Genomic DNA, 144,179 nt, shown 5'->3' on the forward strand with positions numbered 1-144,179 from the left:
AACATGAATGGTACTGCAATTGTGATATTGATCAGAGCCAACTTGTTTTCCAACAGTATAATATATGTAGCAACTGCAGACTTGTGACTATCAATAGCTGCTGCGAAGCTTAGATGCCTGGCAAGCTAACTAACCTGCATGATAACGTTAACAGTGACGTTTCAGTGAAGTTACAGTACAGTTGCTCTAGCATAGGTAAGAGAACTGTCAAAGTTTTTGAGATCTAAAATATAATGCAATCTGCTAACATTACCAAGGTTAAGTTATTGCCCATTTTAGTAAATGCTATTCAGCTAGCTAATTTCGTTAACTATCTAGCTAACATTTACCATCTATCATTAGACAAGATTTTACATCACATGTTAATGATTTGGATTCATTTTGATGTGATTTTTATAGTTTTCTTACCATAAAGGTTTCATACATTGAATTCAGAGGCTACATATTGGATAACTGTCATTTATATTCCATTCACCCAGTTCAATGTTACAGCAATAGGTTTAGGTTTACATGATTCTCAAATTTTCCCAATTACCCATCGTGAGTTTGTTACAACCTAGCCTATGAATGAAAGTTTACAAAGTAGGTGCACACAGGTCGAGAGAACATTTTGAGGTGACAAACAGTAACACATTCAATAGCGCCTTGCACACCGTTTCCTGCATCTAGCTGATCTAGTGTGTAATCATTAGTCTAACATTTGCAAACGAGAGTTTCCATTGGACAAATTCTGGTATGTTTACGAATACACCCCTGATCACACGTAAACATGGCTGACTTTCATAACAGCCACGTTGTATTTCTTCTTGCATATATGCCCTCCCCTCCTCTCACCTTTTCCATTCGCTTGTGGACTTCAATGCACAACACATCAGCTGTATGTGACCAAGCCAAACCATATCACAACCACTATCCCCATCTGTCATGACTGTCCTGTAGGGATCCAAATAGGTCAGATCAGCTTTGCAATAAATAACTTCAGCCAGACCCCCTCTCACCCGCAGAGGGGGGAGAAGGGATCTGGTGGGGGGTTGACAGTTCACACTCTGTTGTAAATCAAGGATAAGAACATTCAGCTATCTCCTTCTCCAATTTCACACAGGAATATGCCTTTGATTCACAGACATTTTCCCGCCAAAACTCGAACATGTTCTAAAGCAAATACTGGAACAATTTTCCTAACATAGAATGTAATTTTTTCTTGTTGCATTAAAATGTTAAAGAAAATACTGTAATTTGAAAGTACAGTGGGGAGAACAAGTATGTGATACACTGCCGATTTTGCAGGTTTTCCAACTTACAAAGCATGTAGAGGTCTGTAATTTTTATCATAGGTACACTTCAACTGTGAGAGACGGAATCTAAAACAAAAATCCAGAAAATCACATTGTATGATTTTTAAGTATTTAATTTGCATTTTATTGCATGACATAAGTATTTGATACATCAGAAAAGCAGAACTTAATATTTGGTACATAAACCTTTGTTTGCAATTACAGAGATCATACGTTTCCTGTAGTTCTTGCCCAGATTTGCACACACTGCAGCAGGGATTTTGGCCCACTCCTCCATACAGACCTTCTCCAGATCCTTCAGGTTTCGGGGCTGTCACTGGGCAATACAGACTTTCAGCTCCCTCCAAAGACTTTCTATTGGGTTCAGGTCTGGAGACTGGCTAGGCCACTCCAGGACCTTGAGATGCTTCTTACGGAGCCACTCCTTAGTTGCCCTGGCTGTGTGTTTCGGGTCGTTGTCATGCTGGAAGACCCAGCCACGGCCCATCTTCAATGCTCTTACTGAGGGAAGGAGGTTGTTGGCCAAGATCTCACGATACATGGCCCCATCCATCCTCCCCTCAATACGGTGCAGTCATCCTGTCCCCTTTGCAGAAAAGCATCCCCAAAGAATGATGTTTCCACCTCCATGCTTCACGGTTGGGATGGTGTTCTTGGGGTTGTACTCATCCTTCTTCTTCCTCCAAACACGGCGAGTGGAGTTTAGACCAAAATGCTCTATTTTTGTCTCATCAGACCACATGACCTTCTCCCATTCCACCTCTGGATCATCCAGATGGTCAATGGCAAATCCATTTTAATCCATGATGGCGTAGTGTGTTACTAATTGTTTTCTTTGAGATTGTGGTCCCAGCTCTCTTCAGGTCATTGACCAGGTCCTGCCGTGTAGTTCTGGGCTGATCCCTCACCTTTCTCATGATCATTGATGCCCTATGAGGTGAGATCTTGCATGGAGCCCCAAACCGAGGGTGATTGACCGTCATCTTGAACTTCTTCCATTTTCTAATAATTGTGCCAACAGTTGTTGCCTTCTCACCAAGCTGCTTGCCTATTGTCCTGTAGCCCATCCCTGCCTTGTGCAGGTCTACAATTTTACCCTGATGTCCTTACACAGCTCTCTGGTCTTGGTCATTGTGGAGAGGTTGGAGTCTGTTTGATTGAGTGTGTTGACAGGTGTATTTTATACAGGTAATGAGTTCAAACAGGTGCAGTTAATACAGGTAATGAGTGGAGAACAGGAGGGCTTCTTAAAGAAAAACTAACAGGTCTGTGAGAGCCAGAATTCATACTGGTTGGTAGGTGATCAAATACTTATGACATGCAATAAAATGCATATTAATTACTTAAAAATCATACAATGTGATTTTCTGGATTTTTGTTTTAGATTCCATCTCTCACAGTTGAAGTGTACCTATGATAAAAAAAATTACAGACCTTTACACGCTTTGTAAGTAGGAAAACCTGCAAAATCGGCAGTGTATCAAATACTTGTTCCCCCCACTGTATATACAATATACGTACAAAGTCTCCATCTTCTATGTTGTGTATGAAATATGAAAAAATATGAAAGTGCTTTTGTTAAATGAGGGATGCGATCTTTGAAAGTATTAGAGGAAATAATTTTGTATCTAGGAAATAGTAAAGTATCTAAATAAGCGAAATTAAGTGGGACTATTGTACTACTCTCTTCAAACCATCGTATTCTACTCCTCTCATCTCCCCACTGGGATCCATTGGCAAGGCTGGCTAGCCTATATTCAAATAATCATCTTCCAGAACGAATGGAAGAACAACAATAGAAGACGGATGGGGACCCCTTTTGGACAATCAGAGTCTTACAAGCATGCAGCGAAAAGGCCCAACACACTTTCCAAGAAGGCCTAGTTCTGACAGAAAACCACAACGAACCAAGACATTTACACGTAAATACATAATTTGATTTCTTACTTCATACGGGTGGTGGTTCATGTGCAAAGTATATGATTACTGTGAGAGCAGTTTCTAAATGTACCAAAGCATTATGTCTCTGTCCCTCTCTCTCTCTCTCTCCCTTTTGCCTTTTGTAACAAGCCACCATGTTGTGTCAGCCCACTAGGGACCTGTTTCTAATGTATTAAGTGTGTATGTTTATCCTGTGTTACCATGTAGTTAGCTAGTAAATAAATAATTAAACCAATTTGTGTAGTTCTGAATCATACGTAAGACTGGGTTTTTTGTAGATGCAGGAGGTTTCGACTGTTCAGAATGATGATATGATACGAGGTTAGGATTAATAAGTTGACTGTTTATGGATGTAATAGGTTAAGACCTTAGGAGTTTAATTCGGGAGATGGTAACTCTTTAATGAACCACTCTCGTGGTGCCCCAAATCCTAATGAGTTAATTGTTACATGATTAATTAAATCGTGTAACAATTAAACATAGTTAGTTGATTAGATAAATAACAGTCATCAGATTAATGAAAGTAAAGTCACGACACTGCCTACATCATTGTCAAAATTTTAGCTAAAGTAACATCATAGTCAACATAGCTGATAGAACTACCGCACTAGTAAACCCCCTACAATCATTCAGTAAAGTTTGTCTACAGTTAGTAAGCAGTTTAGCCCTTACAACGGCGGGCCCTGGTGGCAATAAATAAGTAAAACCAAAAGCTTATCTTGACTTGGAAGAGTTCCAGTGTTGTGTTGGATAGTCATAGCCAGCTAGCTAACATAGCATCCCACTGTTTGAGCAGGGTGTTTGAGTTGGCTAAACTAGCTAGCTGCATGTCCTAGCTAAGTAAGTGAAATTGAAAGTGAAAAAAAAACTCTCTCTCTTGCTTCTCCTTCATTTTGGAATAAATTAATTTGTTAAAAACTGTTCAACTATTGTCTTTCTCTCTATTTGAGTCAACTACTCACCACGTTTTATGAACTGCAATGCTAGCTAGCTGTAGTTTCTGCTTTCAGTAATAGATTAATTCTCTGATCCTTTGATTGGGTGGACAACATGTCAGTTAATTGCTGCAAGAGCTCTGATAGGTTGGAGGACATCCTCCGGAACTTGTCATAATTACTGTGTAAGTCTATGAATGGGTGAGAACCATGAGCCTCCTAGGCTTTGCAATGAAGTTAATGTACCCAGAAGAGGACGGAAGCCAGCAGTCCTCTGGATACACCATGGTGCTACCCTACAGAGTGCTGTGAGGCTACTGTAAACCTTCATTGCAAAACAGTGTGTTTTAATAAATTATTTGGTGATATGTGAATATATTTAGTATAGTTTGATCTAAAAATTATAACTTTAAAAATATATTTTTTTTTAAATAAAATTCACTGAGGAGGATGGTCCTTCCCTTCCTCCTCTGAGGAGCATCCACTGATGTAAACAACTTACAGTACGCATATCCTTTGGTAACATTACAGTAGCATTCACTTTCAATGGGGGGAGCTTTCAGAGTTAGTGCCACCTGATTTTCTTCAGACTTTTTTTTAGCTAGGAATGCTATGTATTGCTTATTGTTCTTGTGGTAGTGTAATACATTTGTCCTGTTGGTTTCAGATGTCTTAAAAAAGACCCATAAGGAAGTGGATGTACCCTTTGGGGACATTTGCCACCACAGGGATTTGGCCAGTCAATGTGGGCAACAGGCCAGCCCCGGGGCAGAAGAGGTAGTATGACATCAAATCAAATCAAATTTTATTGGTCACATACACATATTTAGCAGATGTTTTTGCAGGTGTAGTAAAATGTTTGTGTTCTGAGCTCCAACAGTGCAGTAGTATCTGAAAATTCACAACAATACACACATCTAAAAGTAAAGGAATAGAATTAAGAAATACATAATTAGGACGACAAATGTCGGAGTGGCATTGACTACAATACAGTAGAAAACAATACAGTATATACATATGAGATGACTAAAGGAGTGTGTAAACATCATTAAAGTGACTAGTGTTCCATTATTAAAGTCACTGGTAATTCCATATCTATGTACATAGGGCAGCAGCCTCTAAGGTGCAGAGTTGAGTAACCGGGTGGTTGCCAGCTTTTGATGGCTACTTAACAGTCTGATGGCCTTGAGATAGAAGCTGTTTTTCAGTCTCTCGGTCCCAGCTTTGATGCACCTGTACTGACCTTGCCTTCTGGATGATAGCGGGGTGATGGTTGATGTCCTTGATGATCTTTTTGGCCTTCCTGTGACATCGGGGAATGTAGGTGTCCTGGCTGGTCAATGAACAGCATTCTGATGTAGGTATTCCTCTTGTCCAGATGGGATAGGGCAGTGTGCAGTGCGATGGTGATTGCATTGTCTGTGGATCTATTGGGGCGGTAAGCAAATTGGAGTGGGTCTAGGATGTCAAGTAAGGTAGAGGTGATATGATCCTTAACTAGCCTCTCAAAGCACTTCATGATGACAGAATGGGCCAGCATCCCTGTGAAATGCTTTTGACACCTAGAGTCCATGCCCCAATGAATTTAGACTGTTCTCAGGGCAAAAGGGGGTGCTACTCAATTTTAGGAAGGTGTTCCTATAATGTTTTGTACACTCTGTGAATGTGGCTCTCAGAAGAAATGGTCATTCTTCCCACTGGGCACACGCTGGTTGAATCAACGTTGTTTCCATGTGGAACCAACGTGGGATATACGTTGATTCAACCAGTGTGTGCCCAGTGGGGAAAATGACCATTTCTTCTGAGAGCCACATTCACAGAGTGTACAAAACATTAGAAACACCTTCCTAATATTGAGTTGCACCGCCTTGAAGTGACGTCTGTGCCCAGTGGGATGTGATGAATTTATAATTATATCATGTAATATGCAGTCCACAAGAAACCTCAACAGATATCTGATAATTGAAGATACTAACTCATAAAACAATGTAACGGGAGTATAGTAATAATAAGCCAAACCTCATTAGAACAACACTTCTTCTATATGTTATGATTATATTACCATAAACCTTCCATCAACTCAGGTGATCTTAAACAGGTGGTTAGAAATATTATTTATTGGCCAGAGGCGGGATTCAACCTTTTTAACATACTATTGTTCCCCAGTTTTGGTGCTTGCTATGCCAGGATAGTGGGTTTGAGTCCCAGGATCACTCATAACTAAAATGAATGCAAGCACATATTTTAAGTAAGTTGCTTTGGACAAAAGTGTCTGCATATATTATTTGTATTAAATGTTTTATTATATTACTGTGTGTAGGAAGAGATACCTGCTGGTGTCACTCTCCCATTCATAAAAAAAGGTGATTTACTTTGTACAGAAACACACCATGTCGAAAGTAGAGACTAACAAACTTAAGTTTGAAATGGGGAAGGGATATTATAAATAAAGTAGGAATTGCCGTCAACTGTCCGATCCTTTCACGTAAGATGAAGGAAATGAGACGAGGAGACAAAGACTACGAAATAAATCCTCTTCAAATGGATTGAGATGCAGACATACTGCTGTGTAACCCCACTACGTCGAGAATGTGGCTGTAATCCTTCGGGATGGTGATCATGGTGTTCCATTTAACCGGTCCGTCAAATGCCTCCACGCCAGAATGTGTCACCACCCAGCACTTTCTGCTGATACTGTTCCGTCAAACTACTTTTCCCCATATTAATGTGTATACAGTTTCTTTGTTCATAAACTGCTGACCCTGCACAACACACACTTCGTGATCTATTTGACTTTCAATATGAGGTACTGCATGTTTAATTGAATAGGCTAAACTGCGCTGGGTTGGCGTATCTCGCTGGGTTCATTTCTTGGGATGTTGTTATTGTTGTTTTGTGCGTATTTGCCTGGCGTCAGTAATGAAGTTGTGCTGCTGGGCTATGCTGCTATGAAGTTGCTAAATCATGGTGATGTAGAAATCGCGTATCTACTGTGATATGAATGGCTCACGTCAATGCGAAGCGCGCAGCGTTTAGGCGCACACAGCACAGGAGCCAGCTTCAAACCAGGTATTGTTCATCTGAATGTGTCAAAATCGTTGTTTTTGCCCCCAGTGTATCCAAAAATATCACTCGTTTTATTCCATAGGTGCGATGTCATTTAAGTGAAGTGGCAAGTTTTGTTTTTGTGCCGACATAAGGCCTACGCGGTTGCGTCATCAAAGGACAACTGCGCCGGCAGTTTGACAGCCTGATTTCCATACTGACAGTCAGTGAGCCGAATGTGTCATAGCCACATTGTTTTCTGTGTCCTTAACCGCGGAAAGAAGACTAGATGGAAACTACTATTTTGGAATAAATCCCTGTAGCCTAAAATATAATATAGCAGGGGAGGTGAGTATCTACTGATTTGAGCAGATGGGCTAGGCTATAGCAGTGTGTGTAATATTTTACCTTTGACATGTCCAATTTTTGTTGAATGCACTGCAGTCTAAAAGTCTGAAAACTGATTAAGAAGCAGATGAGCGCCACATATGACTAACTCCCGCTCATATATCTCAATCTAAACTTAAACTTGCGTTGAATTGCATTGCAATAATGGTTGAATTGAAGAAGTTTAAGTTGCCTATCAATCGTTGTTTTTGCCACCAGTGGACAGCCAGTGAAAATAAGCTCTAGCAACAGCTGCATAGTGTGTATGCAGGGCCTGATTAATGCAGGGCCTGATTAATGCAGGCGCTTACAGGGTCTGAAGCCTCGTTGTTCAAGCCCGTAGGGGGCCCTTGAAGCCGATAAAAATTGAGATAAAGTTATTCGTTTGAGAGCTAAGTCTATGTAAGCATTCTGATGAGTATAAATAACTACAATCTCAAGGGAATACGTTTATCACTAACAGGAATATAGCTGATTGATGGAGTGAGTCATGATTATGAATGAACATAAACAAGGTAAAGGTATTGATTTTGCATGTTGTCATCAGCATTATTAATACACTCTTGAGTGGTTTCAGATTATGTGCACCTTATCAGTTGTTATAGTGAATAGAGTTTAACCCTTCCCCTGCATAGGAAGTTGTCACAACTGGGTTCAGTAACTTTGTTCATCTTTCAGGCCTATGGTTTGATATATTGTGTAATCGTTTGACTTGTATGTTGACTTTTATGTTCTTTGTAGTCATATGTCTGCCAGATACCTTTATGATAGTGACACACACACAATCCTATTCTATAAGTGTTGTAGTGAGTCCCCTGTCTGTCAGAATCACCATCTTATTAGTCATAATGTTGAAGTGTGTGTGTGTGTGTGTGTGTGTGTGTGTGTGTGTGTGTGTGTGTACACTGTACTGTATTTGCACACATCCTGTTATGAAATAATTCAACATTTTTCTAAAATCCAATTGAACTGAAGTGAAACAGTTGTTTTGATGCCACTGGCAAAACAAATGTCAGAGCTGCTTCATTGGTAGTTAATGTTTTAATTTGCAGACCATGTTTGGTTGCTCAGCATGTAGCCTGAAATGATTTAGTTGACATGGATAACGGTGTCAAGCAGCATTGCTTGAAGACTGTAGTGTCATGCTATGACATAGCAAATACCATTGTAAATGCCTCTAGTCAGGTTGTTAAATGATGATGTGGATGAGCTTGCTGTCTCTGCCTGGCCGGTTCCCCTCTTTCGACTGGGATTCTCTGCCTCTAACCCTATTACAGGGGCTGAGTCACTGGCTTACTCGGGCTCTTTCATACCATCCCTAGGAGGGGTGCGTCACTTGAGTGGGTTGAGTCAATGATGTGATCTTCCTGTCTGGGTTGGTGCCACCCCCTTGGGTTATGCCGTGGCAGAGATCTTTGTGGGCTACACTCGGCCTTGTCTCAGGATGGTAAGTTGGTGGTTGAAGATATCCCTCTAGTGGTGTGGGGGCTGTGCTTTGGCAAAGTGGGTGGGGTTATATCCTTCCTGTTTGGCCCTGTCCGGGGGTGTCCTCAGATGGGGCCACAGTGTCTCCTGACCCCTCCTGTCTCAGCCTCCATTATTTATGCTGCAGTAGTTTATGTGTCGGGGAGCTAGGGTCAGTTTGTTATAACTGGAGTACTTCTCCTGTCCTGTGTGAATTTAAATATGCCCTCTCTAATTCTCTCTTCTCTCTAATTCTCTCTCTTGGAGGACCTGAGCCCTAAGACCATGCCTCAGAACTACCTGACATGATGACTCCTTGCTGTCCCCAGTCCACCTGGCCGTGCTGCTGCGCCAGTTTCAACTGTTCTGCCTGTGATTATTATTATTTGACCGTGCTGGTCATTTATGAACATTTGAACATTTTGGCCATGTTCTGTTATAATCTCCAACCGGCACAGCCAGAAGAGGACTGGCCACCCCACATAGCCTGGTTCCTCTCTAGGTTTCTTCCTAGGTTTTGGCCTTTCTAGGGAGTTTTTCCTAGCCACCGTGCTTCTACACCTGCATTGCTTGCTGTTTGGGGTTTTAGGCTGGGTTTCTGTACAGCACTTTGAGATATCAGCTGATGTACGAAGGGCTATATAAATAAATTTGATTTGATGAGCTGAGGAGAGGAAGCCATTTCAAAGTATTGAGATGCAACCCTCAGTGATAGAACAGCACGGTGTGTTCTCGTCGGTTCTGTTACATGTGGACACACCCACTGTTGATTCTGTTAATGGTTAACTTTTGGCTACTGTCACAGTGACTGAATAGTGTGTGCTGCAAAACCGCATCTTAGTTTCAACTAGTATTTGTTTACATTGTAGAGCATGTACAGTACTTGTCAAAAGTTGACACACCTACCCCTTCCAGGGTTTTTCTTTATTTTTACTATTTTCCAGGTTGAAGAATAATCGTAAAGACGTCAAAACGATGAAATATTACACAGTATGGAATCATGTAGTAACCAAAAAAGTGTTAAACAAATAAAAAATATATTTGAGATTCTTCAAAATAGCCACCGTTTGCCTTCATGACAGCTCTGCACACTCTTGGCATTTTCTCAACCAGCTTCATGAGGTAGTTACTTGGAATGAATTTCAATTAACAATTGTGCCTTGCTAAAAGTACATTTGTGGAATTTCTTTCCTTCTTAATGCATTTGAGCCAATCAGTTGTGTTGTGACAAGGTATGGGTGGTATATAGAATATAGCCCTATGTGGTAAAAGATCAAGTCCATATTATGGCAAGAACAGCTCAAATAAGCAAAGAGAAAGGACAGTCCATTACTTTAAGACCTAACGGTCAGTCAATCTGGGAAATTTCAGGAACTTTTAAATTTTCTTCAAGCACAGTCGCCACAACCACCATGCGCTATGATGAAACTGGCTCTCATGAGAACCGCCACAGGAAAGGAAGACCCAGAATAACCTCTGCTGCAGAGGATAAGTTCATTAGAGTTAACTGCGCCTTCGATTGCAGCCCAAATAAATGCTTCACAGATTTCAAGTAACAGACACAGATCATCAACTATTCAGAAGAGACTGCGTGAATCAGGCCTTCATGGTTGAATTGCTGCAAAGAAGCCATTATTAAAGGACACCGGAAAGAAGAAAATACTTACTTGCGCCAAGAAACAAAAGCAATGGATAGTGGAAATCTGTCCTTTGGTCTGATGAGTCCAATTTTGAGATTTTTGGTTCCAACCTCCTTGTCTTTGTGAGATGCGGAGTAGGTGAACGGATGATCTCCACATGTGTGGTTCCCACCGTGAAGCATGGAGGAGGAGGTGTGATGGGGTGGGAGTGCTTTGCTGGTGACACTGTCTGTGGTTTATTTTGAATTCAAGGCATACTTAATCAGCATGGCGACCACAGCATTCTGCAGCGAATCAGCCATCCCATCTGGTTTGCACTTAGTCCCACTATCATTAGTTTTTCAACGGGACAATGACCCAACACACCTCCAGGCTGTGTAAGGGATATTTGACCAAGAAGGACAGTGATGTAGTGCTGCATCAGATGACCTGGCCTCCACAATCACCCAACCTCAACCCAATTGAGATGGTTTAGGATGAGTTGGATCGCAGAGTGAAGGAAAAGCAGCCAACATGTGTTCACCATATGTGAGAACTCCTTTAAGACTGTTGGAAAAGCATTCCTCATGAAGCTGGTTGAGACAATGCCAATAGTGTGCAAAGCTGTCATCAAAGGGTGGCTACTTTTGAAGAATATAAAATCAAATTTCATTTAACACTTTTGTTACTACATGATTCCGTACGTGTTATTTCATAGTTTCATGTCTTCACTGTTATTCTACAATGTATAAAATAGTCAAAATAAAAAACCCTTGAATGAGTAGGTGTGTCCAAACTTCGGACTGGTACTGTAAGTCAGCAGTGTAACTTTGTTTCAGTAGTTCTGCAGATTTTTCACACTGTCTGCTGTGGACTGTACGCCTACTTGCTGTGTCGACAGGGTTAGTTTTGGTGTGTAAAACCCCTTAAGCCAGATCAGGAGTTCAGTACCAGGGAACACAGCTCAGGACAATGGACCTTTTTATAGGTGGGTGGGGTATGAAGGTCTTCTTCTCTCCCTCACTCCTGCTCTTTTTCTATCCCTTATCTCTCTCTCTTTGCTTTCTCTCTCACTCCCCCTCTCTCTCCTGGCTGGTGGGTTTAGGTCTTATGACTTGTGATCAGGCTAGCTGTAGGGTGACACACACACACACACACACACTACACTAGGCCTATATCATTTCTGGTATAATTGTTTGTCCTTGTCTGTTTATAAACCTTATGGAAGTGAAACTATGATCGAGGTCTCATAGTTTACCCAATAGCAAATTTATCATATTTATACTGAACGAAAATATAATCTCAACATGGAAAGTGTTGGTCCCATCTTTCATGAGCTGAAATAAAAGATCCCAGAAATGTTCCATCTGCATAAAAAGCTTATTTCTCTCAAATTTTGTGCACAAATTGGTTTACATCCCTGTTAGTGAGCATTTCTCCTTTGCCAAGATAATCCATCCACCTGACAGGTGAGGCATATCAAGATGCTGATTAAACGGCATAATTATTACACAGGTGCACCTTGTGCTCGGGACCATAAAAGGTCACTCTAAAATGTACAGTTTTGTCACAACACAATGCCACAGATGTCTCAAGTTTTGAGGGAGCATTCAATTGGCATGCTGACTGCAGGAATGTGCACTAGAGCTCTCGTTTCAGAGAATTTGTCAGTACGTCCAACCGGCCTCACAACCTCAGACCAGGTATAGCCAGGCCAGGACCTCCACATCCGGCTTCTTCACTTGCAGGATCGTCTGAGACCAGCGACCGCACAGCTGATGAAACTGTGGGCTTGCACAATCGAAGGACTTCTGCACAAACTGTCAGAAACCGTCTCTGTGAAGCTCATCTGCGTGCTCGTCTTCCTCACAAGGGTCTTGACCTTACTGCAGTTTGGTGTCGAAACCGACTTCAGTGGGAAAATGCTCACCTTCGGTGGCCACTGGCACGCTGGAGAAGTGTGCTCTTCAATAATGAATCCCGGTTTCAATTTTACCGGGCAGATGGTGTTGTGTGTGTGTGTGTGTGTGTGTGTGTGAGCGGTTTGCTGTTGTCAACGTTGTGAAGAGAGGCTCATTGTCATGCCATTCATCTGCCACCATCACCTCATGTTTCAGCATGATAATGCACAGCCCCATTTCGCAAGGATCTGTACACAATTCCTGGAAGCTGGAAATGTCCCATTTCTTCCGTGGCCTGCATACTCACCAGACATGTCACCCATTGAGGATGTTTGGGATCCTCTGTATTGACATGTATGACTGCTTGTTCCAGTTCCCGCCAATATCCAGCAACTTCGCACAGCCATTGAAGAGGGGTGGGACAACAGGCCAAAATCAACAGGCTGATGAACTCTATGTGAAGGAGATGTGTCACGCTGCATGAGGCAAATGGTGGTCACACCAGATACTGACTGTTTTTTTGATCCACGACCCCAAGCTATTTTTTTAAGGAATCTGTGACCAACAGATGCATATCTGTATACCCAGTCATGTGAAATCCATAGATTAGAGCATTATTCATTTATTTCAATTGACTGATTTTCTTAAATGTAACTCAGTAAAATCTTAGAAATTGTTGCATGCTGCATTTAAAAAAAATATATATATATTTTTACCCCTTTTTCTCCCCAATTTCGTGGTATCCAATTGTTTAGTAGCTACTATCTTGTCTCGTGTACATTAAGTTGGTAATCATTTTACGAGCAGAACAGCTTAATATCCAAAAGTTTAAAACCATTGTTTTTGAGAGAGGGGTGTCACCAATGCTGTGTTCTATTCATTAGGTATGCCAAAGCTAATTTTAAAGGATATGTTACAAGCTCAAAACCATTTAACCAAAATTACTACAATTATGACAATAACTGTGGTCATTTGCACAACAATGAAACTTTACACATAATTCCATAATCATCACAGTCCTAGGTCTGTTGACAGTGGTGTGTATGTGTGTGTGGGGGGGGGTTTAACATATTTGATATATACACACACACTCCATTGGATACACACATGCTGCCTCTCCTAACGACTATATTGTCTTAATTTGCTCCCAGACAAACAGAAGCCACCAGGCCATCCCTGTGGTCATCTATCTTGGACATAATGGATTTGGAGGACAACAAGTGAAGAATGACCAACCAATGATTCATCCCAGAACCCCAGAACTGGAAGCCCAACACCAAAGGACCAAGCTTCAATCTCATGGACTAAATCAGGAATATCTGCTCTAAAGATGGAATCACTGGACTAAACTAGAACTCCATGGACTAAATAGAAATAGTTCTTAAACAGGGAATATCAGGACCAAAAGCTGAAATATCATGGACTCATTTAGGCATTACTGGACTAAAATTGGAATCTTTGGACTGAATATGGAATTGCTGGACTGCATTAGAAGTCTTTGGATGAAATCAGTAATCTGAGCAACATGACCGGTTTCTTCTGTGATATCTGACTAACTAGTGTTGATGATGTGTGTGTTGTAGCTATGCTAGAGAGATGAAAATATTATCAACACATTGACTCTGGAGGAAGTACTGCCACCAGTGATGGATGCGGAAGTTCTAATCATCAAATCGGACAAATGGAGGGGAACATGGCTGTTCTTGGTTAATCAGTCCTTTGATTAGTCCATTCATTGGTTATTCAGGACTTTGATTTGTAATAACAGATACTGTGTTGGAAAACCCACACTCCTGAACGTTTAGTAATATCGCTAAGTATCACTCGTTGAGTGACTATGCAGTCACAATCATTCAAAGAGGATTAATCAGGTGCAGAATTTGACTTGGGGGGGATTCAGGTAAAATCAATGCTTAGTCCATTGATTGGTTAATCAGTCCCTAAGACAGACAAACGTCTTCTTCACAACAATTGAACCTGCTCTCCTTGAATTTCTTGATGATCCGATAAATGGTTGATTTAGGTGCAATCTTACTTGCAGCAATATCCTCGCCTGTGAAGCCCTTTTTGTGCAAAGCAATTATGACGGCACGCGTTTCCTTGCAGGTAACCATGGTTGACAGAGGAAGAACAATGATTCCAAGCACAACCCTCATTTTGAAGCTTCCAGTCTGTTATTCAAATTCAATCAGCATGACAGAGCGATCTCCAGCCTTGTCCTCGTCAACACTCACACCTGTGTTAACGAGAGAATCACTGACATGATGTCAGCTGGACCTTTTGTGGCAGGGCTGAAATGCAGTGGAAATGTGTTTTTTTGCAATTCAGTTAATTTGCATGGCAAAGAGGGACTTTGCAATTCATCTGATCACTCTTCATAACATTCTGGAGTATATGCAAATTGCCATCATACAAATTGAGGCAGCAGACTTTGAAAATTATTATTTGTGTCAATCTCAAAACTTATGGCCACGACTGTACATACACCCTTCATCAGTTCCAGAGTGAAAGCATTAGAAATGTGCTTATGCTTATCGTCAGGCTTGAAGTCGTAATTATTCAGGATTCTCTGACCTTTCTTGCACATGTACAGTGCCTTCAGAAAATATTCACACCCCTTGACTTTTTCCACATTTTTTCCCCCCACATTTTGTTGTTACAAAGTGGGTTTAAATTGGATTTAATTGTCATTTTTAGTAAACAATCTATTACAAAATACTCTGTCAAAGTGGAAGAATAATTCTAACATTTTTAAAAAAATATATAAACTCAGCAAAAAAAGAAATGTCCCTTTTTCAGGACCGTATCTTTCAAAGATAATTTGTAAAAATCCAAATAACTTCACAGATCTCCATTGTAAAGGGTTTAAACACTGTTTCCCATGCTTGTTCAAGGAACCATAAACAATGAATGAACATGCACCTGTGGAATGGTCGTTAAGACACTAACAGCTTACAGACGGTAGGCAATAAAGGTCACAGTTATGAAAACTTAGGACACTAAAGAGGCCTTTCTACTGACTCCAAAAGAAGGATGCCCAGGGTCCCTGCTCATCTGTGTGAACGTGCCTTAGACATGCTGCAAGGAGGAATGAGGTCTGCAGATGTGGACAGGGAAATAAATTGCAATGTCTGTACTGGGAGACACCTAAGACAGCACTACAGGGAGACGGGACGGACAGTTGATCGTCCTCGCAGTGGCAGACCACATGTAACAACACCTGCACAGGATCGGTAGATCGGTAGATCTGAACATCACACCTGCGGGACAGGTACAGGATGGCAACAACATCTGCCAGAGTTAAACCAGGAACGCACAATCCCTCCATCAGTGCTCAGACTGTCCGCAATAGACTGTGAAACTGACAATTAACCTGTAAGTCTATGTCATTGTTTTTGGTTTGAATTGTTTGTGTTCGCTATGTGGGGGAAATGATAAGACAAGCGGAACTATGTAGCTAGTAACTGTTGTAACGGGGATCATTATTGTAGTGTAACGAATGTGAAACTGCAAGCTAGTTAGCGGTGGTGCGCGCTAAATACATGAGTCCATGTCCCAGACAGACAGAACACCCTCCACTCTCCTTCTGAGTCCATGCCCCAGACAGACAGAACAACAACACCAGCAGAACAACAGTACTCCTCATTCTGATACCTGTTCAGATATGATACACTTTATGAGGCTCAGACCACTGACTTATATACACACACACACATCTCAGTTAAGCTGTACGTGTACAAGAGACACGTCATGAAAAGTCAAGGTTGGTACGTTTTATCAATGTTGTATCAGACCATGAGGGGTCCAACTGTTTGGTGACCGGTCCCCTGACGTCACCTGTTCCTTATAGATACAAACCGTGCGCTTAGTCGGACATAGAATTGCTTTGACGGACTGTGTGTGTGAGCATGTGACGCGTGTTGACTGTGTGTCTATTTGTCCCTACCCCAGGTAACCAAAGAGACAGAGTTCTTCAGTCTGTCTCACTGTCAGCTGTTGAAGCTCATCAGCCAGGACAGCCTCAAGGTGCTCTGTGAGTCAGAGGTATGGATTTGATTTATATTCTATACACATGGTTTATCCTGAGGTGTATATTTATATACTTCACTTATATGCATATTTCTATGTGAAAATCAAGATAACCGCCTGCCAAAGTGTGACCATGAGCTCCTTGATGTCAGGTGTACAAGGCTTGTACAGACTGGGTGCGATGGGACGTGGAGAGCAGAGGTCCGTATCTCCACGCCCTCAATGCTCTCCACGTCTACACTCTGCCTCCCAAGTTCATCAAGATACAGCTCCAGTCCTGCCCCATCCTCAGCAAGACAAGTCTCTATGTCGTCTATTCATCTATGACCGGCTGCTGGGATTGATTGATAGATTGATTAATACCAAATTCGATCATTCAACTATTTTCATGTTCCTTCATTCCAGGCCAACTCCTGTAGAGACTTCCTGTCGAAGATATTCCAGGAAATGGCGTTGAGGAAGCTCCTCCCCCTGCACCTCACCGTGGAACACAGCTTATCTACGTAGCCGGAGGGTAGTCTACAAACAGATGATGGGATGGGGTGTAGTAGGATACGATACAATGAGATAATTGGATGATATGATATCATACGAGAATGACAATATAATCCTGATATGGATTCCATCCCAGGTATCGGCAGCACTCTCTGTCTTCTATGGAGGCCTATGACCCTGGTAGGAACGTCTGGCTGAAGCTAGCTGACATGGGCTCTCCCTGCAGTGGCCTGGGCTCCTGTGTGCTGTTTGGCCTGCTCCACACGGTACACGAACGTACGCACACACCTTGCTTTTTACAGCCTTGTAGGTCTATCTAACCCCTCTCCATCCTTCCCTCCATCTCTCTCACTCTCTCTCTCTCTCCCTCTTTCCCTCATCCTCAGGTGGGAGGCAGGAACCTGTCCCTACAGAACAATAGTGAGTCCAGTTCCCTGTGCTGCTACAACCCATGACCAATCAGTAGAGTCAGCACGCCTCCTTCAACACCCCCAGGAACAGGGTGGGGGTGGCCGTGGTGGACGGGAGCATTTACGCCGTGGGGGGGTCCCAGGGGTCCACACATCATAACACTGAGGAGAGGTGGAAGAGAGAGAAATAGTGAGGAGAAGGGGGGTAGAGGAGAAAAGACAGAAAGAGAGAGAGATGGTAGTATAAATTCCCCAGATAATGTAGAAATTCCTGACTAATTAGTGTGACCGCCTTTGGGCCGGCTGTGTTGTTACCTACTTCACCGGAATGTCAATCTGGTTGGGAATGCTTCACAACTCGCTGCTGAGTGGCTAACCGGTAGGGAATCATCTTCACCGGAATGTCAATCTGGTTGGGAATGCTTCACAACTCGCTGCTGAGTGGCTAACCGGTAGGGAATCATCTTCACCGGAATGTCGTTACAGGACCCATGGCTCTGGTAGAATACCTCAGAGATGTGTCCTTCCTGACTTTTTGTCTATCTTCCATCCTTCCACCCTTGCCTCTCCTCTCCCACACAGCATGTTACTAGGCACTGCACAAAGCTGGTAGCTTTAGCTAATCCACTGTAAGTTACCTGGCTCCTATGCAATGAGTTAGTTATACTATCAAACTCACACTCTGATAGCTCCTACAGTCCCATGCACTCAGGTCATGATGATGAGCATTAAAGTTGCACTCTGCAGAAATCGCTCCACCATTTCCTGAATGCAGAAATTCCAATAATTTGCCTATCAATTTATGTGACAAAACAAGCAAGACAAGTAACTATAGTGTAGAGAATCATTGTACCATCTAAACCACTGTGAAATATATTTTCCATAACCAAAAATATTGTATTTTCAACTGTTGAAACTGGTGTACAAAACCCAAAGTAAAAAATGCAAAAGCTAAACTTAAGAATAGGAAGCCTAGAAATACCGCAAGATCTACTGCTTCTTAGATTTGCTTTCTTTAACCAACATTTCTATGTGAATTTGGTCGGGAACACCTAAAAAGTTACACATTGCAGCTTTAAGGCAACAATCACCATAAATTCTCTCTCTCCGCCAGGTATGACCCAGAGGCGAACTGCTGGGTGTTTGTGAACCCCGTGTCAGTAGCCTGTTTGGGGGTGGGGGTAGTAGGTTGTGGCGGTTCTCTGTATGTGGTGGTGGTGGGTGGGTGGGTGGGTTGCTGGTCAGAACCGCTGGAACACAGCAGAGAGGTTCCACACCGACTCCAACACCTTGCACCAACTGGCCCCCATGACCACTGTACGCAGCAGACTGTGTGTGTGTGTGTACACCTGTCAGTGTGTGGATAACGTTTCTCCCTCTGTGTAGGTGTGGTGTGTGTGGACACCTGTATGCAGTAGGAGGGTATGACGGTCATACCCAGCTCAGCTCCACGGAGAGGTACAGTGTAACCAGAGATGTGTGGGAGCCAGTGGCCTCCATGCAGTGCTCACGGGGTCACCATCTACCAGGGACGCATCTTCGTACTGGGTGAGTCTGGAGAAACCTGCCATCTTTCTGGAGATTTTGGCCAACTTTAGAACCAGATACCATGTTGCTTCTGCTGAGCTTTGGATTCACTCATCCTGTTTCCCTTTCTCTCATCCTCCCTCTCTCTCTCTCCATCGCTCCCTCCCTCTGGTTCTAGCTCCACAGGGTTTCTGTCGAGTGTTGAGTTACCTCACTGACACCAGCCGGTGTTGAGTTACCTCACTGACACCAGCCGGTGTTGAGTTACCTCACTGACACCAGCCGGTGTTGAGAGTTACCTCACTGACACCAGCCGGTGTTGAGTTACCTCACTGACACCAGCCGGTGTTGAGAGTTACCTCACTGACACCAGCCGGTGTTGAGAGTTACCTCACTGACACCAGCCGGTGTTGAGTTACCTCACTGACACCAGCCGGTGTTGAGTTACCTCACTGACACCAGCCGGTGTTGAGAGTTACCTCACTGACACCAGCCGGTGTTGAGTTACCAGCCGGTGTGTTGCTAGGACGACACCAGCCGGTGTGGAATGGCCGTCGCAGTAACAATGGAGCCCTGACACCAGCCGGTGTTGAGTTACCTCACTGACAACCTGCCCGAGGAGGAAGAAGAAGAGGAAGTGACGTAGAGTTAGAGCGAGGAGACATGAGTAGAAAGGACAAAGCTCGAAGATCACTTTTATCCAAAGCCACAGTTTGCATTAATCAGTAATGTCTGTTCTGCTCATTCTATGTGGAGTCAGTAGGAAGTGGACCAAGGGGAGGAAGTGATCTCACAATGACTTCAAAGTGACCTCACCATTATTAGGGTGCTACAAACAGAGTTAGGAATTAGAATACTAGAATGGACATGAACCTTCATATGATGTCATTGTAAGACACTTTGTCTGATTCACTAAATGGGCTGTCACTCCCAAACAGAAGACGACTGCATTGGTCACAATTTCTTTTTAAGTGTATCAACTTAAATGTAAGGAACACTTAACTTTACCAGACTCACATGACTTATTTCAACAGCAGCAGCACTTCCAAAGTCCAAGGCTACATCATGAGGTTAGAGTAACATCTTTCAGATACAAAGACCCAACCGACTGGAATTATATACATGTAGAAAAAACACAGTGAATTTAAGAGTCATTTTTCAAATGTAAAGAACAAACAGTTTATTTTTTAACTAGCTAATAGAAACATCACCATGTGAAGATATTTGTATGTATATATTACATGTACTTTGTTTTATTTTGTCGTTGGAGCAGAAGTTAATTCTGGAAATGCATGTTGTTTTTTTCTATGTAATAATATATATTTTGTTATTAAATTAGACAGTAGTTTCCATATTATTCTAAGTGTTGTTTGTTTTAGTTTTTTTCATTTGGACTCTTGAAAATGAGATGCACCATCTCAAGAGATTTCCTCCTGCAAAATGTCAAATACATAAATAAGTGAAGGGATAAAGGTCAGCCATTTTGGTCAGGGAGTTTGTCAACCATGGTTTGCCAGAGCTAATTTCTTAAAATTCTTTATTTGACACTATCTGCACTGTATGTGTGTTAGCCTGCCAGCTAGTTTTAGAGGTTTGATTCCATAAACGTTTTAAATTAACTGCCAATATGCTCACATTCCATTTAAACAACACAGTCAATCTCCAACCAGACACTGTCTGGAATCAGTTGATGATTGGACGTAGACAAGTTGTAAATACAACAAGTACTGATATTGCATCATATAATAGACCTCTCAGCTTTCCAAGAAAACAACAATGTAGACATTTATGGCCTGTTTACATATATTTTAGTGGCTTTTTACTGCAAATGGTATAAAACCTATAAACTGTATTTATGATTATATGACAATATTTTAGGTTGATGTAATTCTATTAAATCATTTCTGATACATCACATGCCTTCCTTAAATTGTCCTGCATACATAAAACCAGGATTATGCCTTGACTGCCATTCATTATAATTAGACTGGTTTGGTTTTCTCCCTGACCACAACGGCTGCCATTTTCACTCTGTTCTGGAACTTTGAGGGTTTATGACACAGCCCCTCTAGTAATTTAATGGAATCTATTTTACTACAGAACTTCTCAGAGACTCTTCTAATTGACTGTGCCATCATGTCCCCTCTATCGACAACTCTGACCATAAATCTAGCCGTTTTTCACACGCAGTCTTTTAATAACCATAGTCCACCTTTATTATAGTTCACTGTTCACTGTTGTCTTTGTCCACATCATAGGAGGAGGCTCCAGAGAAGCTGAAATGAAGACCGTTCTCTCTCTGACCTCACATAGTTTGTGTTACAAATGGCACCCTATCCCCTTTATAGTGCCCTACTTTTGACCAGGGCCCATATGCATTAAAACTTGTGGTTCATTTCTCTTGCTGCGCTGCAGTAGAGCCTCGTCACTGTGGGAGCATGTTGGTTAACCACCACTAGGTGGAGGAAGACTACTACCAAAGACTAGAGGGATGAGAACACAACAGTCACTCATAACAACAGGACACATTCGAGTGTGTTGTTCATTCTGTATTCTAACCATGGTCATAGGACTGTTTAGTTGACGTCACAGCATTAGTCACCACTGGTTTACGTCAGACTACTGTTTACTTATCTCTCTCTCTGTGTGGGCCTGTGCGACCCCTCCCCCTCTGTGCTAGCTGATGTTATCTCTGTGTGTGTTCAGTAGGAGTCTTTAGGGTCAGGCATATTCACATCCAAACCTCCAGGTCTCCAGTACTGCCAGGGCAGCGTTCACCTGCTGTCCCAGGTCTCACACCTGAGATCTGAATCAGTCCCCGATAAGGGGAAAGATGAGGACTAAAAGTTTGTATATTGGAAATGGAAGGAGCAGAGAGGGAGGAGATGGAAGGAGCAGAGAGGGAGGAGGTGGAAGGAGCAGAGAGGGAGGAGGTGGGAGGATGAAGTAGAAGGAAAGGGAGGAGGTGGAAGGAGCAGAGAAGGAGCAGAGAGGGAGGAGGTGGAAGGAGCAGAGAGGGAGGAGGTGGGAGGAGCAGAGGGAGGAGGTGGGAGGAGCAGAGGGAGAAGGTGGAAGGAGCAGAGGGAGGAGGTGGAAGGAGCAGAGGGAGGAGGTGGAAGGAGAGGGAGGTGGTGAAAGGAGCAGAGAGAGTTGAAAGGAGCTGAGAGTGGAGGTGGAATGAGTAGAGTGGGAGGAGGTGAATGGAGAAGAGGGGAAGGAGGTGAATGGAGAAGAGGTGGAGGAGGAAGAGGTGGAAGCAGATGAGGGGGAAGAGGTGGAAGCAGAAGAGGGGGAGGAGGTGGAAGGTGCAGAAATGGAGGTGGAAGGAGGGAGGAAAGGGAGAGGTGGAAGGAGGTGGAGGGAGGAGGTGGAAAGAGCAGAGGGAGGAGGTGGAAGGAGGAGAGGTGGGAGGAGGTGGATGGAGGAGGAGAGGGAGTGGAGGAGGTGGAAAGAGCAGAGGGAGGAGGTGGAAGGAGGAGAGGGAGGAGATGGAAGGAGGAGAGAGGGAGGAGGTGGAAGGAGCAGAGAGGGAGGAGATGGAAGGAGCAGAGGGAGGAGGTGGAATTGAGGAGAATTGAAAAGAGGGGGAGCAGGTGAATGGAGAGGGGAGGGGGTGAATGGAGAAGAGGGGAGGAGGTGAATGGAGAAGAGGGGGAGGAGGTGAATGGAGAAGAGGGGGAGGAGGTGAATGGAGAAGAGGGGGAGGAGGTGAATGGAGAAGAGGGGGATGGGGTGAATGGAGAAGAGGAGGAGGAGGGTGGAAGGAGAGCAGAGGTGGGGGAAGGAAGAAAGGGAGAGGTGAGAGGAGGTGGGAGGGGGTGGAGGGAGGAGGAGAAGAGAGGGAGGAGGTGGGAGGGGGTGGAGGGAGGAGGAGAAGAGAGGGAGGAGGTGGAAGGAACAGAAATTGAGGTGGAAGGAGGAAAGGGAGAGGTGGGAGGGGGTGGAGGGAGGAGGATAAGAGAGGGAGGAGGAAAGGGAGAGGAGGTGGGAGGAGAGAAGAGGTGGAAGGAAGAGAGAGGAAGTGGAGAGAGTGGAGGTGGAAGGAGGGGAGGGAGTGGAGGAGGTGGAAGGAGGATAGGGAGGATGTGGAATGAGCAGAGAAGGAGGAGTTGGAATGAGCAGAGAGGGAGGAGGTGGAATGAGCAGAGGGAGGAGGTGGAATGAGAAGGAGGAGATGAAAGGAGCAGAAATGGGAGGTGGAATGAGTAGAGAGGGAGGAAGTGGAAGGAGTAGAGAGGGAGGAGGTGAAAGGAGTAGAGAGGGGGGATGAGTAGAGAGGGAGGAGGTGGAATTGAGTAGAGAGGGAGGAGGTGGAATTGAGTAGAGAGGGAGGAGGTGGAATGAGTAGAGAGGGAGGAGGAGGAACGAGTAGAGAGTGAGGTGGTGGAACGAGTAGAGAGTGAGGAGGTGGAACGAGTAGAGAGTGAGGAGGTGGAACGAGTAGAGGGAGGGGGTGGAATGAAAAGGAGGAGATGAAAGGAGCAGAAATGGGAGGTGGAATGAGTAGAGAGGGAGGAAGTGGAAGGAGTAGAGAGGGAGGAGGTGAAAGGAGTAGAGAGGGGGGATGAGTAGAGAGGGAGGAGGTGGAATTGAGTAGAGAGGGAGGAGGTGGAATTGAGTAGAGAGGGAGGAGGTGGAACGAGTAGAGAGGGAGGAGGTGGAACGAGTAGAGAGTGAGGTGGTGGAACGAGTAGAGAGTGAGGAGGTGGAACGAGTAGAGAGTGAGGAGGTGGAATGAGTAGAGGGGGAGGAGGTGAAAGGAGCAAAAATGGGAGGTGAAAGGAGCAGAGAGAGGAGGTGGAATGAGTAGAGAGAGAGGAGGTGAGTGGAGAAGGGGAGAGGAGGTGAATGGAGAAGAGGGGAGGAGGTGGAAGGCACAGAGGTGGAAGGAGAGAAGGTGGAGGGAGGAGGAAGGAAGAAAGGGAGGAGGTAGAAGGAGCAGAAATGGAGGTGGAAGGAGGGGAGGTGGAGGGAGGAAAGGGAGAGGTGGGAGGAGGTGGAGGGAGGGAGTGGAGGAGAGGGAGGAGGTGGAATGTGCAGAAATGGGAGGAAGTGGAAGGAGCAGAAAGGGAGGAGGTGGAAGGAGAAGAGAGGGAGGAGGTGGAAGGAGAAGAGAGGGAGGAGGTGGAAGGAGAAGAGAGGAAGGAGGTGGAAGGAGAAGAAAGGGAGGAGGTGGAAGGAGCAGAAATGGGAGGTGAAAGGAGCAGAAAGAGGAGGTGGAATGAGTAGAGAGAGAGGAGGTGAGTGGAGAAGGGGGGAGGAGGTGAATGGAGAAGGGGAGAGGAGGTGAATGGAGAAGAGGGGAGGAGGTGGAAGGCGCAGTAATGGAGGTGGGAGGAGAGAGGAAGGAGGTGGAGGAAGAGGGAAAGGGAGAAGAGTGGGAGGAGGTGGAAGGAGTGGAGGTCGAGGGAGGAAAGGTAGAGGTGAGGAGGTGGGAGGAGGTGGAGGGAGGGAGTAGAGAGGATGGAGGAAAGGGAGAGGTGGGAGGAGAGAGGGAGGGAAGAGAGGAGGTGGAAGGAGAGAAAGGGAGGAGGAGAGGGATGAGGTGGAAGGAGGAGAGGGGCGGTGGAAGGGAGAGAGAGAGGAAGGAGGAGAGAGGGGAAGTGGAGGGAGGAGGTGGAAGGAGGAGAGAGGGAGGAGGTGGAAGGAGACGAGGGGAGGTGGTGGAAGGAGGATGGGCGGTGCAAGGAGGAGAGAGGGATGATGTGAAAGAGCAGAAATTGAGGAGAGAGGGAGATGGGAGGAGAGAGGGAGGAGGTGGAAGGAGGTGAAAGGAGCAGAATTGGAGGAAGAGAGAGGGAGGAGCTGGAAGGAGGAGAGAGGAAGGAGAGGGAGAAGGTAGAAGGGAGGTGGAAGGAGAAGAGATGGAGGAGATGGAAGGAGAAGAGAAAGGTGGAAGGAGGAGAGGGATGGGGTGGAAGAAGGAGAGAGAGGGAGGTAGATGGAGGACGTGGGAGGAGAGAGGTGGAAGGAGGAGGTGGGAGGAGAGAGAGAGAGGTGGAGGGAGGAGAGATGGAGGAGGTGGAAGGAGGAGAGAGAGGGGGGAAGGAGGAGAGAGAGGGGTGGAAGGAGGAGAGAGAGAGATGGAAAGAGCAGAGAGAGAGGTGGAAGTAGGAGAGAGGGAGGAGGTGGAAGGGGGAGAGGGATGGGGTGGAAGGAGGAGAGAGGGGGAGGTGGAAGGTGGAGAAGATGGAAGGAGTAGAGATGAATGTGGGAGGAGAGAGGGAGGAGGTGGAAGGAGGAGAGAGAGGGGGGAAGGAGGAGAGAGAGGGGTGGAAGGAGGAGAGAGAGATGGAAAGATCAGAGAGAGAGGTGGAAGTAGGAGAGAGGGAGGAGGTGGAAGGGGGAGAGGGATGGGGTGGAAGGAGGAGAGAGGGGGAGGTGGAAGGAGTAGAGATGAATGTGGAAGGAGGAGAGAGGGAGGAGGTGGGATAAGAGGAGGTTGAAGGAGGAGAGGGAGGAGGGGGAAGGAGGACAGTTAGGAAGTGAAAGAAGGAGAGGGAGGTGGGTGGAGAGAGAGAGGAGGTGAAAAGAGGAGAGGGGAGACAGAAGAAGGGGAGGGTGGAGGTGGAAGGAGGAGAGAGGGGAGGTGGAAGAAGGAGAGAGGGGAGGTGGAAGAAGGAGAAAGGGGAGGTGGAAGAAGGAGAGAGGGGAGGTGGAAGGAGGAGAGATGGGAGACAGAAGAAGGAGAGGGTGGAGGTAGAAGGAGGAGAGCCGTGAGGTAAAAGGAGGAGAGATGGAGGATGTGGAAGGAGGAGAGAGGGAGGTGGAAAGAGGAGCGAGGGAGGTGGAAGGAAGAGAGGGTGGAGGTGGAAGGAGGAGACGTAGGAAGTGAAAGGAGGAGAGGGAGGAGAGGGTGGAAGGAGGAGAGGGTGGCGGTGGAAGGAGGAGAGGGAGGAGGTGTCAGGCGGAAAGGGAGGAGGTGGAAGGAGGAGCAAGGGCAGTTTGAAGGAGGGGAGAGGGGAGGTGGAAGAAGGGGAGGTGGGAGGAGGTGGAAGGAGGAGAGAGGAAGTGGAAGGAGAGAGAGGGAGGAGGTTGGAAGGAGAGAAGATGTAAGGAGGAAAAAGGGGGAGGGAGGAGGTGGAAGGAGAGAGGGGGAGGTGGAAGGAGGGAGAGAGGGAGATGGAAGGAGGAGAGAGGGAGGAAGTGGAAGGAGGAGAGGTAGGAAGTGAAAGGAGGAGAGGTTGGAGATGGAAGGAGGAGAGGGTGGAGGTGGAAGGAGGAGAGGGAGGAGGTGGAAGGAGGAGAGCGGGGATGAGAATGGCGAAGTGGAAGGTGGAGAGCGGAAGGAGCGAGGGGAGGTGGAAGGGGAGAGAGCAGAGGAGATGGAAGGAGGAGAGGGTGGAGGTGGAAAGAGGGGAGGTTGAGGGTGGAGTTGGAGAGAGGGAGTAGGTGAAAGGAGGAGAGGGAGGTGGAAGGACAGAGGGGAGGTGGAAGGAGGAGAGAGAGGAGGTGGAAGGAGGGGAGGAGGTGAAAAGAGGAGAGGTGGGAGGTGGAAGGAGAGAGGGAGGAGGTTGGAAGGAGGAGAGAGGGGAATGAGGAGTTGGAAGGAGAGAGAGGAAGGAGGTTGGAAGGAGAGAAGGTTGAAGGACAAGAGAGGGAGGAGGTGGAAAGAGGAGAGGGAGGAGGTGGAGAGAGGGGAGGTGGAAGGAGGAGATTTGGAAGGAGGAGAGAGAAGAGGTGGAAGGAGTAGAAAGGGTGGTGGTGGATGGAGGAGAGAGGGAGGAGGTGGAAGGAGGAGAGAGAAGAGGTGGAAGGAGTAGAAAGGTTGGAGAGGGAAGGTGGAGAGGGAGGAGGTTGGAAGGAGAGGAGGAGGGAGGAGTTGGAAGGAGGAGAGAGGGAGGAGTTGGAGAGAGGGAGGAGTTGGAGAGAGGGAGGAGGTGGAAGGAGGAGAGAGAGAGGAGGAAGGAGGAGAGAGGGGGGTGGAAGGAGAGGGAGGAGGATGGAAGGAGAGAGGGAGGAGGTTGGAAGGAAAGAGGGAGGAGGTTGGAAGGAGGAGAGAGGGAAGAGGTGGAAGGAGGAGAGTAGGAGCAGAGGATCTTTCTCCTTAGACACTTGAGGATGACTCACATTGCAAACACATGGCACACACTGACACGCATCACACACACTGACTGTTCCTGATCCGACTGGCTCATAGAGACCTCTTGCTTCAGTCTATGCAGTGTGTCCTTAATAAAGAAAGCAGAGCTCGGTTTCAACCCGTCTTAAACACATAGAAACAGATCATACAGAATGTATATAGTTCTGTGTGATATATAGAAGATTAAATGGAATACGCAGTCATGTGGAAGTGACCTTGGGAAGGGATGACCTTATCAATATCTCTGCCTGCAAACATTGTGTTGCCTTCTGAAGCTCCAACGGCACACACACACCAATATCCCTCCCTGCCTACAAACATGATCTGTTACATTCTGAAGGATGCTCCATGTTTAGTGTTCCATGAAGGTGACATTGGTGGTAACGAACACACAAATACACACACAGGCACACACAGATTACATCGATGCATATTGGTGAAACGCGCACACACACGATGGAATAGTGTGCCTGATTTTCCCCCAAGCCATGTTCCCTGTGACACAAAGTAATGTACGTACATGAGTGACATAAGTACAGCGTGCGGGTGTGTGTGTGAGTATGTATGTGCTCAAAGCTCCAAAGCATCTAGTTTGTTACCTGTCCAGTTCAACCTGCTCCAGGTGTGGTGGTGGCCTGGATACAGTGACCAGGTAAGACCATACATGACTGCCTGTCCCAAATGGCATCCTATTCCCTTCATAGTGCAGTAGTTTTGACCAGGGCCCACAGGGCTCTGGTCAAAAGTAGTGCACTACAGCATGGTAGGGAATAGGGACGTTTGGGATGGTGATTACGAGAAATCTCACTCATTACAGGGCTTCATCTAGATGTGATGGTTGCTATGTATCGCCCCCACCTCCTTAGTTACTACCCAACTGCTACAATACTTTCAACTTCACACAATAGAGAAAGAAGCCTCAGTTATATGGATTATGATCAGGGAACATTTCAGATATTCTTTTCAGTTTAATTGGAATTTCGATCGATTTTTGTTATGAGAGATCATCTTAAAGTTGTGGGCATATTAATTTTGCATCCTAGCATATGAAGACATGTTTTTAAATCCTCTCAGTGTAAATGACTGACGTGTTGAGCATTATGCAGTCCATTTCAGTGCTCAAAACACAATGACTAGAGTTTAAGTATAGCCTTCATGTAGTTAATGTATTACACTGTTATTTAACTTCACATAATTCTTCATTTGATAATCGGTCAAGGAAAAGCAAAGATTAATGAGTGTGATCGACAGTGTGTGCAACTTGTGCGGTGCTGCTGATATCCCACGAGCTGACTGTATTCAGTTTGACTGTGTTTCTCCAGAGCTCCGAGGAAAGCATCAGTTGACAGTTTCAAGCTCCCCCAAGCTGAATTGATTCTACTATGGGGCCGCTCGAAACGCAGCACCGTATGGCGGGGGTATGCGATGTTACTTCCTTCTTTAACCAACCCCTTTAAACAAACAAAACTCGTCGAAATAAAAATTAAGCCTATTCGTCTTCTTTGTTGTTTATTTTAGACTTTATATTAGTCCAAATTAAAGTTGAGCAGCCAATGGTTAAGAATTCAATGTTTTGTCAAATATGCTCCCCCCTGTTCTTGGAAATAGTATATTCCACAATTTATTCCAGGCAAAGACTGACAGTTTTTTGGGTCACAGAACGGCTGTTGAAGTCACCAGTTTGCCCTCCCCCCGCCATAATAAGGAATTAGTACATTTTAGATAACGAAAAGGTTAGTGGGCTGAGGGAGAAAGCATGTTGACATGTCTGCCCATTTCTACCGAATGAAAAGTATTTTTCCATCTTTATTAAAAGGCTTGAATGTTTTTCTCTAGTCTACCACATCCACCTTTCCTTTTTAAAATTAAAATAATAATATTTATATTTCACCTTTATTTAACCAGGTAGGCCAGTTGAGAACAAGTTCTCATTTGCAACTGCAACCTAGTCAAAATAAAGCAAAGCAGTGCGACAAAACAACAACACAGTTACACATAAAATAAGCAAACGTACAGTCAATAACACAATAGAAAAATATGTATACATTATGTGCAAATGAAGGAGGTAAGGCAATAAATAGGCCATAGTGGAGAAGTAATTCCAATTTAGCAATTAACACTGGAGTGATAGAAGTGCATATGAAGATGTGCAAGTAGAAATACTGGTGTGCAAAAAAGCAGAAAAACAAATATGGGATAAGGTAGGTAGTTGGTTGGATGGGCTGTGTACAGCTGTAGCGATCGGATCGGTAAGCTGCTCTGACAGCTGATGCTTAAAGTTAGCTAGGGAGATATAAGTGATATAACTTCAGTGATTTTTGGAACTGGAAGGAGAGGCGGCCAAAGAAGGTGCTGGCTTTGGGGATGACCAGTGAAATATACCTGCTGGAGTGCGTGCTACGGGTGGGTGTTGCTATGGTGACCAGTGAGCTGAGATAAGGAGGAGCGTTACCAAGCAAAGACTTATAGATGACCTGGAGTCAGTGGGTTTTGCGATGAATATGCAGAGCGGGCCAGCCGACGAGAGCATACATGTCGCAGTGGTGGGTAGTATATGGCACTGTGATAGACTGCATCCAATTTGCTGAGTAGAGTGTTGGAGGCTATTTTGTAAATGACTTTGCCGAAGTCAAGTACCGGTAGGATAGTCAGTTTTACAAGGGTATGTTTGGCAGCATGAGTTGTTTGGCAGCAAAGGAGGCTTTGTTGCAAAATAGGTAGCCAATTCTAGATGTAATTTTGGATTGGAGATGCTTAATATGAGTCTTGAAGGAGAGTTTACAGTCTAGCCAGACACCTAGGTACAGTGGGGCAAAAAAAGTATTTAGTCAGCCACCAATTGTGCAAGTTCTCCCACTTAAAAAGATGAGAGAGGCCTGTAATTTTCATCATAGGTACACTTCAACTATGACAGACTAAATGAGAAATAAAAATCTTGAAAATTAAATTGTAGGATTTTTAATAAATTTATTTGCAAATTATGGTGGAAAATAAGTATTTGGTCACCTACAAACAAGCAAGATTTCTGGCTCTCACACTCTAGACCCAAACTGTTACAGACCTATAGCCAAGAGGGGGATGACTACGGCCGCTTTCCAATCTTTAGGAATCTCAGATGATATGAAAGAGAGGTTGAACAGACTAGTAATAGGGGTTCCAACAATGGCGGCAGATAATTTTAAGAAGAGAGGGTCCAGATTGTCTAGCCCAGCTGATTTGTAGGGATCCAGATTATGCAGTGCAGCTCTATCAGAACATCAGCTGTCTGGATTTGGGCGAAGGAGAAGCGGGGGGGATTGGGGCAGTTGCTGTGGGGGGGGTGCAGAGCTGTTGGCTGGGGTTTGGGTAGCCAGATGGAAAGCATGGCCAGCCGTAGAGAAATGCTTATTGAAATTCTCGATTATCGTGGATTTATCGGTGGTGAAAGTGTTTCCTAGCTTCAGTGCAGTGGACAGCTGGGAGGAGGTGCTCTTATTCTCCATGGACTTTACAGTGTCCCAAAACTTATGGGAATTGGTGTTGCAGGATGCAAATTTCTGTTTGAAAAAGCTAGCATTTGCTTTCCTAACTGACTGTGTACTGTATATTGGTTCCTGACTTCCCTGAAAAGTTGCATATCGCTGAGCTATTCGATGCTAGTGCAGTACGCCACAGGATGTTTTTGTGCTGGTCAAGGGCAGTCAAGTCTGGAATGAAGTAAGGGCTCCATCTTTTCTTAGTTGAATTTTTTTGAAAGGGGCATGCTTATAAAGATGGTGAGGAAAGCACTTTTAAAGAACAACCAGTCATCCTCTACTGATGGGATGAGGTCAATATCCTTCCAGAATACCCGGGCCAGGTCGATTAGAAAGGCCTGCTCGCAGAAGTGTTTTAGGGAGCGTTTGACAGTGATGAGAGGTGGTCGTTTGAACGCGGACATTTAACGCAGTGATCGCTTAGATCCTGGTTGAAAACAGCAGAGGTGTATTTAGAGGGCAAGTTGGTCAGGATGATATCTATGAGGGTGCCCATGTTTACGGATTTGGGGTTGTACCTGGTAGGTTCCTTGATAATTTGTGTGAAATTGAAGGCATCTAGCTTAGATTGTAGGACGGCCGGGGTGTTAAGCATATCCCAGTTTAATTCACCTAACATTACAAACTCTGACGATAGATGGGGGTCAATCAATTCACATATGGTGTCCAGGGCACAGCTGGGAGCTGAGTGGGGTCTATAACAAGTGGCAACAGTGAGGGACTTATTTCTGGAGAGATGGATTTTTAAAAGTAGAAGCTCAAACTGCTTGGGCATAGACCTGGATAGTATGACAGAACTCTGCAGGCTATATCTACAGTAGATTGCCTCTCCGGCACCTTTAGCAGTTCTATGTTGACAGAGAATGTTGTAATTTGGGATGGAAATTTCAGAATTTTTGGTGGCCTTCCTAAACCAGGATTCAGACACGGCTAGGACATCAGGGTTGGCGGAGTGTGCTAAAGCAGTGAATAAAGCAAACTTAGGGAGGAGGCTTCTGATGTTAACATGCATGAACACAAGGCTTTTACAGTTAGGGGTTGCATTTCTGTAGGCGCCAGTTAAGCTAGGTGCGGTCTCCGCATGTGTTGGGGGTGGGACAAAGGAGCTATCTGAGGCATGTTGAGCAGGACTAGGGGCTCCGCAGTAAAATTAAACAATAAGAGCTGCATTTAACAACAGTATACAAGGCATATTGACATTAGAGAGAGGCATAAAGCAATCACAGGTGTTGATTGGAGAGCTAAGACAACAACGGGTAAACAGCTAAGATGACAACAACGGGTAAATGGCGATGAATGGGCAGAGATGGTCAGTTAGCTACACACAGGGCCTGAGTTTGAGGCTGGGGCCGACAGATAAACAAAATGAAGTGCCGTGTTAATGAACAGTCCAGCAGGCATCAGCTGTGTAGCCGAGTGATCATAGGGTCCAATAAGCAGCAATAGATGAAACAGGGAGCCGTTCGGTAGTCGATTACTACGCTAGGCGAGCGAGAGACACTGTGTTCAGAAAGCTTGCGGGCGTGGCTAGCAGATGGGTCTTCACCGACATCCAAGTCGCAGAGGCTGGTTGAGAGCACATCGGCCGAATTACGTCAGCAGACTAGTAGACCAGTCGTGATGGATTGGCGGGGCTCCGTGTTGACAAAGGGTCCAGGCCAATTGGCAAGAGAGGTATTGTAGTTGGTGTACTTCGTTTGCTAGCCGAGAGATGGGCCTAGATCGAGGCTAACTGGTGCTTTCTTCTGGATAAGGGCATTAGCCACAATAGCTACTCGGTAGCAGCTAGCTAGCTGCGAAGATCCGGTGTAATGATCCAGAGCTTGCGGCAGGAATCCGGTGATGTGGTGGGAAAAAAACTGTGTCACGCTGTGCAGACTGGCAGGTATTATCCGGGCTATCGTGTCTGAGATAAAGGTAAAGACCGCTATGAGTGGCCAACAATGACCAAATAGCCAGTAGCTAATTAGCTGGGTAGCTTCGGATGGAGGTTCCAGTTATAAGGTTTAAAAAAATAGCAGATCCGTACCACATTGGATGAGGCGGGTTGCAGGAAGGTATATTTAATCCGAAAATGGGAAAAAAGAGATTGCAATGTATAGAAAAAAAGAGAAAAAACCCCAGAATATTTACACGGGACAAAAAGAAACATGTCTTACTGCTGCACCATTTTGGATCAGTTTTGCTGTGAAAATGTAGGCCTGCCTATGCTGTAACACATTTATCATAAAATATATTATAATAGAGTAATTCCATGCCAGTGCACATCTTAGTGATGGGCACTATGATTGTTATGTGGTTTTATTTTCTCCAGAATAATAAAAGAAAAGACAAACAGAAGAGATTGAATAATAACATGTTGGACAATTATTCTCAATAATGGAAAACTCTTTCTCCCCATATCCAGTACTGTACATATGGCTGGTAAGTGAACAGTGGTAGCAGTTAAGGGAGAAGGACTAGCGTATACTTGACTCTACAGGCTCTAATGTAGCCATTCATCAAATCAAATTCTATTAGTCACATGCGCCGAAATACAACAGGTGTAGACCTTACAGTGAAATACTTACTTACGAGCCCCTAACGGACAGTGCAGTTTAAAAAAATACGGATAAGTATGTGAGATAAAAGTAACAAGTTATTAAAGAGGAGCAGTAAAAAAATAACAATATATACAGGGGGCCGGTATAGAGTTAATGTGCAGGGGCACCGGTTCGTTGGGGTAGTATGTACATGTACGTAGAGTTAAAGTGACTATGCATAGATGACAACAGAGAGTGCCACTGGTGTGGAGAGGGGAGGGGGCAATGTGAATAGTCTGGGTAGCCATTTGAATAGACGTTCAGGAGTCTTATGGCTTGGGGGTAGAAGCTGTTTAGAAGCCTCTTGGACCTAGAATTGGCCCTCCGGTACCACTTGCCATGTGGCAGCAGAGAGAACAGTCTATGACTACGGTGGCTGGAGTCTTTGACAAGTTTTAGGGCCTTCCTCTGACACTGTCTGGTATAGAGGTCCCGGATAGCAGGAAGCTTGGCCCCAGTGATGTACTGTGCCATTCACACTACCCTCTGTAGTGCCTTGCGGTCGGAGGCCAAGAAGTTGCAATACCAGGCAGTGATGCAACCAGTCAAGATAAGTTTGATGGCGCAGATGTTGAACCTTTTGAGGATCTAAGGACCCATGCCAAATATTTTCAGTCTCCTGAAGGGGAATAGGTTTTGTCGTGCACCCGCTTCACGACTGTCATGGTGTGCTTGGACCATGTTAGTTTGTTGGCAATGTGGACACCAAGGAACTTGAAGCTCTCAACCCGCTCCACTGCAGCCCCTGTCGATGAGAATGGGGGTGTGCTGTGTCCTCTTTTTCCTGTAGTACACAATCATCTCCTTTGTCTTGATCACATTGAGGGAGAGGTTGTTGTCCTGGCACCACACGGCCAGGTCTATGACCTTATCTCTATAAGCTGTCTCGTTGTTGCCGGTGATCAGGCCTACCACTGTTGTGTCATTGGCAAATTTAATGATGGTGTTGGAGTCGTGCCTGGCCGTGCAGTCATGAGTGAACAGGGAGTACAGGAGGAGGCTTTGCAAGCACCCCTGAGGGGCCCCTGTGTTGAGGATCAATGTGGTGGATGTGTTGTTACATACCCTTACCACCTGGGAGCGGCCTGTCAGGAAGTCCACTATCCAGCTGCAGAGGGAGGTGTTTAGTCGCAGGGTCCTTAGCTTATTGATGGGCTTTGAGGGCACTATGGTGTTGAACGCTGAGCTGTAGTCAATGAATAGCATTCTCACATACAGTGGGGCAAAAAAGTATTTAGTCAGCCACCAATTGTGCAAGTTCTCCCACTTAAAAAGGAGAGAGGCCTGTAATTTTCATCATAGGTACACTTCAACTATGACAGACAAAATGAGAAAAAAAAATCCAGAAAATCACATTGGAGGATTTTTAATGAATTTATTTGCAAATTATGGTGGAAAATAAGTATTTGGTCACCTACGAACAAGCAAGATTTCTGGCTCTCACAGACTTGTAACTTCTTCTTTAAGAGGGTCCTCTGTCCTCCACTCGTTACCTGTATTAATGGCACCTGTTTGAACTTGTTATCAGTATAAAAGACACCTGTCCACAACCTCAAACAGTCACACTCCAAACTCCACTATGGCCAAGACCAAAGAGCTGTCAAAGGACACCAGAAACAAAATTGTAGACCTGCACCAGGCTGGGAAGACTGAATCTGTAATAGGTAAGGAGCTTGGTTCGAAGAAATCAACTGTGGGAGCAATTATTAGGAAATGGAAGACATACAAGACCACTGATAATCTCCCTCGATCTGGATCTCCATGCAAGATCTCACCCCGTGGGGTCAAAATGATAACAAGAACAATGAGCAAAAATCCCAGAACCACACGGGGGGACCTAGTGAATGACCTGCAGAAAGCTGGGACCAAAGTAACAAAGCCTACCATCAGTAACAAACTATGCCGCCAGGGACTCAAATCCTGCAGTGCCAGACGTGTCCCCCTGCTTAAGCCAGTACATGTCCAGGCCCGTCTGAAGTTTGCTGGAGAGCATTTGGATGATCCAGAAGAAGATTGGGAGAATGTCATATGGTCAGATGAAACCAAAATATAACTTTTTGGTAAAAACTCAACTTGTCGTGTTTGGAGGACAAAGAATGCTGAGTTGCATCCAAAGAACACCATACCTACTGCGAAGCATGGGGGTGGAAACATCATGCTTTGGGGCTGTTTTTCTGCAAAGGGACCAGGACGACTGATCCATGTAAAGGAAAGAATGAATGGGGCCACGTATCGTGAGATTTTGAGTGAAAACCTCCTTCTATCAGCAAGGGCATTGAAGATGAAACATGGTTGGGTCTTTCAGCATGACAATGATCCCAAACACACCGCCCGGGCAACGAAGGAGTGGCTTCGTAAGAAGCATTTCAAGGTCCTGGAGTGGCCTAGCCAGTCTCCAGATCTCAACCCCATAGAAAATCTTTGGAGGGAGTTTAAAGTCCGTGTTGCCCAGCAACAGCCCCAAAACATCCCTGCTCTAGAGGAGATCTGCATGGAGGAATGGGCCAAAATACCAGCAACAGTGTGTGAAAACCTTGTGAAGACTTACAGAAAACGTTTGACCTCTGTCATTGCCAACAAAGGGTATATAACAAGTATTGAGATAAACTTTTGTTATTGACCAAATACTTATTTTCCACCATAATTTGCAAATAAATTCATTAAAAATCGTACAATGTGATTTTCTGGATTTTTTTCCCTCATTTTGTCTGTCATAGTTGAAATGTACATATGATGAAAATTACAGGCCTCTCTCATCTTTTTAAGTGGGAGAACCTGCACAATTGGTGGCTGACTAAATACTTTTTTGCCCCACTTTAGGTGTTCTTTTTGTCTAGGTGGGAAAGGGCAGTGTGGAGTGCAATTCATACAAAAATCATAATGCTTTAACACAGGTCAAGATCTGGAAGATAACATACATACTCACTGTGTGTGTGTTTATTAAAACAATACAGTGAATCCCCAAGACCAATCAAGCATTAGTGTAGTTAAGATCTGATTATCTCCTATTGGGCATCTGTGGTGGTTGATTATTATGTTTTTCATGTTGCTACAGTGCTAACCTTAAAAGCTCCAACATATTTTTAGCTTAAAACGTGCCAACAAGGCTCATTTTGACCCCAAATTTGTAATGATTGCAAAGAGACACCGTCTGTAAAGCAGTAACACAAATATAAATAGTTTAAACACACACAAGTAAATGGTTTATATTTCCCCAAAATAAGTATATAGTATTGCAGTTGAAGCACCCTCTAGTCGCTTCTTGGGTGGAATGTTATTCATATTTTTCATAATTAATAAACATGACTAAATTTGTCACGAAAATCTGGTGTTTCTATGTCAAACGGTTTTGCTCTATTTCATTCTTATGTGATGTATATAAAGTCTAATATTGGGATGCAAACTCAAAATGTAATACATTTCAAATCTATATCCGACATGGTACAAGTGTCTTCTTATTTTTAAGCCCACAACCATTTGTGTGAGGTGTATACTTTTGTTTCAAATAAGATTTGTATGAGACTACCAATAAACACTCTGTGACCTTAATTTAGCCTACTGCAGTAAAAGGTTTTAAAACCTCTTGGCGCACCGATCCCTTTAGCGGGATCATTTTCATCAACATCCGGTGAATTGCAGAGTGCCAAATTCAAATTAAATGCCTAAAACTATTTCATTTTCATGAAATCACACATGCAATATATCAAAACACAGCTTAGCTTGTTGTTAATCCACCTGTCATGTCTTATTATGTCTGTTCCTGTCCTTTCTCTTCACTCTGTCTCTCTCTGCTGGTCTTTTTAGGTTACCTTCTCTGTCTCTCCTTCTTCAGCTGTTCTACATCTCCCCTAACTAGCTCATTCACTCTTTCCCACCTGTTCTCTCTTTCCCCTCTGATTAGGTCTCTATTTCTCTCTCTGTTCCTGCTACTTTCAGTGTCTGATTCTTGTTTGTGTTTTTCATGCCAGAAGCAAGCTGTCGTCTCGTTTGCTTCCACCTTGTCCTATCCTGTCGGAGTCTGCCTGGCAGGTGCATCCTGCACTATACTAACGTTCTTTTTGTTCCATTGACAACGTTGGAAGAGGATTTATGCCATTCCTGTTTTTCATTAAAGAACTCTGTTTTCTGTTAAAACCGCTTTTGGGTCTTCACTCAAGTACATAACACCACCTGGCGTGTCAGGTTATGCGATTATGTGAGGACAGCTCTCAGCAGACAAAACATTACAAACAGCTAGAAGCAAAGTAGATTGGTCATGAAAGTCAGAAAATAAATAAAATGAATCGCTTACCTTTGATGATCTTTGTATGCTTGCACTCACGAGACTCCCAGTTACGCAATAAATGTTCGTTTTGTTCAATAAAGATTATCTTTATATCCAAAAACCTCCATTTGGTTGGCGCGTTTTGTTTAGTAATCCACAGGCTCGTGCAGGTCACGACGGGCAGATGAAAATTCCAAATAGTATCCGTAAAGTTCATAGAAAAATGTCAACATTTTTTATAATCAATTCTCAGGTTGTTTTTACAATAAATAATATTTCACCCGGACGGTAACCTTTTCAATAGAAGAGAGAAAGAAAAGGTCTCGCTCCAGTGGCGCGCACTGACGCGATGTGATCATGCTCGCTCATTTTTCAGAATAAAAGCCTGAAACTATGTCTAAAGACTGTTCACACCTTGTGGAAGCCATAGGGAAAGGAATGTGGTTGATATCCCTTTAAATGGAGGATAGGCTTGCAATGACAAAGAGAGGTTTCAGAAAAACAGCACTTCCTGGATGGATTTTCCTTAGGTTTTCGCCTGCAATATCAGTTCTGTTATACTCACAGACTATATTTTGACAGTTTTGGAAACTTTAGTGTTTTCCTAATCTGCCAATGCATATTCTAGCTTCTGGGCCTGAGAAATAGGCAGTTTACTTTGGGCACGTTTTTCATCCAAACATCAAAATACTGCCCTCTAGCCTCAATAGGTTTTAAATAAAGAAATGCACACGTTTATAGTCAAATTTGATATTTCAAAACATACGTTTGAATGTTTTTCCTGTTTTTAACAGATATTTTGATACCTTTCATCCAGCCACTTATGAACATTTGTCTGTTATTCAAAGTGTTATGTTTCTGTGATACTCAGAGGCTGAGAAATTGCCGATTGAGCTAATCTGACATACTGACACGATTTAAATGGCCAACGATATGGTCACTTGTGCCATCAGACTTTGAGCTCTAACTTTGGAATGCTATGGGCTGTCAACTCAGTTCTACTTACATCTGAAACATGACACTCTGGACTTGGTATGGATACATTGACTAAAAGAATGTGCATTAACATTTGATTTTTGTTTTAAATAAAACAAATTGTTGTTCATGTTGTTTTCATGTCTCCGACACCTAATAATCGTTATAACCTTTAATCTACATCAGATTTTTTACAAACAATTGATAAATCCTTAAAGCAAAATATAAAGATGAATGTTTTATTCACATCATCTGAATAGTAGTTAATAGAACCTGATAGAATAGAGCAGGTATGTACAAGTGCTTTGTGATGTCTGCAGTAGATACTGCTGAACAGCTAGAATGGACCCATTATGGCTAACACTGGATTAACGTCATCCTTCACCGTGAGTGTGTGTATGTACCCCCGTTAGCTAATGGGGATCATATGTGGAGTCAGCACAGAAACACTAAACAATTTACTTTCCCCACCACCACACACACAAACATCCTCGGCCTTAAACCCCTCGTCAGTGAGTTAAACACTACTCCTTGGGGAGGTAGAGTACAGCCCTGCCACCGTGTGTGTTAGAGATAGGTGGATGTGGTGGTGAATGGAGGGGAGGTGAGGAGAGAAAGAGAGCAGGAGGTATGGAGTGCGCAGATGGAGAGGGACAGCGGTAAAGAACTAGAAAGACAGAGAGAGAAAAGAAAGAGAGGTTTAGAGGCCCACAGAGGGGTAGAGGGGCCCTGTAGTTCTGGCCGAGGGGCAAGACTGTCAACAACGCATGTATCAAAACCCCCAGACAACACACTCCATATATACACACACAGCCCGTTTTTGGTGTTTGTGTAAGTACATAACACTGCATGGGACACCAAGAGCAGAGGTAAGACAAACATAATGCCAAGCATAACCTTCTCTACTGGATGGAGTGGGGGAGGAAGAAGAATAAAAAAGGGGGAGGAAGAAGGGGAGGGAGAAGGAGAGAGATGGGCGAGGGAGAAGGATAAAAAGGGGGAGGGAGAAGGAGAGAGATGGGCGAGGGAGAAGGATAAAAAGGGGGAGGGAGAAGGAGAGAGTGAGGGAGGAAGAAGGATAAAAAAGGGGGAGGGGAGGAAGAAGGGGAGAGGGGGAGGGAGAAGGAGGAGAGATGGGCAAGGGAGAGAGGATGGGCAAGGGAGAAGGATAAAAAGGGGGAGGAAGACAGGGAGAGGGGGAAGGAGAGAGGGGGAGGGAGAATGGAATAGATGGGAGAAGGAGAGAGAGGGGGAGGGAGAATGGAATAGATGGGAGAGGGAGAAGGAGAGAGAGGGGGAGGGGAGAGAGGGAAAGCAGTAAATAGAGAGAACATTTAGAGAGAGATTAGGAGGGGGGATAGAATGGAGCATTATTTATTCAGTCAACAAACATACCTGGGAAAGTAGTTATATGGTCACTTTACCTAAAACCATTTAAACATTTCGGAATAAAGCAATAAAGACATTACCAGATAACCATTGTAGTAAGAGTTTGATTGAATTCAACATTTAAGTAAAATAGTGTTAAAAGCTGAGAACTGTGTACTGTCTGTGTAGGAGCAGATCACACCACAGTCTGTGTTCCTTTAATGAAAAATCTGTGTTCCGGGTGTGTGTGTGTTTATGTGTATGTATGTGTGAGTGCGTGCCACTGTTAAAACCCTTCTTTAAGAGGACATGCAATCTGGATCCTATTTAACATCCATGGGTTTTTATTTCAGGGCTCTTAGGTCAGATGTACTTGACTCTGCTCCAACTGTTTAAAAGTTTTCCATTATTGACACACAGTATCAAAATTTTACTTAAATTGAAGAGGTGATATTTGACATTCTGATCCTAAAGCCTGTACGTACATGCATGTATGTGTGTGTGTTTGTGTGCCTACGGGTATGATATGACTGTACAGAGTTGTGTTCTGTCAGAAATAGGGCAGGTTAGGTCATAGACAGTTTCATAAGCCCAGTCTGACCTCTTTATACAGACACACACACAATCTCTCTCTCCCTCTCTTTCTTTCTCTCCTTTAATCTCTCAGAATATTAGTCAACTCGCTCAAATTCCCACATCTCTCTCTCTTTCTCTCCCTCTGGATCCCCTTTGTTTTCCACTGGCTGATTACAACCACGTGGATACGTAACAAAAATATAAACGCAACATGTAAAGTGTTGATGCCATATTTCATGAGCTGAAATAAAAGATCCCAGAAATGTTCCATATACACAAAAAGCTGATTTATCTCAAGTTGTGCACACATTTGTTTACATCCCTGTTAGTGAGAATTTCTCCTTTGCCAAGATAATCCATCCACCTGACTGGTGTGGCATATCAAGAAGCTGATTAAACAGCACAATCATTACAAAGGTGCACCTTGTGCTGGGGACAATAAAAGGCCACTCTAAAATGTGCAGTTTTGTCACACAACACAATGCCACAGATGTCTCAAGTTTTGAGAGAGTCTACAATTGGCATGCAGATTGCAGGAATGTCCACCAGAGCTGTTGCCAGAGAATTCAACGTTAATTTGTTTTAGAGAATTTGGCAGTACGTCAAACTGGCCTCATAACCGCAGACCACGTGTAACTACACCAGCCCAGGTCCTCCACATCCGGCTTCATCACCTGCAGGATCGTCTGAGGGGAGAAGGAGCTGAGGAGTATTTCTGTCTGTAATAAAGCCCTTTTTGTGGGGAAAAACTCATTCTGATTGGCTGGGCCTGGTTTCCCATTAGGTGGGCCTGGTACCCAAGTGGGTGGGCCTATGCCTCCAAGGTCCACCCATGGCTGCACCCCTGCCCAGTCATGTGAAATCCATAGATTAGGGTCTAATTTATTTATTTCAATTGACTGATTTCCTTATATGAACTGTAACTCAGAAAAATCTTTGAAATGGTTGCATGTTGCGATTTTAAATGTTTGTTCAGTATAAAACAGCAACCTGCCATTTTAGTTTCTGGAAATATGGTCCACCTATATGTTGTGGTGCTAAAACCCATGTACTTACATGGTAATTAGCAGGTAATCATTAGCGAGTAATGAGCATGAGCAGGCAGGGTGTAAATACAGTCCAGGTACACATTGTTGAAAAACACCTACAACTGATATATACCTGTTTGCAGCTTGCACAAGGAGTGGGGAGGATGGAGAAGATGGGTGGAATGGGAGACAAGGGGAGAGGAAAGAAGAGGAGAGAAAAAGAGAGGCAGCGTCATACCGAGGCAGTGGTTGTCTGTGGTTTTCCCCTCAGAGAGTGAAAATAGGGGCGTAGAGAAACCAGGCAGTATGATCTTTAGAGAGATTACATTTCTATAGAGATAGAACGTATTCAGAGAAAACAGAGATTAGAGAGATACAGGAGCAGGTAGACATTTCCCTTAACTCTAAGGCTGTGTTTACACAGGCAGGCCAATTCTGATCTTCTGCCCAATTATTTACAAAAGAGCTCTTCTGATTGCTCAAAAGACCAATTAGTGGAAAAATAATCTGAATTGGGTTGCATGTGTAAACGCAGCCTAGCTGGTCCCAGGTCAAACACTTGTTCAGTCCTGTTAATGGTTATGATTAGAATGTGAGGTCTGGAACCTGATCCTAGATCTGAGGTTAAAGTGCTAACTTCTATTCTGAGAGATTGTAGAACTATCAGGTATCAGGAAGTGTGAGAAGCAAAATAGTTAACCACATTGATTAAATGTGCTACTACTGAAACCACCACACTCCAATACCACAACCTACTAGCTAGGCTGTGGTATTGACACATGGAGAGCCATGTTCCAGTAACCTCCTGCTTTCTTACTACAGCATTGAAACGGGGCCCATGTCTTTCAGCCATCTATAGGAATCCAGTGAGTACTGATCCAGACATCCAACAAACAGCCTAATTGTTGAGTCAAACGGCCTCATTCAATTAGCAATGAAACATGTGAATGTAATATTCTGAGAGGTCCTCTTCTGGAGTGATTGAAAATACAGGTCTGGCTCGAATGAACACAACCTGTTTGGAGTGTGTGTGTGAGATGTGTGTGTGTGCGCGTGTGTACATTAGGGTGAATACCTCTGAATTCCAGGAGTGTAGTTGATTTATAATTACCCTAACGAATCATCCTACCCTATCAGAAATATACACACACACAGGAACACACGCTCACAGTGTGTGTGTTCTGAGAGGTATGTGGGCTCAGACCAATCGATACTGATGCTATGATGAGACAGTGATAGAGTTTGTGGTCTAGAGCTGAGTAGATACAAACACACTCTCCCTCACTCTCTTCCCTATTGGAGCAACACAAGCACGCTGACAGCTCTGCCTAGCTAGACAGTGTTTGTGTGTCCGAGCTCTGCACTCTCTCTTCTCTTTCCCCCTTTTTTTAGACAATGTGTTTGCTTATGTGTGTCCTGTAGAAAACAGTGGAGGTGGCTAACCCCAAGAATGACACATGCATGCAGTCAGTGTGTCCTTCCCACAGATGAGCAACATTTAAGCAGATCACTTCGCTCCTGCACACACACTCACCCAGCCACTGCACCCACACTCACACACATTCTTAAAGGGACAGGACACACACACACATCCCTCAACTTCATATTTGGTATACAAAACACATTTGATTCATTATTCCCTCACACGACACATGGGCTGTGTTTAGACAAGCAGCCAAATTCTGATCTGTTTTTCTCCACTGAATTGGTCCTTTCACCAAACAGATCCGCTCTGAAAAAGATCTGATGGGATTCGTAAAAAGACCAATTAGTGGCAAAATGATCAGAATTTATCTTACTGTGTAGACACAGCCATAGAACTATATCTAAACAGGACACACAGAGCTGTTATATTCCATTCCTGGCCGGAAAACATACCTTACAGAGCACACAGATCCATGTGGGCACAGTAAGGTACTGTTAAAAGAGGTATGTTAGTGCTGTGCTATATCAAAACCCTGCACACACCCATGTGGGTCTCCAGGCACAGGAATGAAGAACACTGACCAGTCTATCATAATTTAGTTTGGCAAATAAACCAAAAGGGATCTATCCCTTTAAGAAGCCCCCACTATTCTATAACAGGGGGAGCGTGGGTAAAACCCTGGAACAGCGACACAAAAAAAAACGATCACCAACAGACGGTTTCAAGCTCCCCGCGACGGCAGCAGCCCCTGTTCGGATCGGCAATGTTGAGGATGGATGTAGCCTGCTAGAAAAAAAGACACCGGGGCACAGTGAGAGAGAGAACACTACTGCTGTGTAGCTATGGAGATCGTAAGTGGTCGCTTTCTTTGACAGGTGTCGGAACCGGACTGAATAAAAAGTATCGAAACCAGCTTCAAGGATGTACGCCAAGGGGAAAGGTGCTGTTGTGCCCTCAGATAACCAAGCAAGAGAAAAGTAAGTGGGAATAGTGCAATGTCACAAACACTAGCTAGAGACACTAATGCTAGGATATCTACTGTTATCTCCAACGCTCACATACACCACCTCGCTTGTTGTCATAGAAAGGGTGCAGAATAGGATACGAAATGCTCTCTTCGTAGTTTTGGTTCTTTGTTTTTCAGGTTGTTTTCTTGCATCGGTGAAGTCTTGTAGCCCTCCCTAACAAGCAATCAGTTATTATGGGTTGATTGCTAGCCTAGCTAACGTTAGCTTACTACTAAGGTATCCATTCCTACTAGTTTCATTCTCACCCGGTACAGCATAATAACTTAATGTATGACATTGGAGATATTAAGCAACATTGGCAAATTCGTTTGTTTTAAAACTGTCTGTGCAATACGTTGCATTTTAGAATTGAGTGGAAAAGAGCATCCCTACCTCTCTGGGTATTGGGAACAATGCATTCGTGAAGATGCTTGTGTGTTTCAGGAAGCCTGGGATTAGTTTATGGTGAAATAACGTAGCTGACTGATAGCTTTTACAAAGTTGAAACCAATGTAACCGGTTTTGTTTCAATGTAACAAAGGAGTGCCCAACGTTCCAAAAAGGAGCTATTCGAACTCACTCTACATTGTATGAATGTGTACCTTCATACGCGAGTTACTGCTAGGTAGGCTAGGAGCTAGCTAGCGGCAAGTATGATAACTTTGTGTCCAAACAGTTTGTTTAGCCCTTATTAAAGAGTAAAATGCGTGTCCTTTTATAAAACTAGGTTTTCTGTCATTTTAAAATTGGCCACTATGCTGAGCATTTAGCAGAATAGTTGAGTTAAACTATAGGCAGTGTGCTAGCTCAGTTAGCGGTAGCTTACCTATCCCTTTGTCTGCTAGCTACGGGAGCCGTTTTGTCCGTGAAGGATGCTGTTCCACTGAACTGGCTGCTAGTACGACAGAAACGTTATCTTATCCACTAGTGCTACTGTGTTGCATTTATGTTTAGTTCCTGAACATGCTTGTCTCAAAATGTGTTATTTGGTTTCTAAAGAGATTTCTTTTATTTTTTTGTGATGACCTGCAGAACCAGATACTCAAAATTATGCACCGTGAACAACACAACTACTAGGCTATTCATACTGATTTATTTGAACTTTACTGACAAGCTGTTGGTGGCTCTTTTTTCCCTGTTTCTTTCCAAATGTCAACAAAGCCAATACCTCATTATTTGTCCATGCTTTTCCTCACACTTCAGTCCATATTTCAATAAACACGGTTCTAAGCCTTGTCCCTTAGATGTGCAAATAAATTGTCAAAACATTTGTCTGCTCCTTATGTCTATGTCGCTGCTGTGCTTGATAATAGTATGTTAATCTCTACAATCTAGCCTAACTGATTTTATGAATCAACCTCAGCACTTGAGCTCTGGGCAGACCATAGCTTTGCTCAGAAGGCAAACTTTTGTTGATTTTCCTCCCCTCTGTCTCTATTATTCTACCTCCCCTCCCTCTCCTCCCCTGTCTCCTCTCCTTTCTTCCCCTCGTCTCCAATGCTCAGTTCTCCCTTCCTCTCTTCCAAGTCCTCATCTCCCTCTTCTGTGTTGAATTATTGAGTGTCTGACTGAAGCGGTTGCTCTGTGCTGTGAGTTGGAGTGGTGTGTGCGGTCGCTCTGAGCTAGAATAATGTGTGTGTTTTTCGGTCTGTGAGAAGGGGGGGAGAGTGTGTGTGTGTGTGTCGGTGGGCTGGCTTATCCGTGTTTAAAGAGGGGTTTTGTCTGCAGCCGCAGGCAGGATGTCAGGTATACTGGTGGCGAACATCAGGGGGGAAGTTTGTGTGAGAGCGAAAGGGACTGAGGGAGGAGTTAGCTGTCCCTTTGCTGACTGAGTAATTGTGCGTGTGTGCAGAGACACTACCTTCCCATCAAAACATCTCCCAGTGTTGCAGCTCAAGAAACTCTTCCTCTCAATGCGTGAGCTTAAATAATGCAGCAGACCAGGTGCACATAGCCCCCCCACCCCGCGCACACACACACAGGCCTCTCATCACACATACACATTTCATCAGTGCCCTTGTGGGGGAGATCAGTAGTTTCTGTTAACCGTAGCCTTCTGTAAACGGTCAGGAGAAGACATGGTGTGTATGTGAGAGAGTAGACCTACACTAACCAAAGTCAGTGGTGTGGTGTAGTGGAGGGTAAAAGCAGTTTACCCCCACCATGCATCCCACTTCTGGCTTGCCTCTGAAGCTAAGCAGAGGCACTCTTTCCTCTGGTCTAAAGAAAAATTCCAATGCCCCAGGGCAGTGATTGGGGACGTTACCCTGTGTAGAGTGCCGTCTTTCGGGTGGGATGTTAAGTGTCCTGACTGTGGCCACTAAAAGATCCCATGGCACGTAGCATGAGAGAAGGGGTGTTAACCCTGGTGTTCTGGCTACATTTCCCCACCTTTTGGGGGAAAAATCATTGAAAGTATAGGCAGTGTGACTTTATTCACCGTGACCGCTGATCAGTTTGCCCGCCTGTTATTTATTATTTTTACCCCTACAGCACTGACAAAGCTTTGTGCTTGTGTGTGTGCAGAGAGACGCACACTAAACCAGCAGTCTCAAAGAGCTAAGTGACTTTCAAATCATTGAGTGCCCTGTGCAGTGGTCACATTGGTCAGGTGTGTGAGAGGGAGGCCTAGCTGACCCAAGACAGACAGTAAACTCTACTACACCACCAGGCAGCCTCAGACAGTTTTGTGTGTGTGTGTGTGTGTGTGTGTGAGAGAGAGAACCACTACCTCTGACATCCTGGCTCATAAATCACAGGCTCACCTGTCTGAAGAGCTGCAACCTCACAATTGCCTCCTGCTCTTAAGAGGATTCATACTCTTCTCTGGCAGTGTGTTTGTCCTGTCTCACCAGTTGTTTTATCTGTGATCACAGGGTGGGAACACCCCTCAGCTATTTATGGTCCTGTGAGACAGCCCTTACGACTCACACATCAGACCTGGGTTCAAATACATGTGTATTTTGTTATTTAAGTACTTATTTTCTGTGTATTTTCAAATAATATGGGCCGACTCAACTACTTCTATTTTATTCACAAGCTGTTGAGGCTCAACTGATGGCAGGCACAACACAAACCTCAGATGATGAAAGGTCTAAGCTACAACATATGCGAATTAAAAATAAAATAAGTTTTTATGAAATTATAAAATAGTTTGACAACCCTGTTTTTGTATGTACTATTTAAAAAAAAATCTAACTCAACTGTTTATCTTTTCCAATGATGAAGACATGGCTGTCTCGTGGTATGTAAAATGGGTCAACATTGAGCACCATAATCTCCTGGATGTTTCGTATTCAGGTGTAAGAAGTCACTTTCTGACCATTTAGGTCATGGTCCAATATGTATATGAATTTATTTAAAAAAATATATATACAAATTTTTAAATTAAAGGGGATCTGGTCAAAAAGTGATTCCATTTAAACGTATTTACCTTATTTTCCAATACATGCCAATACCTTCCAAATGTATTTCCCCACAGCATTCAAATATTCAACTACTTGTCTTTTCAAATAAAAAAAATATCTGAATATTTACTTGAAATGTGAAGGTAATTCAGATATTTGCAATAGTATTTTAACCCAGGTCTGACATACACAGGGCCAGCTATAGCCTATCGGGGGCCCTAAGTGAGATTTTATTGGGGTGGAGGGTCCACCTCGCGGGCAAAACATTCGCATGGACACTTACCCATGTGGTGTAGAAAGTGCTGCAGTTTTAAATACATTTTTCTGCAGTTCTACATATTTTGCGAAGAAACATTTTAGCAATTTTATGAAAAATTTCATGCCATTCTACAAATTTTGCCATGTGGTATAAAACATTTTCTTAGTTACTTTCCTGCAATTCTACCCATTTTGTCATGGGGTGAAATGTTTTAAAGAGGCACTATGCAGAAATTTCTCTTAAAATTCAAATAGTTTGCCTAATTTCCGTCTGACAAAACAAGCAAGTATAGTGTAGAGAATCATTGTACCATCTAAACAGCTGTGAAATTGTTTCCATAAACAAAAGTATTTCACTTTCAGCTGTTTGAAGCTGGTGTACAAAATCAAAAAGTAAAAATGGGAAGCATAGAAATAGCGTGCATAGAATCTGCACACACAGATCTGTAACTCACTTTTCTATGACTTTTGTCAGGTCACCCAAAAAGTAACATATTGTAGCTTTTGAAGCAAATTTACAGCAGTTCTACACTTTGACTTATGCCATGTTAACCCTTTCCCGCCTGAGCAGAATGTTCCACTGGATCATGACCTCGGCGTGCATTAATGAGTAAATTAATACATGATACCTATTTTGAAAGCTCAGGAACTGCCCTTTCAAATGACAATCAGTCAAGAAAGAACACCTATGAAAATGTATGTTATATGGAAATCTATACCCCCCCCCAATAACTGCAATTTACAACCCTTTCTAATGAAGATTGAAAAAAACTTAGCGCATATTGAGTCTCTTGTTTCGTAAGAATTGAAAATCAGAATAGAAATACATTTTTTACTGTGCTTAAATTGTTTTAGTGACCAATGATATTTAACTTTATTTTATATGTAAATGTTCATTGATCGGACACTTATCTGCATAGTATATTCAACACATCTGCACCAAAAAATGACATGATAAGGAGAGTCATAAACAAGTAATGTAAAATTAATAATTCAAGAACTTTATTGAAAGAATAACATTAGGGAGGACATTGTCTCATTCAAACCTGTAAAAAAATATATCTCCATCATAGCCAGAACATTAAATACAACCACCTTTAGAGATATTGTCATCAAAATGTATTTGTAATGACTTAATGGCTTTTACACCTTCAATTTCTTCTGTACATTCATTACACTCATTACACTAGGCCTATCACGTGAGGAATCAGAACGGGAACCATTTAAAAGCCCCACATTATTTTAGTCTTTACATGTCCAAGGCCATGAGAGTTCTGACTCAAACATGTAGGCAGGCTGGTAGGCAGGATATATGGGGAAAGGAAAGGACAACATACAAGGGTGAGGAACATACAGGAGAAAGTCATGGAGGAGCCAAGGTGGGGGCCTCTGGTGGGCAGAGGAGTCAGCTATCTCAGAGTAGCTGTGGTGGACCTGGAGGCTGGTAGGACTAGGAAGCAAGGCCAGTGGGGGGGGGGGGGCCAGAAGGGAAGAGGCAAGGTTGGAAGCGGTCTGGGGAGGGGCGTTGGGAGGCCAGGGAGCAACACTGGGAAGTGTCTTAGACCTGTGGGGGCAGGGGGACATGCATCAAGAATACTGTATTTCCTTAACCTCCCTAAACCAGCCTGATCTGGCCAGCTCACATATTTCACTGCAAGTGAAGTGAAACCAGTGTGAGCACAGTGGTCAATCTGTTTTAATTGACATTTGAGTCATTTAGCAGACACTCTTATCCAGACCGACTTACAGGAGCTGTTAGGGTTAATTGCCTTGCTCAAGGGCATATCAACAGATTATTTTTTCATGTAGTCAGCTCAGGGATTCGAACCAGCAACCTTTTGGTTACTGGCCCAACGCTCTTAACCGCTAGTCTACCTGCCATTTTTTTTTTTTACTAGCCCATATCAGCGACAAACTTAGCTATGTTATTGACAGTACACAGAAAATCTAGCTCACTTGTTTTGCCAGCTAGAAAGAAATGGCCCCAAAAAATTCAGAGACGGAGGGAGTAGCAACTTTCTTTCCTCATCTGATCCACCTGCTGGGTTTCACTTTGAAGCTGTCAAAATATCACTCGATCCACTCTCCTTCCAGTCATCTACCAGGGCACTGAGGCAAATGGAGGATTTGCGCCGTGACCTTTCATTGAAGTCAAAAAAGGTTCCCGCCCATAAATCCCTAATCCAATTCTATCTATTTGTAGTTCATGTTGTCATGTGTAAATGGCAGTTTACAGAAATACATTTAGTGATTGGACGGCAGTGTTATTAAGGCTTTAAACCATTGTTTAACTGTTATTACAAAATTAGAATGCTCCGGATGGAAAGGGTTTCAATGATATCTGAGTGACAAAAACTAACAAAATCAATTGGGGACCCTAGGCACATACCTGGTCGGTATTTTGCCATGATTACTACAAGTTTAGATTGGTAAATAAATCAAAAAAATTGTTAGCTGAAATTGCTGATGCACAACCAAATTTCGAACTTGCACCTTGTGTATTCTACTACTATCGCAACAGTAAGTTGAGACCCTGACTGAGTTCCCAAAAACAACCTAGCGTCCTGGGCCTGGAGCTGGCCCTGCTCACACGGTCAGCCTTGTTGTTCTAGTAGGTTTGTGTAATCCTCATCCAGATCTTTGCTAATGCTAACTCCTATGGATTTTTCTATAATTTTGCTAATGCAATGTCCTGTTCTGTGTTGCAGGTTAGCGCTGTACGTATATGAGTACCTGCTGCATGTAGGAGCACAGAAGTCTGCACAGACCTTCTTGTCAGAGGTACGACGCACACACTTTTCTGTCCTACTTTGCTCCTTCCCAGTAAGGGACTGGAGTGAGACAGTGGGAGAAAGGTATACTGACTGAGATGGAGACTGAGGTAGAGATGTGGACAGGTAGCGGTAGCCTAGAGGGAGACTGAGGTAGAGATGTGGACAGGTAGCGGTAGCCTAGAGGGAGACAGTGGGAGAAAGGTATACTGACTGAGAGGGAGACTGAGGTAGAGATGTGGACAGGTAGCGGTAGCCTAGAGGGAGACTGAGGTAGAGATGTGGACAGGTAGCGGTAGCCTAGAGGGAGACTGAGGTAGAGATGTGGACAGACAGGTAGCGGTAGCCTAGAGGGAGACAGTGGGAGAAAGGTATACTGACTGAGAGGGAGACTGAGGTAGAGATGTGGACAGGTAGCGGTAGCCTAGAGGGAGACAGTGGGAGAAAGGTATACTGACTGAGAGGGAGACTGAGGTAGAGATGTGGACAGGTAGCGGTAGCCTAGAGGGAGACTGAGGTAGAGATGTGGACAGGTAGCGGTAGCCTAGAGGGAGACAGTGGGAGAAAGGTATACTGACTGAGAGGGAGACTGAGGTAGAGATGTGGACAGGTAGCGGTAGCCTAGAGGGAGACAGTGGGAGAAAGGTATACTGACTGAGAGGGAGACTGAGGTAGAGATGTGGACAGGTAGCGGTAGCCTAGAGGGAGGCAGTGGGAGAAAGGTATACTGACTGAGAGGGAGACTGAGGTAGAGATGTGGACAGGTAGCGGTAGCCTAGAGGGAGACTGAGGTAGAGATGTGGACAGGTAGCGGTAGCCTAGAGGGAGACTGAGGTAGAGATGTGGACAGGTAGCGGTAGCCTAGAGGGAGACAGTGGGAGAAAGGTATACTGACTGAGAGGGAGACTGAGGTAGAGATGTGGACAGGTAGCGGTAGCCTAGAGGGAGACTGAGGTAGAGATGTGGACAGGTAGCGGTAGCCTAGAGGGAGACAGTGGGAGAAAGGTATACTGACTGAGAGGGAGACTGAGGTAGAGATGTGGACAGGTAGCGGTAGCCTAGAGGGAGACAGTGGGAGAAAGGTATACTGACTGAGAGGGAGACTGAGGTAGAGATGTGGACAGGTAGCGGTAGCCTAGAGGGAGACTGAGGTAGAGATGTGGACAGGTAGCGGTAGCCTAGAGGGAGACTGAGGTAGAGATGTGGACAGGTAGCGGTAGCCTAGAGGGAGGCAGTGGGAGAAAGGTATACTGACTGAGAGGGAGACTGAGGTAGAGATGTGGACAGGTAGCGGTAGCCTAGAGGGAGACAGTGGGAGAAAGGTATACTGACTGAGAGGGAGACTGAGGTAGAGATGTGGACAGGTAGCGGTAGCCTAGAGGGAGACAGTGGGAGAAAGGTATACTGACTGAGAGGGAGACTGAGGTAGAGATGTGGACAGGTAGCGGTAGCCTAGAGGGAGACTGAGGTAGAGATGTGGACAGGTAGCGGTAGCCTAGAGGGAGGCAGTGGGAGAAAGGTATACTGACTGAGGTAGAGATGTGGACAGGTAGCGGTAGCCTAGAGGGAGACCACGAGAGGGAAGGACGGTGCTGACGAAGAGTTAGAACGAGGTTTAACTATCTCAGAGGGCATTGACTGAGAGGTAGGGAAAGGAGGCGAGCGAGAGAGAGAGCGTGGTCGAGAAAGAGGGACAGCATCGACTTGCTGAGACAGGCTGATTATGTGTTCTTAACCTCTAGGCCAGGGGTGTCAAACTCATTCCACGGAGGGCCGAGTGTCTAAGGGTTTTTGGTTTTTCCTTTCAATTAAGACCTAGACAACCAGGTGAGGGGAGTTCTTCACTAATCAGTGACCTTAATTCATTATTCGAGTACAAAGGAGGCGTGAGAACCCGCAGACTCTCAGCCCTCAGTAGAATGAGTTTCACATGTACTCTAGACACACACCCACCCTGACAGTCTCCTCCCCTGCTGAGTTTAGAACTAGACAGCATGTTGCTTTCTCTCTTTCAGATACGATGGGAAAAGAATATTACGTTAGGGGAGCCTCCTGGATTCCTGCACTCGTGGTGGTGGTGAGTATCTCAGCCCCTTGCATCTTCTTGTGTTCACACGTTTCTCTATTCCATTAGAATATCATTTACATTCAGATGCATGCAGTTGAAGTCAGAAGTTTACATACACTTCGGTTGGAGTCATTAAAACTCCTTTTTCAACCACTCCACAAATGTCTTGTTTATAACAAACTATAGTTTTGGCAAGTCAGTTAGGACATCTACTTTGTGCACGAAACAAGTAATTTTTCCAACAATTGTTTACAGACAAGATTATTTCACTTATAATTCACTGTATCACAATTCCAGTGGGTCAGAAGTTTACATACACTATGTTGACTGTGCCTTTAAACAGCTTGGAAAGTCCAGAAAATGATGTAATGGCGTTAGAAACTTCTGATAAGCTAATTGACATTATTTGAGTCAATTGGAGGTGTACCTGTGGATGTATTTCAAGGCCTATCTTCAAACTCAGTGCCTCTGCTTGCCATCATGGGAAAATCAAGAGGAATCAGCCAAGACCTCAGAAAAACAATTGTAGACCTCCACAAGTCTGGTTCATCTTTGGGAGCAATTTCCAAACACCTGAGGTACCACGTTCATCTGTACAAACAATAGTACGCAAGTATAAACACCATGGGACCACGCAGCCGTCATAGTGCTTAGGAAAGAGACACGTTCTGTCTCCTAGAGATGAACGTACTTTTGTGCGAAAAGTGCAAATCAATCCCAGAACAACAGCAAAGGTGAAGATGCTGGAGGAAATTGGTACAAAAGTAAATATCCACAGTAAAATGAGTCCTACATTGACACAACCTGAAAGGCCGCTCAGCAGGGAAGAAGCCACTGCTCCAAAACCGCCACAAAAAAGCCAGACTACGGTTTGCAACTGCACATGGGGACAAAGATCGCACTTTTTGGAGAAATGTCGTCTGGTCCGATGAAACAAAAATAGAACTGTTTGGCCATATGACCATAGATCTGTTTGAAGGAAAAAGGGGAGGCTTACAAGCCAAAGAACACCATCCCAACCGTGAAGCACGGGGGTGGCAGCATCATGTTGTGGGGGTGTTTGTTGCAGGAGTTACTGGTGCACTACACAAAATAAATGGCGTCATGAGGAAGGAAAATTATGTGGATATATTGAAGCAACATCTCAAGACATCAGTCAGGAAGTTGAAGCTTGGTGTTAAATGGGTCTTCCAAATGGACAATGACCCCAAGCATATTTCCAAAGTTGTGACAAAATGGCTTGGAGTGGCCATCACAAAGCCTTGACCTCAATCCTATAGAACATTTGTGGGCAGAACTGAAAAAGTGTGTGCGAGCAAGGAGGCCTACAAACCTGACTCTTTTACACCAGCCCTGTCAGGAGGAATGGGCCAACATTCACTCAACTTATTGTGGGGCGCTTGTGGAAGGCTACCTGAAACGTTTGACCCAAGTTAAACAATTTAAGGCAATGCTACCAAATACTAATTGAGTATATGTAAACCTCTGACCCACTGGGAATGTGATGAAAGAAATAAAAGCTGAAATAAATTATTCTCTCTCCTATTATTCTGACATTTCACATTCTTAAAATAAAGTGGTGTTCCTAACTGACCTTTTTTACTAGGATTAAATGTCAGGAATTGTGAAAAATGTAGTTTAAATGTATTTGGCTAGGGTGCATGTAAACTTCCGAATTCAACTGTACGTGTGAGTGAGTGCACATGTCAGTGTGATAGATGGCAAGTGAGAGTAGGATGGTGAATAACTGATGTACTGTATATAGATGTCGGTGGAACGCAGATGTAGGCTAATTTAGCTGGGGGGGCAATGAATCTTTCCCCCACGGTCCTTCATGCATTTCCATGGCAATTCAATTGCTTTGGTGGCGTTCGATTGAACACTTTACCGCCTCTATTGGCTCATCAGGTGCTCCCTGACATGAACCCTCTTCCTCTGTTTCCCGTTGCAGTGTATTCTGGGATTTGTATTGCGCTGCGCCGGACAGACGGGAGAACTGCGAACACTCCAGTGAGGCCAAGGCCTTCCATGATTACGTGAGTGACAGGCCCAAGTGTGTGTTTGTGTGTGTCTTCGTCCCGCCTCTTCCCTTGGCGTGTGTGTTTGTGTGTGTCGCTATCGTCAGTGTGTGGAGATAATGGAATAGAGGTCTTAATCCAGTCCTGGCATTCTGTCTGTGTCTATATCCATGTCTGGCATTCTGTCTGTGTCTATATCCATGTCTGGCATTCTGTCTGTGTCCATATCCATGTCTGGCATTCTGTCTGTGTCCATGTCTGTGTCCATGTCTGGCATTCTGGCAGGGGGCTCAGATATGCTGTTTTCTAAGTTCATAGATTTTTTTTCCTCTTCCACTCTTTGGAGGGGAGGGGGGCTGGATAGATCAATTCCACTCAGTATCGGTGAGCCACATCATCACCCAATCAAATCATCAGTTTTTTGATTTGTGGATTAATTATTCATGGTGGTGGATTCCTATAGGCTGAGCCAGACATTAACCTTCCCCTGTGGTGCTTCCTGTCACTGTGTGTGTGTGTGTTGACATGTGTTTCTGGTTTTGTGGGTGATAGTCAACCATGTAGCTGTATTGATGTACAGTTTTGTCATTGATATTTAGGATTTCATCAAGCATGATGCCAGTAGCCTGGTTAGTGGTATTTCTATACGAACCTTGCCCTCTGGTATGATAGGTGGAGTTCTCACCATATTGCCTAGGGTGACTAGGTCCTGGTTAGAGGTTGTTACGGAAAACTCGTCACTCTCTCTCTCTCCCCTACCTCTCTCTCTCTCTGAGAGGGGGATGCTAGAGGGACAGGGAGCAAAGGACTCGTCTCCATAGCAACAGCTTCGACTAACTACTGCAAGAGATGAGAGAGGGAGAAGGAGTGAGCAAAGGAAGTGAGAGCAACGGGGAAGAACTGAGGAAGGGGAGGTTAGGGCCGTGGGAGGGATGGAGGGGAGGTTAGGAGGGAGGGGAGGTTAGGGCCGTGGGGGGGGGGGGGGTTAGGGCCGTGGGGGGGGGGGAGGAGGTTAGGGCCGTGGGAGGGGGGAGGAGGTTAGGGCCGTGGGAGGGGGTTAGGGCCGTGGGAGGGGGAGGGGGGAGGAGGTTAGGGCCGTGGGAGGGAGGGGGGGGGGGAGGAGGTTAGGGCCGTGGGGGGAGGTTAGGGCAGAGGGAGGGGAGGCTAGCCCCGTGGGAGGGAGGGAGTGAGGGGAGGTTCGGGCCGTGGGAGGGAGGGAGGGGGAGGTTCGGGCCGTGGGAGGGAGGGGTGAGATGAGGGCCAAGGGAGGGAGGGGGGAGATGAGGGCCGGGGGAGGGAGGGGGAGGTTCGGGCCGTGGGAGGGAGGGAGGGGAGGTTAGGGCCGAGGGAGGGGAGGTTAGGGCCGAGGGAGGGGAGGTTGGGAGGGAGGAGGGGGGGAGGTTAGGGCCGAGGGGGGAGGTTAGGGCCGAGGGAGGGGGAGGCTAGCCCCGTGGGAGGGAGGGAGTGAGGGGAGGTTCGGGCCGTGGGAGGGGGTTGGGGCTGAGGGAGGGGAGGTTAGGGCAGAGGGAGGGGAGGCTAGCCCCGTGGGAGGGAGGGAGTGAGGGGAGGTTCGGGCCGTGGGAGGGAGGGAGGGGGGGAGGTTCGGGCCGTGGGAGGGAGGGGTGAGATGAGGGCCAAGGGAGGGAGGGGGAGGGAGGGGAGGTTCGGGCCGTGGGAGGGAGGGAGGGAGGGAGGGAGGGGAGGTTAGGGCCGAGGGAGGGGAAGTTAGGGCCGAGGGAGGGGAGGCTAGCCCCGTGGGAGGGAGGGAGGGAGTGAGGGGAGGTTCGGGCCGTGGGAGGGAGGGAGGGGGAGGTTCGGGCCGTGGGAGGGAGGGGGAGATGAGGGCCAAGGGAGGGAGGGGGAGATGAGGGCCAAGGGAGGGAGGGGGAGGGAGGGGAGGGGGCCGTGGGAGGGAGGGGGGGAGATTAGGGCCGAGGGAGGGGAGGTTAGGGCCGAGGGAGGGGAGGCTAGCCCCGTGGGAGGGAGGGAGTGAGGGGAGGTTCGGGCCGAGGGAGGGGGAGGTTCGGGCCGTGGGAGGGAGGGGGAGGTTCGGGCCGTGGGAGGGAGGGGGGAGGTTCGGGCCGTGGGAGGGAGGGGGAGGTTCGGGCCGTGGGAGGGAGGGGGAGATGAGGGCCAAGGGAGGGAGGGGGAGATGAGGGCCAAGGGAGGGAGGGGGAGATGAGGGCCAAGGGAGGGAGGGGGGGAGATGAGGGCCAAGGGAGGGAGGGGGGGAGATGAGGGCCGAGGGAGGGAGGGGAGGTGAGGGCTGTGGGAGGGGAGAGGGTGAGGAGTACAGATGTTAGGGGAGGTAGAGGGGTTTAAGGGAAATGAGCCGGATGGAAGAGAAGGAGCGAGATTGAGGGAGACCCAATGCATCTATTAGTGTGTGTGATTGTGTGCTTCATCTTTTAACGCGTGTGTGTGTGTGTGTGTGTGTGTGTGTTGCAGAGTGCGGCAGCAGCCCCCAGTCCTGTGATGGGGAATATGCCTCCTAATGATGGTATGCCAGGAGGACCCATGCCGCCTGGATTCTTCCAGGTAATACACCTCTTCATCCCTCTCCTGCTACCTCCCTCGTCCCCCCACTTTACGCATAGTTAAACTCCCTCTTGTCATCCCTCTCTCCAGTCCTCCAAGCATCTACACCATCCATTACTTTATTCCATCTCTTCCTACATCTCCTCACACTTTTTCACCTCCCTCTCTTTCTCTCCACCTCCAGTGATCCCACACTCCTCTTCTCTCGCTCTATATATATATCACACACACACGGCCAGACAGTGTGATGGACAGCACTGGCATTTGGCAGCAGCGACGATAAGGTGGAACAGAGAGAGGGGGAGAGAGAGGGGCCTCAATGTGTTTGTTTCTGTGGCTACCACTTCATTGTTTGTCTAGAGAGCGAGAGAGAGTGGAAGAGAACTAGAGGGAGCTGGAATGAAATAATGGAAGGGAGGAAGTAGGTGAGAGTGGGAGATGGCAAGAGTAGTGAGAGAGCGAGAAAAGAGAGGAGAGGCACGGAAGTGCTATTTATAACACAAGTGAGGGAGGAGGGTGTGTGTGCCTGTGTTGTCCTTTTTGTACAAGTGGCCTTATCATTAGCAAGAGCTGTTTGCTGCAAATATGCCTGTGTTGCTATTATCGTGTGTGTGTTTTGGTGTTTTGTTCGCCAATAATTATTTTTTTAAATAGAAGATGCACACAACTCACAAAACAAACCTGAAGTCATACATGCAGTCTCTGCAGTTCGTCAGTCTAGTTGCATGTCCTGATGTTGAACAGTGTGGGATGGACGGCGACCAACCATGCTGTAGGCTCCTTTGATCCACTCGTTCTGAGCTGTGCGTTTTAGCTGTGTCAACATTGCCCTCTAGTGGTGAAGACACCCTCACCGTGGATTAGGAAAAACGGCCTCCTCTCCCCCTCAGTGTTCTGATTGGCTTCTGCCTAGCTTCTCTGCCACATCCCATCCCTTGCTCTTGAAGGTGTAATTGTGTTAGCTCCTCCCCCTCTCTGATGTCACTCTTCCCATCTCTCAGGGTCCGCCAGGCTCCCAGCAGTCTCCTCACGCACAGCCCCCCCACGGCATGGGACCACATGGACAGGTAACACACACACACACAGAGAGAGAGAGAGATTAATAATTGACTCTCTCCTCTGGAGCTGTTCTGGGGGGAGGGAGCTTTAGCCTCCACACAGACACACTCCACCAACACCTCGTCAATAAAACAAGAGGAGCCACTGTGGACCTACACACTGAGCATGTGCACAGGACAGACAAAACCCACACACTGATCTACATGTAAGGCTAAGGGAGGAGAGCAAATCCTCTGTAAAATACCTTGTTGTTTTAGTTTTCTGTGTTCTCACCCCCCCTTCCTCCTCATCCTCCATTCACACTCTGTCCATCATCTGTCTGCTCTGCTCCTTTTCAGTCAGAATGACAAACTCTCTCTCTCGGTCTCTCTCAGCCTTTCATGTCGCCACGGTTTCCAGGTGGACCCCGCCCCTCACTCCGAATGCCAAATCAGGTATGGACCACACACTCACCTATACAGCTGAACCTTTACTTTCAGGTAGGTGCTGGTGGTCCATACTCACGATCGCCCTTTCTCTCGTCCATCTGTTTCCCTCAGCCTCCCGGAGGAATCCCTGGTTCTCAGCCTCTCCTGCCAAACAGCATGGACCCCACCAGACCACAAGGTGTGTGTGTGTGTGTGTGTGTGTGTACACATTATTCATGCTTGTGTTTTTATGGAAGCTTGCAGTTTTTCCAAGTGTCGTTCCTCTCTGAGAATGCCGGTGCCCCCAGGACCTTACAGATCTAGGGGTCATCTGGGTGGAAGATGGGATAGTGTGGGTTTCGGTGTGTGTTTTGGCTTGAGATTACAGGTTCAAATTAAGAGATTACCATTTAACCTAACAGGGGTCCCAGTTAATGAGATTAGAGGAGAGTTTAGTCTGTTGCCTGCCATAAACCCTGCCTTCCAGGTTCAGACTGGCCATATGTGGATTAGCTGTGGAGGTGACCGTTTCATTGGATAAAAGCGTTTGCTAAGTGAATCGAATTATCCATTAGACCATCACATAGTATCTTTATGTTAACTACCAGTGTGTGTTGGTGTTAAGACTGTGTTCTTGTCATCTTTTCTCCTATAGGACATCCTAATATGGGCGGGCCAATGAGAATGAACGCTCCACGAGGAATGGGGCCCATGGGTCCACAGGTAAGTGCGTGCGCACGCATACACACACACACACTCTATAGTTTTGACACTGTGTATCTCTTCTCTCTATGTAGAACTACGGGGGTATGAGACCCCCTCCTAACTCCATGGGTGGTCCTATGCCTGGGATGAACATGTAAGTGTTCCCTCCATAGGGAGAAATACAGTCTATCCCATAGCACCAGCTTCATGGTTGAATATCGAAGGCCCCGACATCATGAATGTTGAACTGTTGTTTTCTTGGTTTATGGCAGTGTTTCCTATACTTACACTTTCTCTCTGTCTCTCAGGGGACCTGGTGGTAGAGGGCCGTGGCCTGGTCCCAATGCTAACTCAGTAAGTTGTTTCCTCCTCGCTCAGTTTAATCTATGACATTCATTAAAAGGATTGTTATTATTTTAACATGTTGCCTGAAAAGGTACTATACTGACCTCATGTTGCCTGAAAAGGTACTCTACTGACCTCATGTTGCCTGAAAAGGTACTCTACTGACCTCATGTTGCCTGAAAAGGTACTCTACTGACCTCATGTTGCCTGAAAAGGTACTCTACTGACCTCATGTTGCCTGAAAAGGTACTCTACTGACCTCATGTTGCCTGAAAAGGTACTCTACTGACCTCATGTTGCTGGAGGAAAGAACTACTGGTTAGTTGAGTCTCTCCTGGCGGTAACTATGAACCCCTTAACCTCTAGTTTCCCTTTTCTCATCACAGATACAATACTCCTCCTCATCTCCCGGCCACTATGTGGTGAGTAGCCAACCGTTAGTGGTTTCAATAACTTGTCAGTTATAAAAGGGTTCCTTAACTGTGGAAATGGGAAATTGTGTGACCTTTTTGAACTGTTTCCCAGGGTCCTCCAGGAGGAGGGGGGCCGCCCGGAACTCCCATCATGCCCAGCCCAGGTGGTGCGTCCCTTAAATAAGCCCCCCCCCCCCAGCACCAGTACTATATTTAGACACTGTGTTGCCTCTCTCTGTGGACTAATGTTATGCTATTGTGTTCGTCTCCCCCAGACTCCAACAACTCCAGTGAAAACATATACACTATGATGAACCCTATAGGACCAGGAGGAAACAGACCCAACGTGAGTCACATTACACACCGTATTCCACCGCGTGATGTCACGCAGCGTGACACCACGATACAGTATGACACAGTATGACTTTATCCCCCTGCTGATTAGATGGGGCAATAAAACCAGTCTGAAGTTCCAGTTTCACTGAGACATCTTTATGGTGTGTGTGTGTGTGTCTTCCAGTTCCCTATGGGCCCAGGGCCTGATGGACCGATGGGAGCTATGGGTGCCATGGAACCTCACCACATGAATGGCTCACTCGGTGGGTGACAGGGTTATGAACACCTGTTATAATGCAGTCGTAAGGGTGACATAATGTTCAGTACATGGATTTAACTGTTTTGAATCTCATCTCTCTCAGGCTCTGGGGACATGGACGGGTTGCCAAAGGTGAATATAAATCCCCTTTTCTACAACATTTGACTTGAATCTCTCAAACCGACAGGGTTTACAGTCAAAGGGACATGTCTTGGTGCTGCTGGGCAAATAACTTGTGGTGCGACATTTGTAGAGTTCTCTTACTCTCTATCTATCTATCCAGAACTCTCCTAACAACATGGGGGGTATGAGCAACCCTCCCGGGACGCCGCGGGACGATGGAGAGATGGGTGGAAACTTCCTCAACCCATTCCAAAGTGAAAGTGTGAGTACTGCTGGCCGATGACCCCTGACCCTTGTACCTTGACCCCACAAGAACCAGGGTGGGTGACCTGGTATGTAATGTTGTAGTGTTTACATTTTTCACTCATGTCTACCCCCCCCCCCCTCCCCCTTCCCTTTTTCTCTTCACAGTATTCACCCAACATGACGATGAGTGTGTAATTTTAATTTCTTTATTTTTGTATTTTCTTTTGGTTATTTTGTTTTTGTACCTTTCCACCTGGATTTTTTCCAACCCCTCACCTTGGATCGGACTCATTCTGCCTTTCCCACCTCACCTCACCCCCACTGGAACTCTCGCCGCTACCCAGGCTTCTAGGACAGCCCTGGGGCATGCTGGTCCTCTCGTGAAGGCGGAGCTTCCCGACGCTGTCTGTGGCATAGACAGGAAACAGAGACACAGGAAGTCCCTACTCTCTAACCCCGCCCCCTGCCTCTCTGACTTCTTATCAGGCTCTGGACAATGAGAGAGGGGATGATGGAGAGACTGGATAACATGGACACCCTTCAGGACACAGCATGGTAGGGTTCTGTCAGTAGCTGTCTGGAAGCTCGACAAACATTACATTTGCATTCGCTTTTATTTTGATGTTTTTATTTGTTTCTAATGGATACAGTGGCGGAACAGGATCTCGAATGATCCCCTTTTCCCTATGTAGTGCACTACTTTAGAGGAATAGGGTGTCATTTGAGACCTAGACATGGAAGTGTTGTCCACCCCCCCACCCCCGTTCACTCTGTGTATACATTTAAACAACACAAGTGTTGTGATGTTTTCCATTACTCTGTATGTAATGTATTATTGCTATTCTTTTATAATATTTTATTGTTCTGATTAATAATATTGTTATGATGATTCTGGTTATTTTAAAATGTAGGATTTAATTTCTGGAGTTTGTTGTTGAAAACACCACACACACACACACACACACACACACAGTGATGACCTCTTCGTTAGTAACTTCACAGGATGGTGAACCTTCGCTAGTCTCCTTAAGGAAAATCCCACAGGATATACACAATCTACTGCCCCCTCTTTGCCCAGTCAGAGGGCAGCATCTTGGTCCATCATGGTACTTTAAATTGTAATTCCCATAGTAATGTCCCTCTCCATCCCCCTGAGAAGGTGTTTTTCTCTGTAGTAGACTAAGTGACCCTGAACATGCAGATGATGCACAGTTGTATTTATTTGTTTAATTTTTCATTGAGACAGACTTATTGTCAACCTGTTCTGTCTGCACACTCCGGAATCACTCTGCACCAATCAGCATCCATCTGCTAGAGGAAGACATCTTGGAAGTGTCTGGTTTTTGTTTTGATTGTATGTTTTACCCAGAGGGCAGTTCTGACCTTCTGTGAAATTATTCTGATTGGATGCTTGAAGGACTCTTGTAACAGAGCTGAGCCAATCAGTAGGCGGTTTGGCAGTTGCCATGGTAACTGCCTGTCAAGATCCCCAAAAGGACAACATTTGTCCTTACACACACAACCAACCAGTCGGCCTACCTACGCCACCCCCCTTCCCAACCACCGCTCTCTCCTTTTGTGACGTCTCCATCTCTTTTGGTTTGTTGTAAATACTGTAAAGGGAATTTTGATATCATGACATGTTTTGATATTTCTGTCACAACCAATGACTGATGAGAAACGAGTTTATTCAGACCAACTGGGTATGAAAAGAGACGGTGTGTGTTTTTACAGTACCTCACTGTTTATCTCTGACACAACTAGGGCCAGGAGCAACCCTCTATATTGGATCATTACTTAGGGAGCTACAACTAACGTTGGAGTCCTGAGTATTTCCTGGTCAGGTCAAGCTGTTAGGGAAATCTCCTGTCCCTAGTAACGATAGATGAAAAGAAAATAAGGTTTTCTATTAAGGATTTGTTTTCTGTATTTGAATTGAGAAAGGATGTAAAAACGCAGGTTCTTAATGATATTCTTAATGATATTCTTAATGATATTCTTCTGGTGTATTTTGAGATACTGCTGTAAAGGTTCACCTCTGAACCATATTCACTAAGGGCAAATCTGAAATGCACCCAATTCCCTATATATAGTGCCCTACTGAAGCCAAAAATACTGCACTACATAGGGAATAGGGTGCCATTTAGGATGTGCCCTAGTTGGCACCAGTGCAAAGTGTTTCTGTTTGTTGTTGGAAGAGGATAATTCTAGGAGAACAAACCGTGAAACTGTTTCTGTTTCTAAAATGTGAGATATATTTACTTACCATAACTAGGGCTATGACTTTTTATGTGCCCTTGTCAGTGGAGGCTGCTGAGGGGAGGATGGCTCATAATGTCTGGAATGTAGCGTGGAACCACGTTTGGTCTGTCTGATAACATCTCGCTGATTCTGCTCCAGCCATTACCACAAGCCTGCCGTCCCCAATTAAGGTGTCCCACCGACCTCCTGTGGTCCTTGTCTTTTCATGTGCTCAGGAAAAACTCATGGCCCTACTCATGACCTTCATTTGACCTTTCTGCTCTGCCCATACCGATCGAGGACTCATCTTTATATCTGTGACAGCATGGGCAGTGCCACTGCGGCTACAACCCATAAGAATCCCCATCCAGTTGCCTACTTTAATATGGTGGAAGCCCTCAATGGCGCTGCCCATGCTAACACAGCATTTTGGCCACTATAGGCCTCTATCATTCTCTATGGCTCTACCTTTTTCAAGTTGTGTTCCCTGACCATGTGACCTGTTCAGGCAAACCTCCTGGGCCTAGTTCTTCCCTTCTGATCATGAGGTGTCAAACTCTGCACCGGTGCAAACGCCTCTCCTGTATGTAAAATCAACGTTGTCACATTGTTGGTCATTTCTGTGTTTCTATGGTGATGTATAATACTGTTTCATTCTGGGAGGGTTGAAAGGAGGAGGGGACGGAGGGTAAGTAAACATGTTTCTGTTCCTTGGGGTGTATCCAACTCGATAGTCTAAAGGAGAGTCTTCTCTCCTTTCACCTGCACTGATGTGAAAGAAGAGATGACGTGAGGAGAGGAAACCACGTTGGACTGAGATGCAGACCATGTTTTTCTCTGGTGACAAAGCAGTATTGATGATGAGGCAGTCTGTTTCCCGGTGCCAGTATTTCAGAACATTTAGTCCATTACAATGATCCTGTGTTTTTAAATTCTGTTAACCCCTTTTGGATTGGGTGCCTCGTTGATTTGAAGATCCAACTGAAAGAGAAATCTGACCTATCTCTTGCAGTGCTGTGTATATAAATGATCCCATTTGGTTGGAATATTACTGTATTCAGGTTCTTTTCAAAAGCAGGGGGACCATAATCTAAGGGGACAACACGGTATCATGCCAATCTGGATGAAACATTGTGAGGAACTGCCTCCTGGGTTTGCTTTGTATTTCCTGATAGGCTAGTTTCCGCTCCTAAATGTCTAGTGTAGTAATAAAAACGTTTCCTATTTGTACGTTTTATGTTGTAATAACGTTTCTTTAGAGACTGATTAAAAAGTTGATTATTGAGAAAAGGTGGGAAGTCTTGCATCAATAAATGTCTTTTGTTTTAGGTTTTTCATCGAGTCATCAGTTTTTTTTCCTGTGTCCCTCTCGTTGTAGATACATCAAAATAAATCTACTTTACTGCTTTTGCCAAGACATTTAGTTCTTTCAACATATTTTATTAGAGGCTTCTGCTTCCATGACCTCAATTAGTTTGCTCTCTCTCGCACTGCTGACAATGAAGGCAAAGGAAGTGTGTGTGTGCGTTTCCAGGCCTATCCAAAGGCAGAACAGCCAGTAAAGTCATTACCAGAGTGCTTCAAAACATTCCTCCATATCCACACGTCTTTTTTCACAAGTCTGTGCTCTGACAAGATGGCGCCGACAGACAGGGCAGCTCTGCTTCTCGCTCCTAAGCAACTTTGCAGTATTTTGTGTGACAAGAATTTTGCTACACCCGCAATAACATCTGCTAAATATGTTTATGTGACCAATAAAATTTGATTTCGAGTGCCGTTTCTGCACACACACCCCTCTGGGCTGTTTGAACTCAGGCGGTGGTCTGCCAGATGAAGGCCGTTCAAAGCTAACTTCTATCAGTCCTTCCTAGAGCCTTTTGTAGTGTGGAGACTCGGCAACAGGTGACATTTGGATCTGAAAACCATTGACAACTTTGAACACCCATGCCTGCACTTCACCTGAGACAGGACCCACGCTCCTCGTACAGGAGAGAGGTAGAACGGAGCGAAGAGGATGTGTATCAGTGTCCAGTCGGCTGAAGTTGTCTTGCCAATATGTGATGTGTGGATCTCCACTTGGTCTGGAGTGAAAACTTAACAATCAACCCAGGACCTCAGACAACCCAGGTACGTTTAGATGCTAACTCACTATTTGACTTTCGCCTGTCTGACTGCCTCTCTCTATTTCTTACTATCTCTCGCTACCTTTTCCTCTCCTCCAGACCATGTCGGTCCCCCAGGACCTCCTGCCAGACGGCAGTCCCCTGATTGGAGCAGCGAGGCTGGGTAAGCTTCGCCTCGTTAGGCTGCTCCTGGAGGGGGTTGCCCAGGTCGACGAGGGAAACCCAGGAGGAGAGACTCCTTTCCTGGCAACCTGTAAAGCCCCGAGAGGGGAACCCACTGGACCTGGAACCCTGAAACTGCTCAGATACCTACGAGACAACCAGGTCTGTGTCTGCTTTTAAAGGAGAGCTCTGTAGGTTTAATTTTCCCTTGTGGGATTCTATCCTACTCTATTCTAAACAGGTGGGTCCTAAAGCCCACTGTGTGTGTGTGTGCCTACCTACATCCTAACCCCATCCTATCTTTCCCCACCCAGGCAGACCCTAATGCCCAGGACCGGTCAGGCCGTATAGCTCTGATGTGTTCCTGTATGGAGAGGGCTGGAGCTCAGCTAGCCTCTACTCTCCTCTCAGCTGGAGCTGACCCCAGTATGGAGGACTACTCTGGAGCTCAGCTAGCCTCTACTCTCCTCTCAGCTGGAGCTGACCCCAGTATGGAGGACTACTCTGGAGCTCAGCTAGCCTCTACTCTCCTCTCAGCTGGAGCTGACCCCAGTATGGAGGACTACTCTGGAGCTCAGCTAGCCTCTACTCTCCTCTCAGCTGGAGCTGACCCCAGTATGGAGGACTACTCTGGAGCTCAGCTAGCCTCTACTCTCCTCTCAGCTGGACCAGAAGTCCCCACAAGAATAATAAACAAACAAAAAATTGACCAAATGGAGACATTTTGTTGGTCCCCACAAGGTCAAATGCTTGGGTTATGTTAGGTTAAGGTTCAAATTAGGTTTTGGGTTAGATTTTTGGGTTAAGGTTAGGGAAAATAGTATTTTGAATGGGGGTGAATTGTGTCCCCCCAAAAGGTTACTTATACAAGACCGTGTGTGTGGTGAAATGATTATAACTGACCATTACATACCCCAGGTGCTACTGGACGCATGCCGCGCCAAAGGCCGTTTCATCATCATTACTACGGAGATGGGTGTGAGTGGAGGACCGGCGACGAGGCGCTACCTGAACGTTCTGCCGTCTCCCGATGCATCACCTGTCACCCTCTGACATAATCATCAAGACGGGTTCACCCAACTCACTTGAGGGAGAGAATGTGTTCAATTTCAGAGGATCAGGTTAGAGGGAGGGAGGGAGGGAAGGGGTTAAACATCTCAGGAACCTGTCTCATCCTTTCTTATCTCATCCCAGGTAAGAGGGGGAGTGGCAGCAGCAGCAGATTCTCCCCATGTGAGCTGAGTCCAGTGGGCCAGTCCTGTATCCCCCCTCCCAGACAGCGACAGTGGTCTGAACCATGGCTAGCTATTCACAATCTGTCTTGATTTAACAAGGTCTACCAAGAGGAAAGGAAGGTAGAGGAAGGAGGAAAGGGAGAAAAAGGTTCTCTTCATCACGACTTTAAGAAGGAAAGGAGGGAGAAGGCCGAGGAAGAGGTGGGAGATGATAAGGAGAGTCGATCTGTCCATCTCTACCATAAGGAGATCTCTTCCGGGGCCTCTTGTTCTCTCCTCTTTCCCACAGAGGAGCACCTTTCCCAGGCAGCCCAGAGCAGACTGTCCCCTGAGAGGAGGCTAGCCCCTGGAGGTTCCACCTTGGATTTATACAGAGAACACCCCAGTACTCAAACTGCTTTACATTATAGAGGGGGGATCTAATCTCATCGGATGCGACCCAATGACCCGGAAGTGCTCTGTGGACAGACTTCCTCCCTGCTCTTCCTCTTGCTGGCAGGGGGCTCATAGGAACACCCTCCCATCCTTGACTCCAGTTCCACCCCTTCTTCATCTGCCTCCCCTATCATGTTATGAGTCTCACCCTCAGGTCCCGCCCCTTGTCTACCTGTTGTAGGTATGGGGTGACGGACGCAGCTTGCCCTCCCCCTCTTTCTCCCACTCCCCCCTCTCTCTTCCCTTTAAAGCAATATTTAGACCAGGCTTTCTGCCTCCTCTACCTCCTCTTCCATTCCTGCTCTCCTTCTCTCCATCTCCTCCTCATCCTCTTCTGTTCCCCCTTTCCCTCCCTCCAGTGAGAGGTCACCTCGACGTCACTCTATCCAGCTGGAGCCACTGAGAGGAGAAGAGGAGGAATAGAGGAAGAACAGAGGAGACGAGGGAGAGGAGGAAAGGAGGATTGGGAGTGAGACACTGTGTTAGCTGTTGTGGTGTGATAAGTGTAGTTACTTGTAATAACCTCTAGAGCATGCTGGACACTTATTTAGTGCTTGCTGACCTGAATGTGTGGATTAACATCAACAGTCTAAAGCAGTAATCTCCAATCCAAAGAATTAGTTGAAATCATTTGTTTATTAGATATTTCCTATTTATACTTTATGGATAATAAAACCCTCCTTTATTCAGTTGTGTTGTAGCTTTTCCCCCACTCCCACACTGAAAGTTGTCACTGAACTTTAGTCTGTCTTATTTTATGTCTGTCTTATTTTATGATAGTTAAATGTGACTATCATATTCCCCTCTAGCAAATGATAGAGGGGAATATGATAGAGGGAATATGATAGACTAATGTGATAGAGGGTAATATGATATATAAGGAATATAATAGAGGATCATTTAATATTTAAGGAATATGAGAGAGGAATTTGTTAGAGGGGAATATAATTCCCAGAATATAATAAATTGGGATATGATAGAGGGAATATGATCAGTGACGATTTTAGATTTAGATTTTTTTTCACCATCTTTCACCGTTATAGTGCAATTAATGTATTTACATTTACATTTAAGTCATTTAGCAGACGCTCTTATCCATTGTTTAGTGTTGTATTGTGTAGTAGTTTTGTTGGCATGCATCCAACATTTTTTATTTTCTTTAACCGACCAAGATATACAAACTAAAATCGTCACTTATCATATTCCCTCTATCATATTCCCCTCTATCATATTCTGGGAATAATATTCCCCTCTATCATTTCCTTATATATCATATTCTCCTCTATCATATTCCTTATATATCATATTCCGCTCTATCATATTTCTTCCGTCATATTCCCCTCAATGCGAGCTGTGGCAAGAAGGTTTGCTGTGTCTGTCAGCGTAGTGGCCAGAGCATGGAGGCGCTACCAGGAGACAGGCCAGTACATCAGGAGACGTGGAGGAGGCCGTAGGAGAGCAACAACCCAGCAGCAGGACCGCTACCTCCGCCTTTGTGCAAGGAGGAGCAGGAGGAGCACTGCCAGAGCCCTGCAAAATGACCTCCAGCAGGCCACAAATCTGCATGTGTCTGCTCAAACGGTCAGAAACGGACTCCATGAGGGTGGTATGAGGGCCTGATGTCCACAGGTAGGGGTTGTGCTTACAGCCCAACACCATGCAGGACATTTGGCATTTGCCAGAGAATACCAAGATTGGCAAATTCACCACTGGCTTCACACAGAGGAAAGCAGGTTCACACTGAGCACATGTGACAGACGTGACAGAGTCTGGAGACGCCGTGGAGAACGTTCTGCTGCCTGCAACATCCTCCAGCATGACCGGTTTGGCGGTGGGTCAGTCATGGTGTAAGAAATACATCTGCAAAGGCTGTTCACACGCCTACTGTCACATTTGCGCACATTGGGCCTTTAGCCAGGACGGGACAGGGTGACCCGGAGGACGCGGGGACTAGACACAATACGAGGACGACGGGAGGGATAACAAATCTAAATATATTACATATTTGAGATTCTTCAAAGTTGCCACCTGTTGCCTTGGTGTCAGCTTTGTACACTTTTGGCGATCTCTCAACCAGCTTCACCTGGAATGCTTTTCCAACAGTCTCGAAGGAGTTCCCACATATGCTGAGCACTTGTTGGCTGCTTTTCCTTGACTCTGCGGTCAAACTCATCCCAAACCATCTCAATTGGGTTGAGGTCGGGTGATTGTGGAGGCCAGGTCATCTGATGCAGCACTCATCACTCTCCTTCTTGTTCAAATAGCCCTTACACAGCCTGGAGGTGTGTTGGGTCATTGTCCTGTTGAAAACAAATGAGAGTTCCACTAAGTGCAAACCAGATGGGATGGCGGATCGCTGCAGAATGCTGTGGTAGCCATGCCGGTTAAGTGTGCTTGAATTCTAAATAAATCCCACAGTGTCACCAGCAAAGCACCTCCATACCATCACACCTCCTCCATGCTTCACGCTGGGAACTACATATTTTTATTTTTTTATTTCATCTTTATTTAACCAGGTAGGCTAGTTGAGAACAAGTTCTCATTTGCAACTGCGACCTGGCCAAGATAAAGCATAGCAGTGTGAACAGACAACACAGTTACACATGGAGTAAACAATTAACAAGTCAATAACACAGTAGAAAAAAAGGGGAGTCTATATACATTGTGTGCAAAAGGCATGAGGAGGTAGGCGAATAATTACAATTTTGCAGATTAACACTGGAGTGATAAATGATCAGATGGTCATGTACAGGTAGAGATATTGGTGTGCAAAAGAGCAGAAAAGTAAATAAATAAAAACAGTATGGGTATGAGGTAGGTGAAAATGGGTGGGCTATTTACCAATAGACTATGTACAGCTGCAGCGATCGGTTAGCTGCTCAGATAGCAGATGTTTGAAGTTGGTGAGGGAGATAAAAGTCTCCAACTTCAGGGATTTTTGCAATTCGTTCCAGTCACAGGCAGCAGAGTACTGGAACGAGAGGCGGCCAAATGAGGTGTTGGCTTTAGGGATGATCAGTGAGATACACCTGCTGGAGCGCGTGCTACGGATGGGTGTTGCCATCGTGACCAGTGAACTGAGATACGGCGGAGCTTTACCTAGCATGGCCTTGTAGATGACCTGGAGCCAGTGGGTCTGGCGACGAATATGTAGCGAGGGCCAGCCGACTAGAGCATACAAGTCACAGTGGTGGGTGGTATAAGGTGTTTTAGTGACAAAACGGATGGCACTGTGATAAACTGCATCCAGTTTGCTGAGTAGAGTGTTGGAAGCAATTTTGTAGATGACATCGCCGAAGTCGAGGATCGGTAGGATAGTCAGTTTTACTAGGGTAAGTTTGGCTGCGTAAATGAAGGAGAATTGTTGCGGAATAGAAAGCCGACTCTTGATTTGATTTTCGATTGGAGATGTTTGATATGAGTCTGGAAGGAGAGTTTACAGTCTAGCCAGACACCTAGGTACTTATAGATGTCCACATATTCAAGGTCGGAACCATCCAGGGTGGTGATGCTAGTCGGGCATGCGGGTGCAGGCAGCGATCGGTTGAAAAGCATGCATTTGGTTTTACTAGCGTTTAAGAGCAGTTGGAGGCCACGGAAGGAGTGTTGTATGGCATTGAAGCTCGTTTGGAGGTTAGATAGCACAGTGTCCAAGGACGGGCCGGAAGTATATAGAATGGTGTCGTCTGCGTAGAGGTGGATCAGGGAATCGCCCGCAGCAAGAGCAACATCATTGATATATATATACAGAGAAAAGAGTCGGCCCGAGAATTGAACCCTGTGGCACCCCCATAGAGACTGCCAGAGGACCGGACAGCATGCCCTCCGATTTGACACACTGAACTCTGTCTGCAAAGTAATTGGTGAACCAGGCAAGGCAGTCATCCGAAAAACCGAGGCTACTGAGTCTGCCGATAAGAATATGGTGATTGACAGATGCGGAGATCATCCATTCACCTACTCTGCATCTCACAAAGACACAGCGGTTGGAACCAAAATCTCAAATTTGGACTGATCAGACAAATGGACAGATTTCTACTGTCTATTGCTTGTGTCTCTAGGCCCAAGCAAGTCTCTTCTTATTATTGGTGTCCTTTAGTAGTGGTTTCTTTGCAGAAATTTGACCATGAAGGACTGATTCATGCAGTCTCCTCTGAACAGTTGATGTTGAGATGTGTCTGTTACTTGAACTCTGTGAAGCATTTCTTTGGAATGCAATTTATGAGGCTGGTAACTCTAATGAACTTATCCTCTGCAGCAGAGGTAACTCTGGGTCTTCCTTTCCTGTGGCGGTCCTCATGAGAGCCAGTTTCATCATAGCGCTTGATGGTTCTTCAAATCAAAGTTTATTTGTCACGTGCGCTGAATACAACAGGTGTTGAGCTTGTGAAATGCTTACTTACAGGCTCGAACCAATAGTGCAAGAAAGGTATTAGGTGAACAATAGGTAAGTAAAGAAATAAAACAACAGTAAAAAGACAGTGAAAAATAACAGTAGCGAGGCTATAAAAGTAGCGAGGCTACATACCTGTTAGTCAGGCTGATTGAGGTAGTATGTACATGTAGATATGATTAAAGTGACTGTGCATATATGATGAACAGAGAGTAGCAGTAGCGTAAAATAGGGGTTGACTGGTGGAGGGTGGCGGGACATAATGCAGATAACCCGTTTAGCCAATATGCGGGAGCACTGGTTGGTCGGGCCAATTGAGGAAGTATGTACATGAATGTATATTTAAAGTGACTATGCATATATGATAAACACAGTAGCAGCAGCGTACAAGAGGGGTTGGGAGCTAACTTTCAAAGTTCTTGACATTTTCCTGATTGTCTGATCTTTATGTCTTAAAGTAATGATGGATTGTCATTTCTCTTTGCTGTTTTGAACTGTTCTTGCCATAATATGGGCTTTTAAAAAAAGTGTACCTATGATGAAAATTACAGGCCTCTCTCATCTTTTTAAGTGGGAGAACTTGCACAATTGGTGGCTGACTAAATACTTTTTTGCCTCACTGTATGTGTTATTTCATAGTATTGATGTCTTCATTATTATTCTACAATGTAGAAAAAAAAGAGAAAAAAACCTTGAATGAGGAGGTGTGTCCAAACGTTTGACTGGTAAACATTGACATTAGTGGTAGGCTGAGATCAAACAAATAACCTAAGTAAACCTGGATGCTAGTTGTGATATCTAAAACATATTGACTTTGAATTAGTCAAAACACCTGTATTATGAATGGTCAACCATTTGATATGAGGTAGAGCATTTTATTTGAATAAAACATGTGGTTACATGGATTCAATGCAAATATCAATTATGACTGTGCTGCGTAGGCTAAAAAAGTGAATTGTTCCAGCATTTGACTACACATGAGAGCTTCTATGGGTAGTCATGGCAATGAGGCCTTCATTGTGACATCACAAGATTCTGATTCTGGGAGGTTAGCTGTTGTACAGACAAACAGAACAGTGTAAAGGTACTGATTCAACTAACTGCTGGCAGATTATTAATGTCCTATTTCAATAGAGAGAGAGAACACGCTGCTTACTGGAGAGGTAGGTTGTAATATAACTTACTATTCTGCCCTTGAGTTGCGTTCCCATGCAAAACTAGACAGATGGCTAACAACTAAGTCTTAAATAAAACTCCCAAAGCGTGACTTTTCTTGAATTAATATATTGAAAACGTTTATGTTGTGAAACTGCAAAATACAGAAAAGAATATACTTTAGTATTCAATTCACACCGACATACTGTAGCTGTACATTAAACTACAAAGCACGCGCTAAGGTACCATGCATCTGGCATGATGCCAAACCATATAGCTAATTGTTAACCATATGGTAATTGGCTCCTTTCATTACTCTAATGTACAACCATCTATGTAGAATAACAAAGCATATTACACTAGAAACAGTAACAAAACTACAGTATTGTATATTTTACAATTCGTTTGCATGACGCATGAGCAAAGTAATACAGCTAACGACATACATTAAAGGCATTGCAATTTGTGAGTAAATGCAACCAACATTGATATGTAAGCAACTCTATCAATAACAAGATTATCATCATTGGCTAAATGCTTGAATCGAACTTACAAACAAATATTTTTCCAAGGCTGAAGCGTGACAAGAAATAACTACATTGAAAGACCTGCACCGTAGCGTTGTTTGTCGCTGCTTCTATGCGTGCAGAACAAATTCTGTACTTCCTGTTTGCGTCGTCCTTCTAAGTACCAGAAAGCGCCACTAGGGGGCAAATAACACCATTGAACACAATGAAAATCCAATTTAACCATTGTAATACAATAATCTGTTACCTTCTAACAGGATTGCAGCACATTTACTGTACAAACAGAACAGTGTAAAGGTACTGATTCAACTAACTACTGACAGATTATTAATGTCCTATTTCATTAGAGAGAGAGAACACGCTGCTTACTGGAGAGGTAGGTTGTAATATAACTTACTGTATAACTATGTTTGTGTAGAATAACTACTTTTCAAATGACTTGTGTACTTACATGACCTTTTATTTAGGCCTAACATGCAATCATGGTGACAAGTGAACTGTTGACGACCTCTTTGCATGAAATTGCACACAGGGGCACTCAAAGAGAAGACTGGAGTGTTTACCTCCTTGTTTTATACAATATATGAAACTGTACAATAAGTTAGGTCCTGCATGGATACAGAGTCATTTTCTACCCCAAACCTTTTTTGAATGATATGATATAAGTGATTAGTGTGTTTTGTGAAAACCAGGCCCAATATGGAGTGGGGGGGTGGATAGGGCTCAGTAGTAACGTACATAGGGAGACTGAAGTTTTATTTTTAAAGTCTGTGTTGTGCCTTGTCATCTCCAATGGCAACGCCTTGCATCACAATGATGATGTCATAAGGATATTGTGTACATAATGATAGGAAAGGCAAAATTGTGATTAATTTGAACTTGGTCGAGTTTCCAGTAGCCAACGTTTGACTAGTAATTCAGATAGGCCTATTGCGTAATCATCTCTGGATCAGGATTGTCACTTGCTTCATTGTAAGTAAATGGGAAGAAAATGTGTGCACATTGTAAAGAGATGCATTATTCTTTGGTGAGCAACACGCCACTTACGACAATGTTATGTATTTTTCAGAGTTATTGTTAGCTAGTAGGAAGACATGGAGGATTCAACGCTGACACAGAGGAGGGCTGAGTGTCAGTTGAAGGAAAGTGAGATCCAGACAGACTACATGATGGAGCTGGGAGCCAGGTTGGGTCTGGTGAGACAGATCCAGAGGGAACAGGAGAAGGAGATGAAGAGGATTTGGTTTGAGACGAGGAAAATGCCAAGCCTGATTGAGGAGGTAACAAGACCAACTTTGACAAAGTTGACTAGAGTTCTATTGAACAATATTGATTAAAGCAAATACATGTCAATATACGGGCAAAATGTGCGATATGCCATGAATTGTAAGCTAACAATATTTTGTCTGACATCTTTTCTTGTGTTGTATCGTGTCTGTCTCTCTGTTTGAGTATTGTTATGGACATAGTCCTCAGTTCTTATGGTTGTCTTAAAAAAATTAAAATTACTAGACCAAGCGATCTCTCGTAGACTTTCATATCAGGATTATATGGTTGTCCCACCTAGTTACCTTAAGTTGAATGCACTAACTGTAAGTCGTTCTGGATAAAAGCATCTGCAAGATGTCTAAAATGTCAAATGTTATACTGGGTGTGGGGCATCTATTTTTACAATTAGTTGACCCATTGGCTAGATTGGATTGGTACAGACTGGTGCAGAGCATCTGAGAGGACACCAGATATATACAGTGCCTTTGGAAAGAATTCGGACACCTAGACTTTTTCTACCTTTTTTTACGTAATAGCCTTATTTGAAAATTGATTGAATATATGAAAATTCTCAGCAATCTACAAACAATACCCCATATTGACAAAGCTAATACAGGTTTTTAGAAATGTTGAAATATCTTTTTTACGTAAGTATTCAGACCCTTTGCTATGAGACTGGAAATTAGCTCATGTTCATCCTGTTTCCACTGATCATCCTTGAGATGTTTCTGCAACATGACTGGAATCCAACAGTTGTATTTTCAACTGATTGGACATGATTTGGAAAGGCACACACCTGTCTATATAAGGTCCCACAGTTTACAGTTCATGTCAGAGCAAACAACAAACCATGAGGTTGAAGGAATTCTCCGTAGAGCTCCGAAACAGGATTGTGTCGAGGCACAGATCTGGGGAAGGGTACAAAACCTCTCCTCAACATTGAAGGTCCCCAAGAACGCACTGTTCTCCATCATTCTTAAATGGAAGATGTTTGGAACCACCAAGACTCTTCCTAGAGATGTGATGTATAAGTAAATAGTGTTGACTCATAAAGTATGTATGTCGTGAATGTGATCACTTTCAACATGTCTGTTTCTTTTCTCCCACAGAATGTGAGAGATGTGACCAACCGTCCACTCACTGAGTTCATGGCTCCCTGTATTGACTCCCTCCCACCTCTGGCTTTCACCAATCGGAGGCCTATACCAACAATGTTGCATCCCCCCTCTCCATTGGCCATACGCACTCAGGATGCACAGCGGTTCATTGTATTTTCATACTTTGTCCCTGCTGAGTGCCCAGTTGCAACAGAGGCCACAGCAGATGTATCTACTCGTAAAAGAGAGGACTTATTGACAGATACACATCTTTCCTCAATGCTGCATCGATACCTGCCACACTTCTATAACGATGACTCCATTCCACCACAGCAGACAGTAGAGGGAACCACTGAGGTCTCAGTTGCTCCAGTGGCAATATCTAATATAAAGGAAGAAGACAGATTCTATCCTTTCTCCCTCCCACCACTGGCTCAGCGGTTCGTTGGCAATTCATTCATTGTCCCGGAAACCTCCCAGCCTGCTGTTTCAGCCACAGAGTGCCGAATTGCCAAAGAGGCCACTGCAGACACAGCCAGTGTCAAGAGAGAGAACCGGTGGGCAGCCAGAAGTCTTCCTTCAGTGCTGCCTCCAAGTCTGCCACCAGTCTTTGTCATTGACTACAAACTGCCAGAGGAGACAGTTGAGGACAACACAGAGGGCTCAGTTGACACCGAGGCAAGTGCAGTTGCACCCACTGTCAAGAGAGAGGAACTGACAGGTGATAAAAGCCCTGTCCGAGCAATTCCTCCTATCCTGGGATGCATCCATGACAAGGACCACAAGGAGCCAGAGCAGAAAGTGAAGGGCCCTAGTGAAGAGGTGGATCTCTGCCCTCACACTCACCAGCTGGACCCAGATGTTAACTTAACTCTGGCAACCCGCAATGATGAACCCAGGACCTGGACCCTGGAAGAGGCAAAGGTAGGTGTCCTATTTTAAACTACTACTTTACAGGTATGGGGGTCAGTTCCATTTCAATTCAAAGCATTGAAGAGAATTGGAATTTTAGAGTTCTTCTTGAATTGACAGGAATTGACCCCAACCTTGCTGCTCTTTGCTCATAGTATGAAACATCCCCTCACTAGAGTTAACATTTGTATTACTTTTAGTATGGACCCAGGAAGAACATCTATGGGTATTGTAAAATATAATGGGAATACAAAAAAAACAAGGGACCTTAATTACTGTCCTCCAAATTGTGTGCCCCATGAGGTCATCATTGTATGTCGATCACTCAAATGTGTATTGAATGTGACCCATTGGAACAATATTACATCTAGAGTCAATGTCTTCCTGTCAGGATTATTGGATAGGCATTGATATTGAGAGTGAAGAGAGGAGCGTCAAGGAGGAGGTGAGACAGAGGGAGGGATTGAAGCGTGAGGCGGACTGTGCCCATTCCAAGAGCTCCAATGGGATGGCTTCATCAGAGAGAGCAGATACCATCCTTGGAAGAGTGGGCTTTCTGGTCATGAACCACATGCAGAAAATCCCATTTTTGAAGATGAAGGAAAAAGAGAAAAATAAGAAACTGCATAAGAAGTTGAAAGATGATGATAAAGAGAGAAAGGAGAAGAAAAACAAGGAGGAGGAGAACAAAAAGAGGGAGAAGAAAGAGATGAATGAGAGAGAGAAAGAGCAGAAGAAAGTCATGAAGGCTGAGAAAAAGAGGGAGAAGTTAGAACAGAAAAAGAGAGAGAAGGAAAGAAAAGAGAAGGAAAAGGCAGAGAAAAAGAGGTTAGAGGGGCTGATGAAGATACATAATGACATGATGAAAGACAGGATTAAGAAAGAGAAGAAGTGTTCTGAGGAGCTGAAAAAGAGAGAGAAAGCTCAAGCTGAGTTCTTGGAGATGGAGAGAAAGATTCAAGAAAAGGAGGAGAAGAAGAGAGAAAAGAGGAGGAAAGAGGAGAGGAAGAGACTAGAGAATTAGAAAAAGAGGGAGCCAGCTGGAGATGGAACTGAGAGGGTGATAGAAGAGCAGGGAAAGGATGAAAGCTTGAAGATGGATGAGTAGACTGGGTATTAGAGAGAGAGAGCAGGGCGGGATAATGTATTTTTACATGCAATGAAAAATGCAATAAAAAAATCTCAAAAAGGTTACTCTCTGTTTGCTTTTTGTCAAGGCATACTGTATAACACAGTATAAGCACACAATGTTTACATTTCACAAATCTGGGGAGTGTTGCACTGTTAAAATGTTGAATTCCAAATCTACCCGATGGAGCGGAGCTGTGCTGAGATGAGGAGGACGGAAAGGGAGGGGGAGTGGATGGAGGGTAGAGCGGAGTTTGTTCGAGAGGAAATTGAGAGATTGAGAGAAGAATATGACAGAGAGGAATATGATAGATTGGAATATGATAGAGAGGAATAAGATAGAGAGGAATATGATAGAGGGGAATATGATGAAGGAAAGATGATAGAGTGGAATACGATAGAGACGAATACGATAGAAAGGAATATGATAGAGAGGAATATGATATTTTATTAATTTTATTTAATTGAACATTTATTTAACTCGGCAAGTCAGTTAAGAACGAATTTTGATTTCCAATGACGGCCTACCAAAAGGTAAAAGGCCTTCTGCGGGGATGGGGGCTTGGATTAAAAATATAAATATAGGACAAAACACACATCACAACAAGAGTGACAACACAACACTACATAATGATAGACCCAACACGACAACATACCACGGCAGCAACACATGACAACACAACATGGATGCAACACAACATGTTAGCAGAACAAAACAGGGCACAAACATTGTAAGGCACAGAAAACAGCAAAAAACACAAGAAGGTAGGGACAACAATACATCACTCAACGCAGCCATAGAGGGGAATATGACTAAGGGAGTATGAAATAGAGGAATATGATAGAGGGAATATGAAATAGAGGATTATGACAGAGGACTACAATAGAGAGGTATATGACAGAGGAATATGATCTGGTGGAATGTATTTAGAGGGGAATATGATATAGAGTCATACGATAGAGGGAATATGATAAAGGGGAATATGATAGAGGGGAAAACAATGGAGGGGAATATTATAGAGGGGAATATAATTGAATGGAATATGATAGAGGGGAATATTACCGAGCGGAATATGATAGAGAGGAATATGATATATAATTGTAACGGTTTTCTTGACTTGAAGGAGAGGCGGACCAAAACGCAGCGTGGTTTCTATTCATGGTTCTTTAATAAAGACTATACACACGAACAGACGGTGCCTCTGGGCTGAGGGGCTCTGGTGCCTCTGGGCTGAGGGGCTCTGGCGCCTCTGGGCTGAGGGGCTCTGGCGCCTCTGGGCTGACTGGCGGCACTGGCGGCCCCTGGCTGACTGGCGGCACCTGGCTGACTGGCGGCTCCTGGCTGACTGGCGGCACTGGCGGCTCCTGGCTGACTGGCGGCACTGGCGGCTCCTGGCTGACTGGCGGCACTGGCGGCTCCTTGCAGACTGGCGGCACTGGCGGCTCCTTGCAGACTGGCGGCACTGGCGGCTCCTTGCAGACTGGCGGCACTGGCGGCTCCTTGCAGACTGGCGGCACTGGCGGCTCCTTGCAGACTGGCGGTACTGGCGGCTCCTTGCAGACTGGCGGCACTGGCGGCTCCTTGCAGACTGGCGGCACTGGCGGCTCCTAGCAGACTGGCGGCACTGGCGGCTCCTTGCAGACTGGCGGCACTGGCGGCTCCTTACAGACTGGCGGCTCCTTGCAGACTGGCGGCACTGGCGGCGCTGGGTAGACGAGTAGCTCAGATGACGCTGGGTAGACGGGTGGCTCAGGCGGCGCTGGGCAGACGGGTAGCTCAGATGGCGCTGGGTAGACGGGTGGCTCAGGCGGCGCTGGGCAGACGGGTAGCTCAGATGGCGCTGGGTAGACGGGTGGCTCAGGCGGCGCTGGGCAGACGGGTAGCTCAGATGGCGCTGGGTAGACGGGTGGCTCAGGCGGCGCTGGGCAGACGGGTAGCTCAGATGGTGCTGGGCAGACGGGTAGCTGAGATGGCGCTGGGCAGACGGGAAGCTCCGGCAACGCTGGTGGTACCGGATAGACCGGACCGTGCAGGCGTACTGGAGCTCTTGAACACCGAGCCTGCCCAACCTTTCCCGGTTGAATGCTCCCGGTCGCCCTGCCAGTGCGGCGAGGTGGAATAGCCCGCACTGGGCTATGCAGGCGGACTGGGGACACCGTGCGCAAGGCTGGTGCCATGTAAGCCGGCCCAAGGAGACGCACTGGGGACCAGATGCGCAGAGCCGGCTTCATGGCACTTGGCTCGAAGCTCACTCTAGCCCGGCCGATACGCGGAGCTGGTATGTACCTCACTGGGCTATGCACCCGCACTGGGGACACCGTGGGCTCCACCGCATAACAGGGTGCCTGCCCGGTCTCTCTCGCCCCCCGGTAAGCACAGGAAGTTGGCGCAGGTCTCCTACCTGGCTTCGCCACACTTTCTGTGTGCCCCCTCCAAGACATTTTTGGGACTGACTCTCGGGCTTCCATCCACACCGCAGTGCTGCCTCCTCATACCAGCGCCTCTCTGCCTTCTCCGCCTCCAGCTCTTCTTTGGGGCGGCGATATTCTCCAGGCTGTGCCCAGGGTCCTTTTCCGTCCAATTTGTCCTCCCATATCCATTCCTTCTTCGCGCTGCTCCTGCTGCCGCTTCTCCTGCTGCACCTTGGGGCGGCGACACTCCCCTGGTTTTGCCCAGGGTCCTCTCCCATCGAGGATTTCTTCCCAAGTCCAGAAGTCTTTATTTCGCTGCTCCTCCTGCTGCCCGTTACCACGCCGCTTGGTCCTGTTGTGGTGGGTGATTCTGGCAGCGGTTTTCTTGACTTGAAGGAGAGGCGGACCAAAACGCAGCGTGGTTTCTATTCATGGTTCTTTAATAAAGACTCTACACATGAACAGACTAACAAAACAAGAAACGTGAACCTAAAACAGCCCTATCTGGTGCAAACACAGAGACAGGAACAATCACCCACAAAACCCAACACCAAACAGGCTACCTAAATATGGTTCCCAATCAGAGACAATGACTAACACCTGCCTCTGATTGAGAACCATATCAGGCCAGACATAGAAATCGGCAAACAAGACATCCAACATTGAATGCCCACTCAGATCACACCCTGACCAAACAAAACATAGAAACATATAAAGCAAACTATGGTCAGGGTGTGAGAATAATAAACATGATAGATGGTAATATGATATATGATATATAATAAATATGATATATAATAAATCTGATACAGGGGAATATGATATATAATAAATATGATAGAGGGTAATATGATATATAATAAATATGATAGAGGGTAATATGATATTTTAGGAATATGATAGAGATTGAAATGATAGGTAGCAGGAGTGACACATATTCCCTCTATCTTCCCCCCTGTCTGTCGAGTGCGCCAAGCTCCACAGCATTGATCGCTTCTGTCATCATCATTACGCACACCTGCCTTCCCCCATCTTGCGGGTCAGCGATTATTGTTCTCACCTGGACTCAATCACCTCTGTCATTACCTTCCACACTTCTGTATCTGTTGGGTTCCCCTCTGTGTTCCCTATTTCTGCATTGAAAGTCATCTGTCCTTGTTTACCAGTGTGCTGAAGCTGTTCCTGTCTTGTTCTATGTCTGTTCACAATTAAATATTTGACTCCACGTACCTGCTTCTCTTCGCCGGCGTCGGTCCTTAAATTATGATAGAGATGAACATGATAGAGAGGGATACTATAGAGTATATGGGTTTTGTCCAACATGTCTCTGGACCCACTCACTGTCACAGTCATACTCTGGACCTAGTTTTGTCCCATGGAATAAATGTTGTGGATCTTAATGTTTTTCCTCATAATCCTGGACTATCGGACCACCATTTTATTACGTTTGCAATTGCAACAAATAATCTGCTCAGACCCCAACCAAGGAACATCAAAAGTCGTGCTATAAATTCACAGACAACACAAAGATTCCTTGATGTCCTTCCAGATTCCCTCTGTCTACCCAAGGACGCCAGAGGACAAAAATCAGTTAACCACCTAACTGAGGAACTCAATTTAACCTTGCGCAATACCCTAGATGCAGTTGCACCCCTAAAAACTAAAAACATTTCTCATAAGAAACTAGCTCCCTGGTACACAGAAAATACCCGAGCTCTGAAGCAAGCTTCCGGAAAATTGGAACGGAAATGGCGCCACACCAAACTGGAAGTCTTCCGACTAGCTTGGAAAGACAGTACCGTGCAGTACCGAAGAGCCCTTACTGCTGCTCGATCATCCTATTTTTCTAACTTAATTGAGGAAAATAAGAACAATCCGACATTCCTTTTTGATACTGTCGCAAAGCTAACTAAAAAGCAGCATTCCCCAAGAGAGGATGGCTTTCACTTCAGCAGTGATACATTCCTGGACTTCTTTGAGGAAAAGATCATGATTATTAGAAATCAAATTACGGACTCTTTAAATCTGCGTATTCCTTCAAAGCTCAGTTGTCCTGAGTCTGCACAACTCTGACAGGACCTGGGATCAAGAGAGATGCTCAAGTGTTTTAGTACTATATCTCTTGACACAATGATGAAAATAATCATGGCCTCTAAAACCTTCAAGCTGCATACTGGACCCTATTCCAACTAAACTAATGAAAGAGCTGCTTCCTATGTTGAACGTAATAACGGCTCTCTATCCACCGGATGTGTACCAAACTCACTAAAAGTGGCAGTAATAAAGCCTCTCTTGAAAAAGCCAAACCTTGACCCAGAAAATATAAAAAACTATATTGAATCTTCCATTCCTCTCAAAAACTTTAGAAAAGGCTGTTGCGAAGCAACTCACTGACATCCTGAAGACAAACAATGTATACGAAATGCTTCAGTCTGGTTTTAGACCCCATCATAGCACTGAGACTGCACTTGTGAAGGTGGTAAATGACCTTTTAATGGCATCAGACCGAGGCTCTGCATCTGTCTTCGTGCTCCTAGACCTTTGTGCTGCTTTTGATACCATCGATCACCAAATTCTTTTGGAGAGATTGGAAACCCAAATTGGTCTACACTGACAAGTTCTGGCCTAGTTTAGATCTTATCTGTCGGAAAGATATCAGTTTGTCTCTGTGAATGGTTTGTCCTCTGACAAATCAACTGTAAATTTCGGTGTTCCTCAAGGTTCCGTTTTAGGACCACTATTGTTTTCAGATCTTTGTGGGCTATACTCGGCCTTTTCTCAGGATGGTAAGCTGGAAGATATCCCTCTAGTGGTGTGGGCGCTGTTCTTTGGCAAAGTGGGTGGGGTTATGTCCTTCCTGTTTGGCCCTGTCCGGGGGTGTCCTCGGATGGGGCCACAGTGTCTCCTGACCCCTCCTGTCTCAGCCTCCAGTATTTATACTGCAGTAGTTTATGTGTCGGAGGCTAGGGTCAGTTTGTTATATCTGGAGTACTTCTACTGTCCTATTCGGTGTCATGTGTGAATTTAAGTGTGCTCTCCCTATTTCTCTCTTTCTCTCTTTCTTTCGCTTCTCTGAGGACCAGAGCCCAAGGACCATGCCTCAGGACTACCTGACATGATGACTCCTTGCTGTTCCAGTCCACCTGGCCGTGCTGCTGCTCCAGTTTCAACTGTTCTGCCTAATTATTATTGGACCATGCTGGTCATTTATGAACATTTGAACATCTTGGCCATGTTCTGTTATAATCTCCACCTGGCACAGCCAGAAGAGTACTGGCCACCCCACATAGCCTGGTTCTTCTCTAGGTTTCTTCCTAGGTTTTGGCCTTTCGAGGGAGTTTTTCCTAGCCACCAATGGAAATCAAATTTATCAACCCATGGAGGTCTGGATTTGGAGTCACACTCAAAATTAAAGTGGAAAACCACACTACAGGCTGATCCAACTTTGATGTAATGTCCTTAAAACAAGTCAAAATGAGTCTCAGTAGTGTGTGTGGCCTCCACGTGCCTGTATGACCTCCCTACAACACCTGGGCATGCTCCTGATGAGGTGGCGGATGGTCTCCTGAGGGATCTCCTCCCAGACCTGGACTAAAGCATCCGCCAACTCCTGGACAGTCTGTGGTGCAACGTGGCGTTGGTGGATGGAGCGAGACATGATGTCCCAGATGTGCTCAATAGGATTCAGGTCTGTGGAACGGGCGGGCCAGTCCATAGCATCAATGCCTTCCTCTAGCAGGAACTGCTGACACACTCCAGCCACATGAGGTCTAGCATTGTCTTGCATTAGGAGGAACCCAGGGCCAACCGCACCAGCATATGGTCTCACAAGGGGTCTGAGGATCTCATCTCGGTACCTAATGGCAGTCAGGCTACCTCTGGCGAGCACATGGAGGGCTGTGCGGCCCCCCAAAGACATGCCACCCCACACCATGACTGACCCACCCTCGTTATGCAGGGCTCTGGCAGTGCTCCTCCTGCTCCTCCTTGCACAAAGGTGGAGGTAGCGGTCCTGCTGCTGGGTTGTTGCCCTCCTACGGCCTCCTCCACGTCTCCTGATGTACTGGCCTGTCTCCTGGTAGCGCCTCCATGCTATGGACACAACGCTGACAGTCACAGCAAATATTGAGGGGAATATGACAGAAGAAATATGACAGAGCGAAATATGATAGAGGGTAATATGATATATAAGGAAAATGATAGAGAGGAATATGATGGAAGGGAATATGATAGAGGGAATATGATAGAGCGGAATATGATAGAGGGTAATATGATATATAAGGAAAATGATAGAGGGGAATATGATAGAAGGAATATGATAGAGAGGAATATGATGGAAGGGAATATGATAGAGGAAATATGATAGAGGGAATATAATTCCCAGAATATGATCGAGAGGAAAATGATAGAGGGATTATGATAGAGGGAATATGATAGAGTGAATATGATCGAAGGGAATATGATAAAGGGAATATGATAAGTGATGATTTTAGTTTGTATATCTTGGAGGGGCAAATAAAATAAAAAAATGTTTGATGCATGCCAACAAAACCACTACACAATACAACTGTTATGTACTTGAGTGAAGACCCAAAAGCGGTTTTAACAGAAAACAGAGTTCTTTAATGAAAAAACAGGAATGGCATAAATCCTCTTCCAACGTTGTCAATGGAACAAAAAGAACGTTAGTATAATGCAGGATGCACCTGCCAGGCAGACTCCGACAGGATAGGACAAGGTGGAAGCAAACGAGACGACAGCTTGCTTCTGGCATGAAAAACACAAACGAGAATCAGACACTGAAAGTAGCAGGAACAGAGAGAGAAATAGAGACCTAATCAGAGGGGGAAGAGAGAACAGGTGAGAAAGAGTGAATGAGCTAGTTAGGGGAGATGTAGAACAGCTGAAGAATGAGAGACAGAGAAGGTAACCTAAAAAGACCAGCAGAGAGAGACAGAGTGAAGAGAAAGGACAGGAACAGACATAACAAGACATGACAGTACCCCCCCCCCACTCACCGAGCGCCTCCTGGCGCACTCGAGGAGGAAACCTGGCGGCAACGGAGGAAATCATCGATCAGCGAACGGTCCAGCACGTCCCGAGAGGGAACCCAACTCCTCTCCTCAGGACCGTACCCCTCCCAATCCACTAGGTACTGATGACCACGGCCCCGAGGGCGCATGTCCAAAATCTTACGAACCCTGTAGATGGGTGCGCCCTCGACAAGGATGGGGGGGGGGGAGGGACGAGCGGGGGCGCGAAGAACGGGCTTAACACAGGAGACATGGAAGACCGGGTGAACGCGACGAAGATAGCGGGAGAAGAAGTCGCACTGCGACAGGATTAATGACCTGAGAAATACGGAACGGACCAATGAACCGCGGGGCCAACTTGCGAGAAGCTGTCTTAAGGGGAAGGTTCTGAGTGGAGAGCCATACTCTCTGACCGCAACAATATCTAGGACTCTTGGTCCTACGCTTATTAGCGGCCCTCACAGTCTGCGCCCTATTACGGCAAAGTGCCGACCTGACCCCCTTCCAGGTGCGCTCGCAACGCTGGACAAAAGCCTGAGCGGAGGGGACGCAGGACTCGGCGAGCTGAGATGAGAACAGCGGAGGCTGGTACCCGAGGCTACTCTGAAAAGGAGATAGACCGGTAGCAGACGAGGGAAGCGAGTTGTGGGCGTACTCTGCCCAGGGGAGCTGTTCTGACCAAGACGCAGGGTTACGAAAAGAAAGACTGCGTAAAATGCGACCAACAGTCTGATTGGCCCGTTCGGCTTGACCGTTAGACTGGGGATGAAAGCCGGACGAGAGACTGACGGAAGCCCCAATCAAACGGCAAAACTCCCTCCAAAATTGAGACGTGAACTGCGGACCTCTGTCGGAAACGACGTCAGACGGAAGGCCATGAATTCGGAAAACATTCTCGATAATGATCTGAGCCGTCTCCTTAGCAGAAGGGAGCTTAGCGAGAGGAATGAAATGAGCCGCCTTAGAGAATCTATCGACAACCGTAAGAATAACTGTCTTCCCCGCTGATGAAGGCAGTCCGGTGATAAAATCTAAAGCGATGTGAGACCACGGTCGAGAGGGAATGGGAAGCGGTCTGAGACGGCCGGCAGGAGGAGAGTTCCCAGATTTAGTCTGCGCGCAGACCGAACAAGCGGCGACAAATCGACGCGCGTCACGTTCCCGAGTGGGCCACCAGAAACGCTGGCGAATGGAAGCGAGCGTACCCCGAACGCCGGGGTGGCCGGCTAACTTGGCAGAGTGGGCCCACTGAAGAACGGCCAGACGAGTAGGAACGGGAACGAACAGAAGGTTCCTAGGACAAGCTCGCGGCGACGGAGTGTGAGCGAGTGCTTGCTTTACCTGCCTCTCAATTCCCCAGACAGTCAACCCGACAACACGCCCCTCAGGGAGAATCCCCTCGGGGTCGGTGGAGACCTCAGAAGAACTGAAGAGACGAGATAAAGCATCAGGCTTGGTGTTTTTTGAGCCCGGACGATAAGAAATAACAAACTCGAAACGAGCGAAAAACAGAGCCCAACGAGCCTGACGCGCATTAAGTCATTTGGCTGAACGGATGTACTCAAGGTTCCTATGGTCAGTCCAAACGACAAAGGAACGGTCGCCCCCTCCAACCACTGTCGCCATTCGCCTAGGGCTAAGCGGATGGCGAGCAGTTCGCGATTACCAACATCATAGTTACGTTCTGACGGCGATAAGCGATGAGAGAAAAACGCGCAAGGATGGACCTTGCCGTCAGAGAGAGAGCGCTGAGAAAGAATGGCTCCCACGCCCACCTCTGACGCGTCAACCTCAACAACAAACTGACTAGAGATGTCAGGTGTAACAAGAATAGGTGCGGATGTAAAACGATTCTTAAGAAGATCAAAAGCTCCCTGGGCGGAAACGGACCACTTAAAGCACGTCTTAACAGAAGTAAGGGCTGTGAGGGGAGCTGCCACCTGACCGAAATTACGGATGAAACGATGATAGAAATTAGCGAAGCCCAGAAAGCGCTGCAGCTCGACGCGTGACTTAGGAACGGGCCAATCAATGACAGCCTGGACCTTAGCGGGATCCATCTTAATGCCCTCAGCAGAAATAACGGAACCGAGAAAAGGGACAGAGGCGGCATGAAAAGTGCACTTCTCAGCCTTCACATAAAGACAGTTCTCCAAAAGGCGCTGGAGGACGCGTCGCACGTGCTGAACATGAATCGAGAGAGACGGTGAAAAAATCAGGATATCGTCCATGTAAACGAAAACAAAAATGTTCAGCATGTCTCTCAGGACGTCGTTAACTAGTGCCTGAAAGACAGCTGGAGCGTTAACGAGGCCGAAAGGAAGAACCCGGTATTCAAAGTGCCCTAACGGAGTGTTAAACGCCGTCTTCCACTCGTCCCCCTCCCTGATGCGCACGAGATGGTAGGCGTTACGAAGGTCCAATTTGGTGAAAAACCTGGCTCCCTGCAGGATCTCGAAGGCTGAAGACATAAGAGGAAGCGGATAACGATTCTTAACTGTTATGTCATTCAGCCCTCGATAATCCACGCATGGGCGCAGGGACCCGTCCTTCTTCTGAACAAAAAAAACCCCCGCTCCGGCGGGAGAGGAGGAGGAGACTATGGTACCGGCGTCGAGCAAAACCGACAAATAATCCTCGAGAGCCTTACGTTCGGGAGCCGACAGAGAGTATAATCTACCCCGGGGGAGTAGTTCCCGGAAGGAGATCAATACTACAGTCATACGACCGGTGTGGAGGGAGAGAAGTGGCCTTGGAACGACTGAACACCGTGCGCAGATCGTGATACTCCTCCGGCACCCCTGTCAAATCGCCAGGCTCCTCCTGTGAAGAAGAGACAGAGGAAACAGGAGGGATAGCAGACATTAAACAGGTCACATGACAAGAAACATTCCAGGATAGGATAGTATTACTAGACCAATTAATAGAAGGGTTATGGCGCACTAGCCAGGGATGACCCAAAACAACAGGTGTAAAAGGTGAACGAAAAATTAAAAAAGAAATGGTTTCGCTATGATTACCAGAGACAGTGAGGGTTAAAGGCAGCGTCTCACGCTGAATCTTGGGGAGAGAACTACCATCTAAAGCGAACAAGGCCGTGGGCTCCCTAACTGTCTGAGAGGAATGTCATGTTCCCGAGCCCAGGTCTCGTCCATAAAACAGCCCTCCGCCCCAGAGTCTATCAAGGCACTGCAGGAAGCAGATGAACCGGGCCAGCGGAGATGGACCGGAAAGGTAGTGCGTGATCCAGAAGGAGAGGCCTGAGTAGTTGCGCTCACCAGTAGCCCTCCCCTTACTGATGAGCTCTGGCTTTTACTGGACATGAGGTGACAAAATGACCAGCGGAGCCGCAGTAGAGACAGAGGCGATTGGTGATTCTCCGTTCCTTCTCCTTGGCCGAGATGCGGATACCCCCAGCTGCATAGGCTCAGCATCCGAGCCGGCGGAGGAGGGTGGCAGTGATGCGGCAGGTGGCAGTGATGTGGACAGGGGAGCAACGGAGAACGCGAGCTCCTTTCCACGAGCTCGGCGACGAAGATCAAACCGTCGCTCTATGCGAATAGCGAGAGCTATTATGGAGTCCAGACTGGAAGGAACCTCCCGGGAGAGGATCTCATCCTTAACCTCGACGAGGAGACCCTCAAGAAAACGAGCGAGCAAAGCCGGCTCGTTCCAGTCACTAGAGGCAGCGAGAGTGCGAAACTCAATAGAATAATCCGTTATGGATCGATTCCCCTGACATAGGGAAGACAGGGCCCTGGAAGCCTCCTCCCCAAAAACAGAACGGTCAAAAACCCGTATCATCTCCTCCTTAAAGTCCTGGTACTGGTTAATACACTCAGCCCTCGCCTCCCAGATTGCCGTGCCCCACTCACGCGCCCGTCCGGTAAGGAGAGAAATGACGTAGGCGATGCGGGCTGCGCTCCTGGAGTAAGTGTTGGGCTGGAGAGAGAACACCACATCACACTGAGTGAGGAATGAGCGGCACTCAGTGGGCTCCCCAGAGTAACAGGGCGGGTTGTTGATCCTGGGCTCCGGAGACTCGGAAACCCTGGAAGTGGGCGGTGGATCGAGGTGGAGTTGGTGAACCCGTCTTGTGAGGTCGGAGACTTGGACGGCCAGGGTCTCAACGGCATGTCGAGCAGCAGACAATTCCTCCTCGTGTCTGCCTAGCATCGCTCCCTGGATCTCGACGGCGGAGTGAAAAGGGTCCGGAGCCGCTGGGTCCATTCTTGGTCTGATTCTTCTGTTATGTACTTGAGTGAAGACCCAAAAGCGGTTTTAACAGAAAACAGAGTTCTTTAATGAAAAAACAGGAATGGCATAAATCCTCTTCCAACGTTGTCAATGGAACAAAAGAACGTTAGTATAATGCAGGATGCACCTGCCAGGCAGACTCCGACAGGATAGGACAAGGTGGAAGCAAACGAGACGACAGCTTGCTTCTGGCATGAAAAACACAAACGAGAATCAGACACTGAAAGTAGCAGGAACAGAGAGAGAAATAGAGACCTAATCAGAGGGGGAAGAGAGAACAGGTGAGAAAGAGTGAATGAGCTAGTTAGGGAGGATGTAGAACAGCTGAAGAATGAGAGACAGAGAAGGTAACCTAAAAAGACCAGCAGAGAGAGACAGAGTGAAGAGAAAGGACAGGAACAGACATAACAAGACATGACAACAACACAAAACAATACATTAATTGCACTATAACGGTGAAAGATGATGCCCACATACTGTTAGAGCCTACATAAAGCTGTCCCAACAGCAGAGTCCCAACATCAGTACCACTGCTGCACCTGGCTATCAGCAAAGCCTTGTCTGGTAGTGGAATAGTTCATTCATTTGGTGAGGCACATGGTCTGCTAACAGCTTACTTTCTTAGCTACAATATATATATATATCTCTCTGCCATATTACGTCATTTATGTAGCAGCATACAATACATTTTTTGGACTCACCTTGTTGTGCTGTGCTCACTTGAACAGGAAGGTGGCGCGGCTGTCCATCGTGGGAAATTTTTGTCATCAAACTTTGCTATCAAAGTCTGGCATCCTCTGGATTCATGGTGCTTTCAAGAGAACTGGGAGCACAACAACAACAAAAAGCTTGAATCATGATGACGTCAGTGACGTCAGTGATCTTCAGGTCGTAGCTCTAGAATGAGGCCTGAGTTCCGAATGTACAATTCTGAGCTGGATGAAAGTTCAAAACGTATTTTCCCAGTCGTAGCTCATTTTTCCCGAGTTTCCAGATGTCTTGAACTTACTAATGTCAGATTTTGCAGTTCCGAGTTAGCAGTTGTTTTGAGCGCGGCACAAATAATGCTTCATTGACAGCATGGCCAATGTTGAATGTTTATGATTTTAAACTAGGAAAAGCTTGGGACTACACAGCCACTCCAGTGAAGAGCAGGCTAATGATTGCATTGCAATGTTTGCTGTTAGCCACTGATTCCTTCCAAACCACTCATTGTTGAGTTTGCGATATCCAACTTAATGTTTATGTCCAATGGCCAATGAGCACCGATACGTTTTATCTATAATTAACAAATCAAAATATATTATATATTTGAGATTCTTCAAAGTTGCCACCCGTTGCCTTGATGTCAGCTTTGTACACTTTTGGCGATCTCTCAACCAGCTTCACCTGGAATGCTTTTCCAACAGTCTTGATGGAGTTCCTACATATGCTGAGCACTTGTTGGCTGCTTTTCCTTCACTCTGCGGTCAAACTCATCCCAAACCATCTCAATTGGGTTGAGGTCGGGTGATTGTGGAGACCAGGTCATCTGATGCAGCACTCATCACTCTCATTCTTGTTCAAATAGCCCTTACACAGCCTGGAGGTGTGTTGGGTCATTGTCCTGTTGAAAACAAATGAGAGATCCACTAAGTGCAAACCAGATGGGATGGCGGATCGCTGCAGAATGCTGTGACTAAATACTTTTTTGCCCCACTGTATGTGTTATTTCATAGTTTTGATGTCTTCACTATTATTCTACAATGTAGAAAAAAAGAGAAAAAAACCTTGAATGAGGAGGTGTGTCCAAACGTTTGACTGGTAAACATTGACATTAGTGGTAGGCTGAGATCAAAACAAATAACCTAAGTAAACCTGGATGCTAGTTGTGATATCTAAAACATATTGACTTTGAATTAGTCAAAACACCTGTATTATGAATGGTCAACCATTTGATATGAGGTAGAGCATTTTATTTTAATAAAAAAATGTGGTTACATGGATTCAATGCAAATATCAGTTATGACTGTGCTGCATAGGCTAAAAAAGTGAATTGTTCCAGCATTTTACTACACATGAGAGCTTCTGTGGGTAGTCATGGCAATGAGGCCTTCATTGTGACATCACAAGATTCTGATTCTGGGAGGTTAGCTGTTGTACAGACAAACAGAACAGTGTAAAGGCACTGATTCAACTAACTACTGACAGATTATTAATGTCCTATTTCATTAGAGAGAGAGAACACGCTGCTTACTGGAGAGGTAGGTTGTAAAATAACTTACTGTATAACTATGTTTCTGTAAAATAACTACTTTTCAAATGACTTGTGTACTTACATGACCGTTTATTTAGGCCTAACATGCAATCATGGTGACAAGTGAAACTGTTGACGAGAGACATTTTGTTTGAATCCAATTTTTGTGAGAAAATGGTTCATCCTGACACCTGAGATGACATGTTAGTTGTTGTAGTGAGTCAGGCTAATGGCAAATGCATTATATTGATGAAAGAAAAACCTCTATCTGTGTTAATAACAACTGATATTGTCATCAATTATCTGAATAAATATGTACCAAAGGGAAGGTTATGTAAAAAAACACGTCGACCTTCCTAATTTTTAGTTGCTAAATTGCTAATGAAAATCAGTTTTTCTTAAATGAATGGTCATCCATTTCAAATGGTTGAATTGATAGACCTCTTTGCATGAAGGTGCACACAGGGGCACTCAAAGAGAAGACTGGAGTGTTTACCTCCTTGTTTTATACAATATATGAAACTGTACAATAAGTTAGGTCCTGCATGGATACAGAGTCATTTTCTACCCCAAACCTTTTTTGAATGATATGATATAAGTGATTAGTGTGTTTTGTGAAAACCAGGCCCAATATGGAGTGGGGGGGTGGATAGGGCTCAGTAGTAACGTACATATGGAGACTGAAGTTTTCTTTTTAAGGTCTGTGTTGTGCCTTGTCATCTCCAATGGCAACGCCTTGCATCACAATGATGATGTCATAAGGATATTGTGCACATAATGATAGGAAAGGCAAAAATGTGATTCATTTGAACTTGGTCGAGTTTCCAGTAGCCAACTTTTGACTAGTAATTCAGATAGGCCTATTGCGTAATCATCTCTGGATCAGGATTGTCACTTGCTTCATAGTAAGTAAATGGGAAGAAAATGTGTGCAATTGTAAAGAGATGCATTATTCTTTGGTGAGTAACACGCCACTTACTACAACGTTATGTATTTTTCAGAGTTATTGTTAGCTAGGAGGAAGACATGGAGGGTTCAACGCTGACACAGAGGAGGGCTGAGTGTCAGTTGAAGGAAAGTGAGATCCAGACAGACTACATGATGGAGCTGGGAGCCAGGTTGGCTCTCGTGAGACAGATCCAGAGGGAGCAGGAGAAGGAGATGAAGAGGATTTGGTTTGAGACGAGGAAAATGCCAAGCCTGATTGAGGAGGTAACAAGACCAACTTTGACAAAGTTGACTAGAGTTCTATTGAACAATATTGATTAAAGCAAATACATGTCAATATACGGGGCAAAATGTGCGATATGCCATGAATTGTAAGCTAACAATATTTTGTCTGACATCTTTTCTTGTGTTGTATCGTGTCTGTCTCTCTGTTTGAGTATTGTTATGGACATAGTCCTCAGTTCTTATGGTTGTCTTAAAAAAATTAAAATTACTAGACCAAGAGATCTCTCGTAGACTTTCATATCAGGATTATATGGTTGTCCCACCTAGTTACCTTAAGTTGAATGCACTAACTGTAAGTCGTTCTGGATAAAAGCATCTGCAAGATGTCTAAAATGTCAAATGTTATACTGGGTGTGGGGCATGTATTTTTACAATTAGTTAACCCATTGGCTAGAAGACCCAGGGTTGGTACAGACTGGTGCAGAGCATCTGAGAGGACACTAGATATATACAGTGCCTTTGGAAAGAATTCGGACACCTTGACTTTTTCTACCTTTTTTTACATAATAGCCTTATTTTAAAATTGATTGAATATATGCAAATTCTCAGCAATCTACAAACAATACCCCATATTGACAAAGCAAATACAGGTTTTTAGAAATGTTGAAATACCTTTTTTACGTAAGTATTCAGACCCTTTGCTATGAGACTGGAAATTAGCTCATGTTCATCCTGTTTCCACTGATCATCCTTGAGATGTTTCTGCAACATGACTGGAATCCACCAGTTGTATTTTCAACTGATTGGACATGATTTGGAAAGGCACACACCTGTCCATATAAGGTCCCACAGTTGACAGTTCATGTCAGAGCAAACAACAAACCTGAGGTTGAAGGAATTCTCCGTAGAGCTCCGAAACAGGATTGTGTCGAGCCACAGATCTGGGGAAGGGTTCAAAACCTCTCCTCAACATTGAAGGTCCCCAAGAACGCACTGTTCTCCATCATTCTTAAATGGAAGATGTTTGGAACCACCAAGACTCTTCCTAGAGCTGGCCGCCCAGCCAAACTGAGCAATCGGGGGAGAAGGGACTTGGTCAGGGAGGTGACCAAGAACCAGATGGTGACAGAGCTCTAGAGTTCCTCTGTGTAGATGGGAGACCCTTCCAGAAGGACAACTATCTCTGCAGCACTCCATCAATCAGGCCTTTAAGGTAGAGTGGCCAGATGGAAGCCTCTCCTCAGTAGAAGGCACTTGACATCCCGCTTGGAGTTTGCCAAAAGGCACCTGAAGTCTCTCAGACCATGAGAAACAAGATGCTCTGGTCTGATGAAATCAAGATTGAACTCTTTTGCCCCAATGCCAAGGGTCACATCTGGAGCAAATCTGCCACCTCCCCTTCGGTGAAGCATGGTGGTGGCAGCATCATGCTGTGGGGATGTTTTTCAATGGCAGGGAATGGGAGACTAGTCAGGATCTAGGCAAAGATGAACAGAGCAAAGTACAGAGAGATCCTTGATGACAACCTGCTTAAGAACAATCAGGACCTCAGAGTGTGGTGAAGAGTCACCTTCCAACAGAACAATGACCCTAAGTACATAGCCAAGACAATGCAGAAGTTTCTTCGGGACAAGTCTCTGAATCTCCTTTATTGGCCATCCTGAGACTGGACTTGTACCGGATCGAACATCTCCTGTAGAGACCGGAAAATAGCTGTGCAGAAAATCTCCCCATCCAACCTAACTTGGATTCTCCTAACAAAATGTGGAAAAAGTGAAGGGGTCTGAATACTTTCCGAAGGCACTGTATATGTGATGTATAAGTAAATAGCGTTGACTCATAAAGTATGTATGTCGTGAATGTGATCACTTTCAACATGTCTGTTTCTTTTCTCCCACAGAATGTGAGAGATGTGACCAACCGTCCACTCACTGAGTTCATGGCTCCCTGTATTGACTCCCTCCCACCGCTGGCTTTCACCAATCGGAGGCCTATACTAACCATGTTACATCCCCCCTCTCCATTGGCCATACGCACTCAGGATGCACAGCGGTTCATTGTATTTTCATACTTTGTCCCTGCTGAGTGCCCAGTTGCTACAGAGGCCACAGCAGATGTATCTACTCATAAAAGAGAGGACTTGTTGACAGATACAAATCTTTCCTCATTGCTGCATCGATACCTGCCACACTTCTATAACGATGAGTCCATTCCACCACAGCAGACAGTAGAGGGAACCACTGAGGTCTCAGTTGCTCCAGTGGCAATATCTAATATAAAGGAAGAGGACAGATTCTATCCTTTCTCCCTCCCACCACTGGCTCAGCGGTTCGTTGGCAATTCATTCATTGTCCCGGAAACCTCCCAGCCTGCTGTTTCAGCCACAGAGTGCCGAATTGCCAAAGAGGCCACTGCAGACACAGCCAGTGTCAAGAGAGAGAACCGATGGGCAGCCAGAAGTCTTCCTTCAGTGCTGCCTCCAAGTCTGCCACCAGTCTTTGACATTGACTACAAACTGCCAGAGGAGGCAGTAGAGGGAACCAACAAGTGTCCAGTCGCCAGTGAATCTGACGCTTCCGTGTCCGCTGTCCTCCAAGAGGAGTTTTCAGCTGATAAGAGTCTTCCTGCACCCGCAGCACTGCCTCTAAGGCTGCCCTGCACCCACAGCATTGACCACAAACAGCTATGGGAGAAAGTTGAGGACAACACAGAGTTCTCAGTAGACAAAGAAGCAACTGTTGCCATTTACACTTGGGAAGATAAAAGTCCTTCAGTTCTGCCATGCATCCACAACAACAACGACCACCAACTGCCAGAGGAGACAGTTGAGGACAACACAGAGGGCTCAATTGACACCGAGGCAAGTGCAGTTGCACCCACTGTCAAGAGAGAGGAACTGACAGGTGATAAAAGCCCTGTCCGAGCAATTCCTCCAATCCTGGGATGCATCCATGACAAGGACCACAAGGAGCCAGAGCAGAAAGTGAAGGGCCCTAGTGAAGAGGTGGATCTCTGCCCTCACACTCACCAGCTGGACCCAGATGTTAACTTAACTCTGGCAACCCGCAATGATGAACCCAGGACCTGGACCCTGGAAGAGGCAAAGGTAGGTGTCCTATTTTACACTACAACTTTACAGGTATGGGGGTCAGTTCCATTTCAATTCAAAGCATTGAAGAGAATTGGAATTTTAGAGTTCTTCTTGAATTGACTGGAATTGACCCCAACCTTGCTGCTCTTTGCTCATAGTATGAAACATCACCCCTCACTAGAGTTAACATTTGTCTTATTTTTAGTTTGGACCCAGGAAGAACATCTATGAGTATTGTAAAATATAATGGGAATACAAAAAAAACAAGGGACCTTAATTACTGTCCTCCAAATTGTGTGCCCCATTAGGTCATCATTGTATGTCGATAACTCAAATGTGTATTGAATGTGACACATTGGAGCAATATTACATCTAGAGTCAATGTCTTCCTGTCAGGATTATTGGATAGGCATTGATATTGAGAGTGAAGAGAGGAGCGTCAAGGAGGAGGTGAGACAGAGGGAGGGATTGAAGCGTGAGGCGGACTGTGCCCATTCCAAGAGCTCCAATGGGATGGCTTCATCAGAGAGAGCAGAGACCATCCTTGGAAGAGTGGGCTTTCTGGTCATGAACCACATGCAGAAAATCCCATTTTTGAAGATGAAGGAAAAAGAGAAAAATAAGAAACTGCATAAGAAGTTGAAAGATGATGAGAAAGGAGAAGAAAAACAAGGAGGAGGAGAACAAAAAGAGGGAGAAGAAAGAGATGAATGAGAGAGAGAAAGAGCAGAAGAAAGTCATGAAGGCTGAGAAAAAGAGGGAGAAGTTAGAACAGAAAAAGAGAGAGAAGGAAAGAAAAGAGAAGGAAAAGGCAGAGAAAAAGAGGTTAGAGGGGCTGATGAAGATACATAATGACATGATGAAAGACAGGATTAAGAAAGAGAAGAAGTGTTCTGAGGAGCTGAAAAAAAGAGAGAAAGCTCAAGCTGAGTTCTTGGAGATGGAGAGAAAGATTCAAGAAAAGGAGGAGAAGAAGAGAGAAAAGAGGAGGAAAGAGGAGAGGAAGAGACTCGAGAAGAAGAAAAAGAGGGAGCCAGCTGGAGATGGAACTGAGAGGGTGATAGAAGAGCAGGGAAAGGATGAAAGCTTGAAGATGGATGAGTAGACTGGGTATTAGAGAGAGAGAGCAGGGCGGGATACTGTATTTTTGCATGCAATGAAAAATGCAATAAAAAAAATCTATAAAAAAGGTTTACTCTCTGTTTGATTTTTGTCAAGGCATACTGTATAACACAGTTTAAACACACAATGTTTACATTTCACAAATCTGGGAAGGGAAGATGATAGATGAAAGATGATAGAGAGGAATACGATAGAGAGGAAAATGATAGAGAGGAATATGATAGAGAGGAATATGCTAGAGAGGAATATGATATTTTATTAATTTTATTTAATTGAACACTTATTTAACTCGGCAAGTCAGTTAAGAACGAATTTTGATTTACAATGACGGCCTACCAAAAGGTAAAAGGCCTTCTGCGGGGATGGGGGCTTGGATTAAAAATACAGTGCCTTGCGAAAGTATTCGGCCCCCTTGAACTTTGCGACCTTTTGCCCCATTTCAGGCTTCAAACATAAATATATAAAACTGTATTTTTTTGTGAAGAATCAACAACAAGTGGGACACAATCATGAAGTGGAACGACATTTATTGGATATTTCAAACTTTTTTAACAAATCAAAAACTGAAAAATTTTGCATGCAAAATTATTCAGCCCACTTAAGTTAACACTTTGTAGCGTCACCTTTTGCTGCGATTACAGCTGTAAGTCGCTTGGGGTATGCCTCTATCAGTTTTGCACATCGAGAGACTGACATTTTTCCCATTCCTCCTTGCAAAACAGCTCGAGCTCAGTGAGGTTGGATGGAGAGCATTTGTGAACAGCAGTTTTCAGTTCTTTCCACAGATTCTCGATTGGATTCAGGTCTGGACTTTGACTTGACCATTTTAACACCTGGATATGTTTATTTTTGAACCATTCCATTGTAGATTTTGCTTTATGTTTTGGATCATTGTCTTGTTGGAAGACAAATCTCTGTCCCAGTCTCGGGTCTTTTGCAGACTCCACCAGGTTTTCTTCCAGAATGGTCCTGTATTTGGCTCCATCCATCTTCCCATCAATTTTAACCATCTTCACTGTCCCTGCTGAAGAAAAGCAGGCCCAAACCACGATGCTGCCACCACCATGTTTGACAGTGGGGATGGTAGGTTCAGGGTGATGAGCTGTGTTGCTTTTACAAACACAAACATAACGTTTTGCATTGTTGCCAAAAAGTTCAATTTTGGTTTCATCTGACCGGAGCACCTTCTTCCACATGTTTGGTGTGTCTCCCAGGTGGCTTGTGGCAAACTTTAAACAACACTTTGTATGGATATCTTTAAGAAATGGCTTTCTTCTTGCCACTCTTCCATAATGGCCAGATTTGTGCAATATACGACTGATTGTTGTCCTATGGACAGAGTCTCCCACCTCAGCTGTAGATCTCTGCAGTTCATCCAGAGTGATCATGGGCCTCTTGGCTGAATCTCTGATCAGTCTTCTCCTTGTATGAGCTGAAAGTTTAGAGGGACGGCCAGGTCTTGGTAGATTTGCAGTGGTCTGATACTCCTTCCATTTCAATTTTATCGCTTGCACAGTGCTCCTTGGGATGTTTAAAGCTTGGGAAATCTTTTTGTATCCAAATCCGGCATTAAACTTCTTCACAACAGTATCTCGGACCTGCCTGGTGTGTTCCTTGTTCTTCATGATGCTCTCTGCGCTTTTAACAGACCTCTGAGACTATCACAGTGCAGGTGCATTTATACGGAGACTTGATTACACACAGGTGGATTGTATTTATCATCATTAGTCATTTGGGTCAACATTGGATCATTCAGAGATCCTCACTGAACTTCTGGAGAGAGTTTGCTGCACTGAAAGTAAAGGGGCTGAATAATTTTGCACGCCCAATTTTTCAGTTTTTGATTTGTTAAAAAAGTTTGAAATATCCAATAAATGTCATTCCACTTCATGATTGTGTCCCACTTGTACAAAATACAGTTTTATATCTTTATGTTTGAAGCCTGAAATGTGGCAAAAGGTCGCAAAGTTCAAGGGGGCCGAATACTTTCGCAAGGCACTGTATATATAGGACAAAACACACATCACAACAAGAGTGACAACACAACACTACATAATGATAGACCCAACATGACAACATACCATGGCAGCAACACATGACAACACTACATGGTTGCAACAGAACCTGACAACAACATGGAGGCAACACAACATGTTAGCCGAAACAAAACAGGGCACAAACATTGTAAGGCACAGAAAACAGCAAAAAACACAAGAAGGTAGGGACAACAATATATCACTCAACGCAGACATAGAGGGAATATGACTAAGGGAGTATGAAATAGAGGGAATATGAAATAGAAGTTTATGACAGAGGAATACAATGGAGAGGTATATGACAGAGGAATATGATATAGAGGAATGTATTAAGAGGGGAATATTACAGAGGGGAATATGATATAGAGTCATACGATAGAGGGAATATTATAGAGTGGAATATGACAGAGGGAGTATGAAATAGAGGATTATGATATAGAGGATTACAATAGAGATGAATATGACAGAGGTATATGATATAGAGTCATACGATAGAGGGAATATGATAGAGTGGAATATGACAGAGGGAATATGATAGAGGGAATATGATGGAGAGGAATATGAAAGAGAGGATTATCATAGAGGGGAATATGATAGAGGGGAATATGACTGAGAGTATTATGATAGAGGGGAATATGATATTTAATAAATATGATAGAGGGGAATATGATATATAATACATCTGATAGAGGGGAATATGATATTTAATACATCTGATAGAGGGGAATATTCTAGAGCGGAATATGATAGAGGGGAATATGATATATAATAAGTATGATAGAGGGGAATATGATATATAATAAATATGATAGAGGGGAATATGATGGAGGGGAATATGATATATAATAAATATGATAGAGGGGAATATGATATATAATACATCTGATAGAGGGGAATATGATATTTAATACATCTGATAGAGGGGAATATTATAGAGTGTAATATGATAGAAGGGAATATGATATATAATAAATATGATAGAGGGGAATATGGTATATAATAAATATGATAGAGTTGAATATGATATTTATAAATATGATAGAGGGGAATATTATAGAGCGGAATATGATAGAGGGGAATATGATATATAATAAATATGAGAGAGGGGAATATGATATTTAATAAATATGATAGAGTGGAATATGATATATAATAAATATGATAGAGCGGAATATGATAGAGGGGAATATGATATATAATAAGTATGATAGAGGGGAATATGATATATAATAAATATGATAGAGGGGAATATTATAGAGCGGAATATGATAGAGGGGAATATGATATATAATAAGTATGATAATTTTCTTTAATTGAACATTTTGATTTCCAATGACGGCCTACCAAAAGGTAAAAGGCCTTCTGCGGGGATGGGGGCTTGGATTAAACATATAAATATAGGACAAAACACACATCACAACAAGAGTGACAACACAACACTACATAATGATAGACCCAACACGACAACATACCATGGCAGCAACACATGACAACACTACATGGTTGCAACAGAACCTGACAACAACATGGAGGCAACACAACATGTTAGCAGAACAAAACAGGGCACAGACATTGTAAGGCACAGAAAACAGCAAAAAACACAAGAAGGTAGGGACAACAATATATCACTCAACGCAGACATAGAGGGAATATGACTAAAGGAGTATGAAATAGAGGGAATATGAAATAGAAGTTTATGACAGAGGAATACAATGGAGAGGTATGTGACAGAGGAGTATGATATAGAGGAATGTATTAAGAGGGGAATATTACAGAGGGGAATATGATATAGAGTCATACGATAGAGGGAATATTATAGAGTGGAATATGACAGAGGGAGTATGAAATAGAGGATTATGATATAGAGGATTACAATAGAGATGAATATGACAGAGGTATATGATATAGAGACATACGATAGAGGGAATATGATAGAGTGGAATATGACAGAGGGAATATGATAGAGGGGAATATGATATATAATAAATATGATAGAGGGGAATATGATAGAGGGGAATATGATATATAATAAATATGATAGAGGGGAATATGATATATAGTACATCTGATAGAGGGGAATATTATAGAGCGTAATATGATAGAGGGGAATATGATATATAATACATATGATAGAGGGGAATATGATAGAGGGGAATATGATATATAATAAATATGATAGAGGGGAATATGATATATAATAAATATGATAGAGTGGAATATGATATATAATACATCTGATAGAGGGGAATAGTATAGAGGGGAATATGATATATAATAAATATGATAGAGGGGAATATGATAGAGGGGAATATGATAAATAATAAATATGATAGAGGGGAATATGATATATAATAAATATGATAGAAGGGAATATGATATATAATAAATATGATAGAGGGGAATATGGTATATAATAAATATGATAGAGTTGAATATGATATTTATAAATATGATAGAGGGGAATATTATAGAGCGGAATATGATAGAGGGGAATATGATATATAATAAATATGAGAGAGGGGAATATGATATATAATACATCTGATAGAGGGGAATAAGATATATAATACATATGATAGAGGGGACTATGACTGAGAGGATTATGATAGAGGGGAATATGATATTTAATAAATATGATAGAGGGGAATATGATATATAATAAATATGATAGAGGGGAATATGATATATAATAAATATGTAGAGGGGAATATGATCTATAATAAATATGATAGAGGGGAATATGATTCAGGGGAATATGATATATAATAAATATGATAGAGGGGAATATGATATTTAATACATCTGATAGAGGGGAATATTATAGAGCGGAATATGATAGAGGGGAATATGATATATAATAAGTATGATAGAGGGGAATATGATATATAATACATATGATAGAGGGGAATATGATATATAATAAATATGATAGAGGGGAATATGATATATAATAAATATGATAGAGGGGAATATGATATATAATAAATATGATAGAGGGGAATATGATATATAATAAGTATGATAGAGGGGAATATGATATATAATAAATATGATAGAGTTGAATATGATATTTATAAATATGATAGAGGGGAATATTATAGAGCGGAATATGATAGAAGGGAATATGATATATAATAAATATGATAGAGGGGAATATGGTATATAATAAATATGATAGAGTTGAATATGATATTTATAAATATGATAGAGGGGAATATTATAGTGCGGAATATGATAGAGGGGAATATGATATATAATAAATATGAGAGAGGGGAATATGATATATAATACATCTGATAGAGGGGAATAAGATATATAATACATTTGATAGAGGGGAATATGACTGAGAGGATTATGATAGAGGGGAATATGATATTTAATAAATATGATAGAGGGGAATATGATAGAGGGGAATATGATATATAATAAATATGATAGAGGGGAATATGATATATAATAAATATGATAGAAGGGAATATGATATATAATAAATATGATAGAGGGGAATATGGTATATAATAAATATGATAGAGTTGAATATGATATTTATAAATATGATAGAGGGGAATATTATAGAGCGGAATATGAGAGAGGGGAATATGATATATAATACATCTGATAGAGGGGAATAAGATATATAATACATATGATAGAGGGGACTATGACTGAGAGGATTATGATAGAGGGGAATATGATATTTAATAAATATGATAGAGGGGAATATGATATATAATAAATATGATAGAGAGGAATATGATATATAATAAATATGATAGAGGGGAATATGATATTTAATACATCTGATAGAGGGGAATATTATAGAGCGGAATATGATAGAGGGGAATATGATATATAATAAGTATGATAGAGGGGAATATGATATATAATACATATGATAGAGGGGAATATGATAGAGGGGAATATGATTAATAATAAATATGATAGAGGGGAATATGATATATAATAAATATGATAGAGCGGAATATGATAGAGGGGAATATGATATATAATAAGTATGATGGAGGGGAATATGATATATAATAAATATGATAGAGGGGAATATGATAGAGGGGAATATGATATATAGTACATCTGATAGAGGGGAATATTATAGAGCGTAATATGATAGAAGGGAATATGATATATAATAAATATGATAGAGGGGAATATGGTATATAATAAATATGATAGAGTTGAATATGATATTTATAAATATGATAGAGGAGAATATTATAGAGCGGAATATGATAGAGGGGAATATGATATATAATAAATATGAGAGAGGGGAATATGATATATAATACATCTGATAGAGGGGAATAAGATATATAATACATATGATAGAGGGGAATATGACTGAGAGGATTATGATAGAGGGGAATATGATATTTAATAAATATGATAGAGGGGAATATGATATATAATAAATATGATAGAGGGGAATATGATATATAATAAATATGATAGAGGGGAATATGATATATAATAAATATGATAGAGCGGAATATGATAGAGGGGAATATGATATATAATAAATATGATAGAGGGGAATATTATAGAGCGGAATATGATAGAGGGGAATATGATATAGAATATGTATGATAATTTTCTTTAATTGAACATTTTGATTTCCAATGACGGCCTACCAAAAGGTAAAAGGCCTTCTGCGGGGATGGGGGCTTGGATTAAACATATAAATATAGGACAAAACACACATCACAACAAGAGTGACAACACAACACTACATAATGATAGACCCAACACGACAACATACCATGGCAGCAACACATGACAACACTACATGGTTGCAACAGAACCTGACAACAACATGGAGGCAACACAACATGTTAGCAGAACAAAACAGGGCACAAACATTGTAAGGCACAGAAAACAGCAAAAAACACAAGAAGGTAGGGACAACAATATATCACTCAACGCAGACATAGAGGGAATATGACTAAAGGAGTATGAAATAGAGGGAATATGAAATAGAAGTTTATGACAGAGGAATACAATGGAGAGGTATGTGACAGAGGAGTATGATATAGAGGAATGTATTAAGAGGGGAATATTACAGAGGGGAATATGATATAGAGTCATACGATAGAGGGAATATTATAGAGTGGAATATGACAGAGGGAGTATGAAATAGAGGATTATGATATAGAGGATTACAATAGAGATTAATATGACAGAGGTATATGATATAGAGTCATACGATAGAGGGAATATGATAGAGTGGAATATGACAGAGGGAATATGATAGAGGGGAATATGATATATAATAAATATGATAGAGGGGAATATGATAGAGGGGAATAAGATATATAATAAATATGATAGAGGGGAATATGATATATAGTACATCTGATAGAGGGGAATATTATAGAGCGTAATATGATAGAGGGGAATATGATATATAATACATATGATAGAGGGGAATATGATAGAGGGGAATATGATATATAATAAATATGATAGAGGGGAATATGATATATAATAAATATGATAGAGGGGAATATGATATATAATAAATATGATAGAGTGGAATATGATATATAATACATCTGATAGAGGGGAATAGTATAGAGGGGAATATGATATATAATAAATATGATAGAGGGGAATATGATAGAGGGGAATATGATAAAAAATAAATATGATAGAGGGGAATATGATATATAATAAATATGATAGAGGGGAATATGGTATATAATAAATATGATAGAGTTGAATATGATATTTATAAATATGATAGAGGGGAATATTATAGAGCGGAATATGATAGAGGGGAATATGATATATAATAAAAATGGGAGAGGGGAATATGATATATAATACATCTGATAGAGGGGAATAAGATATATAATACATATGATAGAGGGGACTATGACTGAGAGGATTATGATAGAGGGGAATATGAGATTTAATAAATATGATAGAGGGGAATATGATATATAATAAATATGATAGAGGGGAATATGATTCAGGGGAATATGATATATAATAAATATGATAGAGGGGAATATGATATTTAATACATCTGATAGAGGGGAATATTATAGAGCGGAATATGATAGAGGGGAATATGGTATATAATAAGTATGATAGAGGGGAATATGATATATAATACATATGATAGAGGGGAATATGATATATAATAAATATGATAGAGGGGAATATGATATATAATAAATATGATAGAGGGGAATATGATATATAATAAATATGATAGAGGGGAATATGATATATAATAAATATGATAGAGGGGAATATGGTATATAATAAATATGATAGAGTTGAATATGATATTTATAAATATGATAGAGGGGAGTATTATAGAGCGGAATATGATAGAGGGGAATATGATATATAATAAATATGAGAGAGGGGAATATGATATATAATACATCTGATAGAGGGGAAAAAGATATATAATACATTTGATAGAGGGGAATATGACTGAGAGGATTATGATAGAGGGGAATATGATATTTAATAAATATGATAGAGGGGAATATGATATATAATAAATATGATAGAGGGGAATATGATATATAATAAATATGATAGAGGGGAATATGATAGAGGGGAATATGATATATAATAAATATGATAGAGGGGAATATGATAGAGGGGAATATGATAAATAATAAATATGATAGAGGGGAATATGATATATAATAAATATGATAGAAGGGAATATGATATATAATAAATATGATAGAGGGGAATATGGTATATAATAAATATGATAGAGTTGAATATGATATTTATAAATATGATAGAGGGGAATATGATATATAATAAATATGATAGAGGGGAATATGATATATAATAAATATGATGGAGGGGAATATGATATATAATAAATATGATAGAGGGGAATATGATATTTAATACATCTGATAGAGGGGAATATTATAGAGCGGAATATGATAGAGGGGAATATGATATATAATAAGTATGATAGAGGGGAATATGATATATAATACATATGATAGAGGGGAATATGATAGAGGGGAATATGATATATAATAAATATGATAGAGGGGAATATGATATATAATAAATATGATAGAGGGGAATATGATATATAATAAATATGATAGAGGGGAATATGATATATAATAAGTATGATAGAGGGGAATATGGTATATAATAAATATGATAGAGTTGAATATGATATTTATAAATATGATAGAGGGGAATATTATAGAGCGGAATATGATAGAGGGGAATATGATATATAATAAATATGAGAGAGGGGAATATGATATATAATACATCTGATAGAGGGGAATAAGATATATAATACATTTGATAGAGGGGAATATGACTGAGAGGATTATGATAGAGGGGAATATGATATTTAATAAATATGATAGAGGGGAATATGATATATAATAAATATGATAGAGGGGAATATGATATATAATAAATATGATGGAGGGGAATATGATATATAATAAGTATGATAGAGGGGAATATGATATATAATAAATATGATAGAGTTGAATATGATATTTATAAATATGATAGAGGGGAATATTATAGAGCGGAATATGATAGAAGGGAATATGATATATAATAAATATGATAGAGGGGAATATGGTATATAATAAATATGATAGAGTTGAATATGATAAATAATAAATATGATAGAGGGGAATATGATATATAATAAATATGATAGAAGGGAATATGATATATAATAAATATGATAGAGGGGAATATGGTATATAATAAATATGATAGAGTTGAATATGATATTTATAAATATGATAGAGGGGAATATGATAGAGGGGAATATGATATATAATAAATATGATAGAGGGGAATATGATATATAATAAATATGATGGAGGGGAATATGATATATAATAAATATGATAGAGGGGAATATGATATTTAATACATCTGATAGAGGGGAATATTATAGAGCGGAATATGATAGAGGGGAATATGATATATAATAAGTATGATAGAGGGGAATATGATATATAATACATATGATAGGGGAATATGATAGAGGGGAATATGATATATAATAAATATGATAGAGGGGAATATGATATATAATAAATATGATAGAGGGGAATATGATATATAATAAATATGATAGAGGGGAATATGATATATAATAAGTATGATAGAGGGGAATATGGTATATAATAAATATGATAGAGTTGAATATGATATTTATAAATATGATAGAGGGGAATATTATAGAGCGGAATATGATAGAGGGGAATATGATATATAATAAATATGAGAGAGGGGAATATGATATATAATACATCTGATAGAGGGGAATAAGATATATAATACATTTGATAGAGGGGAATATGACTGAGAGGATTATGATAGAGGGGAATATGATATTTAATAAATATGATAGAGGGGAATATGATATATAATAAATATGATAGAGGGGAATATGATATATAATAAATATGATAGAGGGGAATATGATATATAATAAGTATGATAGAGGGGAATATGATATATAATAAATATGATAGAGTTGAATATGATATTTATAAATATGATAGAGGGGAATATTATAGAGCGGAATATGATAGAAGGGAATATGATATATAATAAATATGATAGAGGGGAATATGGTATATAATAAATATGATAGAGTTGAATTTGATATTTATAAATATGATAGAGGGGAATATTATAGAGCGGAATATGATAGAGGGGAATATGATATATAATAAATATGAGAGAGGGGAATATGATATATAATACATCTGATAGAGGGGAATAAGATATATAATACATTTGATAGAGGGGAATATGACTGAGAGGATTATGATAGAGGGGAATATGATATTTAATAAATATGATAGAGGGGAATATGATATATAATAAATATGATAGAGGGGAATATGATAGAGGGGAATATGATATATAATAAATATGATAGAGGGGAATATGATTTTTAATACATCTGATAGAGGGGAATATTATAGAGCGGAATATGATAGAGGGGAATATGATATATAATAAGTATGATAGAGGGGAATATGATATATAATAAATATGATAGAGGGGAATATGATATATAATAAATATGATAGAGTGGAATATGATATATAATACATCTGATAGAGGGGAATAGTATAGAGGGGAATATGATATATAATAAATATGATAGAGGGGAATATGATAGAGGGGAATATGATAAATAATAAATATGATAGAGGGGAATATGATATATAATAAATATGATAGAAGGGAATATGATATATAATAAATATGATAGAGGGGAATATGGTATATAATAAATATGATAGAGTTGAATATGATTTTTATAAATATGATAGAGGGGAATATTATAGAGCGGAATATGATAGAGGGGAATATGATATATAATAAAAATGGGAGAGGGGAATATGATATATAATACATCTGATAGAGGGGAATAAGATATATAATACATCTGATAGAGGGGAATAAGATATATAATACATATGATAGAGGGGACTATGACTGAGAGGATTATGATAGAGGGGAATATGATATTTAATAAATATGATAGAGGGGAATATGAGATTTAATAAATATGATAGAGGGGAATATGATATATAATAAATATGATAGAGGGGAATATGATTCAGGGGAATATGATATATAATAAATATGATAGAGGGGAATATGATATTTAATACATCTGATAGAGGGGAATATTATAGAGCGGAATATGATAGAGGGGAATATGGTATATAATAAGTATGATAGAGGGGAATATGATATATAATACATATGATAGAGGGGAATATGATATATAATAAATATGATAGAGGGGAATATGATATATAATAAGTATGATAGAGGGGAATATGGTATATAATAAATATGATAGAGTTGAATATGATATTTATAAATATGATAGAGGGAATATTATAGAGCGGAATATGATAGAGGGGAATATGATATATAATAAATATGAGAGAGGGGAATATGATATATAATTCATCTGATAGAGGGGAATAAGATATATAATACATTTGATAGAGGGGAATATGACTGAGAGGATTATGATAGAGGGGAATATTATATTTAATAAATATGATAGAGGGGAATATGATATATAATAAATATGATAGAGGGGAATATGATATATAATAAATATGATAGAGGGGAATATGATAGAGGGGAATATGATATATAATAAATATGATAGAGGGGAATATGATAGAGGGGAATATGATAAATAATAAATATGATAGAGGGGAATATGATATATAATAAATATGATAGAAGGGAATATGATATATAATAAATATGATAGAGGGGAATATGGTATATAATAAATATGATAGAGTTGAATATGATATTTATAAATATGATAGAGGGGAATATTATAGAGCGGAATATGAGAGAGGGGAATATGATATATAATACATCTGATAGAGGGGAATAAGATATATAATACATATGATAGAGGGGACTATGACTGAGAGGATTATGATAGAGGGGAATATGATATTTAATAAATATGATAGAGGGGAATATGATATATAATAAATATGATAGAGGGGAATATGATATATAATAAATATGATAGAGGGGAATATGATTCAGGGGAATATGATATATAATAAATATGATAGAGGGGAATATGATATTTAATACATCTGATAGAGGGGAATATTATAGAGCGGAATATGATAGAGGGGAATATGATATATAATAAGTATGATAGAGGGGAATATGATATATAATACATATGATAGAGGGGAATATGATATATAATAAATATGATAGAGGGGAATATGATATATAATAAATATGATAGAGGGGAATATGATATATAATAAATATGATAGAGGGGAATATGATATATAATAAGTATGATAGAGGGGAATATGATATATAATAAATATGATAGAGTTGAATATGATATTTATAAATATGATAGAGGGGAATATTATAGAGCGGAATATGATAGAAGGGAATATGATATATAATAAATATGATAGAGGGGAATATGGTATATAATAAATATGATAGAGTTGAATTTGATATTTATAAATATGATAGAGGGGAATATTATAGAGCGGAATATGATAGAGGGGAATATGATATATAATAAATATGAGAGAGGGGAATATGATATATAATACATCTGATAGAGGGGAATAAGATATATAATACATTTGATAGAGGGGAATATGACTGAGAGGATTATGATAGAGGGGAATATGATATTTAATAAATATGATAGAGGGGAATATGATATATAATAAATATGATAGAGGGGAATATGATAGAGGGGAATATGATATATAATAAATATGATAGAGGGGAATATGATTTTTAATACATCTGATAGAGGGGAATATTATAGAGCGGAATATGATAGAGGGGAATATGATATATAATAAGTATGATAGAGGGGAATATGATATATAATAAATATGATAGAGGGGAATATGATATATAATAAATATGATAGAGTGGAATATGATATATAATACATCTGATAGAGGGGAATAGTATAGAGGGGAATATGATATATAATAAATATGATAGAGGGGAATATGATAGAGGGGAATATGATAAATAATAAATATGATAGAGGGGAATATGATATATAATAAATATGATAGAAGGGAATATGATATATAATAAATATGATAGAGGGGAATATGGTATATAATAAATATGATAGAGTTGAATATGATTTTTATAAATATGATAGAGGGGAATATTATAGAGCGGAATATGATAGAGGGGAATATGATATATAATAAAAATGGGAGAGGGGAATATGATATATAATACATCTGATAGAGGGGAATAAGATATATAATACATCTGATAGAGGGGAATAAGATATATAATACATATGATAGAGGGGACTATGACTGAGAGGATTATGATAGAGGGGAATATGATATTTAATAAATATGATAGAGGGGAATATGAGATTTAATAAATATGATAGAGGGGAATATGATATATAATAAATATGATAGAGGGGAATATGATTCAGGGGAATATGATATATAATAAATATGATAGAGGGGAATATGATATTTAATACATCTGATAGAGGGGAATATTATAGAGCGGAATATGATAGAGGGGAATATGGTATATAATAAGTATGATAGAGGGGAATATGATATATAATACATATGATAGAGGGGAATATGATATATAATAAATATGATAGAGGGGAATATGATATATAATAAGTATGATAGAGGGGAATATGGTATATAATAAATATGATAGAGTTGAATATGATATTTATAAATATGATAGAGGGGAATATTATAGAGCGGAATATGATAGAGGGGAATATGATATATAATAAATATGAGAGAGGGGAATATGATATATAATTCATCTGATAGAGGGGAATAAGATATATAATACATTTGATAGAGGGAATATGACTGAGAGGATTATGATAGAGGGGAATATTATATTTAATAAATATGATAGAGGGGAATATGATATATAATAAATATGATAGAGGGGAATATGATATATAATAAATATGATAGAGGGGAATATGATAGAGGGGAATATGATATATAATAAATATGATAGAGGGGAATATGATAGAGGGGAATATGATAAATAATAAATATGATAGAGGGGAATATGATATATAATAAATATGATAGAAGGGAATATGATATATAATAAATATGATAGAGGGGAATATGGTATATAATAAATATGATAGAGTTGAATATGATATTTATAAATATGATAGAGGGGAATATTATAGAGCGGAATATGAGAGAGGGGAATATGATATATAATACATCTGATAGAGGGGAATAAGATATATAATACATATGATAGAGGGGACTATGACTGAGAGGATTATGATAGAGGGGAATATGATATTTAATAAATATGATAGAGGGGAATATGATATATAATAAATATGATAGAGGGGAATATGATATATAATAAATATGATAGAGGGGAATATGATTCAGGGGAATATGATATATAATAAATATGATAGAGGGGAATATGATATTTAATACATCTGATAGAGGGGAATATTATAGAGCGGAATATGATAGAGGGAATATGATATATAATAAGTATGATAGAGGGGAATATGATATATAATACATATGATAGAGGGGAATATGATATATAATAAATATGATAGAGGGGAATATGATATATAATAAATATGATAGAGGGGAATATGATATATAATAAATATGATAGAGGGGAATATGATATATAATAAGTATGATAGAGGGGAATATGATATATAATAAATATGATAGAGTTGAATATGATATTTATAAATATGATAGAGGGGAATATTATAGAGCGGAATATGATAGAAGGGAATATGATATATAATAAATATGATAGAGGGGAATATGGTATATAATAAATATGATAGAGTTGAATTTGATATTTATAAATATGATAGAGGGGAATATTATAGAGCGGAATATGATAGAGGGGAATATGATATATAATACATATGAGAGAGGGGAATATGATATATAATACATCTGATAGAGGGGAATAAGATATATAATACATTTGATAGAGGGGAATATGACTGAGAGGATTATGATAGAGGGGAATATGATATTTAATAAATATGATAGAGGGGAATATGATATATAATAAATATGATAGAGGGGAATATGATATATAATAAATATGATAGAGGGGAATATGATATATAATAAATATGATAGAGGGGAATATGATATATAATAAATATGATAGAGCGGAATATGATAGAGGGGAATATGATATATAATAAGTATGATAGAGGGGAATATGATATATAATGAATATGATAGAGGGGAATATGATAGAGGGGAATATGATATATAATAAATATGATAGAGGGGAATATGATTCAGGGGAATATGATATATAATAAATATGATAGAGGGGAATATGATATTTAATACATCTGATAGAGGGGAATATTATAGAGCGGAATATGATAGAGGGGAATATGATATATAATAAGTATGATAGAGGGGAATATGATATATAATACATATGATAGAGGGGAATATGATATATAATAAATATGATAGAGGGGAATATGATATATAATAAATATGATAGAGGGGAATATGATATATAATAAATATGATAGAGGGGAATATGATATATAATAACTATGATAGAGGGGAATATGATATATAATAAATATGATAGAGTTGAATATGATATTTATAAATATGATAGAGGGGAATATTATAGAGCGGAATATGATAGAAGGGAATATGATATATAATAAATATGATAGAGGGGAATATGGTATATAATAAATATGATAGAGTTGAATTTGATATTTATAAATATGATAGAGGGGAATATTATAGAGCGGAATATGATAGAGGGGAATATGATATATAATACATATGAGAGAGGGGAATATGATATATAATACATCTGATAGAGGGGAATAAGATATATAATACATTTGATAGAGGGGAATATGACTGAGAGGATTATGATAGAGGGGAATATGATATTTAATAAATATGATAGAGGGGAATATGATATATAATAAATATGATAGAGGGGAATATGATATATAATAAATATGATAGAGGGGAATATGATATATAATAAATATGATAGAGGGGAATATGATTTTTAATACATCTGATAGAGGGGAATATTATAGAGCGGAATATGATAGAGAGGAATATGATATATAATAAGTATGATAGAGGGGTATATGATATATAATACATATGATAGAGGGGAATATGATAGAGGGGAATATGATATATAATAAATATGATAGAGGGGAATATGATATATAATAAATATGATAGAGGGGAATATGATATATAATAAATATGATAGAGGGGAATATGATATATAATAAATATGATAGAGCGGAATATGATAGAGGGGAATATGATATATAATAAGTATGATAGAGGGGAATATGATATATAATGAATATGATAGAGGGGAATATGATAGAGGGGAATATGATATATAATAAATATGATAGAGGGGAATATGATATATAGTACATCTGATAGAGGGGAATATTATAGAGCGTAATATGATAGAAGGGAATATGATATATAATAAATATGATAGAGGGGAATATGATATATAATAAATATGATAGAGGGGAATATGATATATAATAAATATGATAGAGCGGAATATGATAGAGGGGAATATGATATATAATACATCTGATAGAGGGGAATATGATATATAATAAATATAATAGAGGGGAATATGATAGAGGGTAATATGATATATAATAAATATGATAGAGGGGAGTATTATAGAGCAGAATATGATAGAGGGGAATATGATATATAATAAATATGATAGAGGGGAATATGATATATAATACATCTGATAGAGGGGAATATTATAGAGCGGAATATGATAGAAGGGAATATGATATATAATAAATATGATAGAGGGGAATATGGTATATAATAAATATGATAGAGTTGAATTTGATATTTATAAATATGATAGAGGGGAATATTATAGAGCGGAATATGATAGAGGGGAATATGATATATAATAAATATGAGAGAGGGGAATATGATATATAATACATCTGATAGAGGGGAATAAGATATATAATACATTTGATAGAGGGGAATATGACTGAGAGGATTATGATAGAGGGGAATATGATATTTAATAAATATGATAGAGGGGAATATGATATATAATAAATATGATAGAGGGGAATATGATAGAGGGGAATATGATATATAATAAATATGATAGAGGGGAATATGATTTTTAATACATCTGATAGAGGGGAATATTATAGAGCGGAATATGATAGAGGGGAATATGATATATAATAAGTATGATAGAGGGGAATATGATATATAATAAATATGATAGAGGGGAATATGATATATAATAAATATGATAGAGTGGAATATGATATATAATACATCTGATAGAGGGGAATAGTATAGAGGGGAATATGATATATAATAAATATGATAGAGGGGAATATGATAGAGGGGAATATGATAAATAATAAATATGATAGAGGGGAATATGATATATAATAAATATGATAGAAGGGAATATGATATATAATAAATATGATAGAGGGGAATATGGTATATAATAAATATGATAGAGTTGAATATGATTTTTATAAATATGATAGAGGGGAATATTATAGAGCGGAATATGATAGAGGGGAATATGATATATAATAAAAATGGGAGAGGGGAATATGATATATAATACATCTGATAGAGGGGAATAAGATATATAATACATCTGATAGAGGGGAATAAGATATATAATACATATGATAGAGGGGACTATGACTGAGAGGATTATGATAGAGGGGAATATGATATTTAATAAATATGATAGAGGGGAATATGAGATTTAATAAATATGATAGAGGGGAATATGATATATAATAAATATGATAGAGGGGAATATGATTCAGGGGAATATGATATATAATAAATATGATAGAGGGGAATATGATATTTAATACATCTGATAGAGGGGAATATTATAGAGCGGAATATGATAGAGGGGAATATGGTATATAATAAGTATGATAGAGGGGAATATGATATATAATACATATGATAGAGGGGAATATGATATATAATAAATATGATAGAGGGGAATATGATATATAATAAGTATGATAGAGGGGAATATGGTATATAATAAATATGATAGAGTTGAATATGATATTTATAAATATGATAGAGGGGAATATTATAGAGCGGAATATGATAGAGGGGAATATGATATATAATAAATATGAGAGAGGGGAATATGATATATAATTCATCTGATAGAGGGGAATAAGATATATAATACATTTGATAGAGGGGAATATGACTGAGAGGATTATGATAGAGGGGAATATTATATTTAATAAATATGATAGAGGGGAATATGATATATAATAAATATGATAGAGGGGAATATGATATATAATAAATATGATAGAGGGGAATATGATAGAGGGGAATATGATATATAATAAATATGATAGAGGGGAATATGATAGAGGGGAATATGATAAATAATAAATATGATAGAGGGGAATATGATATATAATAAATATGATAGAAGGGAATATGATATATAATAAATATGATAGAGGGGAATATGGTATATAATAAATATGATAGAGTTGAATATGATATTTATAAATATGATAGAGGGGAATATTATAGAGCGGAATATGAGAGAGGGGAATATGATATATAATACATCTGATAGAGGGGAATAAGATATATAATACATATGATAGAGGGGACTATGACTGAGAGGATTATGATAGAGGGGAATATGATATTTAATAAATATGATAGAGGGGAATATGATATATAATAAATATGATAGAGGGGAATATGATATATAATAAATATGATAGAGGGGAATATGATTCAGGGGAATATGATATATAATAAATATGATAGAGGGGAATATGATATTTAATACATCTGATAGAGGGGAATATTATAGAGCGGAATATGATAGAGGGGAATATGATATATAATAAGTATGATAGAGGGGAATATGATATATAATACATATGATAGAGGGGAATATGATATATAATAAATATGATAGAGGGGAATATGATATATAATAAATATGATAGAGGGGAATATGATATATAATAAATATGATAGAGGGGAATATGATATATAATAAGTATGATAGAGGGGAATATGATATATAATAAATATGATAGAGTTGAATATGATATTTATAAATATGATAGAGGGGAATATTATAGAGCGGAATATGATAGAAGGGAATATGATATATAATAAATATGATAGAGGGGAATATGGTATATAATAAATATGATAGAGTTGAATTTGATATTTATAAATATGATAGAGGGGAATATTATAGAGCGGAATATGATAGAGGGGAATATGATATATAATACATATGAGAGAGGGGAATATGATATATAATACATCTGATAGAGGGGAATAAGATATATAATACATTTGATAGAGGGGAATATGACTGAGAGGATTATGATAGAGGGGAATATGATATTTAATAAATATGATAGAGGGGAATATGATATATAATAAATATGATAGAGGGGAATATGATATATAATAAATATGATAGAGGGGAATATGATATATAATAAATATGATAGAGGGGAATATGATATATAATAAATATGATAGAGCGGAATATGATAGAGGGGAATATGATATATAATAAGTATGATAGAGGGGAATATGATATATAATGAATATGATAGAGGGGAATATGATAGAGGGGAATATGATATATAATAAATATGATAGAGGGAATATGATTCAGGGAATATGATATATAATAAATATGATAGAGGGGAATATGATATTTAATACATCTGATAGAGGGGAATATTATAGAGCGGAATATGATAGAGGGGAATATGATATATAATAAGTATGATAGAGGGGAATATGATATATAATACATATGATAGAGGGGAATATGATATATAATAAATATGATAGAGGGGAATATGATATATAATAAATATGATAGAGGGGAATATGATATATAATAAATATGATAGAGGGGAATATGATATATAATAACTATGATAGAGGGGAATATGATATATAATAAATATGATAGAGTTGAATATGATATTTATAAATATGATAGAGGGGAATATTATAGAGCGGAATATGATAGAAGGGAATATGATATATAATAAATATGATAGAGGGGAATATGGTATATAATAAATATGATAGAGTTGAATTTGATATTTATAAATATGATAGAGGGGAATATTATAGAGCGGAATATGATAGAGGGGAATATGATATATAATACATATGAGAGAGGGGAATATGATATATAATACATCTGATAGAGGGGAATAAGATATATAATACATTTGATAGAGGGGAATATGACTGAGAGGATTATGATAGAGGGGAATATGATATTTAATAAATATGATAGAGGGGAATATGATATATAATAAATATGATAGAGGGGAATATGATATATAATAAATATGATAGAGGGGAATATGATATATAATAAATATGATAGAGGGGAATATGATTTTTAATACATCTGATAGAGGGGAATATTATAGAGCGGAATATGATAGAGAGGAATATGATATATAATAAGTATGATAGAGGGGTATATGATATATAATACATATGATAGAGGGGAATATGATAGAGGGGAATATGATATATAATAAATATGATAGAGGGGAATATGATATATAATAAATATGATAGAGGGGAATATGATATATAATAAATATGATAGAGGGGAATATGATATATAATAAATATGATAGAGCGGAATATGATAGAGGGGAATATGATATATAATAAGTATGATAGAGGGGAATATGATATATAATGAATATGATAGAGGGGAATATGATAGAGGGGAATATGATATATAATAAATATGATAGAGGGGAATATGATATATAGTACATCTGATAGAGGGGAATATTATAGAGCGTAATATGATAGAAGGGAATATGATATATAATAAATATGATAGAGGGGAATATGATATATAATAAATATGATAGAGGGGAATATGATATATAATAAATATGATAGAGCGGAATATGATAGAGGGGAATATGATATATAATACATCTGATAGAGGGGAATATGATATATAATAAATATAATAGAGGGGAATATGATAGAGGGTAATATGATATATAATAAATATGATAGAGGGGAGTATTATAGAGCAGAATATGATAGAGGGGAATATGATATATAATAAATATGATAGAGGGGAATATGATATATAATACATCTGATAGAGGGGAATATGATATATAATACATATGACAGAGGGGAATATGATAGAGGGTAATATGATATATAATAAATATGATATATAATAAATATGATAGAGGGCAATATGATATATAATAAATATGATAGAGGGGAATATGATATATAATAAATATGATAGAACGGAATATGATATATAATAAATATGATAGAGGGCAATATGATATATAATAAATATGATAGAGGGGAATATGATAGAATGGAATATGATATATAATAAATATGATAGAGGGGAATATGATATATAATAAATATGATAGAAGGGAATATGATATATAATAAATATGATAGAGGGGAATATGATATATAATAAATATGATAGAGGGGAATATGATATATTTATAAATATGATAGAGGGGAACATGATATATAATAAATATGATAGAGGTGTAACGGTTCTCGTCTGTAGAAGGAGAAGCGGACCAAAATACAGCGTGGTGGTTTTTCATGTTCTTTAATTGAATGAGCTAGACATGAAAATAAATAAACAATACAAAACAACAAACGCAACGTGAAAACCTATACAGCCTATCTGGTGACAAAAAACACAGAGACAGAAACAATCACCCACAAACACACAGTGAAACCCAGGCTACCTAAATATGGTTCCCAATCAGAGACAATGACTAACACCTGCCTCTGATTGAGAACTGTATCAGGCCAGACATAGAAATAGACAAACAAGACATCCAACATAGAATTCCCACTCAGATCAAACTCTGACCAACCAAAACATAGAAACATACAAAGTAAACTATGGTCAGTGTGTGACAAGAGGGGAATATAATATATTTATAAATATGATAGAGGGGAATATGATATATAATAAATATGATAGAGGGAATATGATATATTTATAAATATGATAGAGGGGAATATGATATATTTATAAATATGATAGAGGTGAATATGATATATAATAAATATGATAGAGGGGAATATGATATATAATAAACATGATATAGGGGAATATGATATATTTATGAATATGATAGAGGGGCTGTGATATATAATAAATATGATAGAGGGGAATATGATATATAATAAATATGATAGAGGGTAATATGATATATTTATAAATATGATAGAGGGGAATATGATATATAATAAATATGATAGAGGGGAATATGATATATAATAAATATGATAGAGGGGAATATGATTCAGGGGAATATGATATATAATAAATATGATAGAGGGGAATATGATATTTAATACATCTGATAGAGGGGAATATTATAGAGCGGAATATGATAGAGGGGAATATGATATATAATAAGTATGATAGAGGGGAATATGATATATAATACATATGATAGAGGGGAATATGATATATAATAAATATGATAGAGGGGAATATGATATATAATAAATATGATAGAGGGGAATATGATATATAATAAATATGATAGAGGGGAATATGATATATAATAAGTATGATAGAGGGGAATATGATATATAATAAATATGATAGAGTTGAATATGATATTTATAAATATGATAGAGGGGAATATTATAGAGCGGAATATGATAGAAGGGAATATGATATATAATAAGTATGATAGAGGGGAATATGATATATAATACATATGATAGAGGGGAATATGATATATAATAAATATGATAGAGGGGAATATGATATATAATAAATATGATAGAGGGGAATATGATATATAATAAATATGATAGAGGGGAATATGATATATAATAAGTATGATAGAGGGGAATATGATATATAATAAATATGATAGAGTTGAATATGATATTTATAAATATGATAGAGGGGAATATTATAGAGCGGAATATGATAGAAGGGAATATGATATATAATAAATATGATAGAGGGGAATATGGTATATAATAAATATGATAGAGTTGAATATGATATTTATAAATATGATAGAGGGGAATATTATAGAGCGGAATATGATAGAGGGGAATATCATATATAATAAATATGAGAGAGGGGAATATGATATATAATACATCTGATAGAGGGGAATAAGATATATAATACATTTGATAGAGGGGAATATGACTGAGAGGATTATGATAGAGGGGAATATGATATTTAATAAATATGATAGAGGGGAATATGATATATAATAAATATGATAGAGGGGAATATGATAGAGGGGAATATGATATATAATAAATATGATAGAGGGGAATATGATATTTAATACATCTGATAGAGGGGAATATTATAGAGCGGAATATGATAGAGGGGAATATGATATATAATAAGTATGATAGAGGGGAATATGATATATAATACATATGATAGAGGGGAATATGATAGAGGGGAATATGATATATAATAAATATGATAGAGGGGAATATGATATATAATAAATATGATAGAGGGGAATATGATATATAATAAATATGATAGAGCGGAATATGATAGAGGGGAATTCCGCGTCGTTCCACAGGTAGTATCACATTTTCATTTCACTTCATTACAGTACAACGGTTTGATTTGTTTGATCGTAGCTAGCCAGCTACATAGCCGTCTTTGTATCTAAGACAATTGTGTAGTCTAGAGCGATTTTCTAGGTTAGCTGGCCAGCTATTGTCGTTCTTCTAACGTAGCTAGCCAGCTAGCCCCGAATAGCAGCACTGTAGTAACTATTACAGTACAACGGTTTGTTTTGTTTGATCGTAGCTAGCTAGCTACATAGCCGTCTTTGTATCTAAGACAATTGTGTAGCCTAGAGCGATTTTCTAGGTTAGCCAGCCAGCTATTGTCGTTCTTTTAAAGTAACGGAACGCAATCAACCTTGCTAGCTAGCCAGCTAGCCCCCGAATAGCAGCACTGTAGAAACTATTACACTCGACGGAACGACTTGATTAGTGTAGTGTCAACATCGCAGCCACTACCAGCTAGCCTACTCCAGCAGTACTGTTTCATTCAATCATTTTAGTCAATAAGATTCTTGCTACGTAAGCTTAACTTTCTGAACATTCGAGACGTGTAGTCCACTTGTCATTCCAATCTCCTTTGCATTAGCGTAGCCTCTTCTGTACCCTGTTAACTATGTGTCTATCTATCCCTGTTCTCTCCTCTCTGCACAGACCATACAAACGCTCCACACCGCGTGGCCGCGGCCACCCTAATCTGGTGGTCCCAGCGCGCACGACCCACGTGGAGTTCCTGGTCTCCGGTAGCCTCTGGAACTGCCGATCTGCGGCCAACAAGGCAGAGTTCATCTCAGCCTATGCCTCCCTCCAGTCCCTCGACTTCCTGGCACTGACGGAAACATGGATCACCACAGATAACACTGCTACTCCTACTGCTCTCTCTTCGTCCGCCCACGTGTTCTCGCACACCCCGAGAGCTTCTGGTCAGCGGGGTGGTGGCACCGGGATCCTCATCTCTCCCAAGTGGTCATTCTCTCTCTCCCCTTACCCATCTATCTATCGCCTCCTTTGAATTCCATGCTGTCACAGTTACCAGCCCTTTCAAGCTTAACATTCTTATCATTTATCGCCCTCCAGGTTCCCTCGGAGAGTTCATCAATGAGCTTGATGCCTTGATAAGCTCCTTTCCTGAGGACGGCTCACCTCTCACAGTCCTGGGCGACTTTAACCTCCCCACGTCTACCTTTGACTCATTCCTCTCTGCCTCCTTCTTTCCACTCCTCTCCTCTTTTGACCTCACCCTCTCACCTTCCCCCCTACTCACAAGGCAGGCAATACGCTCGACCTCATCTTTACTAGATGCTGTTCTTCCACTAACCTCACTGCAACTCCCCTCCAAGTCTCCGACCACTACCTTGTATCCTTTTCCCTCTCGCTCTCATCCAACACTTCCCACACTGCCCCTACTCGGATGGTATCGCGCCGTCCCAACCTTCGCTCTCTCTCCCCGCTACTCTTTCCTCTTCCATCCTTTCATCTCTTCCCTCTGCTCATACCTTCTCCAACCTTTCTCCTGACTCTGCCTCCTCAACCCTCCTCTCTTCCCTTTCTGCATCCTTTGACTCTCTATGTCCCCTATCCTCCAGGCCGGCTCGGTCCTCCCCTCCCGCTCCGTGGCTCGATGACTCATTGCGAGCTCACAGAACAGAGCTCCGGGCAGCCGAGCGGAAATGGAGGAAAACTCGCCTCCCTGCGGACCTGGCATCCTTTCACTCCCTCCTCTCTACATTTTCCTCCTCTGTCTCTGCTGCTAAAGCCACTTTCTACCACTCTAAATTCCAAGCATCTGCCTCTAACCCTAGGAAGCTCTTTGCCACCTTCTCCTCCCTCCTGAATCCTCCTCCCCCTCCCCCCTCCTCCCTCTCTGCAGATGACTTCGTCAACCATTTTGAAAAGAAGGTCGACGACATCCGATCCTCGTTTGCTAAGTCAAACGACACCGCTGGTTCTGCTCACACTGCCCTACCCTGTGCTCTGACCTCTTTCTCCCCTCTCTCTCCAGATGAAATCTCGCTTCTTGTGACGGCCGGCCGCCCAACAACCTGCCCGCTCGACCCTATCCCCTCCTCTCTCCTCCAGACCATTTCCGGGGACCTTCTCCCTTACCTCACCTCGCTCATCAACTCATCCCTGACCGCTGGCTACGTCCCTTCCGTCTTCAAGAGAGCGAGAGTTGCACCCCTTCTGAAGAAACCTACACTCGATCCCTCCGATGTCAACAACTACAGACCAGTATCCCTTCTTTCTTTTCTCTCCAAAACTCTTGAACGTGCCGTCCTTGGCCAGCTCTCCCGCTATCTCTCTCAGAATGACCTTCTTGATCCAAATCAGTCAGGTTTCAAGACTAGTCATTCAACTGAGACTGCTCTTCTCTGCATCACGGAGGCGCTCCGCACTGCTAAAGCTAACTCTCTCTCCTCTGCTCTCATCCTTCTAGACCTATCGGCTGCCTTCGATACTGTGAACCATCAGATCCTCCTCTCCACCCTCTCCGAGTTGGGCATCTCCGGCGCGGCCCACGCTTGGATTGCGTCCTACCTGACAGGTCGCTCCTACCAGGTGGCGTGGCGAGAATCTGTCTCCTCGCCACGCGCTCTCACCACTGGTGTCCCCCAGGGCTCTGTTCTAGGCCCTCTCCTATTCTCGCTATACACCAAGTCACTTGGCTCTGTCATAACCTCACATGGTCTCTCCTATCATTGCTATGCAGACGACACACAATTAATCTTCTCCTTTCCCCCTTCTGATGACCAGGTGGCGAATCGCATCTCTGCATGTCTGGCAGACATATCAGTGTGGATGACGGATCACCACCTCAAGCTGAACCTCGGCAAGACGGAGCTGCTCTTCCTCCCGGGGAAGGACTGCCCGTTCCATGATCTCGCCATCACGGTTGACAACTCCATTGTGTCCTCCTCCCAGAGCGCTAAGAACCTTGGCGTGATCCTGGACAACACCCTGTCGTTCTCAACCAACATCATGGCGGTGGCCCGTTCCTGTAGGTTCATGCTCTACAACATCCGCAGAGTACGACCCTGCCTCACACAGGAAGCGGCGCAGGTCCTAATCCAGGCACTTGTCATCTCCCGTCTGGATTACTGCAACTCGCTGCTGGCTGGGCTCCCTGCCTGTGCCATTAAACCCCTACAACTCATCCAGAACGCCGCAGCCCGTCTGGTGTTCAACCTTCCCAAGTTCTCTCACGTCACCCCGCTCCTCCGCTCTCTCCACTGGCTTCCAGTTGAAGCTCGCATCCGCTACAAGACCATGGTGCTTGCCTACGGAGCTGTGAGGGGAACGGCACCGCAGTACCTCCAGGCTCTGATCAGGCCCTACACCCAAGCAAGGGCACTGCGTTCATCCACCTCTGGCCTGCTCGCCTCCCTACCATTGAGGAAGTACAGTTCCCGCTCAGCCCAGTCAAAACTGTTCGCTGCTCTGGCCCCCAATGGTGGAACAAACTCCCTCACGACGCCAGGACAGCGGAGTCAATCACCACCTTCCGGAGACACCTGAAACCCCACCTCTTCAAGGAATACCTAGGATAGGATAAGTAATCCTTCTCACCCCCCCCCTTAATGATTTAGATGCATTATTGTAAAGTGGCTGTTCCACTGGATGTCAGAAGGTGAATTCACCGATTTGTAAGTCGCTCTGGATAAGAGCGTCTGCTAAATGACTTAAATGTAAATGTAAATGTTAAATGGAATATGATATATAATAAGTATGATAGAGGGGAATATGATATATAATAAATATGATAGAGGGGAATATGATAGAGGGGAATATGATATATAATCAATATGATAGAGGGGAATATGATATATAGTACATCTGATAGAGGGGAATATTATAGAGCGTAATATGATAGAAGGGAATATGATATATAATAAATATGATAGAGGGGAATATGATATATAATAAATATGATAGGGGGGAATATGATATATAATAAATATGATAGAGCGGAATATGATAGAGGGGAATATGATATATAATACATCTGATAGAGGGGAATATGATATATAATAAATATAATAGAGGGGAATATGATAGAGGGTAATATGATATATAATAAATATGATAGAGGGGAATATTATAGAGCAGAATATGATAGAGGGGAATATGATATATAATAAATATGATAGAGGGGAATATGATATATAATACATCTGATAGAGGGGAATATGATATATAATACATATGACAGAGGGGAATATGATAGAGGGTAATATGATATATAATAAATATGATATATAATAAATATGATAGAGGGCAATATGATATATAATAAATATGATAGAGGGGAATATGATATATAATAAATATGATAGAATGGAATATGATATATAATAAATATGATAGAGGGCAATATGATATATAATAAATATGATAGAGGGGAATATGATAGAATGGAATATGATATATAATAAATATGATAGAGGGGAATATGATATTTAATAAATATGATAGAGGGGAATATGATATATAATAAATATGATAGAAGGGAATATGATATATAATAAATATGATAGAGGGGAATATGATATATAATAAATATGATAGAGGGGAATATGATATATTTATAAATATGATAGAGGGGAACATGATATATAATAAATATGATAGAGGGGAATATGATATATTTATAAATATGATAGAGGGGAACATGATATATAATAAATATGATAGAGGTGTAACGGTTCTCGTCTGTAGAAGGAGAAGCGGACCAAAATACAGCGTGGTGGTTTTTCATGTTCTTTAATTGAATGAGCTAGACATGAAAATAAATAAACAATACAAAACAACAAACGCAACGTGAAAACCTATACAGCCTATCTGGTGACAAAAAACACAGAGACAGAAACAATCACCCACAAACACACAGTGAAACCCAGGCTACCTAAATATGGTTCCCAATCAGAGACAATGACTAACACCTGCCTCTGATTGAGAACTGTATCAGGCCAGACATAGAAATAGACAAACAAGACATCCAACATAGAATTCCCACTCAGATCAAACCCTGACCAACCAAAACATAGAAACATACAAAGTAAACTATGGTCAGTGTGTGACAAGAGGGGAATATAATATATTTATAAATATGATAGAGGGGAATATGATATATAATAAATATGATAGAGGGAATATGATATATTTATAAATATGATAGAGGTGAATATGATATATAATAAATATGATAGAGGGGAATATGATATATAATAAACATGATATAGGGGAATATGATATATTTATGAATATGATAGAGGGGATGTGATATATAATAAATATGATAGAGGGGAATATGATATATAATAAATATGATAGAGGGTAATATGATATATTTATAAATATGATAGAGGGGAATATGATATATAATAAATCTGATAGAGGGTAATATGATATTTAAGGAATATGATAGACAGGAATATGATAGAGATTGAAATGATAGAGGGAATATGTGTCACTCCTGCTACCTATCTTCCCCCCTGTCTGTCGAGGGCGCCAAGCTCCCCAGCATTGATCGCTTCTGTCATCATCATTACGCACACCTGCCTTCCCCCATCTTGCAAGTCAGGGATTATTGTTCTCACCTGGACTCAATCACCTCTATCATTACCTTCCCCTTATCTGTTGGGTTCCACTCTCTGTTTCCTGCTTCTGTATTGATTGTCATATGTCCTTGTTTACCAGTGCACTGACACTGTTCCTGTCTTGTTCTATGTCTGTTCACAATTAAATGTTTGACTCCCCGTACCTGCTTTTCATCTCCGGTGTCGGTCCTTAAAACATGGTAGAGGGGAATATGATATTTTTTTATTACCTTTATTTAACCAGGCAAGTCAGTTAAGAACAAATTCTTATTTTCAATGACGGCCTGGGAACAGTGGGTTAACTGCCTGTTCAGGGGTAGAACGGCAGATTTGTACCTTGTCAGCTCGGGGGTTTGAACTCGCAACCTTCTGGTTACTAGTCCAACACTCTAACCACAAGGCTACCCTGCCACCCCATAGTTGGAAATGATAGAGGGGAATATGATATAGTTGAAAATGATAGAGGGGAATATGATTAACGGAATATGATATAGAGGAATATGATAGAGAGGGAAATGACAGAGGAATTTTATAGAGGGGAATATGATAGAGGGGAATATGATAGAGATGAACATGATAGAGGGGAATATGATTAACGGAATATGATATAGGGGAATATGATAGAGGGGAATATGATAGCAAGGAAAATGATAGAGATGAACATGATAGAGGGGAATATGATACAGATGATTATGATAGAGGTGAATATGACAGAGGTGAATATGATATAGAGGTGAATATGACAGAGGTGAATATGATAGAGGGGAATATGAAAGAGTTGAATATGATTGAGGGGAATATGACAGAGATAATATGATATATAATAAATATGATAGAGGGTAATATGATATATTTATAAATATGATAGAGGGGAATATGATATATAATAAATATGATAGAGGGTAATATGAAATATAATAAATATGATAGAGGGTAATATGATATTTAAGGAATATGATAGACAGGAATATGATAGAGAGGGAAATGATAGAGGGAATATGATAGAGGGGAATATGATAGAGGGGAATATGAACGAGAGGAATATGATAGAGAGGTGTAACGCTCTATGAGTGAATGTGTGTGGAGTCAGGCGCAGAGAGAAAAGGATGCGGGAAAAACACGCTTTAATGTCCAAAATCAAAAGAACAAAATAGTATTTACCCAACACAGGCGTAACTATTAAAACAAATAGTCCCCTTAGGTAAAATACCAGGACAGCGAAAAAACAAAATTTCTAACACCTCTCACACATACAGTAGAACAAGCCCGCACAAACAGAAGTGGGCTAAACAAACTTAAATAACCCCAAAACCAATTAGACAAAAACAAACGAACACAGAACAAAGGATCGGTGGCAGCTAGTAGACCGGCGACGACGACCGCTGAGCGCCACCTGAACCAGAATGGGAGCCAACGTCGGTAATATTCGTGACAAGAGGAATATGAATGAGAGGAATATGATAGAGGGGAATATGATGGAGGGGAACATGATATAGAGAAATATTAAAAAAATCCGCGCCCTGTGTTGTGGGCATTGCTTTTGGTCCTGAATTAAAGTGCCCTTCTTCCTGTGGAACTCTCCGCTCTCTGAACCCGATTCTTCCTTACACACCTAGACCCTCGTGACAGAGAGGAATATGATAGAGGGGATTATGATGTATCGTAAAAATTATAGCGGGTAGTATGATAGAAGGAATTTGATAGAGCGGAAAATCAAAGAGAGGAATATGATAGAGGGGAAAATTATAGAGTTTAATATGATATTTAATGAATATGATAGAGGCATTATGATAGAGGGAAAATGTTGGAGAGGAATATGATAGAAGGAATATGATAGAGGGAATATGATAGAGGGAATAGGATAGAGGGGAATATAATTCCCAGAATATGATAGAGGGGAATATAATTCCCAGAATATGATAGAGGGGAATATAATTCCCAGAATATGATAGAGGGGAATATAATTCCCAGAATATGATAGAGGGGAATAAAATACAGTGAATGTAAGTGATGATTTTAGTTTGTATATCTTGGTGGGGCAAAGAAAAGAAAAAATGTTGGATGCATGCCAACAAAATCACGACACAATACAACACTAAACAATACATTAATTGCACTATAACGGTGAAAGATGGTGCCCACATACTGTTAAAGCCTACATAAAGCTGTCCCAACAGCAGAGTCCCAACATCAGTACCACTGCTGCACCTGGCTATCAGCAAAGCCTTGTCTGGTAGTGGAATAGTTCATTCATTCGGTGAGGCACATGGTCTGCTAACAGCTTACTTTCTTAGCTACAGTATATATATATATATCTCTGCCATATTACGTCGTTTATGTAGCAGCAAGAAATACATTTTTGGACTCACCTTGTTGTGCTGTGCTCACTTGAACAAGACGGTGGCGCGGTGACTCTTCAGGTCGTAGCTCTAGAATGAGGCCTGAGTTCCGAATGTACAATTCTGAGCTGGATGAAAGTTCAAAACGTATTTTCCCAGTCGTAGCTCATTTTTCCCGAGTTCCCAGATGTCTTGAACTTACTAAAGTCAGATTTTGCAGTTCCGAGTTAGCAGTTGTTTTGAACGCGGCACAAATAATGCTTCATTGACAGCATGGCCAATGTTGAATGTTTATGATTTTAAACTAGGAAAAGAGACCCTTAATCTTAGATTTGGGACTACACAGCCACTCCAGTGTATAGCAGCCTAATGATTGCACTGTAATGCTTGCAGTTAGCCACTGATTCCATCCAAACCACTCATTGTTGAGTTTGTGAAATCCAACTTAATGTTCATGTCCAATGGCCAATGAGCACCGATACGTTTTATCTATAATTAACAAATCAAAATATATTACATATTTGAGATTCTTCAAAGTTGCCACCCGTTGCCTTGATGTCAGCTTTGTACACTTTTGGCGATCTCTCAACCAGCTTCACCTGTAATGCTTTTCCAACGGTCTTGAAGGAGTTCCCATATATGCTGAGCACTTGTTGGTCAAACTCATCCCAAACCATCTCAATTGGGTTGAGGTCGGGTGATTGTGGAGGCCAGGTCATCTGATGCAGCACTCATCCCTCTCATTTCTGTTAAAATAGCCCTTACACAGCCTGGAGGTGTGTTGGGTTATTGTCCTGTTGAAAACAAATGAGAGTTCCACTAAGTGCAAACCAGATGGGATGGCGGATCGCTGCAGAATGCTGTGGTAGCCATGCCGGTTAAGTGTGCTTGAATTGTAAATAAATCCCAGACAGTGTCACCAGCAATGCACCTCCATACCATCACACCTCCTCCATGCTTCACGCTGGGAACTAAATATGCAGAGATCATCAATTCACCTACTCTGTATCTCACAAAGACACAGCGGTTGGAACCAAAATCTCAAATTTGGACTGATCAGACAAATGGACAGATTGCCACTGGTCTAATGTCTATTTCTTGTGTTTCTAGGCCCAATCAAGTCTCTTATTATTATTGGTGTCGTTTAGTAGTGGTTTCTTTGCAGAAATTCGACCATGAAGGACTGATTCATGCAGTCTCCTCTGAACAGATAATGTTGAGATGTGTCTGTTACTTGAACTCTGTGAAGCATTTCTTTGGAATGCAATTTATGAGGCTGGTAACTCTAATGAACGTATCCTCTGCAGCAGAGGTAACTCTGGGTCTTCCTTTCCTGTGGCCGTCCTCATGAGAGCCAGTTTCATCATAGCGCTTGATGGTTCTTCAAATGAAAGTTTATTTGTCACGTGCGCTGAATACAACAGGTGTTGAGCTTGTGAAATGCTTACTTACAGGCTCGAACCAATAGTGCAAGAAAGGTATTAGGTGAACAATAGGTAAGTAAAGAAATAAAACAACAGTAAAAAGACAGTGAAAAATAACAGTAGCGAGGCTATAAAAGTAGCGAGGCTACATACCTGTTAGTCAGGCTGATTGAGGTAGTATGTACATGTAGATATGATTAAAGTGACTGTGCATATATGATGAACAGAGAGTAGCAGTAGCGTAAAATAGGGGTTGACTGGTGGAGGGTGGCGGGACATAATGCAGATAACCCGTTTAGCCAATATGCGGGAGCACTGGTTGGTCGGGCCAATTGAGGAACTATGTAGATGAATGTATATTTAAAGTGACTATGCATATATGATAAACACAGAGTAGCAGCAGCGTACAAGAGGGGTTGGGAGGGTACTTTCAAAGTTCTTGACATTTTCCTGATTGTCTGATCTTTATGTCTTAAAGTAATGATGGATTGTCATTTCTCTTTGCTGTTTTGAACTGTTCTTGCCATAATATGGACTTTAAAAAAAAGTGTACCTATGATGAAAATTACAGGCCTCTCTCATCTTTTTAAGTGGGAGAACTTGCACAATTGGTGGCTGACTAAATTCCTTTTTGCCTCACTGTATGTGTTATTTCATAGTATTGATGTCTTCACTATTATTCTACAATGTAGAAAAAAAAGAGAAAAAAAACTTGAATGAGGAGGTGTGTCCAAACGTTTGACTGGTAAACATTGACATTAGTGGTAGGCTGAGATCAAACAAATAACCTAAGTAAACCTGGATGCTAGTTGTGATATCTAAAACATATTGACTTTGAATTAGTCAAAACACCTGTATTATGAATGGTCAACCATTTGATATGAGGTAGAGCATTTTATTTGAATAAAACATGTGGTTACATGGATTCAATGCAAATATCAATTATGACTGTGCTGCATAGGCTAAAAAAGTGAATTGTTCCAGCATTTGACTACACATGAGAGCTTCTGTGGGTAGTCATGGCAATGAGGCCTTCATTGTGACATCACAAGATTCTGATTCTGGGAGGTTAGCTGTTGTACAGACAAACAGAACAGTGTAAAGGTACTGATTCAACTAACTACTGACAGATTATTAATGTCCTATTTCATTAGAGAGAGAGAACACGCTGCTTACTGGAGAGGTAGGTTGTAATATAACTTACTGTATAACTATGTTTCTGTAGAATAACTACTTTTCAAATGACTTGTGTACTTACATGACCTTTTATTTAGGCCTAACATGCAATCATGGTGACAAGTGAAACTGTTGACGAGAGACAGTTTGTTTGAATCCAATTTTTGTGAGAAAATGGTTCATCCTGACACCTGAGATGACATGTTAGTTGTTGTAGTGAGTCAGACTAATGGCAAATGCATTATATTGATGAAAGAAAACCCTCTCTCTGTGTTAATAACAACTGATATTGTAATCAATTATCTGAATAAATATGTACCAAAGGGAAGGTTATGTAAAAAAACAAGTCGACCTACCTAATTTATAGTTGCTAAATTGCTAATGAAAATCAGTTTTTCTTAAATGAATGGTCATCCATTTCAAATGGTTGAATTGATAGACCTCTTTGCATGAAGGTGCACACAGAGGCACTCAAAGAGAAGACTGGAGTGTTTACCTCCTTGTTTTATACAATATATGAAACTGTACAATAAGTTAGGTCCTGCATGGATACAGAGTCATTTTCTACCCCAAACCTTTTTTGAATGATATGATATAAGTGATTAGTGTGTTTTGTGTAAACCAGGCCCAATATGGAGTGGGGGGTGGATAGGGCTCAGTAGTAACGTACAGAGGGAGACTGAAGTTTTCTTTTTAAAGTCTGTGTTGTGCCTTGTCATCTCCAATGGCAACGCCTTGCATCACAATGATGATGTCATAAGGATATTGTGTACATAATGATAGGAAAGGCAAAAATGTGATTAATTTGAACTTGGTCGAGTTTCCAGTTGCCAACTTTTGACTAGTAATTCAGATAGGCCTATTGCGTAATCATCTCTGGATCAGGATTGTCACTTGCTTCATTGTCAGTAAATGGGAAGAAAATGTGTGCACATTGTAAAGAGATGCATTATACTTTGGTGAGCAACACGCCACTTACTACAACGTTATGTATTTTTCAGAGTTATTGTTAGCTAGGAGGAAGACATGGAGGGTTCAACGCTGACACAGAGGAGGGCTGAGTGTCAGTTGAAGGAAAGGGAGATCCAGACAGACTACATGATGGAGCTGGGAGCCAGGTTGGCTCTGGTGAGACAGATCCAGAGGGAGCAGGAGAAGGAGATGAAGAGGATTTGGTTTGAGACGAGGAAAATGCCAAGCCTGATTGAGGAGGTAACAAGACCAACTTTGACAAAGTTGACTAGAGTTCTATTGAACAATATTGATTAAAGCAAATACATGTCAATATAATGTGCAAAATGTGCGATATGCCATGAATTGTAAGCTAACATTATTTTGTCTGACATCTTTTCTTGTGTTGTATCGGGTCTGTCTCTCTGTTTGAGTATTGTTATGGACATAGTCCTCAGTTCTTATGGTTGTCTTAAAAAAATAAAAATAACTAGACCAAGCGATCTCTCGTAGACCTTCATATCAGGATTATATGGTTGTCCCACCTAGTTACCTGAAGTTGAATGCACTAACTGTAAGTCGTTCTGGATAAAAGCATCTGCAAGATGTCTAAAATGTCCAATGTTATACTGGGTGTGGGGCATGTATTTTTATAATTAGTTGACCCATTGTCTAGAAGACCCAGGGTTGGTACAGACTGGTGCAGAGCATCTGAGAGGACACTAGATATATACAGTGCCTTTGGAAAGAATTCGGACACCCTGACTTTTTCTACCTTTTTTTACGTAAAAGCCTTATTTTAAAATTGATTGAATATATGCAAATTCTCAGCAATCTACAAACAATACCCCATATTGACAAAGCAAATACAGGGTTTTAGAAATGTTGAAATACCTTTTTTACGTAAGTATTCAGACCCTTTGCTATGAGACTGGAAATTAGCTCCTGTTCATCCTGTTTCCACTGATCATCCTTGAGATGTTTCTGCAACATGACTGGAATCCACCAGTTGTATTTTCAACTGATTGGACATGATTTGGAAAGGCACACACCTGTCTATATAAGGTCCCACAGTTGACAGTTCATGTCAGAGCAAACAACAAACCTGAGGTTGAAGGAATTCTCCGTAGAGCTCCGAAACAGGATTGTGTCGATGCACAGATCTGGGGAAGGGTTCAAAACCTCTCCTCAACATTGAAGGTCCCCAAGAACGCACTGTTCTCCATCATTCTTAAATGGAAGATGTTTGGAACCACCAAGACTCTTCCTAGAGCTGGCCGCCCAGCCAAACTGAGCAATCGGGGGAGAAGGGCCTTGGTCAGGGAGGTGACCAAGAACCAGATGGTGACTCTGACAGAGCTCTAGAGTTCCTCTATGGAGATGGGAGAACCTTCCAGAAGGACAACCATCTCTGCATCACTCCATCAATCCGGCCGTTAAGGTAGAGTGGCCAAATGGAAGCTACTCCTCAGTAGAAGGCACATGACAGCCTGCTTGGAGTTTGCCAAAAGGCACCTGAAGGCTCTCAGACCATGAGAAACAAGATGCTCTGGTCTGATGTAATCAAGATTGACCTCTTTTGTCCCAATGCCAAGGGTCACATCTGGAGTAAATCTGCCACCACCCCTTCGGTGAAGCATGGTGGTGGCAGCATCATGCTGTGGGGATGTTTTTCAATTGCAGGGAATGGGAAACTAGTCAGGATCTAGGCAAAGATGAACAGAGCAAAGTACAGAGAAATCCTTGATGACAACCTGCTCCAGAACAATCAGGACATCAGAGTGTGGTGAAGAGTCACCTTCCAACAGAACAATGACCCTATGTACATAGCCAAGAAAACGCAGAAGTTTCTTCGGGACAAGTCTCAGAATGTCCTTTATTGGCCCATCCAGAGACTGGACTTGTACCGGATCGAACATCTCTGGAGAGACCGGAAAATAGCTGTGCAGAAAATCTCCCCATCCAACCTAACTTGGATTCTCCTAACAAAATGTGGAAAAAGTGAAGGGGTCTGAATACTTTCCGAAGGCACTGTATATGTGATGTATAAGTAAATAGCGTTGACTCATAAAGTATGTATGTCGTGAATGTGATCACTTTCAACATGTCTGTTTCTTTTCTCCCACAGAATGTGAGAGATGTGACCAACCGTCCACTCACTGAGTTCATGGCTCCCTGTATTGACTCCCTCCCACCGCTGGCTTTCACCAATCGGAGGCCTATACCAACCATGTTGCATCCCCCCTCTCCATTGGCCATACGCACTCAGGATGCACAGCGGTTCATTGTATTTTCATACTTTGTCCCTGCTGAGTGCCCAGTTGCAACAGAGGCCACAGCAGATGTATCTACTCGTAAAAGAGAGGACTTATTGACAGATACACATCTTTCCTCAATGCTGCATCGATACCTGCCACACTTCTATAATGATGAGTCCATTCCACCACAGCAGACAGTAGAGGGAACCACTGAGGTCTCAGTTGCTCCTGTGGCAATATCTAATATAAAGGAAGAGGACAGATTCTATCCTTTCTCCCTCCCACCACTGGCTCAGCGGTTCGTTGGCAATTCATTCATTGTCTCGGAAACCTCCCAGCCTGCTGTTTCAGCCACAGAGTGCCAAATTGCCAAAGAGGCCACTGCAGACACAGCCAGTGTCAAGAGAGAGAACCGATGGGCAGCCAGAAGTCTTCCTTCAGTGCTGCCTCCAAGTCTGCCACCAGTCTTTGTCATTGACTACAAACTGCCAGAGGAGACAGTTGAGGACAACACAGAGGGCTCAGTTGACACCGAGGCAAGTGCAGTTGCACCCACTGTCAAGAGAGAGGAACTGACAGGTGATAAAAGCCCTGTCCGAGCAATTCCTCCTATCCTGGGATGCATCCATGACAAGGACCACAAGGAGCCAGAGCAGAAAGTGAAGGGCCCTAGTGAAGAGGTGGATCTCTGCCCTCACGCTCACCAGCTGGACCCAGATGTTAACTTAACTCTGGCAACCCGCAATGATGAACCCAGGACCTGGACCCTGGAAGAGGCAAAGGTAGGTGTCCTATTTTACACTACTACTTTACAGGTATGGGGGTCAGTTCCATTTCAATTCAAAGCATTGAAGAGAATTGGAATTTTAGAGTTCTTCTTGAATTGACTGGAATTGACCCCAACCTTGCTGCTCTTTGCTCATAGTATGAAACATCACCCCTCACTAGAGTTAACATTTGTATTACTTTTAGTATGGACCCAGGAAGAACATCTATGGGTATTGTAAAATATAATGGGAATACAAAAAAAACAAGGGACCTTAATTACTGTCCTCCAAATTGTGTGCCCCATGAGGTCATCATTGTATGTCGATCACTCAAATGTGTATTGAATGTGACACATTGGAACAATATTACATCTAGAGTCAATGTCTTCCTGTCAGGATTATTGGATAGGCATTGATATTGAGAGTGAAGAGAGGAGCGTCAAGGAGGAGGTGAGACAGAGGGAGGGATTGAAGCGTGAGGCGGACTGTGCCCATTCCAAGAGCTCCAATGGGATGGCTTCATCAGAGAGAGCAGAGACCATCCTTGGAAGACTGGGCTTTCTGGTCATGAACCACATGCAGAAAATCCCATTTTTGAAGATGAAGGAAAAAGAGAAAAATAAGAAACTGCATAAGAAGTTGAAAGATGACGAGAAAGAGAGAAAGGAGAAGAAAAACAAGGAGGAGGAGAACAAGAAGAGGGAGAAGAAAGAGATGAATGAGAGAGAGAAAGAGCAGAAGAAAGTCATGAAGGCTGAGAAAAAGAGGGAGAAGTTAGAACAGAAAAAGAGAGAGAAGGAAAGAAAAGAGAAGGAAAAGGCAGAGAAAAAGAGGTTAGAGGGGCTGATGAAGATACATAATGACATGATGAAAGACAGGATTAAGAAAGAGAAGAAGTGTTCTGAGGAGCTGAAAAAGAGAGAGAAAGCTCAAGCTGAGTTCTTGGAGATGGAGAGAAAGATTCAAGAAAAGGAGGAGAAGAAGAGAGAAAAGAGGAGGAAAGAGGAGAGGAAGAGACTGGAGAAGAAGAAAAAGAGGGAGCCAGCTGGAGGTGGAACTGAGAGGGTGATAGAAGAGCAGGGAAAGGATGAAAGCTTGAAGATGGATGAGTAGACTGGGTATTAGAGAGAGAGAGCAGGGCGGGATACTGTATTTTTGCATGCAATGAAAAATGCAATAAAAAAAATCTATAAAAAAGGTTTACTCTGTGTTTGATTTTTGTCAAGGCATACTATATAACACAGTTTAAACACACAATGTTTACATTTCACAAATCTGGGGAGTGTTGCACTGTTACAATGTTGAATTCCAAATCTACCCGATGGAGCGGAGCTGTGCTGAGATGAGGAGGACGGAAAGGAAGGGGGAGTGGATGGAGGGTAGAGCGGAGTTTGTTAGAGAGGAAATTGATAGAGATGAATATGACAGAGAGGAATATGATAGAGGGGAATATGATAGAGAGGAATATGATAGAGGGGAATATGATAGAGGGGAATACGATAGACAGGAATATGATAGAGAGGAATATGATAGAGAGGAATATGATAGAGAGGAATTTTATAGATTGGTAAGGATTATGATGGAGAGGAATATGAAAGAGGGGAATATGATAGAGTGGAATACGATAGAGAGGAATATGATAGATAGGAATATGATAGAGAGGAATATGATAGAGAGGTATATGATAGAGAGGAATATGATAGAGTGGAATACGATAGAGAGGAATATGATAGATAGGAATATGATAGAGAGGAAAATGATAGAGAGGTATATGATAGAGAGGAATATGATAGAGAGGAATGTGATAGAGAGGAATATGATAGAGAGGTATATGATGAAGGGAAATATGATAGAGGGGAATATGATAGAGGGGAATACTATAGAGAGGAATATGATACAGGGGAATACGATAGAGAGGAATATGATAGAGGGGAATATGATAGAGGGGAATATGATAGAGGGGAATATGATAGAGAGGAATATGATACAGGGGAATACGATAGAGAGGAATATGATACATGGGATTACGATAGAGAGGAATATGATAGAGGGGAATACGATAGAGAGGAATTTTATAGATTGGTAAGGAAAATGATGGAGAGGAAAATGAAAGAGGGGAATATGATAGAGTGGAATACGATAGAGAGGAATATGATAGAGAGGATTATGATAGAGAGGAATATGATAGAGAGGAATATGATATAGAGGTATATGATAGAGAGGAACATGATAGAGAGGTTTATGATGAAGGGAAATATGATAAAGGGAAGATGATAGAGGGAAGATGATACACATGAATATGCTCGAGAGGAATATGATATATATATTTTTTTTAAATTGAACTCGGCAAGTCAGTTAAGAACGAATGTTGATTTAAAATGACGGCCTACCAAAAGGTAAAAGGCCTTCTGCGGGGATGGGGGCTTGGATTAAACATATAAATATAGGACAAAACACACATCACAACAAGAGTGACAACACAACACTACATAATGATAGACCCAACACGACAACATACCACGGCAGCAACACATGACAACACAACATGGTTGCAACAGAACCTGACAACAACATGGAGGAAACACAACATGTTAGCAGAACAAAACAGGGCACAAACATTGTAGGGCACAGAAAACAACAAAAAACACAAGAAGGTAGGGACAACAATACATCACTCAAAGCAGCCATAGAGGGAATATGATAGAGGTACATGATAGAGGGGAATATCACTAACGGAGTATGAAATAGAGGAATATGATAGAGGGAATATGACAGAGGAATATATTATAGAGGAATGTAATAAGAGGGGAATATGATATAGAGTCATACGATACAGGGAATATGATAGAGGTGGAATATGATAGAGGGAATATGATAGAGGGGAATATGATAGAGGGGAATATGAGAGAGGGGAATATGATAGAGGGGAATATGATAGAGGGGAATATGATAGAGGGGAATATGACAGAGGGGAATATGACATAGGGGAATATGATAGATGGGAATATGATAGAGGGTAAAATGATATAGAGTCATACGATACAGGGAATATGACAGAGTGGAATATGACAGAGGGGAATATGACAGAGGGGAATATGATAGAGAGGAATTTGATAGAGGGGAATATGATAGAGAGGAATATGATAGAGGGAATATGACAGAGGAATATTTTATAGAGGATTGTAATAAGAGAGGGAATATGATATAGAGTCATACGATACAGGGAATATGATAGAGGTGGAATATGATAGAGAGAATATGATAGAGGGGAATACGATAGAGGGGAATATGACAGAGGGGAATATGATAGAGGGGAATATGATAGAGGGGAAAATGGTAGAGGGGAATATGATAGAGGGGAATATGACAGAGGGGAATATGACAGAGGGGAATATGATAGAGGGGAATATGGTAGAGTGGAATATGACAGAGGGGAATATGATAGATGGGAATATGACAGAGGGTAAAATGATATAGAGTCATACGATACAGGGAATATGACAGAGTGGAATATGACAGAGGGGAATATGATAGAGGGGAATATGATAGAGTGGAATATGACAGAGGGGAATATGATAGAGTGGAATATGACAGAGGGGAATATGACAGAGGGGAATATGATAGATGGGAATATGATAGAGGGTAAAATGATATAGAGTCATACGATACAGGGAATATGACAGAGTGGAATATGACAGAGGGGAATATGATAGAGGGGAATATGGTAGAGTGGAATATGACAGAGGGGAATATGATAGATGGGAATATGACAGAGGGTAAAATGATATAGAGTCATACGATACAGGGAATATGACAGAGTGGAATATGACAGAGGGGAATATGATGGAGGGGAATATGATAGAGTGGAATATGACAGAGGGGAATATGATAGAGGGGAATATGATAGAGTGGAATATGATAGAGGGGAATATGATAGAGGGGAATATGACAGAGGGGAATATGATAGAGGGGAATATGACAGATGGGAATATGATAGAGGGTAAAATGATATAGAGTCATACGATACAGGGAATATGACAGAGTGGAATATGACAGAGGGGAATATGACAGAGGGGAATATGATAGAGAGGAATTTGATAGAGGGGAATATGATAGAGAGGAATATGATAGAGGGAATATGACAGAGGAATATTTTATAGAGGATTGTAATAAGAGAGGGAATATGATATAGAGTCATACGATACAGGGAATATGATGGAGGTGGAATATGATAGAGAGAATATGATAGAGGGGAATACGATAGAGGGGAATATGACAGAGGGGAATATGATAGAGGGGAATATGATAGAGGGGAAAATGGTAGAGGGGAATATGATAGAGGGGAATATGACAGAGGGGAATATGACAGAGGGGAATATGATATGGTAGAGGGGAATATGGTAGAGTGGAATATGACAGGGAATATGAGGGGAATATGATAGATGGGAATATGACAGAGGGTAAAATGATATAGAGTCATACGATACAGGGAATATGACAGAGTGGAATATGACAGAGGGGAATATGATAGAGGGGAATATGATAGAGTGGAATATGACAGAGGGGAATATGATAGATGGGAATATGATAGAGGGTAAAATGATATAGAGTCATACGAAAAGGGAATATGACAGAGTGGAATATGACAGAGGGGAATATGATAGAGGGGAAATATGACAGAGGGGAATATGATAGAGGGGAATATGAGTCATAGAGTGGGACAGAGGGGAATATGATAGTGGATGGGAATATGATTTCTGGTAAAATGACAGAGGGAATATGATAGATGGGAATATGATAGAGGGTAAAATGATATAGAGTCATACGATACAGGGAATATGACAGAGTGGAATATGACAGAGGGGAATATGATAGAGGGGAATATGACAGAGGGGAATATGATAGAGGGGAATATGATAGAGGGTAAAATGATATAGAGTCATACGATACAGGGAATATGACAGAGTGGAATATGACAGAGGGGAATATGATAGAGGGGAATATGATAGAGTGGAATATGACAGAGGGGAATATGATAGAGTGGAATATGACAGAGGGGAATATGATAGAGGGGAATATGATAGAGTGGAATATGACAAAGTGGAATATGACAGAGGGGAATATGATAGAGAGGAATATGATTAACGGAATATGATGTAGAGGAATATGATAGAGGGGAATATGATAGCAAGGAAAATGAAAGAGAGGAATTTGACAGTGAGGAAAATGAAAGAGAGAATATGATATATTATAAATATGATAGAGGGGAATATGATATAGATGATTATGATAGAGGTGAATATGATAGAGAGGGAAATGATAGAGGGAAATGATAGAGAGGAATATGAATGAGAGGAATATGATATAGGGGAACATGATGGAGTGGAACATGATATAGAGAAATATAAAAGAGAGGAATATGATAGAGAGGAATTTAATAGAGGGGAATATGATAGTGGGGAATATGATAGAGTGAAAATGATAGAGGGGAATTTGTGTCATTCCTGCTCACCTCTGTCGTTACCTTCCCCATATCTGTTGGGTTCCCCTCTCTGTTCTCTGTTTCTGCATTGAAAGTCATCTGTCCTTGTTTACCAGTGTGCTGAAGCTGTTCCTGTCTTGTTCTATGTCTGTTCACAATTAAATATTTGAATCCCCGTACCTACTTCTCTTCTCCGGCGTCAGTCCTTAAATTATGATAGAGATGAACATGATAGAGAGGGATACTATAGAGTATATGGGTTTTGTCCAACATGTCTCTGGACCCACTCACTGTCACAGTCATACTCTGGACCTAGTTTTGTCCCATGGAATAAATGTTGTGGATCTTCATGTTTTTCCTCATAATCCTGGACAATCGGAACACCATTTTATTACGTTTGCAATTGCAACAAATAATCTGCTCAGACCCCAACCAAGGAACATCAAAAGTCATGCTATAAATTCACAGACCACACAAAGATTCCTTGATGTCCTTCCAGATTCCCTCAAAAAGGACAAAAAACAGTTAACCACCTAACTGAGGAACTCAATTTAACCTTGCGCAATACCCTAGATGCAGTTGCACCCCTAAAAATTAAAAACATTTCTCATAAGAAACTAGCTCCCTGGAAACTAGCTCTGAAGCAAGCTTCCGGAAAATTGGAACGGAAATGGTGCCACACCAAACTGGAAGTCTTCCGACTAGCTTGGAAAGACAGTACTGTGCAGTACCGAAGAGCCCTTACTGCTGCTCGATCATCCTATTTTTCTAACTTAATTGAGGAAAATAAGAACAATCCGACATTCATTTTTGATACTGTCGCAAAGCTAACTAAAAAGCAGCATTCCCCAAGAGAGGATGGCTTTCACTTCAGCAGTGATATATTCCTGAACTTCTTTGAGGAAAAGATCATGATTATTAGAAAGCAAATTACGGACTCTTTAAATCTGCGTATTCCTTCAAAGCTCAGTTGTCCTGAGTCTGCACAACTCTGCCAGGACCTGGGATCAAGAGAGATGCTCAAGTGTTTTAGTACTATATCTCTTGACACAATGATGAAAATAATCATGTCCTCTAAACCTTCAAGATGCATACTGGACCCTATTCCAACTAAACTACTGAAAGAGCTGCTTCCTGTGCTTGGCCCTCCTATGTTGAACATAATAAACGGCTCTCTATCCACCGGATGTGTACCAAACTCACTAAAAGTGGCAGTAATAAAGCCTCTCTTGAAAAAGCCAAACCTTGGCCCAGAAAATATAAAAAACTATCGGCCTATATGGAATCTTCCATTCCTCTCAAACATGTTAGAAAAGGCTGTTGCGCAGAAACTCACTGCCTTCCTGAAGACAAACAATGCATACGAAATGCTTCAGTCTGGTTTTAGACCCCATCATAGCACTGAGACTGCACTTGTGAAGGTGGTAAATGACCTTTTAATGGCATCAGACCGAGGCTCTGCATCTGTCCTCGTGCTCCTAGACCTTAGTGCTGCTTTTGATACCATCGATCACCAAATTCTTTTGGAGAGATTGGAAACACAAATTGGTCTACACGGACAAGTTCTGGCCTGGTTTAGATCTTATCTATCGGAAAGATATCAGATTGTCTCTGTGAATGGTTTGTCCTCTGACAAATCAACTGTAAATTTTGGTGTTCCTCAAGGTTCCATTTTAGGACCACTATTGTTTTCACTATATATTTTACCTCTTGGGGATGTCATTCGAAAACATAATGTTAACTTTCACTGCTTTGTGGATGACACACAGCTGTACATTTCAATGAAACATGGTGAAGCCCCAAAATTGCCCTCGCTAGAAGCGTGTGTTTCAGACATAAGGAAGTGGATGGTTGCAATCTTTCTACTTTTAAACTCAGACAAACAGAGATGCTTGTTCTAGGTCCCAGGAAACAAAGAGATCTTCTGTAGAATCTGACAATTAATCTTAATGGTTGTACAGTAGTCTCAAATGTAATGAAGGACCTCGGCGTTACTCTGGACCCTGATCTCTCTTTTGAAGAACATATCAAGACCATTTCCAGGACAGCTTTTTTCCATCTACTTAACATGGCAAAAATCAGAAACTTTCTGTCCAAAAATGATGCAGAAAAATTAATTCATGCTTTTGTCACTTCTAGGTTAAACTACTGCAATGCTCTACTTTCCGGCTACCCGGATAAAGCACTAAATAAACTTCAGTTAGTGCTAAATACGGCTGCTAGAATCCTGACTAGAACCAAAGAATTTGATCATATTACTCCAGTGCTAGCCTCCCTACACTGGCTTCCTGTCAAGGCAAGGGCTGATTTCAAGGTTTTACTGCTAACCTACAAAGCATTACATGGGCTTGCTCCTACCTATCTCTATGATTTGGTCCTGCCGTACATACCTACACGTATGCTACGGTCACAAGACGCAGGCCTCCTAATTGTCCCTAGAATTTCTAAGCAAACAGCTGGAGACAGGGCTTTCTCCTATAGAGCTCCATTTTTATGGAATGGTCTGCCTACCATGTAAGAGACGCAAACTCGGTCTCAACCTTTAAGTCTTTACTGAGACTCATCTCTTCAGTGGGTCATATGATTGAGTGTAGTCTTGCCCAGGAGTGGGAAGTTGAACGGAAAGGCTCTGGAGCAACGCACCGCCCTTGCTGTCTCTGCCTGGCCGGTTCCCCTCTTTCCACTGGGATTCTCTGCCTCTAACCCTATTACAGGGGCTGAGTCACTGGCTTACTGGGGCTCTTCCATGCCGTCCCTAGAAGGGGTGCGTCACTTGAGTGGGTTGAGTCACTGATGTGATCTTCCTGTCTGGGTTGCCCCCCCCCCTTGGGTTGTGCCGTGGCGGAGATCTTTGTGGGCTATACTCGGCCTTGTCTCAGGATGGTCAGTTGGAGGTTGAAGATATCCCTCTAGTGGTGTTGGGGCTATGATTTGGCAAAGTGGGTGGGGTTATATCCTTCCTGTTTGGCCCTGTCCGAGGGTGTCCTCGAATGGGGCCACAGTGTCTCCTGACCCCTCCTGTCTCAGCCTCCAGTATTTATGCTACAGT

At 42.0% G+C, this 144,179-nt stretch overlaps 4 protein-coding genes and 2 pseudogenes across 6 annotated transcripts; all 6 read left to right on the forward strand.

Moving 5' to 3' along the window:
• The first annotated feature begins 7,185 nt into the window (after positions 1–7,185).
• On the forward strand, positions 7,186–18,723 carry LOC135541698 (kelch-like ECH-associated protein 1A; annotated as a pseudogene).
• Positions 18,724–43,568: 24,845 nt separating this feature from the next.
• Positions 43,569–61,109, forward strand: LOC135542673 (single-stranded DNA-binding protein 3-like). 2 transcript variants are annotated; one of them, XM_064969795.1, is made up of 18 exons: positions 43,569–43,842; positions 50,246–50,318; positions 52,324–52,385; positions 54,328–54,412; positions 56,843–56,932; positions 57,934–57,999; positions 58,366–58,425; positions 58,531–58,597; positions 59,054–59,121; positions 59,196–59,257; positions 59,412–59,457; positions 59,835–59,870; positions 59,974–60,025; positions 60,137–60,207; positions 60,382–60,460; positions 60,560–60,588; positions 60,740–60,841; positions 60,991–61,109. In XM_064969795.1, exons 1-18 carry the CDS (start codon positions 43,787–43,789, stop codon positions 61,018–61,020), a joined length of 1,134 nt encoding a protein of 377 aa, XP_064825867.1. In that variant the 5' UTR covers positions 43,569–43,786; the 3' UTR covers positions 61,021–61,109. The 2 variants fall into 2 exon arrangements, with proteins under 2 accessions (XP_064825867.1, XP_064825866.1); XM_064969794.1 differs by having other exon boundaries at positions 43,570–43,842; positions 59,974–60,028.
• Positions 61,110–61,320: 211 nt separating this feature from the next.
• LOC135542683 (ankyrin repeat domain-containing protein 34B-like) lies at positions 61,321–67,765 on the forward strand (annotated as a pseudogene).
• Positions 67,766–72,430: 4,665 nt separating this feature from the next.
• LOC135542666 (uncharacterized) lies at positions 72,431–77,713 on the forward strand. 2 transcript variants are annotated; one of them, XM_064969782.1, is made up of 4 exons: positions 72,431–72,498; positions 74,166–74,376; positions 75,475–76,386; positions 76,766–77,713. In XM_064969782.1, exons 2-4 carry the CDS (start codon positions 74,191–74,193, stop codon positions 77,396–77,398), a joined length of 1,731 nt encoding a protein of 576 aa, XP_064825854.1. In that variant the 5' UTR covers positions 72,431–72,498; positions 74,166–74,190; the 3' UTR covers positions 77,399–77,713. The 2 variants fall into 2 exon arrangements, with proteins under 2 accessions (XP_064825854.1, XP_064825853.1); XM_064969781.1 differs by lacking the exon at positions 72,431–72,498 and adding an exon at positions 73,382–73,472.
• Positions 77,714–91,348: 13,635 nt separating this feature from the next.
• Positions 91,349–97,155, forward strand: LOC135542667 (uncharacterized). The gene is made up of 4 exons (XM_064969783.1): positions 91,349–91,447; positions 92,442–92,652; positions 94,514–95,719; positions 96,101–97,155. Exons 2-4 carry the CDS (start codon positions 92,467–92,469, stop codon positions 96,416–96,418), a joined length of 1,710 nt encoding a protein of 569 aa, XP_064825855.1. The 5' UTR covers positions 91,349–91,447; positions 92,442–92,466; the 3' UTR covers positions 96,419–97,155.
• A 34,437-nt stretch (positions 97,156–131,592) lies between these two features.
• On the forward strand, positions 131,593–137,076 carry LOC135542665 (DNA ligase 1-like). Its single transcript, XM_064969780.1, has 4 exons — positions 131,593–131,679; positions 132,674–132,884; positions 134,752–135,663; positions 136,045–137,076. Exons 2-4 carry the CDS (start codon positions 132,699–132,701, stop codon positions 136,759–136,761), a joined length of 1,815 nt encoding a protein of 604 aa, XP_064825852.1. The 5' UTR covers positions 131,593–131,679; positions 132,674–132,698; the 3' UTR covers positions 136,762–137,076.
• The last annotated feature ends 7,103 nt before the right edge of the window (positions 137,077–144,179 follow it).

This window comes from Oncorhynchus masou, chromosome 6 (genome assembly GCF_036934945.1).
Source record: "Oncorhynchus masou masou isolate Uvic2021 chromosome 6, UVic_Omas_1.1, whole genome shotgun sequence".
NCBI classification, from domain to species: domain Eukaryota; kingdom Metazoa; phylum Chordata; class Actinopteri; order Salmoniformes; family Salmonidae; genus Oncorhynchus; species Oncorhynchus masou.

Bases quoted from the DNA above. Each gene is read 5' to 3' on its own strand.
- LOC135542673 (XM_064969794.1), top strand. From the start codon at position 43,787: ATGTACGCCAAGGGGAAAGGTGCTGTTGTGCCCTCAGATAACCAAGCA. The intron at 52,386-54,327 runs GTGAGTATCTCA...TTCCCGTTGCAG, and splicing joins TTCCTGCACTCGTGGTGGTG to TGTATTCTGGGATTTGTATT. The intron at 54,413-56,842 runs GTGAGTGACAGG...TGTGTGTTGCAG, and splicing joins CCAAGGCCTTCCATGATTAC to AGTGCGGCAGCAGCCCCCAG.
- LOC135542666 (XM_064969782.1), top strand. From the start codon at position 74,191: ATGGAGGATTCAACGCTGACACAGAGGAGGGCTGAGTGTCAGTTGAAG. The intron at 74,377-75,474 runs GTAACAAGACCA...TTTCTCCCACAG, and splicing joins TGCCAAGCCTGATTGAGGAG to AATGTGAGAGATGTGACCAA. The intron at 76,387-76,765 runs GTAGGTGTCCTA...TCTTCCTGTCAG, and splicing joins GGACCCTGGAAGAGGCAAAG to GATTATTGGATAGGCATTGA.
- LOC135542667 (XM_064969783.1), top strand. From the start codon at position 92,467: ATGGAGGGTTCAACGCTGACACAGAGGAGGGCTGAGTGTCAGTTGAAG. The intron at 92,653-94,513 runs GTAACAAGACCA...TTTCTCCCACAG, and splicing joins TGCCAAGCCTGATTGAGGAG to AATGTGAGAGATGTGACCAA. The intron at 95,720-96,100 runs GTAGGTGTCCTA...TCTTCCTGTCAG, and splicing joins GGACCCTGGAAGAGGCAAAG to GATTATTGGATAGGCATTGA.
- LOC135542665 (XM_064969780.1), top strand. From the start codon at position 132,699: ATGGAGGGTTCAACGCTGACACAGAGGAGGGCTGAGTGTCAGTTGAAG. The intron at 132,885-134,751 runs GTAACAAGACCA...TTTCTCCCACAG, and splicing joins TGCCAAGCCTGATTGAGGAG to AATGTGAGAGATGTGACCAA. The intron at 135,664-136,044 runs GTAGGTGTCCTA...TCTTCCTGTCAG, and splicing joins GGACCCTGGAAGAGGCAAAG to GATTATTGGATAGGCATTGA.